General features: G+C 48.8%; 4 protein-coding genes and 2 pseudogenes across 4 annotated transcripts; 3 read left to right on the top strand and 3 right to left on the bottom strand.

Annotated features, from left to right (window-relative positions):
• Positions 1 to 8699: 8699 nt before the first annotated feature.
• On the bottom strand, positions 8700 to 11575 carry LOC129564052 (melanoma-associated antigen 10-like). Its single transcript, XM_088834312.1, has 3 exons — positions 11566 to 11575; positions 9956 to 10048; positions 8700 to 9514 (listed from the first exon to the last, which is right to left on the bottom strand). Exons 1-3 carry the CDS (start codon positions 11573 to 11575, stop codon positions 8700 to 8702), a joined length of 918 nt encoding a protein of 305 aa, XP_088690438.1.
• Positions 11576 to 15217: 3642 nt separating this feature from the next.
• On the top strand, positions 15218 to 18843 carry LOC129564059 (protein EOLA1-like; annotated as a pseudogene).
• A 1437-nt stretch (positions 18844 to 20280) lies between these two features.
• LOC129564061 (melanoma-associated antigen 10-like) lies at positions 20281 to 21075 on the top strand. The gene has a single exon (XM_088833850.1). It carries the CDS (start codon positions 20281 to 20283, stop codon positions 21073 to 21075), a length of 795 nt encoding a protein of 264 aa, XP_088689976.1.
• Positions 21076 to 42303: 21228 nt separating this feature from the next.
• On the top strand, positions 42304 to 108586 carry LOC148773482 (melanoma-associated antigen 10-like; annotated as a pseudogene).
• Positions 74674 to 75465, bottom strand: LOC129564056 (melanoma-associated antigen 10-like). Its single transcript, XM_055437676.2, has one exon. The coding sequence runs from the start codon at positions 75463 to 75465 to the stop codon at positions 74674 to 74676; it is 792 nt and encodes a 263-aa protein (XP_055293651.2).
• A 732-nt stretch (positions 108587 to 109318) lies between the features above and the next one.
• Positions 109319 to 110113, bottom strand: LOC129564058 (melanoma-associated antigen 10-like). The gene has a single exon (XM_088834088.1). It carries the CDS (start codon positions 110111 to 110113, stop codon positions 109319 to 109321), a length of 795 nt encoding a protein of 264 aa, XP_088690214.1.
• Positions 110114 to 122015: the final 11902 nt, after the last annotated feature.

Here is a 122015-nt window from a genome sequence, read left to right as displayed (position 1 = left end):
CTGAGGTCCTGCTCCTCACAACAGGGCCTCAGTCTCTCTGAAGCCCAGATGTCAGGAAGTCTGCCTACTGTACCAGGACCCCAGTCTGAGACCCGGATGTCAGAAAGTCAGACCAAGCCTGTTGCGGTCATCATATCCCAGGGTCTCTCAGGACCGACAGCAGGGATGGGCTTTTCTGAGGTCTCTTCTCATTGGGGTCCAGGGTCCCCTCAGTCCTCCCTCGGGCACCTCACTTTGCCTCTGGGTAGGACCTGGGATTCTCTCCTCTCCCCAAACGAGGTCCCGTTCCTCTTAACCAGGTCCACAGTCTCTCTCAGACCCGAATTCCGAAAGTCAGGACCAGCCTAGAACAGTAATTCCACACCGAGACATTCCAGACCACCCAAATATAGGGGGCGAGGTCTGTGGGGTCCCCTCAGATTGGGGTCCAGGATCCCCCAAGTCCCCCATCAGTGTACACCCTTTCAGTCCCGTGAGGACCTGGACCCTTCCCTCTGCCCACATGAGACCCCACCCCTTATCCTAGGTCCCCAGTCTCTCTGAGACCCTGATGCAAAGTCAGGACACGTTGCCAAGTGCTCATCCCAATGCCAGGGATGCCCAGGGCTGGCAGCAGAGGCGTAGAACTGTGGGGTCACCTGTGTTCTCCCTCTGGGTCCTCATCCTGAGCTCTGACAGGTCCTGGGATGCCAAAGTCTTCGGCAGAGGCCAGACCATCACACCAAGGGCGTCACTGCCCTAAGGCCCCAGCAGGAGGCTGTGGCCATTATAGCAGGGCTTAGTGGTTGAGGACGCCATGGGCTGAGGTGATGTCCTGGGAGTCACTCAGCCTTCCCTGTGTTCTTCGCCTTGACTCTCAGCTAGTCTGGGCACTGCCCAGGTGAGCAGGTGAGACCCTTGCTTCCCTTAGACACACAGGCCCTGTCGAGCCAGCACACCCGAGAGGGAAACCGGGGGTGGAAGACTCATTCCCACAACCCTGCCAGGGTCTATCAAGGCTGAGAGCAGTGATGACCGGTGTGTCCTGGGGCCCCAGAGCCCCCTACCCCCAGGGTTCTACCTTGACTCCTAGCATGGCTGGGCTCCTTCACTCTGCTGACCTGAATCTGAGGTCTGTGACCCAGGCCCTCACTTCTCTCTCAGAGGAATCAGTAGCGTCACATCCGGATGCCATGCCCTGTCGTCCCCCAAAACTGTCAGGAGGGCAGCACATGCATTCCCTGGGAACCCTCAGTCTCCGCTGGTCCTCACCTGGAGTCTCCACAGGACATGGGGCCCTCCCTCTGCCCATCTGAGACTGCACCCCACAGACCAAACCTCTGGCTCCTCGAGTTCACTGAGGAAGTGGGCATGGTGGAGGGGTTCTTAGGCTGACATCCCCAGGAATGGTGGAGCTGCATTCTGTGGGACCCTCTGTTCCGGGGTGTCGTCCTCACTCGGGAGGGGGCCTCCTTGCCCCTTGAGAGAAGGCTGCAGTCCCAGCACAGATGCTGGATGGAGGGCAGCTGCACCCATAGTAAACACGTGGTGTTTACTAAACTTGACTGTGTGGTGGCTATTGTCAAAGCTGGGAAATGGACTCACATTGTTCTCTGCGTGTGGGGGGAGAGGTGACGCTTTGTGAGTAATAAATCATCGAACCAGGAAAGAATTCTGAACCTGTAGGTGTCCTCTAGTCCCATTCGGTGTTGCTACTTTTCAATCAGGGAAAGCAAGGGTTTGAAATTAGAAAAGTACGACAATATATAGATGCCAACTTAAAAAAACAAACAAGCAGAAAAGGATTCTTATCTGCAGAATGGTTTCCAGAGTGTCATGTGGATGCTGTATCGGAGCCAGAAGCGACAGCATCGCCTATGGGATGTTTAAAATTTCACTCACACTGAAAACTGTTTCCTGATGAAATCTGGAAGCATCACATGGGTGAACGACACTACAGTTGCAGTGAGGTTTACTCCACTAGAAGAGAAGCCTCACTAGCAAGGAGGGATGGAGTTCAAGCAAAAATCTTGCAATGTTGATATGATACATTTATAAATGGTGAAATAATCACTGACATAGTGTGAGCTACCACCTCCATCCTGTCACATTTCGTGTTTGTGGTGAGAGTGTAGAAGTTCCACTCTCTTTGCAACAGTCAAGTATTTGACAAATTGTGAGCTATAAACATCCTGCTGTACACTGGATCCCAAAACTTGTTAGTATTGTAAATGGGGGCTAGTACCCCATGAACAATCTCTTCCTATTTCCCCATCCCTAATTCTTGGCAAACACCACTCTCTTCTCTGTTTCTCTATTTTACTTTTTAAATTTATTTTTATTTATTTTTAAATTTTTGGCCTTGCTGCTCAGCATGTGGGATCTTAGCTCCCCAACCAGGGATCAAATCCATGCTCCCTGCATTGGAAGTGCAGAGTCTTAGCCACTGGACTGCCAGGGAAGTCCCAGTTTGTCCTTTTTAGCTTCCACATGTAAGTGATAACAAACCGTATTTATCTTTTTCTGTCTCACTTATTTTACTTAGCATAATGCCCTCAAGCTCCTTCCAAGTTGTTGCAAATGGCAGGATTTCCTTCTCTCACATGGCTGTATACTGAATATGTCACATCTTCTTTATCCATTCATCCACTGACAGACACTTAGGTTGTATCCATATTTTGGCTACTGTGAACAATGCTGCAATAAATTTAGGAGTGAAGATATCTTTTCGATATCCTATTTTCATTTCCTTCTAAATACATACTCAGAAGTGGAATTCCTGGATCATATGGGAGCTTCCTTGATTGTGTTCTTTGATGCACATAGGTGTTTGTTTTTTTTTTTTTTTTGATGAGGTCCAATTTATCTATGTATTTGGGGGGCGGTGCTCTGTTTTTGGTGTCATATTCATGAAATCATTACCATCTTAAATATTTCTATATGTATTAATAAACACAGGATAAGAAGTACACATATAATTCTTTGCTCTGACCACCAAGAGGTCCCAGAATCAATGACCCTTCACTACCAATGAGCACACTTAGTGTATAGATCTAGTTTTGTCAATATCATTCGACAACAAAAGGAACAAGGGTTCCATGGAAAAATTGATGATTCTAGAACTGGGACGGGAAAGATGGAAAATGAGCCTGGAGCATCTTTGTAGGGTGTGGAAAAAAAAGTGTTCAAAAATTTCAAAAAAGGAAGCAAGGTTTTCAGGAGTATGACAAAGGTATATATAAAGGGAGCTGACAGGAAGAGCTCCCAATGGCCAATCTTCACAATTTTAAAATAAAAATATAAAAAGTTGCATTGGATTTTAACCCAAAGTGTAATATAAATACCGTGAGTCCATATTGAGAAAAATAAATGATTTCTTAATTACACAAACAAGGATAGACAAATCTCCCACTGAGAAAGATTCCAGTTTATGTAGATACTCCCACTTCTAGAAAGTGGAGCACAACTCCCCACCCCGAAGCATGGACCACACATTGTGACTTTCATCCAAAGAGGACAGGATGGAAAGGGGGCATAAAACAATCACTTTATCACATAGACACATGACAAGCACTACCTCAGCCAGATGATCAATGAGAGCATCATCAGTGATCAATTGTGCTAATAGTATATACGCTTGATATGATGTGATGAGAATGGGATTTAACATCTGTAATATTCCTCCCCCAAACTCAATCCCAGACTGCTGCTGCTGCTACTAAGTCACTTCAGTCTTGTTCGACTCTGTGTGACTCCACAGACGGCAGCCCACCAGGCTCCCCCGTCCCTGGGATTCTCCAGGCAAGAACATTGGAGTGGGTTGCCATTGCCTTCTCCAGTGCATGAAAGTGAAAAGTGAAAGTGAAGACGTTCAGTCACGTCTGACTCTTCGTGACCCCATGGACTGCAGCCCACCAGGTTCTTCCGCCCATGGGATTTTCCAGGCAAGAGTACTGGAGTGGGTTGCCATTGCCTTCTCCGAATCCCAAACTAGGCACGAGTGAAATATCAGACAAATTCTAATCAAGGGTCATTGTACAAACATCTACCGAGTACTCCTCAAAACTGTCAAGATCATTGAAAATAAAGAAATGTTAAAGCTAAGAGGAACCCAAGGAGACATTACAACTAAATGTTAGGATGGTTTCCTCGCCAGGATCCTGGAGTGGGTAAAACCTATAGAAGCCTGAGTAAAGCATGAGCTTTAGTTGACAATAAATAATCCATCAATACTCCCTCATGAATTGTAATAAATGCATCGTATTAAGGTAAGATATTAGTAATAGGAGAAACTGGGTGAGGGTATATGAGAATTCTGTTATTTTCACAAATATTATTCAAATATTAAAGGGTTACAAAGGAAAAGGTCAAAATAAAAGTCTATTGACAGTTTCAATAAAAAAGACAAGGAAACTTTGGGCAAAAGATGCTGAGTATGATAAAAAGGAAATAGAAAGGAAACCAAACACAAGCACAGAGAACCTGTAAGTGTGAAACAACCCTTCCTCAATTACCTTCAGCTTTTCCTCTCCCTTAACCTCCAATCCCATATAATACACTAACTGGGCCTCTTCCACCAGAGAAACATCTCGGGATCCACTTTTTTCTCAAGCCCCACAAACACTGCCCTGATCCAACCTCATAGATGTTTTGCCTGGATATGGCAAGAGCCACCACCCGAGGCCAGGTGTAGACCTGGAGCCCTGTACTTGCTCAAAAAGCACTTTAAGACATCTGCCAGTGTTATTTGCCGCAGAAGAAGTCTGTCAAGATCCAGGCAGGGGCCAGTGTCTTGCCAAAGATACAAGGGTCCAGAGCAAACCTTTAGCTTGGTGTACATCTCAGCATGCTCAGCCGCTCAGTCGTGTCTGACTCTTTGCGACCCCATGGACTGTAGCCCCCGCTCCAGGCTCCTCTGTCTATGGGATTGCCCAGGCAAGAATACTGGAATGGGCTGCCATTTCCTCCTCCAGAGTATCTTCACACCCAGGGATCGAACTTGCATCTCCCACATTGCAGGCAGATTGTTTAACACTGAGCCTCCAGGGAAGCCCTGAGGAAACACAGGGACTTCACAAAGGAGCAGAACATTCACTGAGAATCCTTAAGCCAGGGATGGCACCTGTCCAATCTGTGATGCCCTGGGCAAGATCAGCTTGGGAACATGGTGGTGTGTTTCTACACAGAAGCTGCTGCTGAAGATACTGGATCCTGGAAATGACCTCCATATACATCGGTTGTGGGGGGAAGTTTGGGCTCCCTAGCACCCAAAGGCCTGAGGTTCTTATGTACCCAGAGCAAGATCCCAACCACACCTAGCAGTCATATCCAATAAGGTGCGTAAGGAGTACCTGTTATGAGAGCTGCCATGTATCCATCCTGGAGTGGCCCCCGGGGCTGTGGCCCCGGAATTGGCCCCAGAGAATGGATGTCCTCATGGAGACCGGGGCAGCAACTCACCTGCAGCAGTATCTGCTCCCACCTCCTTCTCCCGGCCAGGTCAGATGGGATCGGCAGAGGCTTGCAGCTTCCACCTCTATAGGACGGCTGGCCCTCTTTGCAGCCTGCACCCCTGGGGCCTGGTTACTTTCCAAATCCTCACTGGAGCCTGGGGCCTCTTGCACCTAGGAGAGCGTCCTGGGTACCAACCCTGTCATCTACTAGAGCCTGTCTTCTGCTCAAACAGCCTGACTGGCTCCTAGCTGGCTCTGCGGATGGCTGATCAGACACCCTTCTGCCTCTCACACACAGGCTCAAAAGCTAGGACCTCACAGTCACATTCACAAGACCCTGAGTTTCCTCCAACATGTGGGATTCCACAGGGAATGGTCTGATACACCTCAGGATCATAGACATGTGCCCTGCACTTCTATGGCCATGAATACTACTGACCCACCATGAGGAGATCGCCCAGACGCTGTGTCAAGTCCTGCTGGCTCCAGCTGAAGCACGGTGGAAGGGGATGCTGCTCTGGGACTTCCAGATAAAGATACACACATGAGGTCATCAGGACCAGGGCCTAATTGGCTCTGAGTGGGGGGCAGGCAGGACAAATCCCAAGGCCAGGTTCCAGGGGAGAGGGGGTGCTGTGGGAAGCAGGGGTGGGTGGCCTCGGGGCTGGGGCCCACGAGGAGGATGCCCCCAACCCCAACAGGGAACTTTGGCAGCCGGCTGCTGCCCTCCTGATGGAGACTGAGCACAGCCCCGAGGGGGCTGACAGTGCAGCTCGGGGGGGCAGCAGGGGTGTGACTGTGGGTGTGGTGGGAGGAATTCCTGCAGCCAGCTCCCTGTGGGGCAGCCTCTCTCAAAGGTCAGAGGTGCAGGACTTTAGTCTCTGGGAGAGGAACCGCACTCGCAGTGGTCTGTGTCTGCGTGTTGTCCTGGCTTGAGGATTAACCCCTGGGTGCCTGTGTCCCTTCAAAACAAACGGTCCTGACAAAAATGCTTCTGCTCAAAATTCACTGGCCCCGGGTCATCATATGACCCTTCCTAAGTGAAGAGGCCTGGCAGGGTCATGTCCCCATGTGTGCAGGGAAAGAGGAAGACAAAGGTGACTGAACACCTGACATCTCTTCAATTCCACACTTCCAAGCAAATGCTCAACAAAGAGCAGTGGTTAGAATTTATAACGACAAAATCTCCTTTGTTTTGGAGAGGAGAGTCTGAGCAGGTCACATGGATCTTGAAATTCTCCACCTTTTCCAAGTGTCCACTGACTATCTGGCAGGTGCCACATATGTGACCAGAATCACATGTCCTGTTCCCGTCGTTCTCTGGCACTCAGCAGGGAGAGCTGCCCCTTCAGGCCCCTGCACCCATCTGCAACCCCCACCGCAGTGACCTCACCACCTCCTTAGGCCCGAAAGTCGCTCCTGCCTTTTGATGCCAGGCACAGCCTTAACCTGTAAGTCTTCTGCTGCCTCCACACTTCTCAACCTGCTTGAACCCAAGGACGCTGGCAGATGTTACATCTTTACTGGCGAGTACTCATTTCTAGTGTTATTCAGATCACAGACTCGGACAGACTCTCTCCTCTGGAAATTGTTTTCAAGACACCTCAGAAAATCGGCAGCTCAATAGGAAACAGAATAGAAAACCACTCAAAATTGCTGCTCTGAGTGTTTACCTCTTGGAGGATATATTATTCAATTTGGGCATTGCCCTTAGGAGGGTGGAGCAGTGTCTTTCCCAGCTGTGAAACTTGTTCCCAGGATTCCAGTCACCAGCACGTCCTGTCCACATTTGCAGCTTCTCCTCACACATTTCTTCCCACTGAAATCTAGACCATGCTCACAAGTGGCCAAACTATAGTCCAGATGACCAAATAAATTGCCATTTCAAAATACTTGGTAATCAGCTTTCCCAGGGCAGAGAGGATGGCTAGCCCAGGGAATACAGAACCATACTTCAAAGAGCAAGATTCTCATTTCTTCAGGATTCGCAGCAGATGGGGGGTGGTAGAAAACACCTCCTTTGCCCCTGTACTCGACAGCAATGCTTCAAGAGCCAGGAAGGACCCCTTCCTTCCTGCTTCAGAAAGAGGTCTCTCTGGGCTTTATCCAAGAGGCAAAAGGACACCTCACAGCAAAGATCCATTTCAGACTTTCCCATCAACCTCATGACACACTGCCTGTAAGTCTGAGGGCTGCCACCAACCAGCCTCATCACGATCACCTCACATAGAAGGAACCCAGTTTCTCAAAGCTCCAAACCACCCTGGCTCAGGCGCCAACACTTGAGTGCTCCTCCTGGAGCCCCACCACCCCTTCCTGTGTTGCCTTGTTCCGTGGGACTAGGGGACGTCTCTCCACCTTCCTTGTGTGACTGCGGCTCTGAGACCATCGCTCGGGGTGTGCGGGTGTCCTGCTTCTCCTAGTGTCCCCACTGCTAACATGGCCTTTCACAGAGCAGAGGCTCCATAAAGGTCTTCGGAATAAATGAGCCAGTAAGCAGGGGGCTCAAATGAACTGTCTGCTACTTCCTTAAATAACCCAGGCAAATCCAAATAAAAAAAGATAAGTTAATTTTTGAGAATGATACACAAGAAGGACAGAAGCATGAATTCACTACAATTACATTTATCATCTAATTCTTCCCCCATCAATACTACTGCTCAGTAAGGTCACATTCCAAAACAGTCCTAATTCTAATTCCACTGTATCCTGATCAGGATCACAAAACAAAATGGAAAAATTCCCAGTTGCTTTTACTGGGAATAGCAAAACTCTTGTTCTTCAACTGGGTAAACACAAAACATTGTGATCAACGTCATTCACAAAGCTGAGACACTGAAGTTTTTTTCAGTTCAGTTCAGTTCAGTCGCTCAGCTGTGTCCGACTCTTTGCGACCCCATGAATCACAGCATGCCAGGCCTCCCTGTCCATCACCAACTCCCAGATTTCACTCAAACTCATGTCCATCGAGTCGGTGATGCCATCCAGCCATCTCATTCTCTGTCGTCCCCTTCTCCTCCTGACCCCAATCCCTCCCAGCATCAGAGTCTTTTCCAATGAGTCAACTCTTAGCCCTCCATTAAAACAATTCAAATTTGACAGTTTTCTAAAGGAAACAGAGATGAATCTGCCTGTCATCATAAAGAACAGGAACCCAAAGACGCTACACAATGGCTCCCCCAACTGGCCCAGGCCCTGAGTTCTGAGAAGGCTGAACGCTCCCTTTTCAATCACAGAGGGAAGGATTAGCCTGGCTGCTGCTCTGGCTCAGGCCTCCTTGTCCACGTCCCTCTCAGCCTCTGAAGACTGGAGTGGGAAGGTCCTCAAAGCCCTTTGTCTGAACCTGAGCACAAATTCCATGCCTTGCTGTTTGCTGGTCTCCGCATAGGCCCGGGGACCCCACAGGAACGCGTAGCGAGCAGGGGCACTGTCAAGCACCTGCTGGTACTCCAGGTATCCCTCCTGCACCCACACTTGGGTCAGCAGCTCCCTGGGCTCCCCAAAGATGGAGTGCTCCCTCCCAACACACACCCCCATCCTGCTGAGTGCTCCCCAGACCGCCTCCTCAGGGGCGGGGTCTCCATTCCTCATGATCACCCTGAGGACCAGCACCAGGAGGCCGGCCTTGGGCAGGCCCTGCCCACCGCTCAGCATCTCATCGCAGGTGAGGCCCAGGGCAGGGACCGTAGTGTAGGTGTGCTCCGTGGGGTCCACCTCCCTCACCTCCACCCCACAGACCAGCTGCAGGCACTCTGAGGCTTGGCTGAAGACCACCGGGAAGTGCTCCTGGTTATCCTTGAGGACCTTCTTCAGCATTTCTGCCTGGGAGGTCAGCTCCCTGGCTGAATACTTGAGGAGCAGGAACTTCATCAGGTTAGTTATCATCTCCTTCAGAGCTTCCTGGGGCAAGGCCTCCCCAGGGGCTGAGGAGGACACTGTGGCAGAGGAGGCAGAGGGGGCTTCAGCCTCCCCCACCTCAGCCCCCAAGCGCTGCACTTCCACCGGGCCCTGGGCCTCACCTGGGTCCTGAAGGTCCTCCTCAGGCTTGCTCAGCTCACTCTTCTCCACCAGAAGCACGATGCCTGTGATGGAACCCCAGACAGCAGTGAGACAGGGGGACAGTTGGGGACCACAGGGCTTAGGGGAGGAGGGGGTGAGAATGGCCTGGGCTGAGAATCGCGTTGTCCCTGTGGTTAGTGCATAGAGGTCAGGCAGGTCATGAGGAGCAGCTGAGAAGCAGCTGAGGACCAAGCATCTCCCCAGCCTAGAACCCATGGCAGGCCTTGGGCAGTCTGATACAGGCCACTTACAGGTCTCCCCTTGAGGGGTTCACTCAGACCTCCTAGGGGCGCTCATCCTGGGCTGCCAGTCCCTTGGCAGCCTGAAGGAAGAATTGAAGTGGCTCCCCAGGGTGCAGTCAGCACAGCCCGAGATTTCTGGCACTGACAAAGTGGGGAGATTAGGGCCTTCTGGGGTCCCCTCTGTTTTAGGATGGGGAGCCCCACTCAGGGCACCCTCCTCACCTTCATTCCTGGTACTGCCTGGACCTCCTCTGCTCTCTGACTTCAGGACACGGGCCTCAGACCTCCGCCTTGGCCTCTTGGTTCCTGGAGCTCCTGTGAGAGAAATGATGGGGACACCTTGGGGGTAAGAGTGTGGTACATCCCTGGGCCTTTTGTGCTGGAAGCAGGAGTAGACTCTGTGAGGTCCCCCCAGGTGTTGGGTGGGAAGCCCCTCGGGGCTCCCTTGTAGTTCTCCCCTTTCCCCTGGCACGGCCTGGACCCTCCCCTTTGGAGGCCGGCAGGGTAACTGAGAACAAGACCCAAGTCTGTACAGAAAGCGCTGAGGGGCCCCACACTTGGCCGTACCTGCCCAGGGCCTCCCGGGGGTTCTAGGCTGGGGAGATGCTTGGTCCTCAGCTGCTCCTCATGTCCCGCCTGGCCTCCAAGCACTGACCATGGGGCAGGCATCTGCTCAGTCCTGGGAGTCCAGCCTCTGCCAACCTGAAGCCTCCGCCCTCCACCCGAAAACCTCACATCCCAAGGTCCCTAAGACAGACGTCAAAAACTTCTCACCCTGCTCACCCCACTCTAAGGCCTCTAAGAGCCTCCACCAGGATCCCTCCCTCCGTGTTGGGGTCTAACCTCCTCAGTCCTTCCTCGCATGAAGCCTGGACTTCAGACAGCTCCCGGGACTGTCCCATCTGCCATTTTGAGACTCTGCTGCTCTCACGAGGTCCTCAGTCTCTCTGAGACCCGCAGGCCGAGTGTGCTCTACTCACCCCAAAGTCTCCCAGGGCCAACTTCAGGGGCGGGGCTCTGTGGGGTTCTGTCGGTCCTCACTCAAGGTCCCCTCAGTCATCCCTCAGGCACCTCACCTTGCCCCTGCGCAGGACTTGGATTCTCGCCTCTCCGCAACTGAAGCCCCGCCCCTTATACCAGGACCCCAGTCTCTTGAAGACCCGGATGTCAGGAAGTCAACACACTCCTGTTGTGCTCACCCTGCCCCCACGGTCGCTCTTGACTGACAAGAGATGGGCTTCTCTGAGGTCTCCTCTGATTAGGGTCCAGCGTCCTCTAGTCCCTCCTCAGGGTCCTCAGTTTGACACCCCGCAGGAGCCACTCCAGTACTCTTGTCTGGAGAATCCCATGGACGGAGGAGCCTGGTAGGCTGCAGACACGGGGTCGCGACGAGTCAGACATGACTGAGCGACTTCACTTTCACTTTTCCCTTTCACACATTGGAGAAGGAAATGGCAACCCTCTCCAGTGTTCTTGCCTGGAGAATCCCAGGGACGGGGGAGCCTGGTGGGCTGCCGTCTATGGGGTCGCACAGAGTCGGACACGACTGAAGTGACTTAGCAGCAGCAGCAGCAGCAGCAGCGTAGCGTAAGACCTGGGAATCGGCCCCCATGAGGCCCCGCCCCATATGCCAGGTCCCTAGTCTGAGACCCGGATGTCAGGAAGTGAGACCACGCATGTTGGGCTCATTCTACCCCAGGGTCGCCAAGGGCCAATAGCAGCTACAGGCTTCTCTGCGGCCTCCTCTGACTGGGGTCCGGGGTCCCCTCAGTCCTCCCTCAGGGTCCTCATCCTGAAATCCTAGAGGAGCTGGACTTCTTCCCTCTGTTCACCTGACGACATGCCCTCTCTCCCAGGTCCCCAGTTTCTCTGAGACCCAAATGTCAGGAAATGCAGTATGTGCTCATCCACCCTCTGTGCTCCCTGAGCCTTGATGTGAGGGTCCCACCTCTGGTCAACACAAAGGGCATCCCCAGATCTGCCAAGAGTTTGGATGAGTCCTTGATGGAGGATATAAGGAACACCACAGATCCCTGCCCCTGCTGTCAGGCCTGGACGATCCTGGTGGTGGGATGAACACTTGGCAGCCTGTTCTGACTTCTGAATCTACCTCTCAGAGACATTAGGCAACTGTTAGAAGGGGCAGGGCCTCAGATGGGCAGAGGGGAAGATCTTAGTTCTTTTGAGAGTCAAGGTGAGGATGTGGAGGGAGGACTGAGGGGACCTTGGACTCCAGAGCAGAGTGGGCTCTGGGAGGACATAGGGCGGATGAGCACATGCTGCATTTCCTGACATTCAGGTCTCAGAGAGACTGGGGACCTGATATAGGGAGTGGAATTCCTGACTTTCTGGGTCTCAGAGAGACTGGGGTCCTGGTATAAGGGCTGGGGCCTTAGTAGGGGGCAGGAGAGAATCCAAAGTCCTCCCTGGAGACAAGGTGAAGTCCTGAGGGAAGACTGAAGGGAACCCCGAGGGAGGACTGATGGAAGCCCACAGATCCCCGCTCCTGTCAACCACCCTGGGGGCCCCTGGGGTGGAAAGAGTACACTAGGCCTGTCCTGACTTCCTGACAGGCCTATGAGAGACTGGGCACTTGGTGTGAGGAGCAGTGGCTCAGGTGGGGAGAGGACAAAGCCCAGGTGAGTTGGCTCTTCCCATCAGGTGGCCAAAGTTTTGGAGCTTCAGCTTTAGCACCAGTCCTTCCAATGGATATTCAGGGTTGATTTCTTTTACGATTGACTGGCTTGATCTCCTTGCTGTCCAAGGGGCTCACAAGAGTCTTCTCCAGTGCTACAGTAGTACTATTTTATGCATAATAGAGTGTAACAGTTAATCCCAAACTCTTAATTTATCCCTTCCCCTGCTTTTCCCCTTTGGTAACCACAATTTTGTTCTGAGTCTTTCTGATTTGTAAATAATTTCATTTGCATCATCTTTTTAGATTGCACCTATAAGTCTTACCATAGAATATTTGTCTTTCTCTTTCTGTCTTACTTCACTTAATATGATAATCTCTAGGTCCATCCACGGAGCAGGCAATGGCAACCCACTCCAGTACTCTTGCCTGTAATATCCAATGGGTGGAGGAGCCTGGTAGGCTGCAGTCCATGGGGTCGCTAAGAGTCGGACACGACTGAGGATTTCACTTTCAGTTTTCTCTTTCATGCAGTGGAGAAGGAAATGGCAACCCACTCCAGTGTTCTTGCCTGGAGAATCCCAGGGGCGGGGGAGCCTGGTTGGGCTGCCGTCTATGGGGTCACACAGAGGCGGACACGACTGAAGCGACTTAGCAGCAGCAGCGGCAGCAGATTCATCCATGTTGCCACAAACAGTATTACTTTGTTATTTTTTATGGCTGAGTAGTATTCCCATTGTGTGTGTGTGTGTGTGTGTGTGTAGGCCACATCTTCTTTACCCAATCATCTGTCAATGGGCATTTGGGTTGCTTCCATATCTTGTCTGTTGTAAACAGTGCTGCAATGAATGTTGGTGTGCATGTTGGAGTGCATGTATCTTTTCACATTAGAGTTTCTGTCTATCTGGGTATATATTCAGGAGTGGGATTGCTGGATCATATGGTAGTTCTGTTTGTAGTTGTTTAAGGAACCTCCATAGTGTTCTTCATATTGAGTGTACCAACTTACATTTCCACCAACAGTATACGAGGGTTCCCTTTTCTCTGCTCCCTCTCCAACACTTATTCTTCATAGGATTTTTGATGGTGACCATTCTGACCAGTGTAAGGTAATACTTCATTGGAGTTTTGATTTGCATTTGTCTAATAATTAAGAATGCTGAGCATCTTTTCATGTGCCTGTTGGCATTCTGTGTCGTCTTTGGAGAAAAGGTCTTCTTTGGAGAAAGGTTTTCATGTCAGGGTCACACAGGCTGGGTGGCTCAAACTACAAACCATGTTGGTTCAGGAGGCCAGCAGCCAGTGTGAAGGTGTCAACCGACGTTGGCTCTTGTGAAGGCTGTGGAGAGTCTGTCCCATCTCTCCCCACTCACTTCCGGGGCATTGCTGGCCATGGTGGGCTTGGGCTTCCTCTTCATCCGGAGTTGTCCTGTGTGCCTGTCTGTCTCTAAATGTGTCCTTTGTATGGGCACAGACATTCTGTTAGAGGAGGGTCCATCCTAATGAGCTCACTGGACCTCTATCAGCTCTGTGAAGACCTTTCCTTTGTCTCTAAGGTCACGCCGAGGTACTTGGGAATGAGACTCCAGCACCTGAACTTGAGGGGACACGATGTGACTCCTCACACCCTACACACACTCTGAGGTAGAAACACACTGGAAAGTTCCAAGGATGGAAGGATGGCCATCATAGCTACTGGGAGTGAATATAGGGGCAAGGAGAGCAGGCTGCCATGGTAGGAACCAGATCATGTGGGACCTCATTGGCCTGTGAGAACTGTGGGTCTGTTGTGCTTGGGGAAGGGAAGGCCCAGGAGGCTCTAGGCTGGGTGCCTCTGGGACCATGTCCCCATCCTCATAGTTACATGGAAACATAGGCTTCTGCTAGAGGTGCTGAGAATCTACAGAGGTTCAGGCCTGCAGCTCTGCTCCCCTGCCTTCACCCCACTCCAGTAAACAGGGAACCCCTCCAGGTACAAGGAAAGAAGTGAGGAAGGAGGTGTATGCGGTCAGGTCCCCTGCAGTCATGGGCTATCTCTCTATCCCTGGCACCTGCTCAGCCGTGGAAAGATGTGAGAGTAACCTGGTGGGTTATTTGAAGTTTGAATTCTGTAATCCCTGCATGGTGCCATTCCAGGCCCTGGCAATGACATGGAATGCACCTGTCCCAGTAGTTCCTGCTCTCCTTCGTTCTTTCTCTAGGCTCTAGGTGGGGCTGGGGTGTGGGAAGGGCTGCAAAGAACGTGGTTCCCAAATGCATGGGGAAAACACCTGGCAGGGCCATCCAGGGCCAAGGCCAGATTGGTTTGCACGGATCTGTGCTCAGCAGGCCTGGGCTAAGATGGGGGCTTTGCAGAGCATGGGCAGGGATGGGGCCAGGGAGTTGAGAGGTGGGGTGGGGGCAGTGGTGGGGCAGGGGGAAGCCAAGCCCAGGACTGTGCCTGTCTGTGCTGGGAGGGGACCAAAGCCCAGCCACTGGGCTGTGAAGCCAGGGGGCTTGCCCTCCCTCCTCAGTGCACCCAGGGTTTCAGGGCCCTCTGTCTTGGAACTCACCACGTGCCTCTCTCCCACTGTTCCGCCCTCCTTCCTGACCTCCCCACAGACTGCATGTGATTGACGGGTCCTCTGGATTGCCAACCCCTGTCAACGGACAGTGTGGAGATGGATGGAGGGAGCCAGCCCTCTGTGACCCGCACCCCCCCATTCTGTGTCAGCAGGCTTGGAGAATGCTCAGACTCGTGGACCTGATGTCTGGCCCAGGGCTGTGAGCTTGGAGGCTGCTGTGTCAGGCTCCTGGCCTTTGTGGTTCTGTGTTTCCGCACCCACGTGAGGTCCTGGGAGCCCTGGGAGATGAAGTTTGACTGTCTGTCCTTCCGACAGCCTTACGGTGTCAAGACCGTGGAGATGTGGTGGCTGCCCATGCTATGTGGACCCAGCACTGTACCGTGGCTGTCCACAGCGGGCACTGGGACTGGGAGGACATGGACTGGCAAGAGCTGCTGGAGCAGAGGCTGGGGATGAGCCCTGCCCAGATCCAGGCCTTGCTGCGGGATAGGGAAAAGTTCTGCCACGGAGTGATCGCCGGCATGTGACGTCCTGCCCTCACTGCCCGCATGGCCCCTGGTGCTGCCCTAGATCTCAGCCAGCTTGTGGTCACTTGTTTTCTGTTGAACCGGTTGGTAGGGGGAGGAGGGTTGGGCCTGAGGTTTCTTCAGAGGGGCAGCAAGTGTCCCTGCGCTGGGAAATGGTGGTCTGAGGTGCCTGACCCTCACTCTGGTCCTCAGTCCCCATTTTTGCTCTGACTGGCAGAGGCATATCCGGGTCTGCATGTGGTACTTGCCTCTGTGTGTGTGTGTGTGTGTGTGTGCGCCCAGCAGAGACCATGAGAGGTAGCACAGCACCCAGCGTGGGTTCCCCACCCCCACTGCCTGCAGCCGGGCCTGAGCAAGTCCCCTGACTCCCCAGGGTTGAGGCTCCACAGCAACTCCTGTCTGCTGGTGAATCACTTGGGAACCTGATGTTTGCAGGCTCCCCACCAGGGCCTTCCTATTCTGTCCCTGCAGCCTGCAGTGGGCAGACTGAGAGCTCCCCAAGGCCTGATGGGTTCATGGAGCACCAGGCCCCTCCCTTTAATTTTGCTCCCTCCCTCGCTTGGCCTTACCCGAGTTCCCTTTGCTGAGGTGAGCCAGCCTGCAGTGCTCAGCCAGAGGACCCAGTTCACCCCGGGTCTCCTCTATGATGCAGTCTTAGTCTCTAGCACGCATGACTTTGAATCACCTTGTTCTCCTTCTGTGTCCTGTCTTTGCACACACGTCTTGTGAACTGGGGTCACTTTGCTGTGCCCAGAAATGCTAGATTGTGATGAGGTGGAGGAGCTGGAGAATCAAGCCATGCTGCCCGACCTGCGACGGAAGTACCTGACTGCGCTCGCCGACCCTCACTGGCTTCTACAGCCCGTCCTGGGGAGGGTCAGGAAGGATATCTTCCAGGTGGACATCCCCAAGCACCTGATACCATCCGGTCGCCACCATTCCCTGGACATGCTCGTCTGGTTTGGTCTGAATTGGTTCCACCCTGCGGTGAGCTGCCCACTTGGTGCGGGGCCAGGGACCTGGACTCCAGACTCAGCAACAGTCTCCAGGTCTTTACCCTTACAAAAAGATGTCACCACTCATTTTGGCCCTGCTGGGTCTGGGTGCTTGAGAGAAATGTGTTGTTAGGAAACCGGTTAGTGTTTTTCCCTCTCTGTGCTGGTCCAAACTCCCCCATGTTGGAACAGTGTCCAGGGGACAATGGGGGAATGCTGGGGGTGAGGCTGAGTGTCAGCAGCTGGCTAGACCTCCTCCAGCACATAGCGAGGCCCACAGGCCCAGAAACTGGCCGTGGTTTGTCCTTGCATGTGACCCTTGCCCTGCTGTAAAGTGTACCTTGGCTCAAAAAGCATGTGTTGGACACGGTGCCTGGCTGCTCCGTATCCAAAGTTAGGCTCCTAAATACAGCTGTCAGGGCAGAGCGACAAGGGCTGGTGCTCACCTTGTGGAAACTTGTACTTGTCTTTGGGTTTAAAGTCATGTTTTTGCAAGGCCCTTGGTGGGTGGGGTGACCCTGCTTTCCGGTGGGCCTCTTGGGGATGCCCCTGGATGAGGAGCTGGAGAGGCTCAGCTGCTGATCAGAAACTTGTGGCATCATCGGCGGACCCAGCAGGAGCCCATTCTGCTTCAGGGTGCATGACTCTTGGAAGGTGACACCCCCATGGTCAGGAGCCAGACTGGGTCTTCTGCTGTGTGGCAAGCAAGGCACAGGGACCAGCCCATCCTGGGCTGGCCTCAGAGCATGGCTCGGCAGCCAACTCTTGGCCGAACGTGTGAAATGCTGATGCTTCAGATGAAAAGGTTCTGTGGGGACCAGACTGAGGCCTGCCTGGGGCATGGGTTTCCAGTCTCATTTGGCTCACCCATTGCCGTGAGTAGCATAGACAGACAGAAAGAACACAGACTCGCTGTTCTCATTCGATACTTTATTTAATCCCATGGAGTTCTGCTGTACTTTATTAGAGCTAGAAATAGATTTTTTTTTTTTTTGATACAAGAGAGTGCTTTTGAGTGTCCCTAGGGACTTGGCAACCCACTCCAGTGTTCTTGCCTGGAGAATCCCAGGGACTGGGGAGCCTGGTGGGCTGCCGTCTATGGGGTTGCACAGAGTCGGATAAGACTGAAGTGACTTAGCAGCAGCAGCAGCAGGGACCTGGCAGCTCAAGGATTGGAACTGTCCTTGAACTGCTTACAGAGGGCGCACTTGTAAACTAAGGAATCCTCTTGCTCCTCATCCACCTCAGGTGCCTCATTTGGGGCCACAACTGAAACGACCACCATCACGATGGAATAATAGGTGTTGTACATAGTCATCACTGAACCATAACCTGGGTACTCTGTGGGGCTCTAGGGCAGTTCGCCTGTGCCGTCCCTTCCCGCAGTAGCTGGGGGTACGGACGTGGCATTGCTGGACATGGCCTCTCCACTGGGCCCACCCTGCTCGCTGGGGAGATGATTTGCCCTGGCCCACCCAGCTACACTGCCCATAGACCAAAGGCCACAGAACACAAATGAGCACCGGCCAGGGGTTCTGTGAGCTATTGGGGTTCCTTTCTGGGCCTTCTTGTCAGCCTCTTGGGTGGACTCATTGTGGTGGAATTTAGGAGAGCGTCTGGTCACCACAGCTTGCTTCTTTCTCTTCTGGGTCGCTGTTGCACTGGTGGCGGGCTAAGCAGTTGTTCTGGGGTCACCTTTCCTCCAGATGTTCTTCAGGAGGAGAGGCTTGTCTCTCTGAAACTTGGAGTTCTGTTAGATCTGAAAGGATATGAATCACTTTAGCCATTGTGTGGGAGAATAGCAGTTCCTCGCCACCCTTCTCTGCACCACGTCCGGACCTTGCCTAAATATGGAGATAAGGTCTCTTCATTCCTGGCAGCTTATGAGGCCCTAGTGAGTGTGCTCCCTAGAGCTCCCTCAGGGCCAGCCTCGCTTGAGGTGTTACTGGCCCTCCCTGACCTCAAGTGGCCCCTCGGGGTCTGGAGTCAACCCTGTGGATCCTTTCTAAGGGGGTTGGTGGAACATGATAGGTCCTGCTTTCTCCTCTTTCCTTAACCATCCTCTCACAAGAAAAATAGTCCTCCTGGGAAGTGAAACCTGTCCAGCACTCAGCTCGTCTAGTCTAGTCTCCCCAGAAGGGCTTTCTACATTACCATCATCCTCTTCTTCCCCACAGAGTGACCCGAAGGGTGAATTTTCCTGAACCCATTCAGGTTCAGTTCGCAGATGAAAGTCTTGATGCTGTCTGTCTCGAAGATCCTGTCTGCGCCTCTGCACTGGAGGTCCTCCGCCTGGAAGAGATCTGCTTCGATGACCACTGTGTCTCCCTCGTCGTTCCAGTGCACAGAGGTGAAGGCCGCATCCTCCACTATCACCCAGAGATTCTAGGGAAGGACAGCCTGAGGACGGCATTGATCTCATCCTCCTTGGCCGTTTCTGGGTTTGGGCCCGGTGGGGGCAGGTTGTCTTGGGAGCCTGGATCTGGCCTCTCGGGTTGGTCACCCTGCTTCTCCAAAGTCGCCCCTGAGAATTCACATTTGCATCCAGGGAGGAATCATGGCGGTACCCTGCTGCAGTCTCCCCATCAGTTGATGGGGCCAGTGGGTCAAAAAGTGCCTCGTAAAAAGCCAATCTACCTCAGGAGCATTCTCTATCCAAGCAGTGAATGCTCAGGGCAGAAGGGCCTCAGACCAGGCTCTCAGTGTCCAATACTGTCTGGAGATTCTAAAATCTAGGGCGTGGGCCAGGCAGCCAATTAAGTGGTCCGCTTCCTTACTTGTTTCATGATGTCACAGAGGTGATATGGAGAGGCAGCCCTGGCCCAGTGTAGGGGAGGGGGGAAGGGGATGGAAATGGGATCCACAGCTTATCTCTTATCAGAAAGTGCAGAAAAGTATGTTTCAGGTTGCCTGTAAAGGCTTCCATCTGCTGCCAGGTGCCTTGTTTCAGGGGGCCAGGCCTTGGATGGGTTGACAAACGTGCCTCTGGCTCCACTCCCCTCCCTACCAATGGGCAGGCCTGCGGCTGGCTTCTGCTGAAAGGTCAGGCCCTGGTGAGTCCTGGCACGGCTACCACTGAGAAAGACCCCAGGCGTCAGATGGGCCCTTGACGACTGTTGCTTCCAGAAGATGGGGTCCATAGCAGGCTGATGAGCCTACCCTGAGCTGGTGGTTCTACCCCTCCACCCCCTGTAACCAGCCTTGCCCCTCTTGTGGCTGTGGTCTCTTTCAGCTTGTACTGCCAATGGTAGGTCCTACTCAGATGGCCCCAAAGTCAAGTCCCGATGGGACTACCAACCCCAGATCTGGGGGGACCTCACAGAGTCAATCCCTCCTACCAGCACAGAAGGCCTATGTCTGTGCCACACTCTACCCCTGAGGTGCCCCCTACATTTGACTCACAGGGTCTCCAGGAAGAAGGAGGTGAAGGCGGAGGTCTGAAGTCTGTGTTCTAAGGTCACAGGAGTGCCAGGAGTCAAGGTGAGGTGGGGGTCCTGAGTGTGCACAGGGGCTCCCCATCCCAGAACAGAGGGGACCTCAAAAGGCCCTAATCTTCCCACTTTGTCAGCCCCAGAACCTCGGGCTGTACTGGATGCACCCTGAGCCAGAATTTCCCTTCCTCATTTGACAGCGGACTGACCACCAAGGAGGAGCGCCCCTGTAACGCCCAAGAGCAGCCCTCAAGGAAGACCAGTAAGCGGCCTCAGTCGGAGCCACCTGTGGCGCATTTCAAAACTGAGACCATTTACACACCCTCTTTTTCCCAGGTCAGTGGTCTCCATTTCCCACCTGCCAAACCCCCACTGGGCACAAGACCCCAATCATCATGCCTGTGGTCCCGACGAATGAGCTCTGCACTCCTGAGGAAGACCTTCAGGGCCAAGTCCAGGCCCAGGACCCAGCGGAGGTGCAGCTTCTGGGGGCTGAGGCGGAGGCTGCCTCAACCCCTCTGGCCTCCTCCCCTCCAGTCTCATCTTCCTCGGCTGCCGTGGATGCAGAGATCTTGTTCAAGCAGGCTCTGAGTGTGATGACGACTCAACTACTGGAGTTCCTGCTCCTCAAGTATGGCACCAAGGAGCCGATTTTCCAGGCTGAAATGCTGAATACGGTCCTCAGGGATAACCAGGCCCACTTCCCCGTGGTCTTCCGTAAAGCCACGCAGTGCCTGCAGCTGGTCTTTGGCCTGGATTTGAAAGAGGTGGACCCCAGAGAGCACATCTATGCCATGGTCCCCACCCTGGGCCTCACCCTCAATGAGATGCAGAGGGATGGGCAGAGTATGCCAAAGGCTGGCCTCCTGGTGACGGCCCTGAGCCTGATTCTCCTAGAAGGGGACCGGGTCCCTGAGGAGAAGGTCTGGGGAGCACTTAGCAGGATGGGGGTATTTGCTGGGATAGAGCACGGCATCTATGGGGAGCCCAAGGAGCTGCTGACCCAAGTGTGGGTGCGGGCGGGGTACCTGCAGTACCGGCAGGTGCCTCACAGCCACCCTGCTCGTTACGAGTTCCTGTGGGGTCCCCGGGCCTATGCGGAGACCAGCAAGCAGCAAGTCAAGGACTACCTGCGCAGGGTCAATGGCAGGGGTCCCAGGTTCTTCCCACCCCGGTGTGCAGAGGTGTGAGGCAGGAGGAAGAGGGGCCCTGAGCCTGAGCAGCAGCCAGGCTCCTTTCAGGCCCACATCCAGCAGCTTGTCCTGGGGGTAGGAAGGGAGGCTGAGCCTTCCCTGTGTGTTTGAAGAGGGAGCATTCAGCCTTAGTCGTGACGGCCTGGGCCAGTTGGGGGAACTGGTGTGTAGCATCTTTGGCTTCCTGTTCTCTACAGTGACATGGAGATCCACTTCTGCTTCCTTTAGAAATTTTTCAAATGTTGTTCCTTTTAATTGGAGGCTTAATGAGCTTCAGTGTCTCACCATGTCAGTAACGTTGATCACAGTGTGTTTGTGCTTACCCAGGTCAAGAACAAGAGTTTTGCTGTTTCTCAAAAGTGATTGCAAACACTTTCATTTTATTTTGTGACCCTGAACAAGATTCCATGGACTTGGAATATAACTATTTTGGAAATATGATATTACTTAGTAAGAATTAATAAATAAAATGTATTTGAGCTGAGTTCCTCTATAATTCTTGTCTGTGCTTTTATAGAGCTAAACTATCTCTGTTCAGTTGGGTTTTTCAAGTTATTATTTAAGAAAGTATAAAAAGCCTGATCCGACTTAATAAGTGCCCTTCTCTGGCTCATTTATTCCACCGACCTTCGTGGAGCCTCTCCTCTGGGGAAGGCCCTGTATTAGCAGTGGGGACACTAGGAGAAGCAGGACACCCCAGCACCTAGATTGATGATCTAAGAGCTGCAGTCACATGGCGAACGTGGAGAAATATCCCCTAGTTCCACAGAACAGGGCAATCAGGGGCAGGGTCCAGGAGGAGCGCTTGAGTGTCGGTGCCTGAGCCAGGGTGGTTTGGGCCTTTGGAAGCTGGGTTCATTCTGTGGGAGGTGATTGTGATGAGGGTGGATGGTGGCAGCAGCCAGAGTTATACACAGTGTCTTATGGGTGAGAAGAAAATCTGAAATGGGACATACACATTAGAAGATCCTCTTCTATCCTAGATAAATTTCCTGGGGCAGGAAGGGAAGTTACACTATGGTCAGGAACAGTTAGACACCTGTTTATGCTGCTTGACCTAGGTATACCAAAATTTCTCAAAATGGGGAGGGGTGAGTGGACTTTGGTTTGCTGTACAATCTACTCAGTCTTGGAGAATGTAGTTGAAGACGGCTTGGTAAGCACCCCCAAACTTTTGGTAGGATTTTAATGGAGTGTCTTCTTTGAAACTGGTGTCTGTGCACTTAACCTAAAGGATCAGCTTATCCAGGCGGTCAGACCCTAAAAGCATAGATTAGGAGGGGTTATGGAAACCGCAGTGGCAAAATCTTTGCTGAACTTGAAATCACACACCTCAGAACCCTCCTTGGAGGTGAAGAGTTCTGCACTGTGCATATCCTAGCTGGATTTTATAAGAAAACTCCCACTGTTCTTGTCCTCTCACTGTCGCTTGTCTGATACCTGCTCTTTACGAAGCTCCTGGCTGTCGGGGAGCCTAAGGGCACCTGTGCAGGTGCTCAGGCAAGTTCCATTGTGTGGAGACAGCCGCGACTCCCATTGGGAGACTGTGTCTGGCATCAGGAGGCAGGGGCATATCCTCAGCTCGCTGAGACTGTGGGAATGCATCACTGAAGAGGGAAGGGCAGAAAGAGCACTGGAAGGAGCCTGGGAGACCCCTCCCTGACATTCCCAAGAGCCTTGGAAACTAAATCAGATCTTGCATTTGAAAGTGCCAGCACAGAGGGGTGACTAGAAACAGTTGGAGTTTCAAGGCACCTTTGGCTTTCTCAAAAACTCCTCAACACATGACTGGAATTGTCTTCTTCCCAAGCTATACCTACCGACTGCTGTCTGCTGAGCCCCGAGTACACTGCAGGGCAGGGGAGACTCCAGGTCCTTGTTCTCATCTCTTCTCCCTCTGCTTCCTGGAAGCTGTCTGCAGGGAACATGGGATCCTAGATAAACCTCCAACAGTTTGGGAATAAATACATGATCAACTCACCAACTTAAATACAAAGACAGGGAAAAAAAAAACACTTTTCATATAAATAACAAAAGCACATCATTTGGGGAAAAAGCATCCCATTTGTGCTGATATCTGGGGTGGCGTGGAAAGATATTCTGGATGAAGGTGGTGCCACATCCATGGTGCTGAGGTCCCAAGAAGCAGGAAAGACTCCTGCCTGCCTGACTGATGGAAGCTCTGTCCAGGCGCCATCCATTCAGGGCCAAGGTTAGGACCTGGGTTCCTCCCAGTGGCAGATTTCGCGAGTCAGCAGTGAGTGGTTGTGTGGAGTGACATCTTAATTCCCTGCCCAGGAATTGAACCTGGGTAGCCTGGGTGAGAGCCAGGAATCTTAGCCAGGAGACTAGCAAGGGCTAGAGGCTGAAAGCTATTTTGTCATGGATCATTGCTTCCAGTGAAAAATGCATTTATCACAGAGGCAGAAACTGCAAATGCAGGTGCAAAGTGTATCATTAGAAACATAGCACAACAAGTGGGAGAGCACATAAAGAAATGGTTTAGTTGAGACAGAAGCAAGGCAGAGATGCAATCCTGGTGAGAAAGAGTGTGGATGTCACACCTGGTGAGCAGGAGCACAGTCAAGAGGCGGTAGAGTCATTTATATAAGGCAGTCCTTCTGGATTTTTGTCTTCCTTCAGGCCAATTATCTGGTTTCTTTTCCACACCTGACCTACCCTGGGACACTCCCCTGCAATCATACACACACCCTTCAGCCAAGATGGATCTCGAAGTGAAGGTTTCTGTGCAGAGCAAGATTCATTATGGTCTGGCATTATCGCTTGACTTTTGACCAACAAGAAGCCTTTTTTTTTTCACATGTCTGGTGTCTCCCTTGTCCCAAAAGATGCGGGACTGGAGATCCCTTCATCCTTTACTCAAACAAGTTTTTGACCTTTTTTGTCCTTGCGATGACTGCTACCTTTGGCTATTTATAAGAGACGAACACTGGCTATTTACGCTGTCTCTATTGTTTTATTCATTTCAGAGAGCAAACAGGAGGCTGATTGTAAGTGCCTCAACTGTAGCAAACTATCCCTTGTCACAGGGGTTACTAACATTTGTAAGTATTCAGCCTGAAGCCCCTTCCTTGTGCCCCATGCAATGCATACATGAGGACCGTTGAACATGTCTAACTTGGAGTCCATCCAGCCATACTCCTCTGCCTTACTGTGTGATGCATAAATACTTTAATCATAATAGTAGTGGTAAATGCTTACTCATTCTGTTCCGTTTATTCGCTGGGACAAGAAGATGATGTGAATTGCCAAAATAACCATCAGGGCACAGAAGCCTTGAGATATAGCTTTGTGATTGAGTCCAACACAAATTTACTTGGGGGTCACACTCCTGGAATTTCTGACAGGGCAGAGATCGCCCCTGCCCTTGACTTCAAACTCTAAAGGCTAAGTCGTTATGTCTAACTTGCCTTTCATTCTGTTGTTCACTTCTGGCGCCATTTCAGAGCATGGTGGTCATAATAATTTTCAGAAAACAGACATCTAAAGGGAAGACCCTGCAGAGATCAACCTAATCCAGGTGAGGCGATCAGGTCGCTGTATCCTCCCCACACGGATCCCGTGAGTAGTCTCTCACATCAAGCTGACCCCAAGGAGGCAGTCCCCTTCAGTGGAGGGCAATTTTGGAGAAGACTTTTGCTCTGAGTCCTCATCCACCAACACCGGTGGGCCTGGGCAAAAGAGTGGGCTAGTGACAAAGAGGAGATCTGGGTGGCACCACAGCATTCACTATAAGCCGCCCCTCCCAACACTGACATAATTCCCTTCATCTGGAGAGATCACCTCATCTGAGGACAGCTCCTTGAGGATTCTGGTTGGTTTCCTCTCCTCCTAAAGAAGCTCAGAAAGAAAGACTGGACAAATGTTGGGCGCTCACAGTTGCAGCAGCAGCTGCACCACAACTGATGTTCACTCTCTCTTGCCTGAGATCCGTTCTAAATCCCCTGCACTCTCAGCCAGGACCTTAGCCATTACCAGTGGCTTCCCTGTTGAAGTAATACAGACTTTGTCTTTCAGGGTTCTGAAGCCCTGGACCCGATGCCCTTCTTAGACCCTTGCTCTTGGACTTGTCGATTCATCACTGAGACACAAGAGAAGACTATTGTCTTCACCACATGAACACAAGACACATCACTTGGCTGTTGGAGATGTTTCCTCGCTGATCCCCCTGTGCCAGAGTAACCCACACTCTCCTTGGGATCAAAGTCAGCTCTGCCTGCCAGGATGGGAACAGTTCTCTGTGTGTTCTGGTCCCCTAGCAGGAGAAGCCCAAAGTGCCCAGGTGGCAACCATGACTCATAGGTCAGTAGGACTGCTATCGTGTCTCCTGGGGGAAACTTCTTGCTTTGGAAACAGCCTGTCATGTGTCACCACTGTCAATAGGATAACCAGTAGCCACATGAGGCTGGGTATTGTGAACTCAAATGTGCTTAGTGTGTCCCAGGGCCTGGCCTTCTACCTTAACATAATGTGAAGTCAAATGTAAATAGCTGCTGCTGCTGCTGCTGCGTCACTTCAGTCGTGTCCGACTCTGTGTGACCCCATAGACAGAAGCCCACCAGGGTCCCCTGTCCCCGGGATTCTCCAGGCAAGAACACTGGAGTGGGTTGCCATTTCCTTCTCCAATGTGTGAAAGTGAAAAGTGAAAGTGAAGTCGCTCAGTCGTGTCCGACCCTTAGCGACCCCACGGACTGCAGCCTACCAGGCTCCTCCATCCATGGGATTTTCCAGGCAAGAGTACTGGAGTGGCTCGCCATTGCCTTCTCCGATGTAAATAGCTAGATGTGGCTAAAGTGGACAGTCCTGCTGTGGAATTATAGAACCTATTTTTGGGAGATCAGAAGTCAAGTTCCCTGTGGGTCACTGGGAGTGATTGTAGGTGGGGTCATGGGTCTGTGGCAGTGGTGATCAGTGGGGTCATTCTACCCTCTGGTTCAAGGACGATGTATCTTACCTTGCGGGGGAACTAAGGATGACAGATGTGGAGGGTGTCCGGTCCCTGGAGGGTGACACCCCAGCACCATGGGCTCTCATATCCCAGTGTGCACATCACATGTGCTTTGTAGAGGTGATTCCATTGCTCCAGAAGACCAGCAGCTTCTGGAAGGTGGAGGCTGAGATAGCAACTTTGGATCTCATGGGCACTTGCCCTCTGAGCCTCTGGTATGCTATTAGAGGGTCTCTTGGTCCTGGATGGTTTTGTGAAATATTCTGTGACACTCAGTCCTGCATTCTGTGAACCCTCAAATAGAGGCACCAGACAAGGCACTGAAAGCAGGAAAGAGAAACCCACATCTAGAATGTGTGCCTATCAAATTCAGCAAAGATAGACCTCTCCTCCTTCAAGGATGGAATTGAGATATTGTGATCAACTCACCATTAGTAGCTCAATGGTCTTCTTGAGGAACAGTATGACACTGAGGATTCAGCAGTAGTCTGTGATGAAAATAATATAACTTTATATAGAGAAATGTTTATATGGAATTTAATATGTATAGAATTATATACTTATATACATACACACAATTATATATATACTATAGAAAAGCTACCACATCAGGATGGGTAAGCTGGGCAGAGTCATGGTATAGTCAAGAACTGTACCCTGAGTGGGCAATGCACACATGGTAGATAATCACCACTGCAGATGTTCTTCAAGGAAGAAGGGGTCTGAGCCCCATGCTGGGCAACTAGCCTGTAGGTTATGCACTGAGACATCATGCCCACAAAACATTTGGGTTTGAAGGGAAGCAGGTCTTACTCTCAAGAGAGTAAACAGCTTTAGCATCTAGAGACTCCACTCTTCTAGTACATACGGAAAATCTCACCCACTCCAAGGTTCTCTGTGGATGCGGTAATTTGAAAGAGCCTGCCTGAGACCCACCTGCTTATCTCTGAGAACTCCTGGAGAGGCAGTATGTAAATGGAGCTCACCCTGGCACGGAGCTACTGGTGGCAGCCATGTGAGGGCACTCGTTCTACCAAAGGACATGGGTGCTGGCAAGTGCCATTTTGAAATCTCCCCTCTCACTTATTAGCAAGACATCTCAGTCCCACCAGGCAGCTTGTCGGCATCAGTACTGGGAAGACTCAGACCAAACATAGGTAAGCATGGCCACAGGCCCACCCACCAGCAGGCCATTTGCATTAGGACCCTCAGAGTCCCCCACCTACACAGGACCTGGCTCTGCCACCAGGGTGCCCAGGATGGTGCTCCACCCACCAGTGTGCCCACACAAGCCCGGGGACCCTCAGCTCTGTAGCCAGAGGTCCAAGCCCTGACCCATCCACCAGTGGGCTGGCACCAACTTCAGCAAACCAAGGCTTGCAGTCAGAAACCCTGGGACCAGCTCCACCTACCAGATGGCTGGCACCCATTCCAGGAACACATGCACTGTAGCCAGGGTCGCCAGGATTGGGCTGCACCCAACAGTGAGAAGGAAGCAGTCCACTGTAGCCCTACAGCTGGCCATGTCCGGTCCAAGCCCACCCACTATCAGGCCAGCAGCAGACCCAGGACCCCATAGGAGCTGGATTTCCAGACGAGAAGGAGGAGACTTGATTCAGGATACACTGGACCCTGAAACCAGCTGTGTCAGGAATGAGCCCCACACAACAGCAGGCTAGCACTAGATCTGGGAATCCTTGACCATGTAACCATCCACCCCAAAGCACTGTTCCACCCACCAGTGGGCCGGCACTAGACTTGGGGCCACCCAGGTCTCAGCAGCCAGACATCTCATGACCCAGCCACACCCACCAGTGATCATCAGCCTCTGCACAAGGCAAGGTCTGGAAATCAAGCAGACCAGGGGTCAGCAACGCCTACCAGGCTGCCCAAACCACTTAGCCTGCCTCAAGAGAGGGGACCACGCAGTCCCCACAGTGGCAACACTAGAGCATATATCTCTGGTGACAAGAGGGAAGGGGGCTGCTGGGATACATAGGCTGTCTCCTTCCAAAGACCACTACTCCAAGATCAAGAAATAAAGCAACCTGCTAACGATATAGAGATAAAAATAACCAATTAGGAAAAATGAGGGAACAGAAGAATATGTTCCAATTGAAAGAATGAGATAAACCCCAGGAGAAAAGCAAAGTGAAAGGGAGAAAACAATTTACCAAATACAGAGTTCAAGGCAATGATCCTAAAGATGCTGAAAGCATTTGAAAGAAGAATAGATGGATATAGTGAGAAGTTACATAGTGAAAGTAGGGAAAACCAACAGACCATTCAGGTATGACCTAAATCAAATCCCTTACAATTATACAGTGAAAGTGACAAATATATTCAAGGGATTAGATCTGATAAACAGAGTGCCTGAAGAACTATGGACAGAGGCTTGTGACACTGTAAAGGAGGCAGTGATCAAGACCATCCCCAAGAAAAAAGAAATGCTAAAAGGCAAAATGGTTGTCTGAGGAGGCCTTACAAATAGCTGAGAAAAGAAGCGAAAGGCAAAGGAGAAAAGAAAAGACATACCCATCTGAATGCAGAGTTCCAAAGAAGAGCAAGGAGAGATAAGAAAGTCTTCCTCAGCGATCAGTGCAAAGAAATAGAGGAAAACATTTGAATGGGAAAGACTAGAAGATCTATTCAATAAAATTAGAGATACCAAGGGACTATTTCATGCAAAGATGGGCACAATGAAGGACAGAAACAGTATAGACCTAACAGAAGCAGAAGAGATTAAGAAGAGGTGGCAAGAATACACAGAAGAACTATATAAAAAAGATGTCATGACCCAGATAAGCACGATGGTGTGAACACTCACCTAGAGCCAGACATCCTGGAATGTGAAGTCAAGTGGGCCTGAGGAAGCACCGCTATGAACAAAGCTAGTGAAGGTGCTGGAATTCCAGCTGAGCTATTTCAAATCTTAAAAGATGATGCTGTGAAAGTGCTGCACTCAATATGTCAGCAAATTTGGAAAACTCAGCAGTGGCCACAGGACTGGAAAAGGTCAGTTTTCATTCCAATCTCAAAGAAAGGCAATGAAAAAGAATGTTCAAAGTACTGCACAATTGCACTCATCTCACATGCTAACAAAGTAATGCTCAAAATTCTCCAAGCCAGGCTCCAACAGTTCATGAAACGTGAACTTCCAGATGTTCAAGATGGATTTAGAAAAGGCAGAGAACCAGAGATCAAATTGCCAACATCTGTTGGATCATCGAAAACTCAGAATTCCAGAAAACATCTGCTTTTGCTTTGTGGACTACACTAAAGCCTTTGACTGTGTGGATCACAACAAACTCCGGAAAATTCTTCAAGAGATCGGAATGCCAGACCACCTGACCTGCCTCCTGAGAAATCTGTATGCAGATCAAGATGCAACAGTTAGATCTGGACATGGAACAACAGACATTTTCCAAATCATGAAAGGAGTATATTGTCACCCTGAGTATTTAGCTTATATGAAGAGTACATCATGAGAAACGCTGGACTGGCTGAAGCACAAGCTGGAATCAAGATTGCTACAAGAAATATCAATAACCTCAGATTTGCAGATGACACCACCCTTATGGCAGAAAGTGAAGAAGAACTAAAGAGCATCTTGATATAACTGAAAGAGGAGATTGAAAATCGTGGCTTAAAACTCAACATTCAAGAAATTAAGATCATGACATCTGGTCCCATCACTTCATGGCAAATAGATGGGGAAATGATAGAAACAGTGACAGATGTATTTTTCTGGGCTCCAAAATCACTGCAGATGTTGACTGCACCCATGAAATTAAAAGACGCTTGCTCTTTGGAAGGAAACTATGATCAACCCAGAAAGCATATTTAAAAGCAAAGACATTACTTTGCCAACAAAGTTCTAGTCTAATGTTTCTCCAGTAGTATGTATGGATGTGAGAGTTGGACTAAAAAGAATTGATGCCTTTGAACTGTGGTGTTGCAGAAGTCTCTTGAGAGTCCCTTGGACTGCAAGGAGATCATACTCATCTATCCTAAAAGAAATCTGTCCTGAATACTCTTGGAAGGACTGATGCTGAAGCTGAAATTCCAATACTTTGGCCACCTGATGCAAAGAACTGACTCCCTGGAAAAGACCCTGATGCTGGGAAAGATTGAAGGAGGGAGAAGAAGGGGACTACAGAGGATGAGATGGTTGGATGGCATCACTGACTCGATGGACATGAGTTTGAGTAAGCCGCAGGAGTTTCTGATGGACAGGGACGCTTGGAGTGTTGCCGTTCATGGGGTCACAAAGAGTCATATATGACTGAGTGACTGAACTGAACTGAAGTGAGAAGTTTATTGAAACTGAGAAAACAAAGCAAAGAAGCAAACAGAGATGAAGAATGCCACAGCTGAAGTTAAAGGTACACTAATAAGTATCAAGAGTATATTAGATGATACTGAGGAACATGTCAGAAAACATGAAGAGTGAGTAGTGGAAATCACTCAAGCTGAACAGATAAAAGAAGCTTTAAAAACAAGGACAGTTTAAGAGACTTTTGAGACAACAACATCACACACTCTCACCTTTGCATCATACGGGTTCCAGAAAGAGAAGAGAGAGAGAGAGAAGTGGTTAGGTAATATAATGGAAGATGCAATACCTGATGAGTTCCCTATCCTGGGAAAGGAAACAGACCTCCAGTTTCAGGAAGCACCTAGAGTCCCAAGCAGGATCACCCTCCAGAGGACCACCTCAACACACATTGTAATTAAAATGTCCAAAATAAAAGATAAAGTGGAAATACTACAACAGTAAGAGAAATGCAGTAAGTTACCTACAAGAGAAATTCAATGAAGCTATCAGCTGCCTTCTCAGCAGACACTCTGCAGTCCACAGGGAGGGGCATCTTGCTTTCAAAATGCTGAAAGGAAAAAAACCTACACTCAAGAGTGATCTACCCAGAAAACCTATTGTTCAGATTTGAAGGAGAGTTCAAAAGTTCTGTACACAAGCAAACTAAAAGAGTTCAGCACCATGAAGCCAATTTTACAAGAAATTTTAACAGGACTTCTCAAAGTTGAAAAGAAGAGGCCACAACTACAACTATGAAAATTACAAAGGGAAATCTCATTGGAAAAAGCAAGTGAACAGTGAAAGCAATAACCAACCACATATAAGCGTGGAGAAATGACAAATGAAAAAAGGAAAATCATCTATATCCACAAAAAGTAGGTGAGGGATAGACAAACCAAAAAGACATATGATGTCCAACCCATTAAACATGGGTCAGAGAGTATAATGCAGTGTTGTTAAAATGCATTTGAATTTAATAAGTCAGCAGCTGAAAATAACTATAAATACATAACCGTATATACACATATATGTGTGTGCACACACATATATAAACATACAGCATGCATAAATCATGTATATGTATACATATATACACATATATAAACATACAGCAAAGTGAAATGTTAGAAGCGTTCTTGCTGGGACAAGTCCTAGAAGTATGTTATCTATCCCATCTAATTTTTGAAGCTTCCCTGAAACAGAAAACCAGAGCTATATAATATAATAACTTTATATTTTGCAATATAAATGTATACTGAAAAATTACTATTTCATATCACAGTGTGATCATCTATCTAGCAAATTCAAAGAAATGATCCCTTGGAATAGTCAAATGAACAAGAGACTTCAGAAAAATAGGGGATGGAATATTACCACAGCGAAATCAAGTGCTTTGCTCAGCAAGAGCAAGAGCTATGTAGAACATGTAATAGAAAATGCCTCATTATAAAACTGCAAAAAATTGCAAAAATTATCTAAAAAGAATCCTAACAAAGACATAGACAAGATCTCTGTGGAGGCATTACGCAAGCTTACTGGTAGACTCAAGTTCAAGAGTTCCCAAATAAATAGAGCAGTAGAGCAGATCCAATGATGGGAAACAGAATTCTGTGACAATACCAATGTTCCTTTTTTAAAAATATAGATTTACAGGATTAGTGCTATAAATTTATCTACCAAAAGGACAGTCAATCTTGAGCTTCTGTCTTCCATTCCCAAAAGAAGTCCTGAGAAACTAAGAAGGGAGAGTGAATGAAATGAAATGTATTTATATCTATGTAGCTGTGGCCTACATAGAAGCAGGTGACAGGATGGCTAACAGGAAAGTTTAAGCTTCTGCCCATATTTCACTGTGTAAATTGGGAGACAGTGTCTCAGGCCACAGATGTCAGAAGCCACAGGGCAAGATCAGGACAGCACAAAGAATCAGACGACTGAGCCAGTAGGGCTGCAGAATCTGTGCTAATGACCACTTGAAATCACCTCACCTTATAATGAGGACTGGCCTTTCTGAGATGTGCACTTTAAATAGCAGATAAAGATTGGACTAGAAATAAGAGAATAACATTGAGCATCAAAATGAATCAGGCAGCATAAGAGTGGATGTTCTTTTGTGAAATTTGGCAAGATTTAAAACGTATTTCTGACCCTGAATGTGGCTGAAGAGAGTGAAAATCAGTGCTCTGAAGTGTGAAAAGTTAGAAAACTTGATTCAAAAGACCTCCACAGACCCCACTGCTCAACCTCTTCCATGCAGAGAAGGAATCTTAGAAACGAATGAAAATGAAAACACAACAACCCAAAACCTCTGGGACCCTGTAAAAGCAGTGCTAAGGGGAAGGTTCAGAACAATACAGGCATACCTCAAGAAACAAGAAAAATGTCAGCGAAATAACCTAACTCTACACTTAAAGCAAGTAGAAAAGGAAGAAATGAAGAACCCCAAGGTTAGTAGAAGCAAAGAAATCTTAAAAATTAGGGCAGAAATAAATGCAAAAGAAACAAAAGAGACCATAGCAAAAATCAACAAAACCAAAAGCTGGTTCTTTGAGAGGGTAAATAAAATTGACAAACCACTAGCCAGACTCATCAAAAAACAAAGGGAGAAAAACGAAATCAATAAAATTACAAATGAAAATGGACAGATCACAACAGACAACACAGAAATGCAAAGGATCATAAGAGACTGCTATCAGCAATTATATGCCAATAAAATGGACAACTTGGAAGAAATGGACAAATTCTTAGAAAAGTATAACTTTCCAAAACTGAACCAGGGAGAAATAGAAAATATTAACAGCCCCATCAGAGGCTCGGAAATTGAAACTGTAATAAGAAATCTTCCAGCAAACAAAAGCCCAGGTCCAGACGGCTTCACAGCTGAATTCTACCAAAAATTTAGAGAAGAGCTAACACCTATCCTACTCAAACTCTTCCAGAAAATTGCAGAGGAAGGTAAACTTCCAAACTCATTCTATGAGGCCACCATCACCCTAATACCAAAAACCTGACAAAGATGTGCCACAAAAAAAGAGAACTACAGGCCAATAACACTGATGAACATAGATGCAAAAATCCTTAACAAAATTCTAGCAATCAGAATCCAACAACACATTAAAAAGATCATACATCATGACCAAGTGGGCTTTATCCCAGGGATGCAAGGATTCTTCAATACCTGCAAATCAATCAATGTAATACACCACATTAACAAACTGAAAAATAAAAACCATATGATTATCTCAATAGATGCAGAGAAAGCCTTCGACAAAATTCAACATCCATTTATGATAAAAACCCTCCAGAATATGGGAATAGAAGGAACATACCTCAACATAATAAAAGCTATATATGACAAACCCACAGCAAACATTATCCTCAACAGTGAAAAATTGAAAGCATTTCCCATAAAGTCAGGAACAAGACAAGGGTGCCCACTCTCACCACTACTATTCAACATAGTTTTGGAAGTCTTGGCCTCAGCAATCAGAGCAGAAAAAGACATAAAAGGAATCGAAATTGGAAAAGAAGTAAAACTCTCACTGTTTGCAGATGACATGATCCTCTACACAGAAAACCCTAAAGAATCTACCAGAAAATTACTAGAGCTAATCAATGAATATAGTAAAGTTGCAGGATACAAAATCATCACACAGAAATCCCTTGCATTCCTATACACTAATAATGAGAAACTAGAAAGAGAAATTAAGGAAACAATTCCATTCACCGTTACAATGAAAAGAATAAAATACTTAGGAATATATCTACCTAAAGAAACAAAAGACCTATATATAGAAAACTATAAAACACTGGTGAAAGAAATTAGAGAGGACACTAATAGATGGAGAAATATACCGTGTTCGTGGATTGGAAGAATCAATATAGTGAAAAGGAGTATACTATCCAAAGTAATTTATAGATTCAATGCAATCCCTATCAAGCTACCAACGGTATTTTTCACAGAACTAGAACATATAATTTCACAATTTGTATGGAAATGCAAAAAACCTCGAATAGCCAAAGCAATCTTGAGAAAGAAGGATGGAACTAGGGGAATCAACCTGCTGGACTTCAGGCTCTACCACAAAGCCACAGTCATCAAGTCAGTATGGTACTAGCATAAAGACAGAAATATAGATCAATGGAACAAAATAGAAAACCCAGAGATAAATCCACACACCTATGAACACCTTATCTTTGACAAGGGAGGCAAGAATATTCAATGGAGAAATGACAATCTCTTTAACAAGTGTGCTGGGAAAACTGGTCAACCACTTGTCAAAGAATGAAACTAGAATACTCCCTAACACCATACACAAAAGTAAACTAAAAATGGGTTAAAGATCTAAATGTAAGACAAGAAACTATAAAATTCCTAGAGGAGAACATAGGCAAAACTCTCTTCGACATAAATCACAGCAGGCTGCTATCCAAAAGTCTACACGCAATAAATACTGGAGAGGGTGTGGAGAGAAAGGAACCCTCTTACACTGTTGGTGGGAATGCAAACTAGTACAGCCACTATGGAGAACAGTGTGGAGATTCCTCAAAAAACTGGAAATAGAACTGCCATATGATCCAGCAATCACACTCCTGGGCATACACACTAAGGAAACCAGAATTGAAAGAGACATATGTACTCCAATGTTCACTGCAGCATTGTTTATAATACCCAGGACATGGAAGCAACCTACATGTCCATCTGCAGATGAATGGATAAGAAAGCTTTGGTACATATACACAAGGGAGTATTACTCAGCCATTAAAAAGAATGCATTTGAACCAGTTCTAATGAGTGAGGTGGATGAAACTAGAGCCTATTATACAGAGTGAAGTAAGCCAGAAAGAAAAACACCAATACAATATACTAACGCATGTATATGGAGTTTAGAAAGATGCAAATGATAACCCTGTATACAAGACAGCAAAAGAGACACAGATGTATCAAATAGTCTTTGGGACTCTGTGGGAGAGGGTGAGGGTGGGATGGTTTGGGAGAATGGCATTGAAACATGTATATTATCATATGTGAAACGAATCGCCAGTTCGGGGCAGATGCATGTTACAGGATGCTCAGGGCTGGCATACGGGGATGACCCAGAGGGAGGATAAGGGGAGGAGGGAGGTGGAAAGGGGGTTTGGGAGGGGGAACTCATGTGCACCCAGGGCGGATTCATGTCAATGTATGGCAAAACTAACCTATATAATATTGTAAAATAATTAGCCTCCAATAAAAATTAAAAAAAAAGAAAAAAAAATTACCAACCCCTTGGCAACCATAAAAAAATAATAAAATAAAACAATAGCTACTTTAGAAACTGAAAGAATAGTTATCTGAGGATTTAAGATGCTGCTTAATAGAGTGTTGTCTGTGGAATCACTCCATTATTAGTGAGACTGTCTGCTCAAGATAACTATAGCAGAATAGAAAAACAAACAAACAAACAAACAAACCAAGATTCCACAAGTATTCTTGGCTGAAAAAGACATTTAGCGTAACATCTTACCCATTTTCTACTTGGAGGGTAGAATGGGAGAATCAAATTATTCTTTCTTTAAAAAAAAATACACTACCTTAAAAAAAACATAAAAGACAACTGTGGTTTTGCCTGTCTCTCTCCTCTCTGTGTACCACCCTTCTTTTTGGTCTGTATGATTTGATAAGGCGAACCCAATTTCAGCTCCTGGGATGACCAAAGTATTCTGCACCCACTCATCCCCTACCCTCACCAAAATCACAGCTTGATCTAAGCCAAGCCAATGAGAGGGATCGGTGAGTCTTCTGCTGGAGCTATGAGCATTCTTGTCCAGTAAGCTAAGTAAATCAAAAGGGTAAATCAAAGCTGTTGGCAGTCATCTTTATCCAACGGACATTATAGTTAATTAACTTTTGGTCCTAATAACTTTCATTTAATAGTTTTTTATTTTTTTGGCTACAATAGTCAGCTTTTGGAAAATAGAGCTGACTGCTGTTGCTATTCAACCTATACCTAAGTAATTCGGTTATTTTACCTAGGAAAATTCTTATATAGTTGCTGCTTATGGGGAAAACTGGCCTTGGAACAAAACTGGTTTCAGCTCAATTTCTCGTAAGTGTTTGAATACCTGAATCTGGTATGCATGAAGTTACACCTGCTCCTGGATATTTTGTTTATATAAAATAAATTTCCACATTTTATTAAAAAAAATAAATCACAACAGGATCCTCCATGACCCACCTCCCAGAATATTGGAAATAAAAGCAAAAATAAACCAATGGGACCTAATTAAAATTAAAAGCTTCTGCAGAGCAAAGGAAACTATAAGCAAGGTGAAAAGGCAGCCTTCAGATTGGGAGAAAATAATAGCAAATGAAGCAACTGACAAAGAATTAATCTCAAAGATAAAGAAGCAACTCCTGCAGCTCAATCCCAGAAAAATAAATGACCCAGTCAAAAAATGGGCCAAAGAACTAAACAGACATTTCGGATGGCTAACAAACACATGAAAAGATGCTCAACATCACTCATAATCAGAGAAATGCAAATCAAAACCACAATGAGGTACCATTTCATGCCAGTCAGAATGGCTGCTATCCAAAAGTCTACAAGCAATAAATGCTGGAGAGGGTGTGGAGAAAAGGGAACCCTCTTACACTGTTGCTGGGAATGCAAGCTAGTAGAGCCACTATAGAGAGGAGTGTGGAGATTCCTTAGAAAACTGGAAAGAGAACTGCCATACAGCAATCCCACTGCTGTGCATACACACTGAGGAAACCAGAGTTGAAAGAGACACACGTACTTTAATATTCATCGCAGCACTGTTCATAATAGCCAGGACATGGAAGCAACCTAGATTTTCCATCTGCAGATGAATGGATAAGAAAGCTGTGGTACATTTACACAATGGAGTATTGCTCAGCCATTAAAAAGAATGCATTTGAATCGGTTCTAATGAGGTGGATGAAACTGGAACCTATTATACAGAGTGAATTAAGCCAGAAAGAAAAACACCAATACAGTTTACTAACACATATATATGGAATTTAGAAAGATGATAACGATATCCCTGTATATGAGACAGCAAAAGAGACGCAGATGTATAGAACAGTCTTTTGGACTCTGGGGGAGAGGGCGAGGGTGGGATGATTTGGGAGAATGGCATTGAAACGTGTATATTATCATGTGTGAAACGTATCGCCAGTCCAGGGTGCTTGTGGCTGGTGCACTGGGATGACCCAGAGGGATGATATGGGGAGGGAGGTGGGAGGGGATTTCAAGATGGGGAACACATGTACACCTGGGGTGGATTCATGTCAATGTATGGCAAAACCAATACAATATTGTTAAGTAATTAGCCTCCAATTACAATTAAAAAATTTTAAGCAGGAAAAAATAAATAAATGCAACAGTCTAAATACATCAGTTAAAGACAGAAATCAACAGTGACGGTGAAATAAAAAAAATATGACCCAAATAGATACTGTCTACTGAAAACTCACTTGAAATATAATGATACAATGAGCAGAAGAAGAAATGGATGAAAATAGTTGAAAGGTACAAACTTCCAGTTATAAATAAGTACTACAGATATAATACATATGATAAGCATAATTAACACTGCTGTATGTTATAAATAAAAGAGCAAATTCTAACAGTTCTTATCACAAAGAAAAATGTATCTATTACTTTAATTTTGTATATGAGACAATGGATTGTCACTAAACTTATTGTTATAATCACTTCATGATGTATGTAAGTCAAATCTCTATGCTATACACCTTACACATATACAGTGCTGTATGTCACTTACATCTCGATAAAACCAGAAGATATATATATATATATATATATATATATATATATATAAAGAATCTTAGAACAAACTAAGTCTGGCTGCAGGCAGGGAGGCAACACTGGAAGGTGTGCTTCCTCTGGGACCCTCCCCTGTGGTCAGGGGCACTGCAGCCCCCATCCACCTTCCTGTCTAGGACACAGTCACTCTGCGCTCGGGGTGCAGCTGGACAGAGGCACAGATCTGACCCGGAGGGAGCCCGTTGCAGCCAGCATTTCCTCAAGGACTCCCAAGTGAGGACCCTCAGGAGTGAGTTCTGGGGAGGGGGCATCTTCCCGGGGGGTCCAGAGAATCCAGCTCCACTCCCAGCTCAGCCCTGGAAGTCCCTGAGCCATGGGTCCCAATGCGATGTCACCCGACTTCTATCTGCTTTAGCGGCCTGAGAAAGTGCGGGCCTGGGTCTGGGAGGAGGATCCAGTCCGGCAGAGAGGAAGCCAGCCCTATGGGGGAGTCAGGAGAGGAGCCTGAGAGAGGACTAAGACCCAGCAGGATCTGTGTCCTTCCTGGGAGACCCCGAGTGGGCTCGTTGGAATGGGGACCATAGCGGGAGGGCCTGGGTCCCAGGGCAGAAAATTCAAGGGGGCAGAGGGAGGAGCCCAGGTCATGAAGGGAGCCAACATGAGGAGCAGAGGGAGGAGTGAAGGGCTCTTGGAGCCCTGGAAAGTGGGGCAGTAGGAAAGTGGGGTGTCCAGAGGAGCCCACCCCTGCCGTCAGGCCTGGGAGGCCCCAGGCAGATGGGCACGTGGCAGGGGGTCCTGACATTCGCATTAGGTCTCAGCCAGACTGGGATTGTTGCAATGGGGGTGGGAGTGGGGGCTCAGGTGGGCAGATGAGAAGCCTAGGGACTACTGGGACAGACAGTGAGGACCCTGAGGGCGCACTGGGAGGACCCTGGACTCCAGAATATGGGTGAGGGTGGAGTGTCCCGGAGAAACTGGGCCTGCCCTCAGCTGCGGGAGGCTGCAGGGCGAGATAAGCAGCCTGTGCTGACTTCCTCATCTGGGTCCCAGAGAGACTGGGAGCCTGGGATAGGGGTGGGCACTCAGGGGGGCAGAGGGGAGGGTTACATGGGACCAAAGTGAAAGTGAGGACGCTGAGGGAGGACGTAGGGGACCCCGGGCCCCGAGGCAACCACAGTGAAATCCATCCCTGCTGCCAGGCCTGGGAGACCCCCAGGTGAGAGGAGCAAATGTGGTGTGTCCCAACTTCCGCATCAGGGTCTTAGAGAGGCTGGGGTCCTGGTGTGAGGAGTGGGCTGTCTGAATGCAGACGGGCCGCCCAGGACCTGCAGGGACATTAGGTGGAGACCCTGAGGGAGAGTCGGCCCCTGGACCCCAGAACCCAACGTCCCCCTCTCCACCTCTGCTGTCACCCTGGAGCCTGGGCATGTGGCTCCAGGTGCTGCCCCTGAGGGCAGCCTCTCCATTTGGGCCAGCTGAAGGTCTGGGTTGAGGGGTCAGGAGGCTGCAGGTGGGCAGAGGGAGAAGCCCGGGCTCCATCAGACAGTGAAGGAAGACCCGGAGGAGGTCATCTAGGGAGGTCCCTAGGAAACATCCCCCTCCCAACTGCAGCACCTGGGGGTTCGGGGAGATGGGGCTGAGTTCAAGGGGCCCCAGGGTGAGCCTGGGCAGGAAAGGCCTGAGCCTGCCCTTGGGGAGGATTGCCGGCTCCCCTGCTCAGAAAGAAGGGAACCCACCTGCAGGGTGGTCCACTGTTCCCCCACAGGAGTCTGGCATGGAGGCCAGGGTGATGCACTCTTCCTCCCAAGGTGCTTGGGGGGGAGCTCGGCAGGAGGTCTCTGGAGGGCTCAGTCTTCCGTGGGAATCGGTCAGCATGGGTCAGGCCAGGCTGCACGGCAATCAGAGCGAAGGTCCTGAGGACGGACTCAGCAGGCAGCTTCCCCAGAACAGCGGGGACCCTGCATGGTGGGGGTGGGGGAGCGCCTGCTGTGGAGGTAGACCTGGAGGGGGAGGGCTGCACCGGGGCAACCATCTGGGGAGCATGTCTGCTCAGCAGCAGGAGGAGTCCCAGAGTCACCAGGAGTCAAGGTGAGGACTATGTGGAGGAGTGGGGAACCCCAACTCCCACCACAAAGAAGGGGCTACAGAAATCCCTCCTGCCAGCCCTAGAACCATCAGAGCCCTGAGGCCCACCTCCTCAGCCAGATGGTTGGTCAAGGCCAGGGGGCCTTCCTCTGAGGGTCTGGACTCAGGCCCTCGCAGAGGTCAGGGGGAGCACTGGGGAGACCCCCTCCTCACACACAGTACTTGGAGCCCAGCCTGCCTTGCCCCTTTGGTGACACTGAGGTGGCCCAGAATAGGTGGCTGCATTGGTGCTCTCACTCCGGTGTCATGAATGTTAAGGCCTTTGCTTAAGGAGACGGGTCACTGTCAACAGAAGGCACTGCCCAGGGTTTCCAGGGTGTCAAGGTGGAGACTGAGCTCACTGTCCACCATCCCAGCACAGAGGGACTCCACAGAGTATGGCCACCCCTTGTCCCTTGGGAGCCCTGCTAGCCCCTGGGCAGGCATGACCAGTGTTCAGCGTCCCTCTCTCATCTCATACTGAAATTTCCTTTCAGTACAGGGAATTTGTCTTGAGAATTTTGCCTCAGGAAAACAGACAGGAGGGCGCAGACCCTGCCAGAAGGAAGCGGAGGGCCCTCTGTGAGCACAGGGGGGAGACACTCACCTCAGGACAAGGGGAACCTCACCAAGTACAGTCCAGTCCTCCTGTCAGCACCGAGGGCCCCAGCACCATGCCAAGGTGCCCTCTTGTTTCCGCTCACAGGGGCTCCAGGAACCCAGAGGTGAAAGCACAGGTCTGAAGCTCGTGTCCTCAGGTTGCAGCGCAGAGGAGGTCCAGGCAGTTCAAGGAGTCTAGGGAAGGTGGGTTCCCTGAGTGTGCATCAGGGGCTCCCCATCCCAGAACAGACGGGACCCGACAAGGTCCAATTCTCCCCACCGTATCAGCCCCAGAACCTTGGGCTGTGCTGACTGCACCCTTGGGAGCCACCTCGCTTCCTCCTTCAGGATAGCAGCAGAGAGCCTGCCCAGGAGAAGTGTTCCTGTGAGACCCGAGAGCACCCCTCAGGAGGAGACCTGTCAGTGGCCTGTGTCAGACCACCCAGGGTGGGTTTCTCAGCTGAGGCCGCTCACACCCCCTCCCTCCTGCAGGCCCATGGTCCCCATCTGTCCCCCTGCCTCACTTCTGTCTGAGGTTTGATCGCAGTAATCATGCCTGGGATGAGCGAGATACATGAGGAGAGTGAGGCCAATCTTCAGGACCCAAGGGAGGCTGAGAGCCCAGTGGAGGGACTGTTCATTTGGGGGGAGGAGGAGGAGGAAGTGGAGGTGGGAGAGGAGGAAGTGGAGGTGGAGGAGGAGGAAGTGGAGGTGGAGGAGGAAGTGGAGGTGGAGGAGGAGGAGGAAGTGGAGGTGGAGGAGGAGGAAGTGGAGGTGGAGGAGGAAGTGGAGGTGGAGGAGGAGGAAGTGGAGGTGGAGGAGAAAGTGGAGGTGGAGGAGGAAGTGGAGGTGGAGGAGGAAGTGGAGGTGGAGGAGGAAGTGGAGGTGGAGGAGGAAGTGGAGGTGGAGGAGGAGGAAGTGAAGGTGGAGGAGGAAGTGGAGGTGGAGGAGGAGGAGGAGGAAGTGGAGGTGGAGGAGGAAGTGGAGGTGGAGGAGGAGGAGGAGGAAGTGGAAGTGGAGGAGGAAGTGGAGGTGGAGGTGGAGGAGGAGGAAGTGGAGGAGGTGGAGAAGGAGGAAGAGGAGGTGGAGGAGGAAGTGGAGGTGGAGGAGGAGGAGGAGGTGGAGGAGGAAGTGGAGGTGGAGGAGGAGGAGGTGGAGGAGGTGGAGAAGGAGGAAGAGGAGGTGGAGGAGGAAGAGGAGGTGGAGGAGGAAGTGGAGGTGGAGGAGGAGGAGGAGGAGGTGGAGAAGGAGGAAGAGGAGGTGGAGGAGGAGGTCGCATACCTTTCCCCCTCCTCCGTGCTTTCCTCCTCCTCCTCTGTCCTGTTCCTGGGCACCCTGGAGGAGCTGGAGCTGGCTGATGCTGAAGCACCCATATCCCGCCCCCTGCCAAGCCCTCAGGGTGTCTTCCCCTCCCACCTGCCATGGCTGCCGCTCCATGGAGCCAATCCAGAGGTGAGGCCTCCAGCAGCCAAGATGAGGAGAGGTCAAGAGCACCTAGTGGGCCTGGGAAGATGCCAAGTCCACGCCCCCAGACCCACTGCATCTGCTGGTGGTGTGTCTGCTGCGCTTCCTGCTCCTCAGGTATTGCACCAAGGAGCCAACCACGAAGGATGAAATCCTGAGCACGGTCCTCAGAGAGGACGGGCACCACTTCCCTGAGGCCTTCCGCCAAGCCTCGGAGTGCCTGCAGCTGGTTTCCGGTGTGGATGTGAGGGAGGCGGCCCACACGAAGCACACCTACATGCCAGTGAGCGATGGGCACAGCATGCCCAAGGCCAAACTCCTGGTGCTGGTTCTAGGCATGACCCTCCTGGAGGGCAGCTGCCCCCGTGAGGAGGAGATCTGGGAAACCCTGAACGACCTGGGTGTATATGCTGGGAGGGAGCACTACATCTATGGGAGCCCAGGGAGTGCTGACCCAAGTGAGTTCAGGAGGGGTACCTGGAATATCAGTAGGTTCCTCACAGTGACCCTGTTCGCTAGCAGTTCCTGTGGAGTCCCCAGGCCTATGCGGAGACCAGCAAGTGGCATGTCCTAGAGCATTTGCTCAAAATCAGTCAAGGGGCTTCAAGGTCCTTCCCACTCCCATCTATAGAGGCTGAAGGGAGGAGGAAAAGGGGCCTGAGCCAGAGCAGCAGCCAGGCTCCTTCCAGGTCCACGTCCAACAGCGTGTCCTGGGGGCAGGAAGGGAGGCTGATCCTTCCCTCCGTGATTGAAGAGGGAGCAGTCAGCTTTCTCAGTTGTGAGGGTCTGGGCCACTTGCGGGGACACGATGTGCAGCATCTTTGGATTCCTTCTTTCCACAGTGACATGGAGATTCATCTCTGTTTTCTTTAGGAATTTTTCAAATGTTTTTTTCAGCAGAAGGCTTAATAAACTTCAGTATCTAACTTTGTGAATGACAATGATCACACAGATATTGGTACTTATCCGGTTTAAGGACAGGAGTATTGCTGTTCAGGAAAAGAGCCTGGGAACTCTCCTATTTTATTTTGTGACCCTGAAGAAGCTAACATTTCATTGAATAGGAATTTTCTTGGAAATGGGAAACAACAATAAAACTGATGAAGTCAAGAAATAGATGATTGGGAATTCTCCGACAGTGATGTGCTTAGGACTCAGTGCTTTCACTGCTGGGGCCCAGGTTCAATCCCTGGTTAAGGAACTAAGATCCCCAAAACCACTGGGTGTAGGGAAAAAAATAAAAGGAAATAGAGGATAAAAAATAAAAGTTAATTCTAAAATCTTTTGTCATCTGTTATTCCATAAAACTAAAATATTTATGCTTATTTGGATTTGTATTAGTTATTAAAGAAATTAGGGTAAAATTGGTCAGAGTTATTAAGTACTTTGCTCACTGGCTTATTCTCACCCAGAACCTCACAGAGCCTCTACTCTGTGGAAGGCCATTTTAGCCATGGGGACAGTGGGAGAAGAACAGCCCCACACCTAGAGCGATTGTCTAGGAGCTGCAGTCACATGGGGAAGGTGGAGAGATGTCCCCTAGTCCCACACAAGAGAACACAGTGTGAGGTGGTGGGGCTCCAGAAGGAGTACTTGGTGCCTGAGGCAGAGTGTTTTGGAGTTTTGGGAAGCTGGGTTCCTTCTGTGGGAGGTGAAAATAAAACAACCTGGAAGTTTTTGATCACATTCCCTTCAATTCAGCAGGTGGCATTTAAATTTCAAAAGGAATGTGATCTCTATTACTGTAAAAGCAGCAATACTGATGTGGCAGCAAGAGGCTATGATTTGCAGAGAGGTATAGAGCTTGCTAACAGGACACTGTGTTCTTAGCATCAAGAGAGATGGGCTGTGCACAGATCTGTGCGTTAATTAGTATAAGTGAAAATGTTCATCGCTCAGTTGTGTCTGACTCTTTGTGACCCTATGAACTGTAGCTGGTGAGGCTCCTCTGTCCATGGAATTCTCCAGGCAAGAATACTGGAGTCCATTCCCTTCTCCAGAGGATCTTCCCCACCTAGGGATCAAACCCAGGTCTCCCGCATGGCAGGCAGATTTCTTACTGTCTGATAGACGACAAAGATGAGTGAGCAGGAGGATGCAGGAGCGTGATTCAAAAGAGTCATGACACCTTCCCCAGTTCCCAGACCTGAGTCAATTGTCAGACACAGAAACCATTGGCCAAACGGAAGGAGGGATCCTTATGAGTAGAGACTCTGCAAAACCCTGGCAGATGTATGCAGCCATCAGTCCCCAAGTCTGTCCCACAAAGAGACCCACATCGTTCACTTTGGTGACTGAACGTGGGCAAGAGAGGAAAGATGCAAACATTGTAAGGATGTCTAGAAACGGGATGCTGTGGGAAGTGATACTCGGGCCTTCACTCCATCAATGTCCGCAGTGGAGTGGGAGCATGTGTGCACCAGGAGCATATGGAGGTGTGACCTTGATCTGACCCAGAGAGCTCCTGCCTGCCACCTCCAGATGTGTGAATAGGACAGATGGGCTTGATGATGGGCACAAGCCCTGAATGCATGCAAGGCCATTAGTATAGACACTATCAGAGCAGGGGAGACCAAGTGCACTCCCTGCACCTTGACTGTGAGAGTAAATACAAACCAAGATTTCCTCTGGTTTGGGAGATGTGAAACATCAGTTCAGTTCAGTTCAGTTCAGTCACTCAGTCATGTCCGACTCTTCGCTACCCCATGAATCACAGCACGCCAGGCCTCCCTGTCCATCACCAACTCCCGGAGTTCACTCAAACTCATGTCCATCGAGTCGGTGATGCCATCCAGCCATCTCATTCTGTCATCCCTGTCTCCTCCCAACCCCAATCCCTCCCAGCATCAGAGTCTTTTAACATCAGTGACACCCTTAACACCAAAAGGATGCAGGGAGGTGGTCCCCACCATACCTCCTCAGTGGTCTGGACCCTCCTCAAACCTATAGGCTCCTAAGGAGGACTGTGGACCACCACCCACTCTATAGCAACCACTTTGCCCGGTTTGTTATCTTTGCAGGAACACATGGCCACCTCCTCGCATACAGCATGCAGCCACTGGTCCTCATGAGCTAGGTTCTGTCAGACCCACAAAGGGAGGCGACTGCAACAGTAATCCACCACAAAACAGAGGTGGCATCTCTGAGGAGATCAGACCGAAGCAAGGCTATAGATTACAAGAAGGTGAGCTAAACCCCAATATGACCTGCAAATGTGTCACAAGCACCTCTGCCACAGTTTATTCCTGGAGATTAATGGACCAGGAAGTTCTTTCCTGACCAGCTGCTGGGGGTGTAGAAATGCTGAGCTTAGATGAGGGGTGGGTTGGCTGAACTGAAACTTCAGGTGGAAATGGACTCCTGCTGCAATACCACCTCCACCACATGTGGCCATAGAGACGGTGGCAAGCAGAAATCCACTCCCAGTGGATGCAACTTAAGATGGTGCCTCTGCTAAGTCACTTCAGTCGTGTCCAACTCTGTGTGACCCCATAGACGGCAGCCCACCAGGCTCCCCCGTCCCTGGGATTCTCCAGGCAAGAACACTGGAGTGGGTTGCCATTTCCTTCTCCAATGTGTGAAAGTGAAAAGTGAAAGTGAAGTCACTCAGTCGTGTCCGACCCTTAGCGACCCCACGGACTGCAGCCTACCAGGCTCCTCCATCCATGGGATTTTCTAGGCAATAGTACTGGAGTGGCTTGCCATTGCCTTCCCCCAAGATGGTGCCTCTAGGGATCCACTATATATAGATAAAGGAAATGGCCCGAGCCAAGAATACACATGGGCTTAAAGATGATGGAAAATGGATTGGACAGCCAGGCAGTTACTTAGAATGAGAAATTTTGGTAGATTGCCACATGTAGGTTTGGAGAAGGGGTACATCAACGAACCTATAGGAAGGGACACCAAAACAGAAGATATTTGCATTGCCGCTTACTACTCACGAAAGCATGCAGCACTCAAGAGGCAAGAAACATCCATGAAGAACCAATGCCTGAAGAATTGAGAGAATCCAGCCTCTGTCAGTGGTCCCTCAGGGCTGCACAGTGCTCTCTTGGGTGCAGGAGCCATGGGGCCAAGGATGATGCTGCATCTGGGCTCAGCAGCACAGGCGCCACCTGCAGGCCAGATGAACTATGGCACCTACCAGGTGTTTGCCCTGCCATGGACAGAGTGTGATGCTAACCCCTCAGTGGCACCGTCCCTCCAGAAGATCATTGAACCACTAATGGTGAGTTGATCACAACATCTCACTTCCATCCTTGAAGGAGGAGAAGTTTATTTTTACTGAAATCGACAGGTACACATTCCTGATGTGGGTTTTGCTTTCCTGATTGCAGCACCTTGTCTGGCACCACTATTTGAGGGCTTACAGAAAGCAGAACTGACTGACACAGGATATTTCACCAAGCCGTCCAAGACCAAGAGATCCTCTAACAGCACACCAGGGGCTCAGAGGGCAAGTGGCCCTGGGAACCAAAGTCGCTATCTTAGCCCCCACCATCCAGAAGCTGCTGGTCCTCTGGAACAGTACATTGGCCTCCACAAAGCACACGTGTGGTGCACAGTAGGATATGAGAGCCCATAGTGCTGATATGTATAATAAAACTTTATCATTATAACAGAAACTCTAAGACATATACAGCAGTAGAGAATGGTATGAGGGACCCAATATACTTGCCAGCCAGCATCAATCATCTGCAGTACATGGCCAGTCTGGTTCAAATATACCCTCACCTTCCCCACATCTCTGTCAGTGGACTAATGTGAAGGTAGTCCAAGACATCAGGATGATTCATCTCTAAGTATGTCAGTAAGCATTGCTAACAGATAAGGAATCTTTTACAAAACATAAACCCAAAACAATGATCATTCCTAAAAGCTTAAATGTTTTAACAAGAGCAAATATGTAGTAATTTTTTACATTTACCTTATACATTACATATTTTTTTTAGTTTGGATCACAAATACAGTGTATATATTGTGATTTTTTTATGTTCCTTAAGTCTTTTTTAATCAATAGGTTTCCCCTGCATCATCCTTGTTTTCTGTAGTTTTTGTTGTGAAGAAAAGCAGGTTTTGTATTTTTCAAGTTTTCATAATATAGATTAATTTGAATGAAATAGTTTGATGTCATTTAACACATTCTTTAAATTCGTAGTTACAGGTAGAAGCTTGATGAACTTGGTTATTTACAAGACTGCTACCTAGGTGACACCATGTACTTCCACTAAGAAGAACATAATGTTTGTTGTCCTTTGTGCTGAGTTGGCAGTCATTGATGATCCTCACCTTCATTTACCCATTGGGGGTTGCAGAGGGGCAATTTTCAAATTCTCTCATTCAGTCTTAGTTTATTACCTGAAAGACTTTTATATGTAGAAACTTTTCCTTGACCACCATTTGCTTCTCTTGAGGGAATCATATATCAAATATGTGATTTTACATCACTTAAATATCTTTTGCATCTATAGTTTATACAGTTTTAACTTATTTTGTTAACGTGTTATTTTTTTCTTTAGTACCTGGTCATATTTTCAAAAAAAAGTCCATTTCATAAATATTTTCAAGTAACTGACATTTGCTTTTTGGCCTTACTACTTTCTAATACATTATTTCTACACTTACCGTCATTCTTTCATACTTTTTATTACTGAAGGTTTCATATGATGTTCATTACCTATCTTCTTGAAATTCTTGGGTGATTTAAATAGCTCTTGTTTTCTAATACATCTGTTTAAGGCTATATATTTCCCCTTTGAGTACCATTTTGGCTCTGTTGCACAAGCCATGCTACTTAACTCCATGCATATTGCTTGAATTTTTTTACAAGTTGACTAAATCACTCTATTACTTATGTTATTAGAATTTTTCAATATATGCAAAAAAACTAGCAAGTGTAAAAATTATTTTTGAGAAGGCTGTGAAGATGATGATGAAAGATACTTTATTTGGGGAAAGTTTCAGAGTCCAGGGGTATTTTGCTTTATAAATTATTTTTATTAATTACAGAAGAGACAAGCATATTTACCTGCTGGTGACAGAGCTGGGTTTGTGCCAGGAATGCAAAGGAGTTTAACACTAGAAGATCAGTCATTATACTTGGCTGCATGTAGCAGTCAAGGATTGTCCAGGAAAATAGAAACCACGGTAAATTTTTTCCATGGAGGGAACTTAATGCATGGGGTTGGTTACAAAAGTGGTAGGTAGCCAAGCAGGAGAGAATTGGGAAACCCAATTATTAGCAACACGAGGAAATCAGTCACCTCCAGAATGGAAGGACAAGGAAGGGAGATCGTGATACTGGAACCTGGGTGTTGGGTTCAACAGGATCCAGAGCCATGATGGGTCAACCTCATGGTTGAATGGCTGGAGCCATGGAGAATATAGAATCACTGAAGGACAAGCCACCTGATGCAGAGGAAGGAGAAAAATCTTTGATTGCTCTGTCTTCCAGGATTCTAATCTTTTGCTGGTGTTTCTGGTTAGCTGAATCAAAATGGCACCCAACTGTTGGCTAGTTTGATTGCAGACTGCTGGAGTCGGCCCCTGTATAATCTAGAAGAGAGCAAGGAGGAATGAGGGATGGATCTGGGAATGCATAAACCCAGGATTGCCTTATTACAATGACAGATTGAGTGAGAAAAGTCAGACCTACATCGATATAGAAAAGTATCTAATAAAAATCAACATCCAGTCATCGTAAAAAGAAGTGTTAGTCCAAAGTATTAAACTGGGATAATGAGTTTTGGGGAGGAAGACCAGAGAGACAAAGTGCCATTCTTATCACATCGTATCAAGGGTACATTCTATCCACATGATTTATCACCATTGATATTTATCTTGATCACCTAGTTGAAGCACGTTTGTCAGATTTCCTCCTCTCTTGAGCTCAGATACAGAAATAAAGAAGAGAGGAAGCTAGCACTCAGATCACTTCCTAAATAACCAGCCCAGAAATCACTGCTAACTGTGGCTAACTTGTCACACAGATTACAACCCCAAAAAAATATTCAGTCCTATTTCCTGCAGTGAAACAGAAGCCTTCCAACATAGAAAACAATAAATGGGATCATGGTGTAAATAGAGAATATATGAGGATTTGTGCCCAACTTAGAGGGACCCTGAATATTAGAGGAAGGGTTGTGGACCTTATTTTACATGTTAAGTTGCTTCAATCCTGTGTGGGGGTCTCCCCTACATTCCCTAGGGCGTCCCTAAAAAACGATCCTACTCATCTCTGTGGCACTTCGGGAAAGGACACATTGGGGAGATCATACACTAACCCCACCCCATCCCATCCCATCACCAAGATTACACACTGACATTTTCCTGCACACAGTGACCGGTTCCAGGGCTGTCACCATCCTCTGGTGTATGTTTAATGAAAAGTGAAAGTCACTCAGTCGTGTCCGATTCTCTACAAATCTCCTCCATCCATGGAAATCTTGAGGCAAGAACACTGGAATGGGTTGCCATTCCCTTCTTCAGGGGATTTTCCTGACCCCAGAATCGAACCCTGGTCTCCTGCACTGTAGGCAGGTGCTTTACCATGATTCCGAGACACCAGGGAATCTCTGATCTCTAAGAATGGAGAAGCCAAAAATAGCTGTGACAGGCCAGGGCTGCTTGAACAAATCCCAAGCCTTCTCAAGGACCACCAGGGTGCACCCACCTATGCCTGGGATGAGCCAAGGCCCACTCTGGCTGCTTTGTCTCCATTGCAACCCACCCTCCCCCGCCACCCCAACTCCTGCCCTCCTCTGCAGCCCACCAGTGGTTCTGGACCAGGAGCACCCAGCCACCTGGATGCAGAAAAGCGAACCAAGATCTCAGGCTCCACCCAGCTACACAGCGAGGATCTGCATATTAAGGAGATTCCCGGAAAGGGGAGGGACGTCCCTGGTGGCTAAGATGGTAAAGAATCTGCCTGCAATGTGAGAGAACCAGGTTCGATCCCTGGGTCAGGAAGATCCCCTGGAGAAGGGAATGACAACCCCAGAATTTCATGGACAGAGGAGACTGGCGGCTTTCATGGAGTGGCAAAGAGTTTGACACGACTGAGAGACACATTTTCACTTTCAGGAGGGGAGGGGGCAAGTCGCCACGTGTTCACTGCCCCTTGTGCTGTGGTCCTCTGCCTTGTATAGTCTGTGAATGCAGGGTCATTGTGTCTTCCATAGTCAGGAGTGGCTTCCCCAATGGCTCCTGTGTGCCTGCTAAGTCGCTTCAGTCCTGTCCTGCATTGGAAAGCGGGTTCTTTAACCCCTACCGCCACCCAGTGGTAAATAATTCGCCTGCAATGCAGGAGTTGCAGGAGACGCGGGTTTGATCCCTGGGTCGGGACAATTCCTTGGGGGAGGAAATGGCAACTCGCTTCAGAGTTCCTGCCTGGGAAATTCCATGGACAGAGGAGCCTGTTGGGCTACAGTTCGTGAACAACTTAGCACACACGCATAGTCAGAAGAAACCGAGCCTGATTTCTTCGAGCCTGATTTCTAGAAGCTCCAGTTAGTTACTCACCTAGCAAGAGTTGTTCTTAGTTCTTTAGGAGCATGATTTCATTCATTCTGGAGAAGAAAATTTTCATGACTGAAGAGTAGAGACCATGGAGAAAACAATGATCTTAATGGTTTAAAGAAAAACAGAAGTTAAGACTTCTCTTCTCAGCCTCTCTCCTACTCTTCAGTTGGCTTCTCAGATGGAGACAGGCAATCAATAATGATTTCTGTGCTCTGCACCACCCTGCAGTCTAGCCTGTTCTAGTGGGAGGGGAAAGTAGTGCTTTGCCCGTGGGGTTGTCAGAAAACGTGATTGTCAGATTTGTAAGCACTGACTGCACAGGCCAGATCACCTTTCACATGCCATTTACCAGCCACTGTCAGGAGAGCATTGCTGTTGGAAGGAATGAGGTCACTTCCAATTTGAGTGAGATCCTACATGCTCAGGTCGCTCAGTTGTGTCCAATTCTTTGCAACCACATGGACCACAGCCCACCAGGCTCTTCTGTCCATGGGATTTCCCAGGCAAGAGTACTAGAGTGGGTTGTCATTTCCTCCTCCAAGGGCTCTTCCCAACCCAGGGAACCTCAGCTCCTGCATTGCAGGCAGATTCTTACCGCTGAGCCACATTGTGAAATATCTCTTAATTGGAATATCTCTGAACAGGCTTAGCTCAGTTCAAGCAAGGAATGTTTTCCCATGGTCTTTGCTGCTGAATTCCTTCACTTGCCACTGCTCCTCTGAGTTAGTGTACCATGATTTTCTGTGCTGAATCTTTTCCTGTGGTGATAGCAACTTTCCTTCCTCAGCATCAGGCCAGGCCAGCAGGACCATCTGGTCTGTAAAATATTAGGCACCTACTGTGTACCGGGTATCTACGGGGTATAGCAGTCAAGGTGGCAATCAGAAAGACAGAAACCAGGATAAGAGTCTAGTGGAGGCCCTAGAACAGTACGGAAATACCTGGGGCAGAGGCAGGTGTGGGATTTGCCTACTCAGATCTGAGCGAGTTTCAGAGGAGAGACTTAAGAGTGAGGTCAGATATGAATGGTGGAACGGGAGGAGGCTTCGTGGAAGACCTAGCAGTAGGAGAAAGAGGGGAAGGTCACTGCATGCGCCAATGACCCAGACGTGTGAAGTGCAGTCCTATGTGAGAAGTCCCAATAGGGTCATTCTGTGGCCAGAACAGAAGGTTATGGTGCAGAGAAAACAAAAGTAACACACAAATACAGATGTGCTGGTGGGGGCTCAATGGCTGATAAGAATGAAAGAAGCTGCCCAGCTGAAGGAGAAACACTGGCCCGGCACAGGGGCCAAATGTTGTCACTGCTTCCCCCTACCCCCCTTTTTTAAATGAGCTGTAAATCCAGATTTTGATGTGGCCTTTCCCAATTTTAAATGGTTGGAAACCATTGTGGAAATGTTAAAAGCATCCTTTCTCTCATACTGACATGTCTCCCAGCCCCATTCCCCCACATATGACTCCCTCTGCTTTTCTCTGCTCTCCTTTCCCAGGGTCACACAGCACCCAGCCAAGATGGTATCTGTGGTAACAGGCAGTGGGTGGGAAAGGGTGAAGGGAAGAGAAAGTGCCATGGTGATGGAAGCTACCAAGCTCAGTTACTCTCCAGAGAGGCAAGCCATAAGTTCCTGGTAGGTGCTCTTTCTCTCTACCAATCAGAAATAGCACCCAGGAGACCAAGATGAACAACTGATCTACCAATTTTGTTGACATATTCTACATACCAGAGAATTTACTCTTCACTCATTTTCAGTGTATCATTGAATGCATCTTAGTATTCAGTGTGAGGCTTACTGTAAGGTTTTCTTTATATATATACCCTTATCAGGTTGAGGACTTATTCTTCTATTCTTAACTCACTGAATAGTTTTTATTATAAAAGGGTGTTGGATTTTGCCAAATGCTTTTCCTGTATATATTGAGGCAATCCTGTGGTTTTTGTCCTTTATTCTATTAATATAATACATGACATTAATGGATTTTCACATGTTAAAACAACTGCATATCTGGGATAAACCCAACTTGGCTATGGTGTATCTTCCCTCTTACGTGGTGCTGGATCTAGTTGGTCAGCATATTGTTGAGCGTTTTGTACATTTGTCATGGTCTATCATTGTCTTTCCTTGTGTTGACGTTATTCAGTTTGATATATAATACTGGCTGCATAGAATGTGTTGGGAAGTGTTTCCCCTCTCTTTATCAGTTTGGTAGTAGAGTGTGTGAGGATCAGTGTTCATTCTTTTAATGTTTGGTAGAATTCACCATAACAGCCATCTGAACATGGGCTTTTCTTTGTGTAAAGAATTCTGATGAACTAATTCAAAATTCTTACTTTTTAAAAAACTTTATTTCTTTTATTTTTGACTGTGCTGGGTCTTTGTTGCTACACACAGGCTTTCTCTAGTTGCAGATAGTGGAGACCACTCTCCTGTTGTGAACACGGGTTCTAGAGTGCACGGGCTTCAGTATTTCAGCACATGGGCTCAGTTGCTTCAAGGCACACAGAATCTTCCCAGACAAGAGATCCAAGCCACGTTCCCCACTGTGGCAGGCAGATTCCTAAACGCTGGACCACCAGAAAAGTCTCCCAAATCCTGACTTTAATAGTTTTCTTTAGATATTCCATTTCTTCTTTTTAAATATTGTTTGAAATATGTCTGTTGATACAAATTCATATAGCACACAATTCGTCCATTTAAAGTGTAAAATGCAATCATTGTTAGTGTGTTTGGAGAGTCAGATGAGGATAACCACAATCAATTTTAAAAATTTACAGTGCACCACTAAGAACCAAAGTGGATGAATATTCACAGACACTGTATCCACCACGACTCCCCTCCAGCCCAACCCAGCCTTGTATGTGTGTGTTCAGTCGCTCAGTCATGTCTGACTCTTGGCAACCCCATGGGCTGCAGCCTGCAAGGCCCTTCTGTCCATAGGGTTTCCCAGGCAAGAATACTAGAGTGGGTAGCCATTTCCTTCTCCAGAGGATCTTTCCAAGCCAGGGATCCAAACTGCGTCTCCTGCATTGGCAGGTGGATGCCATACCACTGTGCCACCTGGGAAGCCCTCAGCCTCAGGTAACCATTAATCTTCTTTCCTTATCTGTAGATTTCCCTATTGTGGATATTTCATATAAATGGTATCATAATATGTGGTCTTTGGTGGCTGGCTTCCTGCACCTAGCATGATATTTTCGAGGTTCATCCATAATGTGTTTTTTCACTTTACTCTTCATGCTTTTGGTGTCACATCTAAGAATCCATTTCTGAAATTCAAAGTCATAAAACCATACCTCTGCATTTTCTTCTGAGAGTTTTAATGGCTCAAGTCTGGGAATTGATCAAAGGACTGTGACTATCTGTTTTTGTGGTTCAGAATAGACTTTTGTTCATTTGACTTGTGACATCTCTGCTTATACAGATCAAATAAGAACTTACTGGATTTCCTAACTCTTTTACTTCTAGGAAGAATATGAGCAACTAGATAAAACCATAGAGCTGCCCAAGTCAGACTGTTCTGATTGGTGCTTTGACTCTTCTCTCCATTCCTGTAACCAGGCCCACCTGGCCCTTGCTGGTTGTGTGCTCCTGCTTGGCTCCTGCCATCTGGGGATCTAAATACTTCCACTGCATTTAGGTTTCCCAGTTCAGCGACTGCAGTTCCTACTGTGAGTTCTGGCCTGCAGAGAAGGGCAATCACAGAGTTCTTCAAGGGTGCTGGGGCTCCCCTCACAGTCTTGGTGAAAGGTATGTCTTCAGGACTCTCCCAGTATGGATGAGTATGTCTTCAATGCCAAATCCACACTAACAGTCAAATTTCTGTAAACCTCTGAATGCCTTCCTCTGTATTAAACCAAGGCAGGGCTGACATTTCCAACTTAATCACTGTGGGCCAACATTTGGTCCATAGTTCAACCAAATAGACAAACTAATAAGAGCAATTTCTGTTTCTCAGAGTTACAATATTTAATGCAGAAACTATGCTTAGTGAATCTCTTTGGCCTGAACTAGCTTTCTGTGGGGAGGCTGATCCCACTGGGGGTCAGGAGACCGCTTCCAACTGAGGGTGGGTAGGATTCTCCTGCTGGCAAGGCTGACTTACCAGACTTGATGGGCTCAGTGTCCCCAGCTTCTTCAGGGTCTCCCCACACATTTCTATCACAATGTACAGAATCCCATGCTTTCCAAGTCAGCCCCTTCATTTTAACAGGAGACACTCTAGTGGCAGAATTCACTTCTAGTCTAATTCAACCAGTTGCAGGTTGAGTGTTTGCATGTGATCATTAGCAATCTCATCCTTGTATATACAGGAGATAAATGTTTGGTTATGATTACACATAGAATCTTTTAGGTCTTTTACTGTAAACTGAGCTAATCCTTTTCTTTCACCACTCTTTCCAACTACATTGGGAACAACCAGAAAGCTCATCATATCTCTCAGTGTTCCAAAAATGTTCAAAAGTATCATATACACAGTCACAGAACACCTTGCACCCAGCACTACTTTTAAGTGGTTCATCAGGCATATCCAAAGGAGATATTTCCCATATATCTATTGCCATAGACTATCGATGCTGTCTTTACTAAGAGTTGTTAGCAGCTTTAAACCTTATCAGATTACAGACCTAATTTTAGAAACCCCAGAACCATTTGAGAAAACTCATTTTTTAAAACTGAAGTATAGTGGCCACACAGAAGTATATGTTCAGTTCAGTTCAGTCTCTCAGTCGTGTCCGACTATTTGCAACCCCATGAACTGCAGCATGCCAGGGTTCCCTGTCCATCACCAATTCCCGGAGTCCACCCAAACCCATGTCCACTGAGTTGGTGATGGCATCCAACCATCGCATCCTCTGTCATTCCCTTCTCCTCCTGCCCTCAGCCTTTCCCAGCATCAGGGTCTTCTCAAATGAGTCAGCTCTTCACATCAGGTGGCCAAAGGATTGGAGTTTCAGCTTCAACATCAGTCCTTCCAATGAACACCCAGGATGGATCTCCTTTAGGATGGACTTGTTGAATCTCCTTGCAGTCCAAGGGACTCTCAACAGTCTTCTCCAACACCACAGTTCAAAAGCATCAATTCTTTGGCGCTCAGCTTTCTTTATAGTCCAACTCTCACATCTATACATGACTACTGGAAAAACCATAGCCTTGACTAGATGGACCTTTGTTGACAAAACAATGTGTCTGCTTTTTAATATGCTGTCTAGGTTTGTCATAACTTTCCTTCCAAGGAGTAAGCATCTTTTAATTTCATGACTGCAATCACCATCTGCAGTGATTTTGGAGCCGGACTTGTTTGTCCGGCACAGTCACCCTGTGGCTCAAGCAAACGGCTTTGGTGGACCCGCCTGCCACTTTGTCTTGAACTGACATTGGCAGCTGGATCACGGCTGCAGGAGTGCCCAAAATTCAAAGGGGCATGTACCTGTGAAGAAAGGCCTTTAGGCTCCATTTGATTGGTTCCTGATGGGGCTTGGTGGTTAGGTTGTGGAAGTCGGCCCCCACTGGCCAGCATACTAAGCTTGTGTGAGGTCACAAGGCTCCCAGCGCATGTGTACCTCAGCTTCCTTGTTGATAGGCTGTGGGCCAGCAACCAATTTGCCAGGACTGCCTGAGCCTCTGCAACGATTTTGCCGGTCACCTAGTGTGTTCTGGTGTCCAGGTTCTTTGCAGTTCTGGGCCATGGCTAGGGCCACATGGAGACTGAGACCAGAGGAAGGCAGGAGAGACCTGTGACCACCATGGATCTTCTTCAGTGTGAGCCCAAGTGTTCTGGGTGCAGGGGCACAGAGACCCGCTGGCATGGTGGGGCCATTGGGGATGTCACAGGCAGCCAGTGGCCCACCAGGAGAGGAGGCTGCCCTCTTCAGTGGGGAGACGGTGGAGGAAGGTGCGGCCCTGGAGGAGGGAGAGGTATCGGGGATCGGTAAGTGTTCCACCTGCTGGTGGACGACATCATTGAGGAAGTTGAAGTGGTGGCGGAGGAGGAGCAGGAGAAGGTGTCCTCACAGGAGCGGGGGAAGCTGGAGGAGCAGGGCCAGGAACATCCAAGACCTGGAGACCTCAGTGAGTGGCCCATACTGGAAGAGTAGGAAGCATTGGAGGCCCTGCAGGTGGAACTGAGGTCTGCGAATGAGAAAGACCACAGGGCATAACTTTCGCTCAGGGAGAAGGACCGTCAGAGGAAAAAGGGCGCCTTGGCCCAGAGAAGCGTCATCATCAAGGGAATCCCCGGCTTCTGGGGCAAAGCTGTATTCTTACTGCCACTTCTTGACGATCAGCTGCTCAGGAGGTGGGAAGAAACAGGAGCAGAAGGAGGGGTGTAGGTGAGGATACCAGCCAGGCGAGGGGGGCCAAGGGAATTGGGGGCAAGGGAATTTGGGGCAGGGGGAGTTGCAGGCTCCAACGGAACAGTGCCAGCAGAGCCTGCACATGGATACACCTGTATGGATGTCAGCAAAAGGTTTTGTGAGACACATTTTTGCTCACATCTGAACAGAAGCTGTACCCTGGGTCAGGAAATCAATGTAACCAGTGACCAGAGGCCGTGTGCCACAGTAACATTCCCCAAGAGTTGTGATTGAAGTTGTGGATTATTCAGGAAACTAGCAGAGAATTCAGGAGTCCCACAACACATACTAGTCAGTTGGAGGCCCTGAGGTTGTTTCCTATACTGCAGTATAGAAACAAAAAGTTGTCGACACTCCAGGTGCAGGTGGAAGGGGTGACATCCTACTACAAAGTTAGTGCTGGATGACACCAGCACATCCATGCCACCCCTTGTGAAGACAAGGAGCAGATCAGAGACCTAGTGCTCTCTTGCTGAACGCACAGAGCCAGGCACCTGTGCACAGAGAAAGCGAGCTGCATGGACTGCAGATTGACATGCCACTACCCAGGACACACATGCCAGGCCTACATCAGGGGTGGTCAGAAAAAGAGCCTCCCTTTGGGGATGCAGACAAGGGTCCCAGAGGACCACAAAGGACCCAGAGGGATGAGTACATCTGATGGAGTGGCAGGGACTGGGGCTGTCATGTGGCGGCTGGGCAAGCGGGAGTACCCAGATGCGGAGTACCCGCGATGCCAAAGTGGTACCCCTTATCGATCTCTCTGTTCCTGTAGTGTGGGTGGTCCCGACAGGACACAGTCATCCCGAAAGGGCGGCCATGAAGATGCCTGTTCCGGTGCTTTGCCCTAGGCTACCCTGTTATTTGAGACCCTTCCTTGCCCAGCATGTGGCATGATTGGCTCCTTGACTTAAAGCAGAATATGAACCACCATCAGATGGCCCTCACCATCAGCACACAAGATGAAGACATGCTTAGCTCTATGATGGCTTTGGAGGGCAGGGACAGAGCCTGAGGATAGGTGGGTGGGGGAGCTGGGCAGGAACGTGTGGGTGGGGGGGATTCTCCGACACGAGTGCGTGCATTCGCTGTGAGCCTTCAGAAAGGAGAAAAGGATTCTGTTGATGCCTGCCCAGCAAGAGAGCTGAGGACCCTAGAAGCTTGCACCTTCACCTTATCCATCCTCCTGATCCTGGCAGGTGCTTGAACTAGGCCATCCCCAATCCTGCTGCAAGCTGGCAGTTTCCGTTCAGAACAACCCGTACTTCAGAAACAGAGAGAAGTTTGAGGAGTATGATTTTGGCATTGCTGGTGCCACCTGGCTCCCAGAGCAGTGTGGGTGGGTGAGAGAGGGAGATGGAGGAGGCTCAGGAGATGGAGGCTCCTCCTACCTGAATCTTCCCTGTATCCGCTGTCCTTCTTCAGGATATAGGGAAGGTACTTCCTCTCCAGTCCACGGTTCTGATGATGATGGATGGGGCGCTCCTGGCTCAGGCCGGAAGGTCCTCAACTGGCTGTTGGACGACTACTGTCCAGGATGGACAAGGATGGCGGAGGTGGGGTCCCTCTCGGAATCCGCAGAATGGACGATTGAGGTTTGGGTTCTTACATACCCAAGGGAGGGCTAGGGGCCTGCTCAGCCCCATGCTGACCTCCCTCGTGTGGCCAGCAGATCATAGGTGAGGGCCAGTGGGTCAATCTCCTGCAGGTCTACCCCCGGGAGGAAGGTCCTGCCATGATAGGTAAGTGAGAAGACACAGAGGTTGTGAGGGGATCAAGAGGTGAGGCCTGAAGGCAGATCCGTGGAGAGGTCGGGACCCTCTCCTTTCCCCAGTGGGGAAGATCAAGATCAAGCAGCCTGGATACAGAGCCTGGATTCTTTCATGCGGTTAGCAGGTGAGAAGCAGAGCCTGGAGGCTTGGGGACTTCAAGTGTCCTAGTCTCATTCAGAGCAGCTCTGCTACAGCACAACAGGCCTGGGTGATTCTCATGCAGGCAGGGTGAATTAAGCACCGTTGTCAGCATCATCCTTCCCTGGTTCCTGCTGCTCACGGAGAACCTGGGTCTTTCTGGTGTGAACCCGAATATTCATGGTGCCGGGGCCCTGAGACCTGCCTGTGCGCTGGGCCCGTCAGGAAAGGAGCAGACAGCAGGTGGCTCACCAGGTGAGGAGCTGCCTCCTTTGGCAGGGTGGCTGTAGTGGAAGGAGTGGTCTTGGAGGAGGGAGAGGTGTTGCAGTATGGCAAGCGTTCTGGCTGCTGCTGGAAGACATCCTGGTGAACGTTGAAGTGGTGGCGCGGCTTGAGCAGGAGATGTCCTTGTAGGAGCAGGAGGAGAAGCCGGAGGAGCAAGGCCAGGAACTTCCAAGGACAGGGGCCTGGACATGACAGGAGCAGTCCCCACTGGAGGTGCCGGAGGCGCTGGCGGCCCGGCAGGTGAACCTGAGCTCTGCTAATGAGAACGACCCCAAAGCCTAACTTCGGTTCCAGAGGGAGGAACTTCAGAGGAGAAAGCATCCCTTGACTCAGAGGAGTGCCGTCATCCAGGGAAGCCCTGGCTTCTGGGCCAAAGCCGAATCCTTACTGCTGTTTCTTTGGGAGAATATGTGGCTCAGATCATGAACTCCTTATTGCCACATTCAGACTGAAATTGAAGAAAGTAGGGAAAACCACTAGACCATTCAGATATGACCTAAATCAAATCCCTTATGATTATACAGTGGAAGTAAGAAATAGATTTAAGGGACTAGATCTGATAGATAGAGTACCTGATGAACTATGGACAGAGGTTCGTGAGATTGTACAGGAGACAAGAACCAAGACCATCCCCATGGAAAAGAAATGCAAAAAAGCAAAATGGCTGTCTGAGGAGGCCTTACAAATAGCTGTGAAAAGAAGAGAAGTGAAAAGGAAAGATATAAGCATCTGAATGCAGAGTTCCAAAGAATAGCAAGGAGAGATAAGAAAGCCTTCCTCAGCGATTAATGTAAAAAAAATAGAGGAAAACAACAGAATAGGGAAAAAAAGAGATCTCTTCAAGAAAATTAGAACTATCAAGGGAACATTTCATGCAAAGATAGGCTCGATAAAGGACAGAAATGGTATGGACCTAACAGAAGCAGAAGATATTAAGAAGAGGTGGCAAGAATACACAGAAGAACTGTACAAAAAAGATCTTCGCGACCAAGATAATCACGATGGCATGATCACTCACCTGGAGCCAGACATCTTGGAATGTGAAGTCAAGTGGGCCTTAGAAAGCATCACTGAGAACAAAGCTAGTGGAGGTGATGGAATTCCAGTTGAGCTATTTCAAATCCTGAAAGATGATGCTGTGAAAGTGTTGCACTCAATATGCCAGCAAATTTGGAGAACTCAGCAGTGGCCACAGGACTGGAAAAGGTCAGTCTTAATTCCAATCCCAAAGAAAGGCAAGGCCAAAGAATGCTCAAACTACCACACAACTGCACTCATCTCACACGCTAGTAAAGTCATGCTCAAAATTCTCCAAGCCAGGCTTCAGCAGTATGTGAACTGTGAACTTCCAGATGTTCCAGCAGGTTTTAGAAAAGGCAGAGGCACCAGAGATCAAATTGCCAACATCCGCTGGATCATGGAGAAAGCAAGAGAGTTCCAGAAAAACATCTATTTCTGCTTCATTGACTATGCCAAAGCCTTTGACTGTGTGGATCACAATAAACTGTGGAAGATTCTGAAAGAGATGGGAATCCCAGACCACCTGACCTGCCTCTTGAGAAACCTGTATGCAGGTCAGGAAGCAACAGTTAGAACTGGACATGGAACAACAGACTGGTTGCAAATAGGAAAAGGAGTGTGTCAAGGTTGTATATTGTCACCGTGCTTATTTAACTTATATGCAGAGTACATCATGAGGAACGCTGGGCTGGAAGAAGCACAGGCTGGAATCAAGATTGCTGGGAGAAATATCAATAAACTCAGACATGCAGTTGACACCACCTTTATGGCAGAAAGTGAAGAGGAACTCAAAAGCCTCTTGATGAAAGTGAAAGAGGAGAGTGAAAAGGTTGGCTTAAAGCTCAACATTCAGAAAACAAAGATCATGGCATCTGGTCCCATCACTTCATGGGAAATAGATGGGGAAACAGTGGAAGCAGTGTCAGACTTTATATTTTTAGGGTCAAAAATCACTCCGGATGCTGATTTCAGTCATGAAATTAAAAGACCCTTGCTCCTTGGAAGGAAAGTTATGACCAACCTAGATAGTATATTAAAAAGGAGAGAAATTACTTTGCCAACCAAGGTCCGTCTAGTCAAGGCTATGGTTTTTCCCGTGGTCATGTATGGATGTGAGAGTTGGACTGTGAAGAAAGCTGATCGCCGAAGAATTGGTGCTTATGAAGTGTGGTGCTGGAGAAGCCTCTTGAGAGTCCCTTGGACTGCAAGGAGATCCAACCAGTCGATTCTAGAGGAGATCAATCCTGGGTGTTCATTGGAAGGACTGATGCTAAAACTGAAACTCCAATACTTTGGCCACTTCATGCAACGAGTTGACTCACTGGAAAAGACTCTGATGCTGGGAGGGATTGGGGGCAGGAGGAGACAGGGACGACAGCGAGTGAGATGGCTGGACGGCATCACCAGCTCGATGGACATGAGTTTGAGTGAACTCTGGGAGTTGGTGACGAACAGGGAGGCCTGGCGTGCTGTGATTCATGGGGTCGCAAAGAGTCAGACGCGACTGAGCAACTGAACTGAACTGAACTGAACTCAGGAGGAGGAGAAGGAATAGGAGCAAGTGTTGGGGCGCGGGTGAGGGTAACGGCCAGCTGAGGGTGGTGCCGAGGGTGTTGGGCGTGGGGTAGTTGTGATCTCCCCAGGCACCGGGGCTAGCAGGGCCTGGGAATCACTCTACCTGTACGTGTCTGAGCAAATGACCCCGGGAGGCTCATTTTTGGCTCGCATCCGAAGAGAAGCCACATGCTCTGGCGTGGTATGTATGTCATCAGTGACCCCAGCCTGTGTGAGAGATGACTCCAGTACATCCACACCACCACTTGTGAATACAGGGAGCAGGGAAGACACCCACGCCTCTTGCTGAACGCACAGAATCAGGTGCCTGCACACAGAGAAAGTATGCTGCGGGGACTTCAGATCGTGAAGTTTTAAGCAATTGACATGCCACTACCCAGGACACACATGCCAGGCCTACATCGGGGTGGTCATAAAAAGAGCCTCCCTTGGGGGATGCGGACATGGGTTCCAGAGGACCACAGGGGACCCAGAGGGATGAGCACGTCTGATGGAGTGGCAGGAGCTGGGGATGTCCATGTGGCATCTGGGCAAGCACAAGAACCCAGATGCAGACTACCAGTGATGCCAAAGTGGTACCTCTTAACGATCTCTGTTCCTGTAGTGTGGGTGGTCCCAATAGGAAACAAGTCCTCCGGAAGGAGCAGCCTTGCAGATGCCTGTTCCGGTGCCCTTGCTCTGCCCGAGGCTAACCCTGTTACTTGAGATTCTTCCTTGCCCGGCAAGTGGCATGACTGGCTCCTTGACCTAAAGCAGATTATGGACCACTGCCAGATCCCCGCCACTATCAGCCAACAAGATGAAGACATGCTTAGCTCCATGACGGCTTTGGAGTGCAGGGAGGGAGTGTGAGGACAGGTGGGTGGGGGACCTGGGCATGCACGTGGTTGTGGGGGGATGCTCCGACCTGGGTTTGCCTGTTCTCTGTGATCCTTCAGAAAGGAGAAATGGACGCTATTGATGCCTGCCTGGCAGGGAGGCGAAGGAACCTAGAAGCTTGCACCTTCACCTTCTCCATCCTCCTGGTACTGGCAGGTGCAGGAACTAGGCCATCCCCAGTCCTGCTGCAAGCTGGCAGTTTCCGTTTGGCAAAACCCGTACGTCAGGAACAGAGAGATTGTTGAGGCGTACCACTTTGGCATCGATGGTGCCACCTGGATCCCGGGCCGTTTTGGGTGGGTGGGAGAGGGAGGTGGATGCTCCTCCTGAATCTTCCCTGTATCCGCTGTCATCCTTCAAGATATAGGGCTGGTACTTCCTCTCCAATACACTGTTCTGATGATGATGGACGGGGTGCTCCCAGGCTCAGGCTGGACACCAGCAGCTGGAAGGTCCTCAACTGGCTGCTGGACCACTGCAGCCCAGGATGGACCAGGATGGCTGAGGTGGAGTCACTCTGGGCGTCCCCAGAATGGGAGATTGAGGTTGGGGTTCTTAGCTGCCCACAGGAGGGCTCAGGGCCTGCTCAACCCCATGCTGACCTCCCTCGTTTGGCCAGCAGATCATTGGCAAGGGCCGGTGGGTCAATCCCCTGCAGGACTACCCCCGGGAGGAAGGTCCTGCCATGAGAGGTAAGTGAGAAGACACAGAGGTTGTGAGGGGATCGGGAGGTGAGGCCTGAAGGCAGATTCGTGGAGAGGCCGGGACCCTCTCATTTCCCCAGTGGGGAAGCTCAGGTTCATGCAGCCTGAATGCAGAGCCTGGTTTCAGGTCATGCGGGTAGCAGGTGACAGTCGGAGCCTGGAGGCTTGGGGATTTCATGTGTCCTAGTCTCATTCAGAGCAGCTCTTGCTTACAGCACGCCAGGCCCAGGTGATTCTCATGCAGGCACGGTGAATTAAGCACCTTTGTCAGCATCAACCTTTTCTGGGTCCTTCTGCTCACGGAGACTCTGGGTCTTTTTGGTGTGAGCTCAAGTATTTAGGGCGCTGGGGCCCTGAGACCTCTCGGCATGCTGGGGCCGTCGGGGATGGCACACAGAGCAGGTGGCCCACCGGGTGTGGAGGCTGCCTTCTCCAGCAGGGAGGCCGTGGGGGAAGGAGTGGACCTGGAGAAGGGAGAGTTTCATGGCCTGGCAAGTGTTCCGGATGCTGGCCGAAGAGATCGTTGAGGAGCTTGAACTGGTGTTGCAGGAGGAGCAGGAGAAGATGTTCTTGCAGGAGTGGGATGAAAAGCCAGAGGAGCAGGCCCAGGAACATCCAAGGACAGGAGCCTCGACAGGACAGGACCAGCCCCCACTAGAGGCATCTGAGGCGCTGGTGGCTGGGCAGGTGGAGCTGAGCTCCGAAAATGAGAAAGACCACAAAGCCTATCGTAGGCTCCAGAGGAAGGACCATCAGAGGAGAAATCTTTAGTTTAAATCATGTATTTGTTTGGAGTCTGTTCATTGCTGTTTTCTAATAACCAATTTCACTGGTTTTTCAATAAATCCTCCTGGCTCCTTCAGCAGCTGTTGTCTTGATTTTGGCCCTGTGACCGATGGGATTCCCTTCACTCCTTGGAGCCTGATTAACCCCAGTCTCTTGGAACCACTTTCCAGAGTTGTAACGAGTCTTTAAGATCACTCCATCCCCTTCACACACCTGCAAGCAGGCAGCTGTGTCTACAGCTCAACAAGTACCACAGTCTAGACCTCATTGCTCCTGGCAAATGTGGGGCAGGCCAGACAGAGGGCCGGCAGACGAGTGTTGGGCAGTGTCCAAGGCCAGTCCTGGGAGCCATGGTTCCTGCCCAGACCTCCCATAAACCCGAAGCTTTCTGACCCTCATCCCCTCCTGGCAGGCCTATCCATCCCTGTGTCAGATGTATCTGCCCATGAGCTCTTTCCCCAAACCGGGGTTTTCTTCTTTTTGGCCTGGGAAATCCGATGGACAGAGGAGCCTGGTGGGCCACAGTCCATAGGTTCACAAAGAGTCTGGCATGACTTAGCCAGTTAACAACAACAAGGAGTAGATGAGAAAGCACAGGAAGGTTAAAAAAAAAGAACACAAAGCAATGAAAAATCCTGTCACTGTCATTAGACAGTAACTGAGGACCTGCCATTACCCTAAGAACCTTTCAGATGAACACACAGTTGGAAAGTGTAGTGTTCATACATCCTACCATACACATTCCTGCTATAATCTGACAGCAAAGACTAGTCAAATAACAATAATCATCATGATAATTAGTCTCTGCTATTCATCAGTATACTCTTCATTTTCAACATACATTTGTTTAATATTTAATCAGTGCCAGCAGGCATTCTCTAAGGGCTTCCCTGGTGGTTCACACAGTAAAGAATCTGCCTGCAATGCAAGGGACCTGGCTTTGATCCTCTGGTGGGGAAGATCCTCTGGGAAGGGAATAGTTGATGGCTAACAACTCCAGAGAAACGTGTATGCAGGTCAGGAAGCAACAGTTAGAACTGGACATGGAACAACAGATTGGTTCCAAATAGGAAAAGGAGTACGTCAAGGTTGTATATTGACACCCTGCTTATTTAACTTATATGCAGAGTACATCATGAGTAACACTGGGCTGGAAGAAGCACAAGCCGGAATCAAGATTGTTGGGAGAAATATCAATAACCTCAGATATGCAGATGATACTACCCTTATGGCAGAAAGTGAAGAGGAACTCAAAAGTCTCTTGATGAAAGTGAAAGAGGAGAGTGAAAAGGTTGGCTTGAAGCTCAACATTCAGAAAACAAAGATCATGGCATCTGGTCCCATCACTTCATGTGAAATAGATGGAAAAACAGTGGAAAGAGTGTCAGACTTTATTTTTTTGAGCTCCAAAATCACTGCAGATGCTGATTGCAGCCATGAAATTAAAAGACGCTTACTCCTTGGAAGGAAAGTTATGACCAACCTGGATAGTATATTAAAAAGCAGAGACATCACTTTGCCAACAAAGGTCCGTCTAGTCAAGGCTATGGTTTTTCCCGTGGTCATGTATGGATGTGAGAGTTGGACTGTGAAGAAAGCTGATCGCCGAAGAATTGATGCTTTTGAACTGTGGTGTTGGAGAAGGCTCTTGAGAGTCCCTTGGACTGCAAGGAGATCCAACCAGTCGATTCTAGAGGAGATCAATCCTGGGTGTTCATTGGGAAGACTGATATTAAAGCTGAAACTGCAATACTTTGGCCACCTCATGCGATGAGTTGACTCACTGGAAAGGACTTTGATGCTAGGAAAGGTTGGGGGCAGGAGGAGAAGGGGAGGACAGAGAATGAGATGGCTGGATGGCATCACCGACACTGTGGACATGAGTTTGAGTGAACTCCGGGAATTGGTGATGGACAAGGAGGCCTGGCGTGCTGTGATTCATGGGGTTGTGGAGAGTCGGACATGACTGAGCTGAACTGAATTGAACTGAATATTCCTCCCCTAAACTCATAATCCCATACTGCTGCTGCTGCTGCTGCTGCTAAGTCACTTCAGTCGTGTTCTACTCTGTGCGACCCCATCGACGGCAGCCCACCAGGCTCCCTCGTCCCTGGGATTCTCCAGGCAAGAACATTGGAGTGGGTTGCCATTGCCTTCCCCAATGCATGAAAGTGAAAAGTGAAAGTGAAGTTGCTCAGTCGTGTCTGACTCTTTTCGAACCCATGGACTGAAGTCCACCAGGCTCTTCCACCCACGGGATTTTCTAGGCAAGAGTACTGGAGTGGGTTGCCATTGACTTCTCCAAATCCCAGACTAGGCACGAGTGAAATATCAGACAAATCCTATTCAAGGGACATTGTACAAAACATCTACTGAGTACTCCTCAAAACTGTCAAGATCATTGAAAATAAAGAAATGTTAAAGTTAAGAGGGCGGGAGAGGGAACAAGATGGTGGAGGAATAGGACGGGGAGACCACTTTCTCCCCCACAAATTCATCAAAAGAACATTTGAACGCTGAGTAAATTCCACAAAACAACTTCTAAATGCTGGCAGAGGACATCAGGCACCCAGAAAAGCACCCATTGTCTTCAAAAGGAGGTAGGAAAAAAACATAAAAGATAAAAAGAGAGACAAAAGAGGTAGGGACAGAGCTCCATCCCGGGAAGGGAGGCTTAAAAAAGAGAAAAGTTTCCAAACACCAGGAAACACTCTCACTGGCGAGTCTGTGGCGAGCCTTGGAACCTCAGAGGGCAACATAAGAGGGAGAAAAATAAATAATTAAAACCCACAGCTTAAGCGCCCAATGGTAACTCCCAGCGGAGAAGCAGCGCAGATGCCCGCATCCGCCATTAGCAAGCGGGGACTGTGCAGGGAGGAGCTGGCTGAACTGCTTAGAGTTAGGACTGGGCCTGAATGCCACGAGGGCAATCTGAGGGAGCTAACTGGAGACAGCAAAGCAGACTGTGGGATAGCTACCCCGCGAAAAGGTGAAAAGCCCCAAACCAAGACTCTGCCAGTCCCGCTCACAGAATAAAAGACTGAGCAGAGCTAGCCAGCTGCGGACGGCCCATCCGACACCGAGACAGGCAGGGGAGGGCAGCCAGAGCCGGAAGGGGGCAATCGCGCCCCCAGAGAGGCATCTGAAACCAAACTGCAAACAGGCTTCGTTGCTAACCAAGACTTCTTTGGTTTCTGGCCAGTCGACATTGGCCTGAGAAGGCGCTCCGGTTGTACACCCAGGAAAACAGAGCGGCAGGGACTGGAGAGGTGATAAATCACAGCAACCGCTCTCGCCAAACACCTGGTCACCTGAGCTGCTCAGACCGGGGAAGGGCATAAAATGCAGGCCCAACCAAGTCTGTGCCTTTGTGGAGTATCCGAGTACCTGAACCTGAGCAGTTTAGACCTGGGATGTGCATGCAACCCAGCGCCGGCCTCAGACAGTTCCCGGCAGAGCAACCCAGAGCCTGTGCAGTGTAGACTGGGACAGCACACATGCCAAGAGCAGGGGCAAACCCAGTGTGGCCAAGACACCACGAGCACTCCCCACAGACACCAGTGTTATTTGATTGCAGTGTTCCTCCCTTCCCAGAACGGGACTGAACGAGTGAGCCTTAAAAAGTGTCCACCACCCCCCCCTAGTGTCAGGGCTGAAATTAGACACTGAAGAGACCAGCAAACAGAAGCTAACACAGAGGGAACCACCTTGGAAGTGACAGATAGAGAAGTCTAGACGATACTGCAAGAATAAGACTGAAAACCAGAGGCAGGAGGCTTAAGTCCAACTCCTGAGAACACCAGAGAACTTCTGACTCCAGGGAACAGTAATCGATAGGAGCTCATCGAACGCCTCCATACCTACACTGAAACCAAGCACCAACCAAGGAAACAAGTTCCAGAGCAAGACGTAAAACACAAATTCTGCAGCAACACAGGAAAATAGCCCTGGGCTTCAATATATAGACTGCCCAAAGTCACTCCAAACCCATTGACATCTCATAACTCATTACTGGATATTTCATTGCACTCCAGAGAGAAGAAATCCAGCTCCACCCACCAGAACACCGACACAAGCTTCCCTAACCAGGGAACCTTGACAAGCCACCCGTCCAACCTCACCCACAGTGAGGAAACTCCATAATAAAGATAACTCTACAAACTGCCAGAAGAAGGAAAGGCCACCCCAAACACAGCAATATAAGCAAGATGAAGAGGCAGAGAAATACCCAGCAAATAAAGGAACAGGATAAATGCCCACCAACACAAACAAAAGAGGAGGAGATAGGGAACCTACTTGATAAGGAATTCCGAATAATGATAGTGGAAATGATCCAAAATCTTGAAAACAAATTATAGTTACAGATAAATAACATGGAGACAAGGATCGAGAAGATGCAAGAAAGGTTTAATAAGGATCTAGAAGAAATTTTAAAAGTCAATATACAATGAATAATGCAATAGATGAGATCAAAACACTCTGGAGGGAACAAACATTAAAATAACGGAGGCAGAAGATAGAATAAGTGAGTTAGAAGATAGAATGGTAGAAATAAAAGAAACAGAGAGGGGGAAAAATGAATTAAAAGAAATGAGGACAATCTCAGAGACTTATGGGACAATGTTAAAACACCCCAACATCTGAAACATAGGAGTCCCAGAAGAAGAAGACAAAAAGAAAGACCATGAGAAAATATTTGAGGAGATAATATTTGAAAATTTCCCTAAAATGGGGATGGAAATAATCATCCAAGTCCAAGAAACCTAGAGAGACACAAACAGGATAAACCCAAGGCAAAATATCCCAAGACACATAGTAATCAAATTAACAAAGATCAAACACAAAGACCAAATATTAAAAGCAGCAAGGGAAAAGCAACAAATAACACACAAGGGGATCCCCATAAGGATAACAGCTGATCTTTCAATAGAAACTCTTCAGGCCAGGAGGGAATAGCAGGGCATACTTAAAAGTGTTGAAAGAAAATAACCTACAGCCCAGATTACTGTACGCAGCAAGGATCTCATTCAGATATGAAGGAGAAATCCGAAGCTTTACAGACAAGCAAAAGCTGAGAGAATTCAGCATCTCCAAACCAGCTCTCCAACAAATGCTAAAGGACCTTCTCTAGACAGGAAACATAGAGTGTATAAACGCGAACCCAAAACAATAAATTAAATGGCAACAGGATCATACTTATCAATAGTTACCTTAAGTGTAAATAGGGTGAATGCCCCAACCAAAAGACAAAGGCTGGCTGAATGGATACAAAAACAAGACCCTTATATATGTTGTCTACAAGAGACCCACCTCGAAACGAGGGAAACATACAGACTGAATGTGAAGGGCTTGAAAAAGTTACTCCACGCAAATAGAGACCAAAGAAAGCAGGCGTAGCAATACTCATATCAGATAAAATAGACTTTAAGACAAAGACTGTGAAAAGAGACAAAGAAGGACATTACATAATGATCAAAGGATCAATCCCAGAAGAAGATATAACAATTATGAATATATATGCACCCAACATAGGAGCACCACAATATGTAAGACAAATGCTAACAAGTATGAAAGGGGAAATTAACAATAACACAATAATAGTGGAAGACTTTAATACCCCACTCACACCTATGGATAGATCAACTAAACAGAAAATTAACAAGGAAACACAAGTGTTAAATTATACGATAGACCAGTTAGACCTAATTGATATCTATAGGACATTTCACCCATAGACAATGAATTTCAACTTTTTCTCAAGTGCACACGGAACCTTCTCCAGGATAGACCACATCCTGGGCCATAAATCTAGCCTTGGTAATTTCAAAAAAACTGAAATCATTCCAAGCATCTTTTCTGACCACAATGCAGTAAGACTAGATCTCAATTAAAGGAGAAAAACTATTAAAAATGCCAACATATGGAGGCTGAACAACAGGCTGCTGAATAACCAACAAATCATAGAAGAAATCAGAAAAGAACTCAAAAGGTGCATAGAAACAAATGAAAATGAAAACACAATAACCCAAAACCTGTGGGATACTGTAAAAGCAGTGCTAAGGGGAAGGTTCATAGCAATACAGTCATACCTGAAGAAACAAGAAAAAAGTCAACTAAATAACTTAACTCAACACTTAAAGAAAGAGAAGGCAATGGCACCCCACTCCAGTATTCTTGCCTGGAGAATCCCAGGGATGGCGGAGCCTGGTAGGCTACAGTCCATGGGGTCGCACAGAGTTGGACACGACTGAAGCAACTTAGCAGCAGCAACAACACCTAAAGCAACTAGAGAAGGAAGAAATTAAGAACCCCAGGATTAGTAGAGGGAAAGAAATCTTAAAAATTAAGGAAAAAATAAATGAAAAAGAAACAAAAGAGACCATAGCAAAAATCAACAAAGTCAAAAGATGATTCTTCGAGAGGGTAAATAAGATTGACAAACCACTAGCCAGACTCATCAAGAAACAAAGGGAGAAAAACCAAATCAATAAAATTAGAAATGAAAATGGAGAGATCACAACTGACAACACAGAAATACAAAGGATCATAAGAGACTACTATCAGCAATTATATGCCAATAAAATAGACAACTTGGAAGAAATGGACAGATTCTTAGAAAAGCACAACTTTCCAAAACTGAACCAAGAAGAAATAGAAAATCTTAACAGACTCATCACAAGCATGGAAATTGAAACTGTAATCAGAAATCTTCCAGCAAACAAAAGCCCAGGTCCAGATGGCTTCACAGCTGAATTCTACCAAAAATTTAGAGAAGAGCTAACACCTATCCTAGTCAAACTCTTCCAGAAAATTGCAGAGGAAGGTAAACTTCCAAACTCATTCTATGAGGCCACCATCACCCTAATACCAAAACCTGACAAAGATGCCACAAAAAAAGAGAACTACAGGCCAATATCACTGATGAACATAGATGCAAAAATCCTTAACAAAATTCTAGCAATCAGAATTCAACAACACATTAAAAAGATCATACATCATGACCAAGTGGGCTTTATCACAGGGATGCAAGGATTTTTCAACATCCGCAAATCAATCAATGTAATACACCACATTAACAAACTGAAAAATAAAAACCATATGATTATCTCAATAGATGCAGAGAAAGCCTTAGATAAAATTCAACATCCGTTTATGATAAAAACCCTCCAGAAGGCGGGAATAGCAGGAATATTCCTCAACATAATGAAAGCTATATATTACAAACCCACAGCAAACATTATCCTCAATGGTGAAAAACTGAAAGCATTTCCCCTAAAGTCAGGAACAAGACAAGAGTGCCCACTCTCACCACTACTATTCAACATAGTTTTGGAAGTTTTGGCCACAGCAATCAGAGCAGAAAAAGACATAAAAGGAATCCAAATTGGAAAAGAAGAAGTAAAACTCTCACTGTTCACAGATGACATGATCCTCTACACAGAAAACCCTAAAGACTCTACCAGAAAATTACTAGAGCTAATCAATGAATACAGTAAAGTTGCAGGATATAAAATCAACACAGAGAAATCCCTTGCATTCCTATACACTAATAATGAGAAAATAGAAAGAGAAATTTAGGAAATAATTCCATTCACTGTTGCAACGAAAAGAATAAAATACTTAGGAATATATCTACCTAAAGAAACAAAAGACCTATATATAGAAAACTATAAAACACTGGTGAAAGAAATCAGAGAGGACACTAATAGATGGAGAAATATACCGTGTTCGTGGATTGGAAAAATAAATATTGTGAAAATGAATATATTACCCAAAGTATGTATAGGGTCAATGCAATCCCTATCAAGCTACCAACGGTATTTTTCACAGAGCTAGAACAAATAATTTCACAATTTGTATGGAAATACAAAAAAACTCAAATAGCCAAAGCAATCTTGAGAAAGAAGAATGGAACTGGAGGAATCAACCTGCCAGACTTCAGGCTCTACTACAAAGCCACAGTCATCAAGACAGTATGGTACTGGCACAAAGAGAGAAATATAGATAAATGGAACAAAATAGAAAGCCCAGAGATAAATCCATGCACCTATGGACATCTTATCTTCGACACAGAAAGCAAGAATATTCAATGGACAAAAGACGATCTTTTTAACAAGTGATGCTGGGAAAAGTGGTCAACCACTCATCAAAAAATGAAACTAGAACACTCCCTAACACCATACACAAAACTAAACTCAAAATGGATTAAAGATCTAAATGTAAGACCAGAAACAATAAAACTCCTAGAAGAGAACATAGGCAAAACAGTATCGGACATAAATTACAGCAGGATCCTCCATGACCCACCTCCCAGAATATTGGAAATAAAAGCAAAAATAAACAAATGGGACCTAATTAAAATTAAAAGCTTCACACAGCAAAGGGAACTCGAAGCAAGGTGAAAATACAGCCTTCAGTATCGGAGGAAATAATAGCAAATGGAGCAACTGACAAAGGATTACTCTCAAAAATATACAAGCAGCTCTTGCAGCTCAATTCCAGAAAAGTAAATGAACCAATCAAAAAATGGGTCAAAGAACTAAACAGACATTTCTCCAAAGAAGACATACAGATGGCTAACAAACACATGAAAAGATGCTCAACGTCACTCATTATCAGAGACATGCAAATCAAAACCACAATGAGGTACGATTTCATGCCAGTCAGAATGGCTGCTATCCAAAAGTCTACAAGCAATAAATGCTGGAGAGGGTATGGAGAAACGGGAACCCTCTTACACTGTTGGTGGGAATGCAAACTAGTACAGCCACTATGGAGAACAGTGTGGAAATTCCTAAAAAACTGGAAATAGAACTGCCATATGACCCAGCAATCGTACTCCTGGGCATACACACCGAGGAAACCAGAATTGAAAGAGACACATGTACTCCAATATTCATCGCAGCACTGTTTATAATAGCCAGGACATGGAAGCAACCTAGATGTCCATCTGCAGACGAATGGATAAGAAAGCTTTGGTACATATACACAAGGAAGTATCACTCAGCAATTAAAAAGAATACATTTGAATCAGTTCTAATGAGGTGGATGAAACTGGAGCCTATTATACAGAGTGAAGTAAGCCAGAAAGAAAGACACCGATACAGTATACTAGCGTATATATATGGAATTTAGAAATATGGTAACGATAACCCTGTATGTGAGACAGCAAAAGAGACACAGATGTGTAGAACAGTCTTTTGGACTCTGTGGGAGAGGGCAAGGGTGGGATGATTTGGGAGAATGGCATTGAAAGATGTATATTGTCATATGTGAAACGAATCTCCAGTCCAGGTTTGATGTATGATAGAGGATGCTCGAGGCTGGTGCACTGAGATGACCCAGAGGGATGATATGGGCTGGAAGTGGGAGGGGGGTTCAAGATAGGGAACTCATGTACACCCGGAGCGGATTCATGTCAATGTATGGCGAAACCAATACAATATTGTAACATAATTGGCCTCCAGTTAAATAAATTAAGAAAATAAAATAAAACATTTTTAAATGTGTATGCATTTAATTAAATCACTACAAATTAAAAACTATACTCCTATTCTCTCAATTTATCCCTCCCCTTCTTTTCCCCAGTAACCATAAGACTTGTTTCCACGTCTGCAACTCAATTTCTGTTTTTTAAATAAGTTCATATACACATCCAATCTTTTTTAGATTCTTTACCCATCTAGATCATTACGGATTATTGAGTAGAGTTCCCTGTGGTATAGAGTGAGTCCTTATTAGTTACCTGTTTTATATTTTGTAGTATATATATGGAGCTTCCCTGGTGGCTCAGCTGGTAAGGCGTTCTCCTGCAATACAGGAGACCCTGGTTCGATTCCTGGGTTGGGAACATCCCCTGAAGAAGGGATAAGCCATCCACTTCAGCATTCTTACATGGAGAATCTCCATGGACAGAGGAGCCTGGGTGGCCACAGTCCATGGGGTCATCTAGTTGGATACAACTGAGCAACTAAGTATAGCACAGCACAGTGTGTATATTAACTTACTTACAAAACTCTTGTTCTTGAACTGGGTAAGCACAAATACATCGTCTTCAACATCATCCACAAAGCTGAGACACTGAAGTTTATTTAGCCTTCCATTAAAACAATTCAAGTTTGACAATTTTCTAAAGGAAACAGAGATGAATCTGCCTGTCATCATAAAGAAGAGGAAGCCAAAGTCGCTACACAATGGCTCCCCCAACTGGCCCAGGCCCTCAGTTCTGAAAAAGCTGAACGCTCCCTCATCAATCGCAGAGGGAAGGATTAACCTGGCTGCTGCTCTGGCTCAGGTCTCCTTGTCCTCCCTCGCAGCCTCTGCAGACTGGAGTGGGAAGGTCCTCAAAGCCCTTTGTCTGACCCTGAGCACAAATTCCATGACTTGCTGTTTGCTGGTCTCTGCATAGGCCCGGGGACCCCACAGGAACTCGTAGTGAGCAGGGTCACTGTCAGGCACCTGCCGGTACTCCAGGTATCCCTCCTGCACCCACACTTGGGTCAGCAGCTCCCTGGGCTCCCCAAAGATGGAGTGCTCCCTCCCAACACACACCCCCATCCTGCTGAGTGCTCCCCAGACCGCCTCCTCAGGGGCGGGGTCTCCATTCCTCATGATCACCCTGAGGACCAGCACCAGGAGGCCGGCCTTGGGCAGGCCCTGCCCACTGCTCTGCATCGCATCGCAGGTGAGGCCCAGGGCAGGGACCGTAGTGTAGGTGTGCTCCCTGGGGTCTACCTCCCTCACCTCCACCCCAAAGACCAGCTGCAGGCACTCCGAGGCTTGTCTGAAGACCACCGGGTAGTGCTCCTGGTTATTCTTGAGGACCTTCTTCAGCATTTCTGCCTGGGAGGTCAGCTCCTTGGCTCGATACTTGAGGAGCAGGAAATTCATCAGGTTAGTTATCATCTCCTTCAGAGCTTCCTGGGGCAAGGTCTCCCCAGGGGCTGAGGAGGACACTGTGGAGGAGGAGGCCGAGGGGGATGCAGCCTCTCCTACCTCAGCCCCCAAGAACTGCATCTCCACCGGGCCCTGGGCCTCGCCTGGGTCCTGAAGGTCTTCCTCGGGCTTGCTCAGCCCACTCATTTCCACCAGAAGCACGATGCCTGTGATCAAACCCCAGACAGCAGTGAGACAGGGGGACAGATGGGGACCACGGGGCTTAGGCGAGGAGAAGATGGGAATGGCCTGGGCTGAGAACACCACTGGCCCTGTGGTCAGTGCATAGAGGCCAGGAGGGACATGAGGAGCAGTTGAAGACCAATCACCTCCCCAGCCTAGAACCCACGGGAGGCCTTGTGAGGTCTGATACAGACCACTTACAGGTCTCCCCTTGAGGGGTTCACTCAGACCTCACAGGGGCGCTCATCCTGGACGGCCAGTCCCTTGGCTGCCTGGAGGAAGAAGTGAAGTGGCTCCCCAGGGTGCCGTCAGCACAGCCCCAGATTTCTAACACTGACAAAGCGGGATGATCAGGGCCTCCTGGGGTCCCCTCTGTTCTGAAATGGGGAGCCCCACTCGGCACCCTCCTCACCTTCACTTCTGATACTGCCTGGACCTCCTCTGCTCTCTGACCTCAAGACACGGACCTCAGACTTCCGCCTTCACCTCCTGGTTCCTGGAGCTCCTGTGAGAGAAATGATGGGGACACCTTTGGGATAGAGTGTGGCACAGCCCTGGGCTTTTTGTGCTGGAAGGAGGAGTGGACTCTGTGAGGTCCACTCAGTTGTGGGGTGTGAGGCCCCTCGGGGCTCCCTTGTAGTTCTCCCCTTTCCCCTGGCACAGCCTGGACCCTACCCTTTGGGGGCTCTGCAGGGTAACTCAGAACAAGACTCGAGTCTGTACAGAAAGCACTGTGGGGCACCACATGTGGCCACACCTGCCCAGGGCCTCCTGGGGGTTCCAGGCTGGGGAGATGCTTGGTCCTCAGCTGCTCCTCATGTCCCGCCTGGCCTCCAAGCACTGACCACGGGGCAGGCATCTGCTCAGTCCGGGGAGTCCAGCCTCTGCCAACCTGAAGCCTCCGCCCTCCGCCCCCGCCGAAAACCTCACATCCCAAGGTCCCTAAGCCAGATGTAAAAAAACTTCTCATCCTGCTCACCCCGCTCTAAGGCCTCCAAGAGCCCCCACAAGGGCCAGGATCCCTTCCTCTGTGTCAGGGTCTAACCACGTCAGTCCTTCCTCGCGTGGAGCCTGGACTTCAGGCAGCACCCGGGACTGTCCTGTCCGCTATTTTGAGACCTTGCCGCTCTCACGAGGTCCTCAGTCTCTCTGAGACCCGCATGTTAGGAAGTCAGACAGGCCGAGTGTGCTCTTCTCACTGCAAAGTCTCCCAGGGCCAACTACAGGGGCGGGGATCTGTGGGGTTCTGTCGGTCCTCACTCAGGGTCCCCTGGTCCTCTTGCAGGGACCTCACCTTGCCTCCACGCAGAACTTGGATTCTCGCCTCTCCGCCACTGAAGCCCCGCCCCTTATACCAGGACCCCAGCCTCTTGAAGACCCGGATGTCAGGAAGTCAGCACATGCCTGTTGCGCTCATCCTGCCCCCACGGTTGCCCTTGACTGACAACAGAGACAGGCTTCTCTGAGGTCTCCTCTGATTAGGGTCCACCGTCCTCTAGTCCCTCCTCAGGGTCCTCAATTTGACACCCCGCAGGACCTGGGAATCGGCCCCCCTGAAGCCCCGCCCCATATGCGAGGTCCCCAGTCTGAGACCCGGATGTCAGGAGGTGAGACCATGCATGATGGGCTCATCTTACCCCAGGGTCGCCAAGGGCCAATAGCAGCTACAGGTTTGTTTGAGGCCTCCTCTGACTGGGGTCCAGGGTACCCTCAGTCCTCCCTCAGGGTCATTATCTTGAAACCCTAGAGGAGCTGGACGTCTTCCCTCTGTTCACCTGAGGACATGCTCCCTCTCCCAGGTCCCCAGTTTCTCTGAGACCCGAATGTCAGGAAATGCAGCATGTGCTCATCCACCCTCTGTGCTCCCTGAGCCTTGATGTGAGGGTCCCACCTCTGGTCAACACAAAGGGCATCCCCAGATCTGCCAAGAGTTTGGATGAGGTGCCTGGTGGAGGATATAAGGAACATCACAGATCCCCGCCCCTGCTGTCAGGCCTGGACGATCCTGGTGGTGGGATGAGCACTTGGCAGCCTGTTCTGACTTCTGCATCTACCTTTCAGAGACAATAGGCAACTGTTAGAAGGGGCAAGGCCTCAGATGGTCAGAGGGGAAGATCTTAGTTCTTTTGAGAGTCAAGGTGAGGATTTAGAGGGAGGACTGAGGAGACCTTGGACCCCAGAGCAGAGTGGGCTCTGGGAGGACATAGGGCGGATGAGCACATGCTGCATTTCCTGACATTCAGGTCTCAGAGAGACTGGGGACCTGGTATAAGGGCTGGGGCCTTAGTAGGGGACAGGAGAGAATCCGAAGTCCTACCTGAAGACAAGGTGAGGTCCTGAGGAAAGACTGAACAGACCCTGAGGGAGGACTGATGGAAGCCCACAGATCCCCGTCCCTGTTGTTGACCTGGGAGCCCCTGGGCTGACAAGAACACACTAGGCCTGTCCTGTCTTCCTGACATCAGGATCTATGAGAGACTGGGGACTTGGTATGAGGAGCAGTGTCTCAGGCGGGGAGAGGACAAGTCCAGGTAGTCGGCACTTCCCATCAGGTGGCCAAAGTATTGGCGCTTCAGCTTTAGCACCAGTCCTTCCAATGGATATTCAGGGTTGATTTCTTTTAGGACTGACTGGCTTGATCTCCAAGGGGCTCTCAAGAGTCTTCTCCAGCACTTCAGTAGTACTATTTTATACATAGTAGTGTGCATCTGTTAATCCTAAACTCCTAATTTATCCCTTCCCCTGCTTTTCCCCTTTGGTAACCATAATTTTGTTCTTAGTCTTTCTGATTTGTAAATAATTTCATTTGCATCATCTTTTTAGATTGCACCTATAAGTCTTACCATAGAATATTTGTCTTTCTCTGTCTGACTTACTTCACTTAATATGATACTCTCTAGGTCCATCCATGGAGAAGGTAATGGCAACCCACTCCAGTACCCTTGCGTGGAAAGTCCCATGGGCAGAGGAGCCTGGTTGGTTGCAGTCCATGGGGTCGCTAAGAGTCGGACATGACTGAGTGACTTCACTTTCACTTTTCACTTTCATGCATTGGAGGAGGAAATGGCAACCCATTCCAGTGTTCTTGCCTGGAGAATCCCAGGGACAGGGGAGGCTGGTGGGCTGCCGTCTATGGGGTTGCACAGAGTTGGACATGACTGAAGCAACTTAGCAGCAGCAGCAGGTCCATCCATGTTGCCACAAACAGTATTACTTTGTTATTTTTCATGGCTGAGTAGTATTTCTGTGTTGTGTGTGTGTGTGTGTGTGTGTCTGTGTGTGTGTGTCTATGTGTGTGTGTGTGTGTGTGTGTGTGTATACCACATCTTCTTTATCCAGTCATCTGTCAATGGACATTTAGGTTGCTTCCATATCTTGCCTGTTGTAAATAGTGCTGCAATGAATGTTGGGGTGCATATACCTTTTCACATTAGAGTTTCTGTCTATCTGGGTATATATTCAGGAGTGGGATTGCTGGATCATATGGTAGTTCTGTTTGTAGTTGTTTAAGGAACCTCCATACTGTTCTTCATATTGAGTGTACCAACTTACATTTCCACCAACAATGTACAAGATTTCCCTTTTCTCTGCTCCCTCTCCAACACTTATTCTTCATAGGATTTTTGATGGTGACCATTCTGACCAGTGTAAGGTAATACTTCATTGGAGTTTTGATTTGTATTTGTCTAATAATTAAGAATGTTGAGCATCTTTTCATGTGCCTGTTGGCATTCTGTGTCGTCTTTGCAGAAAGTTTCTTCTTTGGAGAAAGGTTTTCATGTCAGGGTCACACAGGCTGGGTGGCTCAAACAACAAACCGTGTTGGTTCAGGAGGCCAGCAGCCAATGTGGAGGTGAGGTCAACTGATGTTGGCTCTTGTGAGGGCTGTGGAGAGAGTCTGTCCCATCTCTCCCCACTCACTTCCGGGGCATTGCTGGCCATGGTGGGCATGCCCGGGCTTGGGCTTCCTCTTCACCCGGAGTTGTCCTGTGTGCCTGTCTGTCTCTAAATGTGTCCTTTGTATGGGGACAGCCATCCTATTCGATGATGGTCCATCCTAATGTGCTCACTGGACCTGCATTAGCTCTGTGAAGACCTTCCCTTTGTCTCTAAGGTCACACCGAGTTACTTGGGATTGAGACTCCAGCACCTAAACTTGAGGGGACACGATGTGACTCCTCACACCCTACAAACACTCTGAGGTAGGAACACACTGGAATGTTCCAAGGATGGAAGGATGGCCTTCATAGCTACTGGGGGTGAATCCAGGGGTGAGAAGAGCAGGCGATCAGGGAAGGAGCCAGATCATGTGGGACCTCATTGGTCTGTGAGAACTGTGGGTCTGTTGTGCTTGGGGAAGGGAAGGCCCAGGAGGCTCTAGGCTGGGTGCCTCTGGGACCATGTCCCCATCCTCATAGTTACATGGAAACATAGGCTCCTGCTAGAGGTGCTGAGAATCTACTGAGGTTCAGGCCTGCAGCTCTGCTCCCCTGCCTTCACCCCACTCCAGTAAACAGGGACCCCCTTCCAGGTACAAGGAAAGAAATGAGGAAGGAGGTGTATGTGGTCAGGTCCCCTGCAGTCATGGGCTATCTCTCTATCCCTGGCACCTCCTCAGCCGTGGAAAGATGTGAGAGTAACCTGGTGGGTTATTTGAGGTTTGAATTCTGTAATCCCTGCATGGTGCCATTCCAGGCCCTGGCAATGACATTCAGTGCACCCGTCCCAGTAGTTCCTGCTCTCCCTCGTTCTTTCTCTAGGCTCTAGGTGGGGGCTGGGGCATCTGTTGACAGTGGAGGCCGTGGTGTGGGAAGGGCTGCAAGGAACGTGATTCCCAAAAGCATGGGGAAAACACCTGGCAGGGCCGTCCAGGGCCAAGGCCAGATTGGTTTGCACGGATCTGTGCTCAGCAGGCCTGGGCTAAGATGGGGGCTTTGCAGAGCATGGGCAGGGATGGGGCCAGGGAGTTGAGAGGTGGGGTGGGGGCAGTGGTGGGGCGGGGGGAAGCCAAGCCCAGGACTGTGCCTGTCTGTGCTGGGAGGGGACCAAAGCCCAGCCACTGGGCTGTGAAGCCAGGGGGCTTGCCCTCCCTCCTCAGTGCACCCAGGGTTTCAGGGCCCTCTGTCTTGGAACTCACCACGTGCCTCTCTCCCACTGTTCCGCCCTCCTTCCTGACCTCCCCACAGATTGCATGTGATTGACGGGTCCTCTGGATTGCCAGCCCCTGTCAACGGACAGTGTGGAGATGGATGGAAGGAGCCAGCCCTCTGTGACCCACACCCCCCCATTCTGTGTCAGCAGGCTTGGAGGATGCTCAGACTCGTGGGCCTGATGTCTGGCCCAGGGCTGTGAGCTTGGAGGCTGCTGTGTCAGGCTCCTGGTCTTTGTGGTTCTGTGTTTCCGCACCCACGTGAGGTCCTGGGAGCCCTGGGAGATGAAGTTTGACTGTCTGTCCTTCCGACAGCCTTACGGTGTCAAGACCATGGAGATGTGGTGGCTGCCCATGCTATGTGGACCCAGCACTGTACCGTGGCTGTCCACAGCGGGCACTGGGACTGGGAGGACATGGACTGGCAAGAGCTGCTGGAGCAGAGGCTGGGGGTGAGCCCTGCCCAGATCCAGGCCTTGCTGCGGGATAGGGAAAAGTTCTGCCATGGAGTGATCGCCGGCATGTGACGTCCTGCCCTCACTGCCCGCATGGCCCCTGGTGCTGCCCTAGATCTCAGCCAGCTTGTGGTCACTTGTTTTCTGTTGAACCGGTTGGTAGGGGGAGGAGGGTTGGGGCTGAGGTTTCTTCAGAGGGGCAGCGAGGGTCCCTGGGCTGGGAAATGGCAGCCTGAGGTGCCTGACCCCCACTCCAGGCCTCAGTCCACATTTGTGCTCTGAAAGGCAGAGGCATATCAGGGTCTGCATGTGGCACTTGCCTCTGTATGCGTGTGTGTGGGGGGGGGGGGGGCTGTACACATATGTGGGAGTGCCCGGCAGAGAACATGAGAGGTAGCACAACACCCAACCTGGGTTCCCGAACCCAAAAGCCTGCAGCCGGGCCTGAGAAAGTACCCTGACTCCCCAGGGTTGAGGCCCCACAGCAACTCCTGTCTGCGCGTGAATTGCTTAGGGACCTGATGTCCTCAGGCTCCCTGCCGGGGCCCTCCTGTTCTGTCCCTTCAGCCTGCGGTGGGCAGACTGAGAGCTGCCCATGGCCTTGTGGGTTCATGGAGCATCAGGACTCTCCCTTTCATTTCACTCCCTCCCTCACTTGGCCTTACCCGAGTTCCCTTTGCTGAGGTGAGCCCACCTGAAATGCTTAGCCAGAGGACCCAGTTCACCCCGGGTCTCCTCTGTGATGCAGTCTCTAGCAGGCATGACTTTGAATCACCTTGTTCTCCTAGAAGGGGACCGGGTCCATGAGGAGAAGGTATGGGGGGCACTCAGCGGGATGGGGGTATTTGCACTGCATCTATGGGGAGCCCAAGGAGCTGCTGACCCAAGTGTGGGTGCGGGCGGGGTACCTGCAGTACCGGCAGTTGCCTCACAGCCACCCTGCTCGTTACGAGTTCCTGTGGGGTCCCCGGGCTTATGCGGAGACCAGCAAGCAGCAAGTCAAGGACTACCTGCGCAGGGTCAATGGCAGGGGTCCCAGGTTCTTCCCACCCCGGTGTGCAGAGGTGTGAGGCAGGAGGAAGAGGGGCCCTGAGCCTGAGCAGCAGCCAGGCTCCTTTCAGGCCCACATCCAGCAGCTTGTCCTGGGGGTAGGAAGGGAGGCTGAGCCTTCCCTGTGTGTTTGAAGAGGGAGCATTCAGCCTTAGTCGTGACGGCCTGGGCCAGTTGGGGGAACTGGTGTGTAGCATCTTTGGCTTCCTGTTCTCTACAGTGACATGGAGATCCACTTCTGCTTCCTTTAGAAATGTTTCAAATGTTGTTCCTTTTAATAGGAGGCTTAATGAGCTTCAGTGTCTCACCATGTCAGTAACATTGATCACAGTGTGTTTTTGCTTACCCAGGTCAAGAACAAGAGTTTTGCTGTTTTGTAAAAGTGATTGCGAACACTTTCATTTTGCTTTGTGAGCCTGAACAAGATTCCATGGACTTGGAATATAACTATTTTGGAAATATGATAGTACTTAGCAAGAATTGGGGTCTGCCCTGGTGGCTCAGAGATGAAAGCGTCTGCATGCAATGCGGGAGACCTGGGTTCGATCCCTGGGTCCGGAAGACCACCTGGAGAAGGAAATGGCAACCCACTCCAGTATTCATGCCTGGAGAATCCCATGGACGGAGGAACCTGGTGGGCTACAGTCCACGGGGTCGCAAAGAGTCGGACATGACTGAGCGACTTCACTTTCACTTTAGCAAGAATTAAGAAATAAAATGTATTTGACGTGAGTTCCTCCATACCTCTTGTCTGTCATTTTATACAGCTACACTGTCTCTGTTAAATTGTATTTATTCAAGTTATTGTTTAAGAAAGTAGAAAAAGCCTGATTTGACTTAATAAGTGCCCCTCTCTGGCTCATTTACTCCATAGACTGTCGTGGAGCCTGTGCTCTGTGGAAGGCCCTGTGTTAGCAGTGGGGACACTAGGAGAAGCAGGATGCCCCCTACCTAGAGTGATGATCTAAGAGCTGCAGTCACATGAGGACAGTGGAAAGACATCCCCTAGTTCCACAGACAGGGAAATGAGGGGCAGGGTCCAGGAGGAGCACATGAGTGTCACTGCCTGAGCCAGGGTGGTTTGGGGCTTTGGGAAGCTGGGTTCATTCTGTGGGAGGTGATTGTGATGAGGGTGGATGGTGGCAGCAGCCAGAGTTATACACAGTGTCTTATGGGTGAGAAGAAAATCTCAAATGGGACACACACATTAGAAGATCCTCTTCTGTCCTAGATAAACTTCCTGGGGCAGGAAGGGAAGTTACACTATGGTCAGGAACAGTTAGATACCTGTTTATGCTGCTTGATCTAGGTAATATAACAACATTTTTCAAAATGGGGAGGGGAGACTGGACTTTGGTTTGCTGCACAATCTACTCAGTCCTGGAGAATATACTTGAAGACGTTTTGGTAAGCACCCCCAAACTTTTGGTAGGATTTTAATGGAGTGTCTTCTTTGAAACTGGTGTCTGTGCACTTAACCTAAAGGATCAGCTTATCCAGGTATTCAGGCCCGAAAGCCATAGATGAGGAGGGGTTATGGAAACCACAGTGGCAAAATCTATACTGAACTTGAATTCACACACCTCAGAATCCTCCTTGAAGGTGGAAAGTGCTGCGTTGTGCATATCCTAGCTGGATTTTATAAGAAAACTCCCACTGTTCTTGTCCTTTCACTGTCCCTTGTCTGATACCTGCCCCTCATGGAGCTCCTGCCTGTTGGGGAGTCTAAGGGCACCTGTGCAGTCACTCAGACAAGTTCCATTGTGTGGAGTTAGCCAGGAATTCCAGGGAGGAGACTGTGTCTGGCATCAGGAGGCAGGGGCACATCCTCAGCTCGCTGAGACTGTGGGTGCTATCACTGCAGAGGGAAGGGCAGAAAGAGCACTGGAGGGAGCCTGGGGGACCCTCCCTGACATTCCCAAGAGCCTTGGAAACTAAATCAGATTTTGCATTTGAAAGTGCCAGCACAGAGGGTTGACTAGAAACAGTTGGAGATTCAAGGCATCTTTGGCTTCCTCAAAAACTCCTCAACACACGACGCAAATTGTCTTCATCCCAAGCTATACCTACCGGCTGCTGTCTGCTGAGCACCGAGTACACTGCACGCAGGGGAGTCTCCAGGTCCTTGTTCTCATCTCTTCTCCCTCTGCTTCCTGGAAGCAGTTTGCAGGGAACATGGGATCCTAGGTAAACCTCCAACAGTTTGGGAATAAATACATGATCAATTCACCAATTTAAATACAAAGGCAGAAAAAAACACCTTTCATATAAATAACAATAGCATGTCGTTTGGAGAAAAAGCATCCCATTTGTGCTGATATCTATGGGGTGGAGTGGAAAGATATTCTAGATGAAGGTGGTGTCACATCCATGGGGCTGAGGTCCCAAGAAGCAGGAAAGGCCCCTGTCTGCCTGGCTGATGGAAGCTCTGTCCAGGCGCATCCATTCAGGGCCAAGGTGAGGACATGGGCTCCTCCCAGTGGCACTGATTTCGTGAGTCAGCAGTGAGTGGTTGTGTGGAGCGACATCCTTATTCCCTGCCCAGGAATTGAACCTGGGCAGCCTGGATGAGAGCCAGGAATCCTAGCCAGGAGACTAGCAAGGGCTAGAGGCTGAGAGCTATTTTATCATGGATCATTGCTTCCAGTGAAAAATGCATTTATCACAGAAGCAGAAACTGTAAATGCAGGTGCAAAGTGTATCGTTAGAAACAACACAAGTGGGAGAGCACATAAAGAAATGGTTTAGTTGAGACAGAAGCAAGGCAGAGATGCAATCCTGGTGAGAAAGAGTGTGGATGTCACACCTGGTGAGCAGGAGCACAGTCAAGAGGCAGTAAAGTCATTTATATAAGGCAGTCCTTCTGGATTTTTGTCTTCCTTCAGGCCAATTATCTGGTTTCTTTTCCACACCTGACCTACCCTGGGACACTCCCCTGCAATCATACACACACCCCTCAGCCAAGATGGATCTCGAAGTGAAGGTTTCTGTGAGGATCAAGACTCATTATGGTCTGGCATTATCCCTTGACTTTTGACCCACAAGCAGCCTTTTTTCACATGTCTGGTGTCTCCCTTGTCCCAAAAGTTGGGGGAGTGGAGATATTTTATCTTTTACTCAAACAGGGTTTTGCCCCTCTTTGTCCTTGCCATGACTGTTACTTTAGGTATTTATAACAGACAAACCCTGGCTATTTACGCTGTCTCTATTGTTTTATTCATTTCAGAGAGCAAACAGGAGGCGGATTGTAAGTGCCTCAACTGTAGCAAACTATCCCTTGTCACAGAGAATACTAACATTTGTAAGTATCCGGCCTGAAGCCCACTTCTTTGTGTCCCAAGAAATGCAAACAGGAGGCCAATTGAAAATGTCCAACTTGAAGTCCATCCATCCATACTCCTCTGCCTTACTGTGTGATGCATAAATACTTTCATCGTAATAGTACTGGTAAATGCTTACTAATTCTGTTCTGTATATTCTCTTGGACAAGAAGATGATCTGACTTGCCAAAATAAACATCAGGGCACAGACGCCTTGAGATATATATAGCTTTGTGATTGAGTCCAACACAAATACTTTGACGTCATACTCCTTGAACTTTGGACATGGCACAGGCATCGCTCCTGCCCATGACTTCAACCTCCAAAGGATAAGTCTGTGTGTCTAACTTGCATTTCATTCTGTTGTTCACTTCTGGTGCCATTTCAGAGCACGATGGTCATAGTAATTTTCAGAAGGCAGACATCAAAATGGAAGACCTTGAAGAGATCAACCTTATCAAGGTGAGGGGGTCAGGCCACTGTATGATCTCCAATTGATCCTGTGAGTAGTCTCTCACAATGTACTTCCCCCAGAGAGGCAGCCCCTTCAGTGGAGGGCAATTCCAGAGAAGACTTTTGCTCTGAGTCCTCATCCACCAACACCAGTGGCCCTGGGCAAATGAGTGGGCTAGTGACAAAGAGGAGATCTGGGTGGCACCACAGCATCCACTATATTCCACCCCTCCCAACACTGACATACACTCCCTTCATCTGGAGAGTTGGCCTCCTCTGAGGACAGTTTCTTGAGGATTCTGGTTGGTCTCCACTCCTCCTAAAGAAGCTCAGAGAGAAAGACTGGACAAATGCTGGGCCCTCACAGTTGCAGCAGCTGCTGCACCACAACTGACGGTCACCCTCTCTTGCCTGAGATCCGTTCTAAAGGTACAGGTACCTTCTACCTGTACTCTCAGCCAGGACCTCGGCCATTTCCATTGGTTTCCCTGGTGAGGTAATACAGACTGTGTCCCTCAGGGTTTTGAAGCCCTGGGCCCGTTGCCCTTCTCAGACCCTTGCTCTTGGACTTGTCAATTCACCACTGAAATGGGACAGGAAGCCAAGACACCTCACCTGGCTGTTAGAGATGTTTCCTCGCTGTTCCCCCTGTGCCAGAGTAACCCGCACACTCCTTGGGATCAAGGTCAGCTCTGCCTGCCAGGATGGGAACAGTTCTCTGTGTGTGTTCGTCCCCTAGCAGGAGGAGCCCAAAGTGCCCAGATGGGAACCATGGCTCATGGGTCAGTAGGACTGTTGTCGTGTCTCCTGGGGGAACCTTCTTGCTGTGGGAACAGCCTGTCGTGTGTCACCACTGGCAGTAGGATAACCAGTAGCCACATGAGCCTGGGTATTGTGAACTCAAGTGTGCTTAGTGTGTCCCAGGGCCTGGCCTTCTACCTTAACATAATGTGAACTCAAATGTAAATAGCTTAATGTGGCTAATGTGGATAGTCCTGCTGTGGAACTATCGAACCTACTCATGGGAGACCGGAAATAGAAGTTCCCTGTGGGTCACTGGCAATGATGGTAGCTGCGGTCATGGTTCAGTGGGAGTGGAGATGAGTGGGGTCACTCTACATTCTGGTTCAAGGACCATGCATCTTACCTTGCGGGGGAACTAAGGATGACAGATGTGGAGCGTGTCCGGTCCCTGGAAGGTGACACCCCAGCACCACGGGCTCTCATATCCCAGTGTGCACATCACATGTGCCTTGTAGAGGTCATTCCATTGCTCCAGAAGACCAGCAGCTTCTGGAAGGTGGAGGCTGAGATAGCGACTTTGGATCTCATGGACACTTGGCCTCTGAGCCTCTGGTGTCCTATTAGAGGGTCTCTTGGTCCTGGATGGTTTTGTGAAATATTCTGTGACACTCAGTCCTGCATTCTGTGAGCCCTCAAATAGAGGCACCAGACAAGGCGTTGCAAGCAGGAAAGCGAAACCCACATCTAGAATGTGTACCTATCAATTTCAGCAAAGATAGACCTCTCCTCCATCAAGGATGGAAGTGAGATATTTGATCAACTCACGATTAGTAGCTCAATGGTCTTCTTGAGGAACAATATGACACTGAGGATTCAGCAGTAGTCTGTGATGAAAATAATATAACTTTATATATAGAAATATATATAGAGAGAATTTAATATGTATAGAATTATATGTTTATATACATACACACATTTATATATGTACTACAGAAAGGCAACCACATCAGGATGGGTAAGCTGGGCAGACTCATGGTATAGTCAAGAGCCATACCCTGACTGGGCAATGCACACAGGGTAGGATAACCACCCCTGCAGATGTTCTTCCCAAGCAAGAGGGGTCTGAGCCCCAAGCTGGGCACCTAGCGTGTAGGTCATGCACTGGGACAACATGCCCACAAAACATTTGGGTTTGAAGGGAAGCAGGTCTTACTCTCAGGAGAGTAAACAGCTTTAGCATCTAGAGACTCTGCTCTTCTAGTACATACGGAAAATCTCACCCACTCCAAGGCTCTCTGTGGATGCAGTAATTTGAAAGAGCCTGCGTGAGACCCACCTGATCATCTCTGAGAACTCCTGGAGAGGCAGTAGGTAAATGGAGCTCACCGTGGGGCAGAGCTACTGGTGGCAGCCACTTGAGGGCGCTCGTTTGACCAAAGGACATGGGTGCTGGCAAGTGCTATTTTGAAATCCTCCCTCTCACTTATTAACAAGACATCTCAGCCCCCCCAGGCAGCTTGTTGGCATCAGTACTGGGAAGACTCAGACCAAACATAGGTGAGCATGGCCACAGCCCCACCCACCAGCAGGCCATTTGCATTAGGACCCTCAGAGTCCCCCACCTACACAGGACCTGGCCCTGCCACCAGGGTGCCCAGGATGGTGCTCCACCCACCAGTGTGCCCACACAAGCCCGGGGACCCTCAGCTCTGCAGCCAGAGGTCCAAGCCCTGACCCATCCACCAGTGGGCTGGCAAAAACTTCAGAAAACCCAAGGCTGGCAGTCAGAAACCCTGGGACCAGCTCAGCCTACCAGATGGCTGGCACCCATTCCAGGAACCCATGCTCTGTAGCTAGGGTCGCCAGGATTGGGCTGCACCCAACAGTGAAAAGGATGCAGCCCCAGGTCCACTGTAACCCTACAGCCTGCCATGTCAGGTCCAAGCCCACCCACTAGCAGGCCAGCAGCAGACCCAGGACCCCATAGGAGCTGGATTTCCAGACAAGAAGGAGGAGACTTGATTCAGGACACCCTGGACCCTGAAACCAGCTGTGTCAGGAATAAGCTCCACACAACAGCAGGCTAGCACTAAATCTGGGAACCCTTGGCCATCCACCAGAACACTGCTTCACCCACCAGTGGGCCGGCACTAGACCTGGGACCACCCAGGACTCAGCAGCCAGACACCTCATGACCCAACCGCACCCACCAGTGATCATCAGCCTCTGCACAAGGCAAGGCCTGGCAACCAAGCAGACCAGGGGTCAACCATGCTTACCAGGCTGCCCACCCCAGTCAGCCTGCCTCAAGAGAGGGGACCAGGCAGTCCCCACGGGGGCAACACTAGAGCATATATCTCTGGTGACAAGAGGACAGGGGATTGCTGGGATGCATAGGTTGTCTTCTTCCAAAGACCACTACTCCAAGATCAAGAAATAAAACCAACTTGCCAAAGATATAGAAATAAAAATAGACAATTAGGAAAAATGAGGGAACAGAAGAATATGTTCCAACTGAAGGAATGAGATAAAACCCCCAGAGAGAAACTAAGTGAAAGGGAGAAAGCAATTTACCAAATACAGAGTTCAAGGCAATGATCATAAAGATGCTGAAAGAATTTGAGAGAAGAATAGATGTACACTGTTGAGAAGTTACATGGTGAATGTAGGGAAAACCACCAGACCATTCAGGTATGACCTAAATCAAATCCCTTACAATTATACAGTGGAAGTGACAAATAGATTCAAGGGATTAGATCTGATAGACAGAGTGCCTGAAGAACTATGGATGGAGGTTTGTGACACTGTAAAGGAGGCAGTGATAAAGACCATCCCCAAGAAAAAAGAAATGCAAAAAGGCAAATGGTTGTCTGAGGAAGCACTACAAATAGCTGAGAAAAAAAGCAAAAGGCAAAGGAGAAAAGAAAAGCTATATCCATTTGAATACAGAGTTCCAAAGAATAGTAAGGAGAGATAAGAAAGCCTCCCTCAGTGATCAATGCCAAGAAATAGAGGAAAACAATAGAATGGGAAAGACTAGAGATCTCTTCAAGAAAATTAGAGATACCAAGGAACATTTCATGCAAAGATGGGCACAACAAAGAACAGAAATAGAATGGACCTAACAGAAGCAGAAGAGATTAAGAAGAGGTGGCAGGAATACACAGAAGAACTATACAAAAAAGATGTCATGACCCAGATAAACCCGATGGTGTGATCACTCACCTAGAGTCAGACATCCTGGAATGCAAAGTCAAGTGGGCCTTAGGAAACATCACTATGAACAAAACTAGTGGAGGCGATGGAACTCCAATTGAGCTATTTCAAATCCTAAAAGATGATGCTGTGAAAGTGCTGCACTCAATATGCCAGCAAATTTGGAAAGCTCAGCAGTAGCCACAGGACTGGAAAAGGTCAGTTTTCATTCCAATCCCAAAGAAAGGTAATGCCAAAGAATGTTCAAACTACTGTACAATTGCACTCATCTCACACACTAGCAAAGTAATGCTCAAAATTCTCCAAGCAAGGCTCCAACAGTACATGAACCATGAACTTTCAGATGTTCAATCTGGATTTAGAAAAGGCAGAGAACAAGAGATCAAATTGCCAACATCCTTTGCTTCCCTGAAAAAGCAGGAGAATTCCAGAAAAACATCTACTTCTGCTTTGTTGACTACACTAAAGCCTTTGACTGTGTGGACCACAACAAAGTGTGGAAAATTCTTCAAGAGATGGGAATGCCAGGCTACCTGACATGCCTCCCGAGAAATCTGCATGCAGGTCAAGAAGCAACAGTTAGAACTGGACATGAAACCACAGACTAGTTCCAAATCAGAAAAGGAGTATGTCAAGGCTGTATATTGTTACCCTGCTTATTTAACTTATATGCAGAGTACATCATGCGAAATGCTGGACTGGATGAAACATGAGCTGGAATCAAGATTGCTGGGAGAAATATCAATTATCTCAGATTTGCAGATGACACCACCCTTATGGCAGAAAGTGAAGTAGAACTAAAGAGCGTCTTGATAAAAGTGAAAGAGGAGAGTGAAAATGGTGGCTTAAAACTCAAACATTCAAGAAATTAAGATCATGGCATCCAGTCCCATCACTTCATGGCAAATAGATGGGGAAACGATGGAAACAGTGACAGACGTATTTTTCTGGGCTCCAAAATCACTGCAGATGGTGACTGCAGCCATGAAATTAAAAGACGCTTGCTCCTGGGAAGGAAAGCTATGATCAACCCAGAAAGCATATTAAAAAGCAGAGACATTACTTTGCCAACAAAGATTTAGTCAAAGCTAAGGTTTTTCCAGTAGTATGGATGGATGTGAGAGTTGGACTACAAAGAAAGCTGAGCACTGAAGAATTGATGCTTTTGAACTGTGGTGTTGGAGAAGACTCTTGAGAGTCCCTTGGACTGCAAGGAGATCCAACCAGTCTATCCTAAAGGAAATCTGTCCTGAATATTCATTGGAAGGACTGATACTGAAGCTGAAATTCCAATACTTTGGCCACCTGATGCAAAGAACTGACTCACTGGAAGAGACCCTGATGCTGGGAAGGATTGAAGGTGGGAGAAAAGGGGATGACAGAGGATGAGATGGTTGGATGGCATCACTGACTCAATGGACATGAGTTTGAGTATGCCCCGGAAATTGGTGCTGGACATGGAGGCCTGGCGTGCTGCAGTCCATGGAGTTGCAAAGAGTCGGACATGACTGAACTACTGAACTCAACTGAAGTGAGAAGCTTAGTGAAACTGAGGAACCAAAATAAAGAACCAAACAGAGCTGGAGAATGCCACAGTGGAAATTAAACGTACACTAATAAGTATCAAGAGTATATTACATGATACTGAGGAACAGGTCAGAAAACTTGAAGAGTGAGTAGTGGAAATCACTCAAGCTGAACAGATAAAAAGAAGCTTTAAAAATGAGGACAGTTTAAGAGACCTCTGTGACAACATCACACCCTCTCACCTTTGCATTCTATGGGTCCCAGAAAGAGAAGAGAGAGAGAGAATGGTTAGATAATATAATGGAAGATGCAATACCCGATAAGTTAGCTATCCTGGGAAAGGAAACAGACCTCCAGTTTCAGGAAACACCTAGAGTCCCAAGCAGGATCAACCCCCAGAGGACCACCTCAATGCACATTGTAATTAAAATGTCCAAAATACAAGATAAAGGGGAAATACTAAAGCAGCAAGAGAAATGCAGTAAGCTACCTACAAGAGAAATTCAATTAGGCTATCAGCTGACTTCACAGCAGACAGGCTCCAGGCCATACGGAGGGGCATCTTGCTTGTAAAATGCTGAAAGGAAAAAAAAAAACTACACTCCAGAGTGTTCTACCTAGAAAGCCTATTCAGATTTGAAGGAGAGTTCAAAAGTTCTGCAGAAAAGCAAACTAAAAGAGTTCAGCACCATGATACCAATTTTACAAGAAATTTTAACAGGATTTCTCAAAGTTGAAAAGAACAGGCCACAACTACAACTATAAAATTATGAAGGGAAATCTCATTGGAAAAAGCAAACGAACAGAGAAAACAATAATCAACCACATATAAGTGTGGAGGAAGGACAAATGATAAAAGAAAAATCATCTATATCCACAAAATGTAGATGAGGGATAGTCAAAGCAAAAGGACATATGATGTCCAACCTGCTAAACACGGGTCAGAGAGTTCAATGCAGTGCTGTTAAAATGCATGTGAATTTAATAAATCAGCAACTGAGAATAATTATAAATATATAACAGTATATACACATATATGTGTGCACACACATATATAAACATACAGCAAAGTGAAATGTTAGAAGCATTCTTGCTAGGGATAAGTCCTAGAAGTATGTTATCTATCCCATCTAATTTTTGAAGCTGCCCTGAAATGGAAAACCAGAGCTATATAAATATAATATTTGTATATTTTGCAATATAAATGTATACTGAAAAATTAATATTTCATAATTCAATGTGATCATCTATCTAGTAGATTCAAAGGAACGAGCCCTTGGAATAGCCAAATGAATAACAGACTTCAGAAAGATAGGGGCTGGAATATTACCACAGCCAAATCAAGTGCTTTGCCCTGCAAGAGCAAGAGCTATGTAGAATATGTAATAGAAAATACCTCATTTTAAAACTGTAATAAATTGCAAAAGTTATCTAAAAAGAATCCTAACAAATATGTAGACAAGATCTTTATGGAGGCATCACACAATCTTACTGGTAGGCTCAAATTCAAGAGTTCCCAAATAAATAGAGCAGTTAAGCAGATCCAATGATGGGAAACAGAATTCTGTGACAATACCAATGTTCTCTTTTTTTTTTTTTTTACAGGATTAGTGCTATGAATTTATCTACCAAAAGGACAGTCAATCTTGAGCTTCTGTCTTCTGTTCCCAAAAGAAATCCTTAGAAACTAAGAAGGGAGAGTGAATGAAATTAAATGTATTTATATCTATATAGCTGTAGCCTGTATAGAAGTGGGTGACAGGATGGGTAACAGGAAAGTTTAAGCTTCTGCCCATATTTCACTGTGCAAATTGGGAGACAGTGTCTCAGGCCACAGATGCCAGAAGCCACAGGGTAAGATCAGGACAGCACAAAGAATGGGACGATTGAGCCAAGTAGGGCTGCAGCGTCTGTGCTAATAACCACTTGAAATCACCTCGCCTTAGGGTGAGGACTGGCCTTTCCGAAATGTACGCTTTAAATAGCAGATGAAAATTGGACTAGAAATAAGAGAATAGCTTTGAGCATCAGAGTGAATCAGGCAGCATAAGAATGGATGTTCTTTCCTGAAATTTGGCAAGATATAAAACATATTTCTGACTCTGAATGCGGCTGAAGAGAGTGAAAATCAGTGCTCTGAACTATGAAAAGTTAGAAAACTTGATTCAAACGAGCTCCCCAGACCCCACTGCTCAGCCTCTTCCGGGCAGAGAAGGAATCTTAGAACAAGCTAAGTCTGGCTGCAGGCAGGGAGGCAACACTGGAAGGTGTGCTTCCTCTGGGACCCTCCCCTGTGGTCAGGGGCACTGCAGCCCCCATCCACCTTCCTGTCTAGGACACAGTCACTCTGCGCTCGGGGTGCAGCTGGACAGAGGCACAGATCTGACCCGGAGGGAGCCCGTTGCAGCCAGCATTTCCTCAAGGACTCCCAAGTGAGGACCCTCAGGAGTGAGTTCTGGGGAGGGGGCATCTTCCCGGGGGGTCCAGAGAATCCAGCTCCACTCCCAGCTCAGCCCTGGAAGTCCCTGAGCCATGGGTCCCAATGCGATGTCACCCGACTTCTATCTGCTTTAGCGGCCTGAGAAAGTGCGGGCCTGGGTCTGGGAGGAGGATCCAGTCCGGCAGAGAGGAAGCCAGCCCTATGGGGGAGTCAGGAGAGGAGCCTGAGAGAGGACTAAGACCCAGCAGGATCTGTGTCCTTCCTGGGAGACCCCGAGTGGGCTCGTTGGAATGGGGACCATAGCGGGAGGGCCTGGGTCCCAGGGCAGAAAATTCAAGGGGGCAGAGGGAGGAGCCCAGGTCATGAAGGGAGCAAACATGAGGAGCAGAGGGAGGAGTGAAGGGCTCTTGGAGCCCTGGAAAGTGGGGCAGTAGGAAAGTGGGGTGTCCAGAGGAGCCCACCCCTGCCGTCAGGCCTGGGAGGCCCCAGGCAGATGGGCACGTGGCAGGGGGTCCTGACATTCGCATTAGGTCTCAGCCAGACTGGGATTGTTGCAATGGGGGTGGGAGTGGGGGCTCAGGTGGGCAGATGAGAAGCCTAGGGACTACTGGGACAGACAGTGAGGACCCTGAGGGCGCACTGGGAGGACCCTGGACTCCAGAATATGGGTGAGGGTGGAGTGTCCCAGAGAAACTGGGCCTGCCCTCAGCTGCGGGAGGCTGCAGGGCAAGATAAGCAGCCTGTGCTGACTTCCTCATCTGGGTCCCAGAGAGACTGGGAGCCTGGGATAGGGGTGGGCACTCAGGGGGGCAGAGGGGAGGGTTACATGGGACCAAAGTGAAAGTGAGGACGCTGACGGAGGATTTAGGGGGCCTGGGCCCCAGAACAGAGGTGACCCCAGAGAAACCCGCCCCTGCCTCCAGGCCTGGGAGACCCCCAGGTGAGAGGAGCAAATGTGGTGTGTCCCAACTTCCGCATCAGGGTCTTAGAGAGGCTGGGGTCCTGGTGTGAGGAGTGGGCTGTCTGAATGCAGACGGGCCGCCCAGGACCTGCAGGGACATTAGGTGGAGACCCTGAGGGAGAGTCGGCCCCTGGACCCCAGAACCCAACGTCCCCCTCTCCACCTCTGCTGTCACCCTGGAGCCTGGGCGTGTGGCTCCAGGTGCTGCCCCCTGAGGGCAGCCTCTCCATTTGGGCCAGCTGAAGGTCTGGGTTGAGGGGTCAGGAGGCTGCAGGTGGGCAGAGGGAGGAGCCCGGGCTCCATCAGACAGTGAGGGAAGACCCGGAGGAGGTCACCTAGGGAGGTCCCTAGGAAACATCCCCCTCCCAACTGCAGCACCTGGGGGTTCGGGGAGATGGGGCTGAGTTCAAGGGGCCCCAGGGTGAGCCTGGGCAGGAAAGGCCTGAGCCTGCCCTTGGGGAGGATTGCCGGCTCCCCTGCTCAGAAAGAAGGGAACCCACCTGCAGGGCGGTTCACTGTACCCCTGCAGGAGTCTGGCATGGAGGCCAGGGTGATGCACTCTTCCTGCCAAGGTGCTTGGGGGGGAGCTCGGCAGGAGGTCTCTGGAGGGCTCAGTCTTCCGTGGGAATCGGTCAGCATGGGTCAGGCCAGGCTGCACGGCAATCAGAGCGAAGGTCCTGAGGACGGACTGAGGAGGCAGCTTCTCCAGAACAGCAGGGACCCTACATAGTGGGGGTTGGGGAGCGCCTGCGGTGGAGGCGGACCTGGAGGGGGAGGACTGCACCAGGGCAGCCATCTAGGGAGCATGTCTGCTCAGCAGCAGGAGGAGTCCCAGAGTCACCAGGAGTCAAGATGAGAACCCTGAGGAGGAGTGGGGAACCCCAACCCCCACCACAAAGAGGGGGCCATAGAAATCCCTCCTCCCAGCCCTGGAACCATCAGAGCCCTGAGGCCCACCTCCTCAGCCAGATGGTTGGTCAAGGCCAGGGGGCCTTCCTCTGAGGGTCTGGACTCAGGCCCTTGCAGAGGTCAGGGGGAGCACTGGGGAGACCCCCTCCTCACACACAGTACTTGGAGCCCAGCCTGCCTTGCCCCTTTGGTGACACTGGGGTGGCCCAGAATAGGTGGCTGCATTGGTGCTCTCACTTCCGGTGTCATGAATGTTAAGGCCTTTGCTTAAGGAGACGGGTCACTGTCAACAGAAGGCACTGCCCAGGGTTTCCAGGGTGTCAAGGTGGAGACTGAGCTCACTGCCCACCATCCCAGCACAGAGGGACTCCACAGAGTATGGCCACCCCTTGTTGTCCCTTGTGAGCCCTGTTAGCCCCTGGGCAGGCATGACCTGTGTTCAGGGCCCCTCTCTTTCTTCCTTTCAGTACAGGGAATTTGTCTTGAGAATTTTGCCTCAGGAAAACAGACAGGAAGGCCCAGACCCTGCCAGGAGGAAGTGGAGGGCCCTCTGTGAGCACAGGGGGGAACCACTCACCTTAGGACAAGTGGAACCTCACCGAGTACAGTCCAGTCCTCCTGTCAGCACCGAGGGGCCCAGCACCATGCCACAGTCTGCAAGTCAAGGTGCCCCCTGGTTTCCTCTCACAGGGGCTCCAGGAACCCAGAGGTGAAAGCCCAGGTCTGAAGCTCGTGTCTGCAGGTTGCAGAGCAGAGGTGGTCCAGGCAGTGCCAGGAGTCTAGGGGAGGTGGGTTCCCTGAGTGTGCACCAGGGGCTCCCCATCCCAGAGCAGACGGGACCCCACAAGGCCCAATTCCCCCCAACGTATCAGGCCCAGAACCTCGGGCTGTGCTGACTGCATCCTTGGGAGCCACCTCACTTCCTCCTTGGGGTTAGCAGCAGACAGCCTGCCCAGGAGGAACGTCCCTGTGAGGCCCGAGAGCTCCCCTCAAGAGGAGACCTGTCAGTGGCCTGTGTCAGACCACCCAGGGTGGGTTTCTCAGCCAAGACTGCTCAAACCCCCTCTCTCCCGCAGGCCCGTGGTCCCCATCTGTCCCCCTGTCTCACTTCTGTCTGTAGTTTGATCCCAGTCATCATGCCTTGGATGAGCGAGCTCCACAAGGAAAGTGAGGCCAACCTTCAGGACCCAAAGGAGGCTGAGAGCCCAGTGGAGGGACAGTTCATCCCTTCATAGGGACAGGTTGCATAGCTTTCCCCCTCCTCCGTGCTTTCCTCCTCCTCCTCTGTCCTGTTCCTGGGCACCCTGGAGGAGCTGGAGCTGGCTGATGCTGAAGCACCCATATCCCGCCCCCTGCCAAGCCCTCAGGGTGCCTTCCCCTCCCACCTGCCATGGCTGCCGCTCCATGGAGCCAATCCAGAGATGAGGCCTCCAGCAGCCAAGATGAGGAGAGGTCAAGAGCACCTAGTGGGCCTGGGAAGATGCCAAGTCCACGCCCCCAGACCCACTGCATCTGCTGGTGGTGTGTCTGCTGCGCTTCCTGCTCCTCAGGTATTGCACCAAGGAGCCAACCACGAAGGATGAAATCCTGAGCACGGTCCTCAGAGAGGACGGGCACCACTTCTCTGAGGCCTTCCACCAAGCCTCGGAGTGCCTGCAGCTGGTTTCCGGTGTGGATGTGAGGGAGGTGGCCCACACGAATCACACCTGCATGCCAGTGAGCGATGGGCACAGCATGCTCAAGGCCAGCCTCCTGGTGGTGGTTCTAGGCATGTTCCTCCTGGAGGGCAGCTACCCCCATGAGGAGGAGATCTGGGAACCCCTGAACGACCTGGGTGTATATGCTGGGAGGGAGCACTACATCTATGGGAGCCCAGGGAGTGCTGACCCAAGTGAGTTCAGGAGGGGTACCTGGAACATCAGTAGGTGCCGCACAGTGACCCTGCTCTCTACCAGTTCCTGTGGGGTCCCCAGGCCTATGTGGAGACCAGCAAGTGGCACGTCCTAGAGCATTTGCTCAAAATCAGTCAAGGGGCTTCAAGGTCCTTCCCACTCCCATCTGAACAGGCTGAGAGGGAAGAGGAAGAGGGGCCTGAGCCAGAGCAGCAGCCAGGCTCCTTCCAGGTCCATGTCCAACAGCGTGTCCTGGGGGCAGGAAGGGAGGCTGATCCTTCCCTCCGTGATTGAAGAGGGAGCGGTCAGCCATTTCAGTCCTGAGGGCCTGTGCCAGTTGAGGGGACACGATGTGTAGCATCTTTGGGTTCCTTCTTTCCACAGTGACATGGAGATTCATCTCTGTTTTCTTTAGGAATTTTTCAAATGTTGTTTTTTTCAGCTGAAGGCTTAATAAACTTCAATATCTAACTTTGTGAATGACAATGATCACACATGTATTGATACTTACCCAGTTTAAGGATAGGAGTTTTGCTCTTTCATAAAAGAGCCTGGGAGCTCTCCTGTTTTATTTTGTGACCCTGAAGAAGCTAACATTTCATTGGAATAGGAATTTTCTTGGAAATGGGAAAGAACAATAAAATTGATGGAGTCAAGAAATAGAGAAATTGGGAATTCCCTGACAGTGCAGTGGTTAGAACTCAGCACTTTCACTGCTGGGGCCCAGGTTCAATCCCTGGTTGGGGATCTAAGATCCCCAAAACTGCCAGGCATGGGGAAAAAATAAAAGGAAATAGAGAATAAAAAAATAAAAGTTAATTCTAAAACCTTTTGTCATCTGTTAATCTATAAAACTAAAAGATCTATGTTTAGTTGGATTTGCATTAGTTATTAAAGAAATCAGGGTAAAATTGGTCGGAGTTAATAAGTACCTTGCTCACTGGCTTATTCTCACCCAGAGTCTCATGGAGGCTCTGCTCTGTGGAAGGCCGTGTGAGCAGTGGGGACAGCAGGAGAAGCAGAACACCCCTGCACCTAGAGCGATGGTCTAGGAGCTGCAGTCACATGAGGAAGGTGGGGAGATGTCCCCTAGTCCCACACAACAAGGCAACACAGTGTGAGGTGGTGGGGCTTCAGAAGGAGCACTCGGTGCCTGAGGCAGGGTGGTTTGGGGCTTTGGGAAGCTGGGTGCCTTCTGTGGGAGATGATTGTGATGAGACTGGGTGGCAGTGTTGCAGTGAAAATGAAAAGAATGAGATGGTGGTTTGTTTTTTTTTTCCCTATCCTGAGAAGAAAGAATGTAAAGAGAACAATGAGCAGGCCTGAATATTCCTAGTTTTTTTTTTTTATTTTAATTGCTCCTAACTCTGCATGTCTATAACTAAGTTTTGCCTTTCTGCACCTTAACTGTACAGGAGCTATGAAAGTGTGAAAGCCTCTCAGATGTGTCCGACTCTTTGTGAGCCCATAGACGGTACAGTCCATGGAATTCTCCAGGCCAGAGTACTGAAGAGGGTAGCCGTTTCCTTCTCCAGGGGAGCTTCCCAACCCGGGTCTCCCGCATTGCAGGAGCACTCTTAACCAGCTGAGCCACAAGGGAAACCCAAGAATACTGGAGGGGGTAGCCTATCCCTTCTCCAGGGGACCTTCCCAACCCAGGAATCGAAGCGGGGTCTCCTGCAGTGCAGGTGGATGCTTTACCAGCTGAGCTACCAGGGAAGCCCACAGGAGCTATACTTCACTTCTATTTTTCTTTGATATCTGGTGTTTACCCTTCCAAGACCCTTCCCCTTGTAGTTACATATCAGAAAACAGGCCACAGAGTCACCAAACTGCCAGGATCAATTACTGGGTTACTGGCGCCAGTCTATGACTGACTTTGAAACAGTGCAAGATGAAGAAATCAAGATCCTAAGAGCTTTGTTCCTCATCACGGACTCCTGCCTGGGAGCCCTCATCTTATATCGGCCCCTAGATTCCTCATGGACAGGGCGCTCAGTTTTTGAGGCACGAGCCTCCTTTGTTCCCCTCTCTGCTGGCTGAGAATTAAAGCCACCTTTCTATTGCCACCACACTCTGTCTTCACGTTTTTTATTTGTCTGCAGTAGACAGAGAAAGCCAAGATTTTGGCCAGCTACAGTGGCATCCCTCAGACCTGCAGACTGTGTGTCTCAGGGATGAGGGAAAGTCTGAAAAGGGACATTGCTGAGCAGCGTCCTTTTGGATCCTGGGTAAAGCCAGAGAGATCTCTTCCTGGGGAAAGAAAGGAAGTCGTCCTGGGTGCCTGTCGCATTGCATTTGAATGGGGTAGGGAGCTAGGTGTTCTGTACCCACATCCCCAAGTGTTTCCTCAGAGGAAGAGTGACTCTCCCCTGATGTGAGGCCCAGAACCTGCTGGAAGAAGGTCTTCTTCCTTGTCTCAGAGAGCCAGGATAGACTCCAGAAAATGACCAAATGGTTGTTACCTTGAGTGTTACTTGAAAATAGTGAAAATAGTGGTTTGGCTGGAAGAGGAGTTGCTGAAGAGGAGCTGCCAAAGTGGGAAGGAGTTGATTAAAAAATCCGACTGGTAAGAAGCACTGTTCAACTTCACTGAAGTGTAATTTGCATACCATAGAATTCACCCATGGAAAAGGTACAATTCAGTGATTGCTAGTCGGTTTCCTAAGCCATGTAGCCTTCATCACAGTCCAGTTTTGGGACATTTCCATCACTCAGGAAGATGACCTCTGCCCACTTACAGTTAATCCCTGATTTCCCAACCCACTCCCATGCAGTCATTGCTCTTCTTCTCATCTCTACTGATTTGCTTTCCTGGAAATTGCATAGAGAAGGAGTCACATGACTTATTTCCTTGATCCATGCTATACCACAGATTTGTCATTCTTTTCTTTTTATTCTTAACCAGAATTCCATTGCAAGGATATGTGAAAACAGTTTTAATTTTTGATTAACTACACTGTATTGAATTTTTTTTTCCTTTCACGGATTGGGCTTTAGTGTTCTATTTGGGGAAATATTGTCTAAAGGTAAAGTCATGAACACTTTCTCGGATGATTTTGTTTTTGTGTATGTTCTGAGGAAGTGGTGTAAATTCACATTTTTTGTAGGTGGATCCCCCACTTGTTGAAAAGTGGATTTATCCTTTCCATGTGGATTTAGCACCTTGAAAAAAAATTCATGAACCATAAATAAATGAGCTTATTTATGAACTCTCAATTCTGTCCCATTGACCTCTACATCTACAGTTACAACAAAACTGTATTGTCATGATGCTTCTATCATAACCCTGGGTTTTGAAATCACGAAGGGCAAGTAAGTCTTCCATCGTCCCCCCATCCCCCACCATATTTTGTGTCTATTCTGGGTCTTTTGCATGGTCATTTTTGAATCAGCTTCTCCATTTTTACAGAAAGTCTCTGGGCATTTGGGGAGGGACTGAAGAGAATCCATACATCACACTGGCAGGAACCGCCATCTGACAGCATCGCACCTCCTGACTCATGAACAGAGAGACTCTGTCTCTTAAAGATGTTTGTAAACTCCACCCAGCAAAGTTTTATACTTTTCAGTGTGGAAGTCACACACATCTTTTGTTTGTCTATTAGTCTTCTTCTGAAGAATTTCCTTCCTTTGGGTACTATGATGAATGGAATTGTTCTCTTAATTTCACCTTGGGGCGATTCATTGCTACTATACAGAAATGTAATTGGTTTTTTTAAACATTGATCTCATATCCTGCGTACTGGCTGAACTCATTAACTGGTTCTTATATGTTTTATTTATTTATTTATTTTTGATGGGTTTGCTAGAATTTTTGCTATGCAATTTGTATTGTTTCTCAGTAATACCGGTTTTCCTGTTTCTTTGGAATAATGTAAAGAGTAAAAGTTAAATTCCACCAATTGCTCTCTCTCCTCCCTAATATGGAATCACCATCCTCTTAAAGTCACACAGGATTGATTGGTCGAAATCCCCAAGCTGCCTCATGCGTGTTCACAACTAGTGCCCAAGTGACATTTGGTTTGTCAGACCCTGGAAAGCCATAGGAGGACAGTGCCCACAGCAGCCCTTCTGGACAGAAAATTCTGGCATTATTCATGTGCAGGTGTCGACCCCAGAGACACAGTTTCTTGTAATGACACACACACACACACACACACACACACACACACAAACAAACCCTGGGAGTTTTTTATCACATCCCCTACAATTCAACAAGTGGCACTTAAATTTCAGAAGGAATGTGATCTCTATTATTGTAAAAGCAGCAAAACTGAAGTGGCAGCGAGAGGCTCTGATCTGCAGAGAGGTATAGAGCTTGCTAACAGGACACGGTGTTCTTAGGGTCAAGAGAGATGGGCCGTCCACAAAGCTGTGACTTAATTAGCGTAAGTGAAAATGTTCATGGCTCAGTTGTGTCTGATTCTTTGCAACCCCACAAATTGAAGCACACCATGCTCCTCTGTCCATGGAATTCTCCAGGCAAGAATGCTGGAGTGGGTTACCATTCCCTTTGCCAGAGGATCTTCCCCACCCAGGGATCAAACCCATGTCTCCTGCATTGCAGGCGGATTCCTTACTGTCTGACAGACAGCAAAGATGAGTGAGCAGGAAGATGCAGGAGAGTACTCCAAAAGAGTCATGACGTCTTCCCCAGTTCCCAGACCTGAGTCAATTGTCAGACACAGAATCCATTAACCAAAAGGAAGGAGGGATCCTTAAGAGTAAAGACTCCTCAACACCCTGGCAGATATATGCAGCCATCATTCCCCAAGTCTGTCCCACAAAGAGACCCACATCGTTCACCTTGGTGACTGAACGCGGGGGAGTAAGGACGTCCAGAAACGGGATGCTGTGGGAAGTGATATTCAGGCTTTCACTCCATCAATGTCCTCAGTGGAGGGGGAGCATGTGTGCACCAGGAACATATAGAGTTCTGGCCTAGATCTGACCCAGAGAGCTCTCTGATTAGAACAGATGGGCTTGATGATGGGCACAAGCCCTGAATGCATACAAAGCCATTAGTATAGACACTATCAGAGCAGGGGAGACCAAGTGCACTCCCTGCACCTTGACTGTGAGAGTAAATACAAACCAAGATTTCCTCTGGTTTGGGAGATGTGAAACATCAATGACACCCTTAACACCAAAAGGATACAGGGAGGTGGTCCCCACCATACCTCCTCAGCGGTCTGGACCCTCCTCAAACCTATAGGCTCCTAAGGAGGACTGTGGACCACCACCCACTCGATAGCAGCTGCTTTGCCAGGTTTGTTATCTTTACCGGAACACATGGCCACCTCCTCGCATACAGCATGCACCCATTGGTCCTCATGAGCTAGGTTCTGTCAGAGCCACAAAGGGAGGCGACTGCAACAGTAATCCACCACAAAACAGAAGTGGCGTCTCTGAGGAGATCAGACCCAAGCAGGGCCATAGATTACAAGAAGGTGAGCTAAACCCCAATATGACCTGCAAATGTGTCACAAGCACCTCTGCCACAGTTTATTCCTGGAGATTAATGGACCAGGAAGCTCTTTCCTGACCAGCTGCTGGGGGTGTGGAAATGCTGAGCATAGCTGAGGGGTGGGTTGGCTGAACTGAAACTTCAGGTGGAAATGGACTCCTGCTGCAATACCACCTCCACCACATGTGGCCATAGAGACGGTGGCGAGCAGAAATCCACTCCCAGTGGATGCAACTTAAGATGGTGCCTCTAGGGATCCACTATATATGGATAAAAGAAATGGCCCGAGCCAAGAATAAACATGGGCTTAAAGACGATGGAAAATGAATTGGACAGCCAGGCAGTTACTTAGAATGAGAAACTTTGGTAGATTGCCACATGTAGGTTTGGAGAAGGGGTACATCAACGAACCTATAGGAAGGGACACCAAAAAGGAAGATATTTGCACTGCCTCTTACTACTCACAAAAGCATGCAGCACACAAGAGGCAAGGAACATCGATGAAGACCCAATGCCTGAAGAACTGAGAGTGCACAGCCTCTGTCAGTGGTCCCTCAGGGCTTCACAGTGCTCTCATGTGTGGAGGAGCCATGGGGCCGAGGATGAGGCTGCATCTGGGCTCAGCAGCACAGGCGCCACCTGCAGGCCAGATGAACTATGGCACCTACCAGGTGTTTGCCCTGCCATGGACAGAGAGTGATGCTGACCCCTCAGTGGCACCGTCCCTCCAGAAGATCATTGAGCCACTAATGGTGAGTTGATCACAACATCTCACTTCCATCCTTGAAGGAGAAGAAGTTCATCTTTACTGAAATCGATAGGTACGCATTCTAGATGTGGGTTTCGCTTTCCTGCTTGCAGCACCTTGTCTGGCACCACTATTTGAGGGCTCACAGAAAGCAGAACTGACTGACACAGGGTATTCCACAAAACCATCCAAGACAGAGAGACCCTCTAACAGCACACCAGGGGCTCAGAGGGCAAGTGGTCATGGGATCTAAAGTCGCTATCTCAGCCCCTACCATCCAGAAGCTGCTAGTCTTCTGGAACAACAGACTGGCCTCTACAAAGCACACGTCGGGTGCACACTGGGATATGAGAGCCCTTGGTACAGGGGTGTCACCCTCCAGGGACCGGACATGCTCCACATCTGTCATCCTTAGTTCCCCATGAGGTAGGATGCATGGTCCTTGAACCAGAGGGTAGAGTGACCCCACTGATTACCACTTCCACTGACCCATGACCCCACCTTCAACCACTCCCAGAGATCTATGACTCCCGGCAAGGCCACTCCCAGTGACTCATGACCCCACCTGCCACCACTCCCAGTGACCCACAAGGAAAGTTGTGCTTCTAGTTCTTAAGAGTATGTTCTGTAGTTCCACAGCAGGGAAATCCACATTAGCCACATCTAGCTATTTACATTTGAGTTCACATTATGTTAAGTAGAAGGCCAGGCCCTAGGACACACTAAGCACACTTGAGTTCACAATACCCAGGCTCATGTGGCTACTGGTTACCTATTGCGGGTGGTGACACACGACAGGCTGTTCCCAAAGCAAGAAGGTTCCCCCAGGAGACACAACAACAGTCCTACTGACCCATGAGCCATGGTTCCCATCTGAGCACTTTGGGCTCCTCCTGCTAGGGGACCAGCACACACACAGAGAACTGTTCCCGTCCTGACAGGCAGAGCTGACCTTGATCCCAAGGAGTGTGCGGGTTACTCTGGCACAAGGGGAACAGCGAGGAAACTTCTCTAACAGCCAGGTGAGGTGTCTTGGCTTCCTGTTCCATTTCAGTGATGAATTGACAAGTCCAAGAGCAAGGGTCTGAGAAGGGCATCGGGCCCAGGGCTTCAGAACCTTGAGGGACACAGTCTGTATTACCTCACCAGGGGAGCCACTGGAAATGGCCGAGGTCCTGGCTGAGAGTGCAGGGGATTTAGAACGGATCTCAGGCAAGAGAGAGTGACTGTCAGTTGTGGTGCAGCAGCTGCTGCAACTGTGAGGGCCCAGCATTTGTCCAGTCTTTCTCTCTCAGCTTCTTTAGGAGGAGTGGAGACCAACCAGAATCCTCAAGGAGCTGTCCTCAGAGGAGGCCAACTCTCCAGATGGAGGGAGTGTATGTCAGTGTTGGGAGGGGTGGATTATAGTGGATGCTGTGGTGCCACCCAGATCTCCTCTTTGTCACTAGCCCACTCATTTGCCCAGGGCCACCGGTGTTGGTGGATGAGGACTCAGAGCAAAAGTCTTCTCCAGAATTGCCCTCCACTGAAGGGGCTGCCTCCCTGGGGGCGGTACGTTGTGAGAGACTACTCACGGGATCAGTGTTGGGAGCTTACAGTGGCCTGAACCCCTTACTTTGGTTAGGTTGATCTCTGCAGGGTCTTCCATTTTGATGTCTGCCTTCTGAAAATTACTATGACCGCCGTGCTCTGAAATGGCACCAGAAGTGAACAACAGAATGAAATGCAAGTTACACACACACTTATCCTTTGGAGGTTGAAGTCATGGCAGGGGTGATCCCTGTGCCATGTCCAAAGTCAAGGAGTATGACTTCCAAGTATTTGTGTTGGACTCAATCACAAAGCCCTGTATATCTCAAGGCGTCTGTGCCCTGATGTTTATTTTGGCAAGTCAGATCATCTTCTTGTCCCAGAGAATATACAGAACAGAATTAGTAAGCATTTACCAGTACTATTACGATGAAAGTATTTATGGATCACACAGTAAGGCAGAGGAGTATGGATGGATGGACTCCAAGTTGGACATTTTCAGTTGGCCTCCTGTTTGTGCTCTGAAATGGATAAAACAATAGAGACAGCGTAAATAGTCAGTGTTTGTCTGTTATAAATACCTAAAGTAACAGTCATGGCAAGGACAAAGAAGCGCAAAAACTTGTTTGAGTAAAGGATAAACGGATCTCCAGTCCCACATCTTTTGGGACAAGGGAGACACCAGACATGTGAAAAAAAAAAAAAAAGGCTCCTTGTGGGTCAAAAGTCAAGGGATAATGCCAGACCATAATGAGTCTTGCTCCTCACAGAAACCTTCACTTCGAGATCCATCTTGGCTGAGGGGTGTGTGTATGAATGCAGGGGAGTGTCCCAGGGTAGGTCAGGTGTGGAAAAGAAACCAGATAATTGGCCTGAAGGAAGACAAAAATCCAGAAGGACTGCCTTATATAAATGACTCTACCGCCTCTTGACTGTGCTCCTGCTCACCAGGTGTGACATCCACACTTTCTCACCAGGATTGCATCTCTGCCTTGTTTCTGTCTCAACTAAACTATTTCTTTATGTGCTCTCCCACTTGTTGTGCTATGTTTCTAACGATACACTTTGCACCTGCATTTACAGTTTCTGCCTCTGTGATAAATGCATTTTTCACTGGAGGCAATGATCCATGACAAAATAGCTTTCAGCCTCTAGCCTTTGCTAGTCTCCTGGCTAGGATTCCTGGCTCTCATCCAGGCTGCCCAGGTTCAATTCCTGGGCAGGGAATAAGGATGTCGCTCCACACAACCACTCACTGCTGACTCACGAAATCAGTGCCACTGGAAGGAGCCCAGGTCCTCACCTTGGCCCTGAATGGACGGCGCCTGGACAGAGCTTCCATCAGCCAGGCAGACAGGGGCCTTTCCTGCTTCTTGGGACCTCAGCCCCATGGATGTGGCACCACCTTCATCTAGAATATCTTTCCACCCCACCCCAGATATCAGCACAAATGGGATGCTTTTTCCCCAAACAACATGCTATTGTTATTTATATGCAAGGTATTTTTTTCTGCCTTTGTATTTAAATTGCTGATCATGTATTTATTCCCAAACTGTTGGAGGTTTATCTAGGATCCCATGTTCCCTGCAAACAGCTTCCAGGATGCAGAGGGAGAAGAGATGAGAACAAGGACCTGGAGACTCTCCCGTGCATGCAGTGTACTCGGGGCTCAGCAGGCAGCAGCCGGTAGGTATAGCTTGGGATGAAGACAATTCGCATCGTGTGTTGAGGAGTTTTTGAGAAAGCCAAAGGTGCCTTGAATCGCCAACTGTTTCTAGTCACCCCCTGTGCCGGCACTTTCAAATGCAAGATCTGATTTAGTTTCCAAGGCTCTTGGGAATGTCTTGGAGGGGTCTCCCCGGCTCCTTCCAGTGCTCTTTCTGCCCTTCCCTCTGCAGTGATAGCTGTAAGGTCGCGGAAACGGGTGTCTCAGGCTGTAAGGAAATAACCCAGACACCAAGGGAAAGTAACAGGCTTTATTGGCAGTGCACTCCCGGGCAGAACCCACTGACCGCAAGAATGGCCACGAGGAGTTCTGCCCCGAACAAATGCAGGGTGCAATTTTTATGCCTTCGGGGCAGGAAGTGGCATCATATAACCTGGACAGGCCTAAAATAAGGTAAAGCTCGGGAATGCGAGATTGTGAGTGGTCAGCTAGACCGGGTTGGTCACTCTGGAGGTCAGGAATGGGGGTAGATCTCGGCAGAGGGTTATTACATCAGAAATTCCTCAGCAGTTTGGTGGGACTTTTTCCCTCTGGCGACGGATGGAGAGGGGAAGAAGGAGCCAAGATAGCCACCGGGAAGGGGAAGCCAAGAAGGCCACCAGGGTCCGACCTTACAATAGCACCCACAGTCTCAGCGAGCTGAGGATGTGCCCCTGCCTCCTGATGCCAGACACAGTCTCCTGCTGGGAGTCGCGGCTGCCTCCACACGATGAAACTTGCCTGAGCACCTGCACAGGTGCCCTTAGACTCCCCAGCAGGCAGGAGCTCCATGAGGGGCAGGTATCAGACAAGGGACAGTGAGAGGACAAGAACAGTGGGAGTTTTCTTATAAAATCCAGCTAGGATATGCACAATGCAGCACTTTCCACCTTCAAGGAGGATTCTGAGGTGTGTGAATTCAAGTTCAGTACAGATTTTGCCACTGTGGTTTCCATAACCCCTCCTCATCTATGGCTTTCGGGCCTGAACACCTGGATAAGCTGATCCTTTAGGTTAAGTGCACAGCCACCAGTTTCAAAGAAGACACTCCATTAAAATCCTACCAAAAGTTTGGGGGTGCTTACCAAGACGTCTTCAAGTATATTCTCCAAGACTGAGTAGATTGTGCAGCAAACCAAAGTCCAGTCTCCCCTCCCCATTTTGAAAAATGTTGTTATATTACCTAGATCAAGCAGCATAAACAGGTATCTAATTGCTCCTGATCATAGTGTAACTTCTCTTCCTGCCCCAGGAAGTTTATCTAGGACAGAAGAGGATCTTCTAATGTGTGTGTCCCATTTGAGATTTTCTTCTCACCCATAAGACATTGTGTATAACTCTGGCTGCTGCCACCATCCACCCTCATCACAATCACCTCCCACAGAATGAACCCAGCTTCCCAAAGCCCCAAACCACCCTGGCTCAGGCCCCGACACTGAAGCGCTCCTCCTGGACCCTGCCCCTGATTGCCCTGTTCTGTGGAACTAGGGGATATTTCTCCACGTTCGCCATGTGACTGCAGCTCTTAGATCATCACTCTAGGTGCTGGGGTGTCCTGCTTCTCCTAGTGTCCCCACTGCTAACACAGGGCCTTCCCCAGAGGACAGGCTCCACGAAGGTCTGTGGAGTAAATGAGCCAGAGAGGGGCACTTATTAAGTCGGATCAGACTTTTTGTACTTTCTTAAACAATAACTTGAATAAATACAATTGAACAGAGATAGTACAGCTGTATAAAATGACAGACAAGAATCATAGAAGAACTCACCTCAAAAATATTTTACTTCTTAATTCTTGCTCAGTAATATCATATTTCCAAAACGTTATTTTCCAAGTCCATGGAATCTTGTTCAGGGTCAAAAAATAAAATGAAAATGTTCACAATCACTTTTACAAAAGAGCAAAACTCTTGTTCTTGACCTGGGTAAGCACAAACACACTGTGATCAACGTTACTGACATGGTGCGACACTGAAGCTCATTAAGCCTCCAATTAAAAGGAACAACATTTGAAAAATTTCTAAAGGAAGCAGAAGTGGATCTCCATGTCACTGTAGAGAACAGGAAGCCAAAGATGCTACACACCAGTTCCCCCAACTGGCCCAGGCCGTCACGACTAAGGCTGAATGCTCCCTCTTCAAACACACAGGGAAGGCTCAGCCTCCCTTCCTACCCCCAGGACAAGCTGCTGGATGTGGGCCTGAAAGGAGCCTGGCTGCTGCTCAGGCTCAGGGCCCCTCTTCCTCCTGCCTCACACCTCTGCACACCGGGGTGGGAAGAACCTGGGACCCCTGCCATTGACCCTGCGCAGGTAGTCCTTGACTTGCTGCTTGCTGGTCTCCGCATAGGCCCGGGGACCCCACAGGAACTCGTAACGAGCAGGGTGGCTGTGAGGCACCTGCCGGTACTGCAGGTACCCCGCCCGCACCCACACTTGGGTCAGCAGCTCCTTGGGCTCCCCATAGATGCCGTGCTCTATCCCAGCAAATACCCCCATCCTGCTAAGTGCTCCCCAGACCTTCTCCTCAGGGACCTGGTCCCCTTCTAGGAGAATCAGGCTCAGGGCCGCCACCAGGAGGCCAGCCTTTGGCATGCTCTGCCCATCCCTCTGCATCTCATTGAGGGTGAGGCCCAGGGTGGGGACCATGGCATAGATGTGCTCTCTGGGGTCCACCTCTTTCAAATCCAGGCCAAAGACCAGCTGCAGGCACTGCGTGGCTTTACGGAAGACCACGGGGAAGTGGGCCTGGTTATCCCTGAGGACCGTATTCAGCATTTCAGCCTGGAAAATCGGCTCCTTGGTGCCATACTTGAGGAGCAGGAACTCCAGCAGTTGAGACGTCATCACACTCAGAGCCTGCTTGAGCAAGATCTCCGCATCCACGGCGGCAGAGGAAAATGAGACTGGAGGGGAGGAGGCCAGAGGGGTTGAGGCATCCTCCGCCTCAGCCCCCAGGAGTGGCACCTCCACTGCACCCTGGGCCTGTATTTGGCCCTGAAGGTCTTCCTCAGAAGTGCAGAGTTCATTCGTCGGGACCACAGGCATGATGACTGGGGTCTTGTGCCCAGTGGGGTTGTGGCAGGGGGAAAATGGAGACCACTGACCTGGGAAAGAGAGAGAGTGTAAATGATCTCAGTTTTGAAATGTGCCTCGGGTGGCTCTGACTGAGGCTGCTTACTGGTCTTCCTTGAGGGCTGCTCTTGGGCGTTACAGGGGCGCTCCTCCTTGGTGGTAAGTCCCCTGTCAAATGAGGAAGAGAAATTCTGATTCAGGGTGCAGCCAGTACAGCCCGAGGTTCTGGGGCTGACAAGGTAGGGGGATTAGGGCGTTTTGAGGTCCCTTCTGTTCTGGGATGGGGGGCCCCTGTGCACACTCAGGACACCCACCTCACCTTGACTCCTGGCACTCCTGTGGCCTCAGAACACAGACCTCAGGCCTCCACCTTTGCCTCCTGATTCCTAGAGCTCCTGTGAGACAAACGGAGGGGGCACCTCGGGGGTAGAGTGTGGCACAGACCTAGGCTTTCTGTGCGAGTAGGAGTGGTTGACTCTGTGAGGTCTCCCCAGATCTGGGGTGGGTAGTCCCATTGGGGCTCACGTGTAGTGCTCACTTTTCCACTGGAGTGGCCTGGACCGTCCCCCTTTGGGGGCCTGCAGGGAAACTCAGAGCAAGAGCTAAGTTGGACAGAAAGTGCTGAGGGGCCCCATACGCGGCCGCACCTGCCTAGGGCCTCCGGCGGGTCCTAGGCTGGGGAGATGCTGGGTCCTCACGTCCAACCTGGCCTCCCAGCACTGAACAGAGGGGCGGGCATCTGCTCAGTCCTCCCTCGGGGTCCAGGGAGTCCAGCCTCTGCAGACCTGAAGCCTCCACCCTCCACCAGAACACCTCACCTTAAGGCCCCTAAGAAAGAGGTGAATAAACTGCTCCCCCCGTTCTGGGGCCTCCAAGACCGCCCCCACCCTGCCTCCCCACCCCCACCCCCAGGCAAGAGCAAGGATCCTTCCCTGCCTCGGGGTCTAACAGCCTCAGTCCTTCCTCGCATGGAGCCTAGACTCTAGGCAGGACCCGCGATTGTCCCGTCCGCCATGTTGAAACCCCATCACTTCCACCAGGTCCCCAGGCTCTCTGAGACCCGGATGTCAGGAAATCCCACACATGATCATCCCGCCCGGGGACTACCAGGGTCCCCTCTGTTCCGGGGTTGGGTTCCACTCCTCCCTCAGTGTCCTCACCTTGACTCCCGGTAGGACCTGGGCTCTGTCCTCTCCCTACCTGAGGCCTGGCTCCTCACACCAAGTCCCCGCTCTCTCTGAGACCCGGATGTCAGGAAGTCAGACAGGCTTAGTGTTCTCTTCTCACCACAAGGGGTCCCAGGGCAACTACAGGGCCGGGGATCTGTAGGCTTCCGTCGGTCCTCCTTCAGGCACCTCACCTTGCCTCCAGTCAGGACCTGGGATTCTCGCCTCTCCCCAACCGAAGCCCTGGCCCGTTATACCAGGGCCCGAGTCTCTCCAAGACCCGGATGTCAGGAAGTCTGACCATGCCGGTTTCGCTTATTGTACCCCACGGACACCCTGGACTGATAACAGAGACGGGCTACTCTGAGGCCTCCTCTGATTGTGGTCCACGGTACCCTAGTCCTCCCTCAGTGTCCTCAACTTGACACACCACAGGACCTGGGAATTGGCCCACCTGAGTTGCGGCTCCATATGCGAAGTCCCGTCTGAGACCCGGATGTCAGGAAGTCTGCCCGTTGTTTCAGGACCCCAGGCTGAGACCCAGGTATCAGGAAGTGAGACCACGTATGTTGGGCCCAACCTATCCCAGGGCCAGGGTCCCCGCAGTCCTCCCTCAGGGCCCTCACCCAGACGCTTTCAGAACCTAAGATCCTCCCCTTTACCCTCTGAGGCCTCTCCCCTTATATCAAGCCTCCAGTGTCTCTGCGACCCTGTGCTCATGCCGGCACCAGGGTCTCCCAGGGCTGACAGCAGGTGCCAGGACCTGTGGAGTTACCTGTGTCCTCCCTCAAGGTCCTCATCTTGAGCCCTGGCAGGTCCAGGGATGTCCCTATGTTGACCCGAAGCAGGACCGTCATATCAAGGCCTTCACTGCCCTGAGACCCCAGGAGGAGACTGTGGACATGATACCAGGGCTCCAAGCCCAGGGCTTCCCAGAGCTGAGATGATCCCGCAGGGGTTCCTCAACCCTCTTTCTCTTTGTCACCTTGACTCCCAGCTCACCTAGGCACTGCCCTCAGCTGCCAACTTTGCCTGCCTTACAGCCAGCATCTCCCCAAGCCAGGACCCCTGAGAGGCAAGCAGGAGAGGGAGCTCGTTCCCACAAACCAGTCAGGGTCTCCCAGGGCTAAAAGCAGTGACAACCTGTTTGTCCTGGGTCCCAGCGCCCCCCTCAGGGTTCTACCTTGACTCCTAGCACAGTTGGGCTCCCTCACTCTGCGGACCTAAATGCAAGCTCCATGACCCAGGCCCTCACTTCTCCCCTCCCAGCAGGGTCAGTGATGCCACATCAGGACGCCACACCCCGTGGTCCCCCACGGCTGTTGAGAGGGCCTCACATGCATCCCTTGGGGACCCTCTGTCCTCACTTCAAGTCTTGGCAGCATGGGGGGCCCCTCCCTCTGTCCATATGAGACTGTGCCCTCAGACCGACTCTGACTCCCTGAGTCACTGAGGAAGTGTTGGGGGAGGGGGGCTCGGCCTGATAGCCCGGACCAAGGTCCCCAGGAGTCCCAGTAGGAGTGGAGTTGTATTCTATGAGAACCTCTGTTCCGGGGTGACTGGACCTCCTCATCCTCATTCAGGAGGGAGCCTCCTTAACACCTGAGAGAAGGCTACAGTCCCAGGACAGATGCTGGATGGGGGCCTGCTGTGCCCATGACCATGGGGGAGCACAGGGAAGCACACATCTTCCCATGGGGGCCCCTCAGCAGTCATCATACTTGGAAAACATTTTGTATAAAATTGTTGGTCCTTTAATGGACCAGAACCTGGTGGTCCGGAGTCGACCGATGAGAAAGTAAAGGAGAGAGAAAGAGGCTGATCTTCCTTGGTTTATGCAGAAAGCCAAAAAAGCCCCTGGCACGGGGCTTGCTCTGTTCATGAAGGCCTCAGGTGCCCTCTCGATGGGGGTGAAGGCACAGAGCGCCTTCTCGAGAGGGTCTTAGAAGCCCGGGCAGGAAAGTGAACACAGAGAGCCTCTACACTCCAGGAATTAGCCTGAAAGAGAGAGAGTGAGAAAGCAAGACACAGGGACCAAAGCTCTGATGGAGCAAAGGCGTTTTAATCAACATGGTGTGGGGATATATACTGTAGTTATTCTCAGCAAAGATAAAGATTAAAATTCCATACTTACAAAACATAGGCAATCCATATTAAAGAGAGAGAGTTGTAAATAATCACTTCTACCATGTGGTTCATAAAAAGGAACAGGGTACTTATCACCATATAGAAAAACTAACGAAGGAAATGCCTGGATTCTTCAGCCCCCGGGAGAGGTTTGCCTCTCCTCTTAATTCCTGAGGAATTAATAAGGAACAGAGAATTCCTGACAGATCCAAAACAGCGCACAGGAAACCTCCTGTTAGATGTTTCCTGACATAAAATATTTGGTTTTAGGTGAAGAGGCTGAGTCATGGCAGGTGATTTAGGGGAACCCTTGGTTTGATGATTAGATAATATTACCTGTTGGTTGTTGTTCATTCACTCATTTGTGTCCAACTCTTTGTGACTCCATGGACTGCAGCTTGCCAGGCTTCCCTGTCCTTCACTATTTCCCAGAGTTTGATCAAGCTCATGTCCATTGAGTTTGTGATGCCATCCAACCATCTCATCCTCTGTCATCCCCTACTCCTCCCGCCTTCCATCTTTCCCAGCATCAGGGTCTTTTCCAAGGAGTCAGTTCTTCACATCAGGTGGCCAAAGTATTGGAGTTTCAGCTTCAGCATCAGTCCTTCCAATGAACACCCAGGACTGATTTCCTTTAGGATGGACTGGTTGGACCTCCTTGCAGTCCAAGGGACTCTCAAGAGTCTTCTCCAACACCACAGTTCTTTGAACAATTCACCAGGGAAGCCAGAAGCTCAGCAAATGTCAAGGCTGCAGTGATGCCCAGTCCTTCTTCTGCGCCTTCATGTTCCACTGGGTTTTACTTCAATAGTATCAGGTTCCGGTTGTAATTCAATTCACTTTCACTCCCTCCAGGAGTCCCCAGCTAGAAACCAGGCTACGTGTGTGCTAAGTCGCTACAGTCCTGTCCAACACTTTGTGATCCCATGGACTGTAGCCCACCAGGTTCCTCTGTCCATGGAATGCTCCAGGCAAGAATACTGGAGCGAGTTGCCATTTCCTACGATGGGGGATCTTCCTGACCCAGGGATCAAACCTGTGTCTCTCATGTCTCCTGCATTGGCAGGTGGGTTCTTCACCACTAGCGCCACCTGGGAAGCCGCAGAAACCAGGCTAGTCCTGCTGTATCATCCACCTCCTGGCAGCCCAGATCCAGATCCGTGCACCAGCCACTCCTCAGGCAGTTAGAGACCCGCCTAGCACATCCTGAGACAGTCACTGCCTGGAACGGGGCCCTCAGTGCCCAGCACTTGTGGTAGCAATTGCAGTCCACGTCGGGCTCCTCAGATTCAGTTCACATGCCCAGAGACAAGGGTGCTGCCTGCTGCTCTGTGCAGGGTGGGAGCCCTCACTGGCAGCACGCTGAGCACAATCTGGGCTGTTCTACCTTCTCATTCAAGTACTTCTGATTGTGCTGCTCATCCCAGTGATTCCTTGAAATCCAACAAATTGTGCCAGCCATGTGAATACAGCAGTGAATGGAAAGGACAGAGGCTGACTTTGAGGGGTGTCCATCTGAGGATTCCAGATGGGGTTGAAACAAGCATTGAATTCTCCCCAAATCCTCATCCTTCTGCTGTGGCAGGATATTTGGGGATGTTGACCAACAGACCCATGTGTTCTGCCCTCACCCCAGGAGTTAGGGTCAAAGGTGGGAGGATGATAGAAATCCCAGGTCAGAGGAACTTGTGATCTCTCACTGGACTGTACCCTGGGCAGTGTTCAGTCTTAGAAGTCCCATCCCATGAGTTCAGCTCTGCTGTGGAATTGCCAGAGGCAGCCCCCTGTGCTTCTTGTGGCACTAAAGTAGCATAGGGAAGAGGCTGAATTTTCCTGTGCCCCCAAGAAGAAGTTGTGTTTGTGGCATAGAAAGAAAAAGTCACCCTCCAAAGGATGTTGCTGTGGACTGTGTAGCTAGGAACCAGGCTAGGATGACGGCACCTCGTTGGAAGCCAGCATGAAGATGTGCTGTCCTTGAGGGCCACATGGGATGTACTGCTACATGCCAATACAGTGGATGCTGGCGTGTACAGTGGGCAATGACAGGGGCCAGATTCTATTTCTTCAGATGCCATGAAACTAAGCCTCACAGAATTTAGGTGATAGCCTGCTAGGAGGAGAAAATCCCAAGTTGCTGGATAGCAATAATTAGTCGTTAGTAAGAAGTAACTGGAGAAATGTGGAATGAAAATGCCTGTTCTCTGGTGCAGTCGAGGTTCCAGATAGGGTTCTTTTGTGGTAGGTCGAATTCTATATGCCCTCCAAGTTTTCTACCAGCCGGTATATATGTCCGTGTATAAACCCTTCTCCTTGAATATATGTTGTATGGGCAGAAGGGACTATTTGTTTGTCAACAATAGTGTGTGGGGAAGGTGAAGGAATTTTTGCAGGTATAATTAAGGTCCCTAATCAGATGACTTTCACTTAATCAAAGATTATCCTGGGTGATTCTGACCTCATCAGGTGAACCTTACAAGAGAGGGCCAGGCTTTCCCTGCAGTTAGAGAGATTCCCCTTGCTGGCCTTGATGAAGTAGACTACCATGTGAGAGCACCTGTAAGAGGGCCGTGTGGCAAGGAACTGTAAGTGGTATCTAGGAGCTGAGAGCAATCCTTGGCTGATGGCCAGCAAGAAGATGGGGACCTCGGTCCTATACCCTAAGGAACTGAACTCTGTCAACAATACGAATAAGTTGGAAGAGAACACAGGGCCTCAGATGAAAATACAGCCTTGGCTAGCACATCAATTGCAGCTTTGTGAAACCCTGAGCAGAAGACCCAGTTAAACTGCACCCAGGCTTCTGACAGTGAGATTGTGATTACACAACACTTATTGGTCCTTCTTCATTCATCGAAGTCTCAGGCACCTGGCTCACTGGTGTCCTTGGCGACGTGAGTCCTGCCATCATCCTGGGTGACTACAGTGTCTCCCTGGGCAGCGCATGCTACTCATAGCTCCTTGACTTCTTCCTGGCCTCTGACAATCTCTCTTCTCTGCACCTCAGCTCCCCACCTGCACGGCCACATTCTAGACTTTTCATTCTCAGGATCTGCTCCACCTCAAACATCTTAAACTTTGGGATCCCACTCTGACTAAAATCAGTTCTATCATGCCGTCACTCTTAACCACTGTCACCCAAACTGCTCTCTCATGAGCCCTCTGCATTTGCTCTCACTCTTGTTCTTCTGCTGCTACTTCCCAGCAAAATAATAACAACACCAATAGAATTATACCAACTGGTGTAAGTAATTCTCTATTTTAGCTTACCTTCAGCATAGCTCATTAATCTCATTGCATTTTGAAATGTTTTTAAGTTGTATTTCTTTTCTAGGTTTACTGTGACTAAGTACCACAAACTAGATGGCTTAGAACAACAAAAATGTATTATCTTACTATTCTGGAAACAGAAGTCTGAAATCAAGGTATTCTTAGAGCTTCACGCCTTCTGAAACCAGTAAGAGAAGGATCTTTCCTTACCCTATCCAGCTGCTGGTGGATTACTGGCAATTTTTTGCTATTCATTGGCTCTTCAATGCATCATTCCAATCCTCCAACTTCAGGTGGACATTTTGTTCTGTATGTCCCTGCCTTCTGTGTGCAAATCTCCCCCTTTTTATAAGGACATCAGTCACATTAGATTACATCCCACCTTACTGACCTGATTTTACCGTGATTACCTCTGTAAAGACCCTATTTCCAGACAAGGTCACATGTTGAAGTATTAGGGATGAGGACTTCAACAAATCTTTTTTGGGGCAGCGGGTTGTGGGCAGACACAATTCAACCCAGAATGAAAGTCAGAGAGAACAAAAGGCACATAATACAAATCAAAGGTCCTAAGCTCTTCCCATCAGCATCCCTTTCTCATTTTCAATGTTTCTAGTTTCAGTTTGTCTGATAGTTTGCCTCAACCTTTGTAAATACTGTGCTTATATCTATATTAACATTTTTATGTAGTTCTCAACTTTAGACTTTCTCCACTGACTTCCTGCTCTGCTAGATGACATTATAGTTCACTCATCCTTTTGTCTTTTTAAGTCTATATTTTAAATTTTTGCTTGTGGTAATTGATCAAACATACACAAAAGTAAAGAAAAGAGTATAATAAATCTCACGTGCTCATCACTGAAGTTCATCAGTTATTAACTCATGACCCATTTCTTTTCATCTCTCTCCCTACCATTTTCCCTTTTCTTCTTTTTTTTTTTTTCAGTTCAGTTCAGTCGCTCAGTCGTGTCCGACTCTCCGCGACCCCATGAATCACAGCACGCCAGGCCTCCCTGTCCATCACCAACTCCCGGAATTCACTCAAACTCATGTCCACAGAGTCGGTGATGCCATCCAGCCATCTCATTCTCGGTTGTCCCCTTCTCCTCCCGCCCCCAGCCTCTCCCAGAATCAGAGTCTTTTCCAGTGAGTCAACTTGTCGCATGAGGTGGCCAAAGTATTGCAGTTTCAGCTTCAGCATCAGTCCTTCCAATGAACACTCAGGATCGATCTCCCTTAGAATGGACTGGTTGGATCTCCTTGTGGTACAAGGGACTCTCAAGAGTCTTCTCTTTTTTTTTTAGAAAATTATTTATTTGAGTGCATCAAGTCTTTGTTGTGGCACATGGTATCTTTGTTGTGGGATTTGATGTGGGATTTTTTGTTGTGGCATGCAGGCTTAGCTGCTGTATAGCTTGTGGGATCTCACTTCCCTGACCAGGGTTCAAACCCACGTCCCCTGCATTGGAAGGCAAATTCCTAACCACTGGATCACAAGGGAAGTCCCATATTTCTGAGTTTTACAGATACCGTAACTGCCCCCAGAGGGAAAAGGTGAATTGCACGATGACCTGACTGCAGCCATGCCATAAAATGCTTCATCTTGAGCCAGTATTGAAAGGTTGTCACTATGAGCCATGAACAATGCCGCGATTCTTGGCCTGTGGCGAGGAATTCGATCCAGGGCCAGTGATGAGGCTTGATCACTCAGAGCTTTTGTGTAGTAAAGTTTTATTAAAGTATGAAAGAGATAGAGAAAGCTTCTGACAAAGACATCAGAAGGGGGCAGAAAGATTGCACCCTTGTTAGTCTATAGCAAGAAGTTATATACCTATTGAAAAGTGAAAATGAAGTCACTCAGTCATGTCCGACTCTTTGCGACCCCATGGATTGTAGCCCACTGAATCTTCCAGGCAAGAGTACTGGAGTGGGTTGGCATTTCCTCCTCCAGGGGATCTTCCTGACCCAGGGATCAACCCCAGGTCTCCCGCATTGCATGCAGAGGCTTTATTTCTGAGCCACCAGGGAAGCCCTATCAGCAAGCTGCTCATTAGAGAAAGGAATGCCTCAAAACTGAGAGAGTGGCACCAGACCCTTTACCCACAACAAGCATTTGGAGACAGAATTGGCACAAGATGAGTCATCCTGGGCCATAAAGCAATTGACATGAATCTTGAAGAAAGGCAGGTTTCCAAGCAAATACATAGTTTTATTAACATAGCTTAAGAGAACATTTCCATGAGTAAAACATACTGGTTTGTTGAGCCATTATCCCCTCTGAGTCTTGGGTGGAATCTACTAGAAGAAAGACAGAGTTTAAAGTAAATAATGAAATAAGTTCAATAACATTGCTTAAGAGAAATATTTCCATAGGAAAAACACATTGGTTAGCTAAAGGTTTGAGAAAAGTTAAGTTCAGGTGGTAACAGGTATCGTCATAGAAATGCAGAATTTTCAAAGAAACCTCCTTTTACTTTTGTATAGAGAAGGAAAAATAAGTCTGACACTTGTAGTTTATTTCCTCCTGCTGATTAAGAGAGGGGAAAAAAAATTCTGACACTTGCTGCTTATTTCCTCTGCTTGTGAACTCCCTAGCCCTCCTGCTTGTTACCCTCTCAGTCCCATGTTTATGCCTAGCATAGTTCCAAGAACTGGCCTTTAGACAACTGATTAACACTATCACACATAATAAACTATATCTTCATCTGTGTGTGTGTGTGTTAGTTGCTCAGTCGTATCCGACTCTTTGCGACCCCACCAACTGTAGCCCATGAGGCTTCTCTGTCCATGGAATTCTCCAGGCAAGAATACTGGGTGGATTGCCATTCCCTTCTCCAGAGGATCTTCCCAACCCAGGGATCGAACCCTGGTCTCCTGCACTGCAGGCAGATTTTTTACCGAATGAGCTACAGGCAAGTCCTTGGGGGCATCAAAATAATTGTAGCTTGTTCTGCCTGTGTATGTAAATGGGAAAGTATCAGCTCAGTTCAGTTGCTCAGTCATGTCTGACTCTTTGTGACCCCATGGACTGTAGCACACGAGGCTTCCCTGTTCATCACCAACTCTTGCATCTTGCTCAAACTCATGACCATCCAGTCGGTAATGCCGTCCAACCATCTCACCCTGTGTCGTCCACTTCTCCTGCCTTCAATCTTTCCCAGCATCAGGGTCTTTTCCAAGGAATCACTTCTTCATATCAGGTGGCCAAAATATTGGAGTTTCAGCTTCAGCATTGGTACTTCCAATAGATATTCAGAACTGATTTCCTTTAGGATGGATAAGTTTGATCTCCTTGCAGTCCAGGGATTCTCAAGAGTCTTTCCCAACACCACAGTTCAAAAGCATCAGTTCTTCGGTGCTCAGCTTTCTTTATGGTCTGGCTCTCACATCCATGCATGACTACTGGAAAAACCATAGCTTTGACTAGACGGACCTTTGTTGGCAAAGTAATGTCTCCACTTTTCAATACGCTGTCTAGGTTGGTCATAGCTTTTCTTCCACCGGGCCAGCGTCTTTTAATTTCATGGCTGCAGTCACCATCTGCACTGATTTTAGAGCTCAAAAAATAAAGTCTGTCACTATCCATTGTTTCCCCATCTATTTGCCATGAAGTGATGGGATCATATGCCATGATCTTAGTTTGTGGAATGGTGAGTTTTAAGCCAACTTTTCCATTGTCCTCTTTCACTTGAAATTAAAAGACACTTGCTCCTTGGACGAGAAACTATGACAAAGCTAGATAGCGAATTAAAAAGCAGAGACATTAGTTTGCTGACAAAGATCTGTATAGCCAAGCTATGGTTTTTCAAGTAGTCATGTATGGATGTGAGATCTGTACAATAAAAAAGCCTGAGCATGGAAGAATTGATGCCTTCGAACTGTGGTGTTGGAGAAGACTCTTGAGAGTCCCTTGGACACAAGGAGCTCAAACCAGTCAATCCTAAAGGATATCAACCCTGAATACTCATCGGAAGGACTGATGCTGAAGCTGAAGCTCTAGTACTTTGGCCACCTGTTGCAAAGAACTGATTCATTGGAAAAGACCCCAATGCAAGGGAAAATTGACAATTGTAGTTTGTTTCCTCCTGCCATTTATGAACAACCTAGACAGCATAATAAAAAGCAGATATATTAATTTGCCCAAAAAGGTCCATCTAGTCAAAGCTATGGTTTTTCCAGTAGTCATGTATGGATGTGAAAGCTGAACAGTAAAAAAGGCTGAGCTTGGAAGAATTGATGCCTTTGAACTGTGGTGTTGGAGAAGACTCTTGAGAGTCCCTTGGACACAAGGAGATCAAACCAGTCAATCCTAAAGGATAACAACTCTGAACATCCATTGGAAGGACTTATGCTGAAGCTGAAGCTCCAATACTTTGGCTGCCTGTTGCAAAGAACGGACTCATCGGGAAAGATCCCGATGCAGGGAAAAATGGAAACTTGTAGTTTGCTGCCTCCTGCTGCTTATGACCAACCTAGACAGCATATTAAAAAGCAAAGACATTACTTTGCCCAAAAAGGTCCATCTAGTCAAAGCTATGGGTTTTCCAGTAGCTACGTATGGATAAAATTTATTTCTGCTTTATTGACTATGCCAAAACCTTTGACTGTGTAGAACACAATAAACTGTGGAAAATTCTGAAAGAGATGGGAATACCAGACCGCCTGAACTGCCTCTTGAAAAATCTGTGTGCATGTCAGGAAGCAACAACAGACTGGTTCCAAATAGGAAAAGGAGTACCTCAAGGCTATATGTCATCACCGTGCTTCTTTAACTTATATGCAGACTATATCATGAGAAATGCTGTGCTGGATGAAGCACAAGCTGGAATCAAGATTGCCGGTAAAAATATCAATAACCTCAGATATGCAGATGACACCACCCTTATGGCAGAAAATGAAGAAGAACTAAGGAGCCTCTTGATGAAAGTGAAAGAGGAGAGTGAAGAAGTTGGCTTGAAGCTCAACATTCAGAAAACAAAGATCATGGCATCTGGTCTCATCACTTCATGGCAAATAGATCGAGAAACAATGGAAATAGTGGTAGATTTTATTTGGGGGGCTCCAAAATCACTGTAGATGGTGATTACAGCCATGAAATTAAAAGACACGTACTCCTTGAAAGGAAAATTATGACCAACCTAGACAGGATATTAAAAAGCAGAGACATTACTTTGCCAACAAAGGTCTGCCTAGTCAAGGCTATGGGTTTTTCCAGTAGTCATGTATGGATGTGATAGTTGGACTGTAAAGAAAGCTGAGCACCAAAGAATTGATGCTTTTGAACTGTGGTGCTGGAGAAGACTCTTAAGAGTCCC

This window comes from Moschus berezovskii, chromosome X (assembly GCF_049115385.1).
Source record: "Moschus berezovskii isolate FMDL1 chromosome X, NW_MosBer_1.0, whole genome shotgun sequence".
Classification (NCBI taxonomy): domain Eukaryota; kingdom Metazoa; phylum Chordata; class Mammalia; order Artiodactyla; family Moschidae; genus Moschus; species Moschus berezovskii.
Note: the sequence above shows the minus strand (reverse complement) of the source record. Positions and strands in the feature narration are given on the sequence as shown.

Bases quoted from the DNA above. Each gene is read 5' to 3' on its own strand.
- LOC129564061 (XM_088833850.1), top strand. From the start codon at position 20,281: ATGCCTGTGGTCCCGACGAATGAGCTCTGCACTCCTGAGGAAGACCTT.
- LOC129564058 (XM_088834088.1), bottom strand. From the start codon at position 110,113: ATGCCTGTGGTCCCGACGAATGAACTCTGCACTTCTGAGGAAGACCTT.
- LOC129564056 (XM_055437676.2), bottom strand. From the start codon at position 75,465: ATGAGTGGGCTGAGCAAGCCCGAGGAAGACCTTCAGGACCCAGGCGAG.
- LOC129564052 (XM_088834312.1), bottom strand. The intron at 9,515-9,955 runs GTGAGGAGGGTG...GTTCCATCACAG, and splicing joins AGGCAGTACCAGGAATGAAG to GCATCGTGCTTCTGGTGGAG.